Raw genomic sequence first — 111,805 nt, 5'->3', positions numbered from 1 at the left:
ATGGTCTTAATAATCAAACAAGGGGTGTAGTTGATGCATCAGCTGGAGGAGCTCTCTTAGCTAGGACATTCACTGAAGCATATGAAATCCTAGAGAGGATTGCATTTAGCAACTACCAGTGGCCACAGAAATAATGAATACACCAAAGAAGGCTGCTGGAGTGCTGGAGCATGATGATGTATTAGTATTGGCAGAACACATTTCATCTTTGAATGATACAATCAAGTCACTTAACCTGTCTACTGATGCTAGAGCACAACAAGTGCATACCATAACCAATGCTATATCATGTGTTTTCTGTAATGGTCCTCATGTTTATGATAACTGTCCAAAAAACCCTCAATTTGTTTATTTTGTAGGAAGCTATAATATGAACAATCCATATTCAAACGCCTACAATCAAGAATGGGGGAACAACTCAATTCTTTCATATTCACAAAGGCGGCAACAAGAATTCTCTGCTATAGCAACATATTCAAACATAATTTCATACCCTTCTGAATTTATGCAACAGCAACAGCCTATTCAACAAGTTGATACATCAAATACGCTGGAAAGCATGCTGAAAGACTTTATGGCAAGAAGTGATGCCCTTATCCAAAACTAAAATGCATCTATCAAAAACTTGGAAACTCAGATGGGACAATTGGCAGAAGCAATCAACATCAGACAATATTACACATTGTCTAGCAGCACAAAGTATTCAAGAAGAAACGAAGAGGAGCACATCAAGGCCATTGAAATAAAGAATGGAGAAGAACATGTCAATGCTATAGCAATATCAGGTGGTGAAGCCGTAGATGAACCAGAAGTTATAAAGAACTACATGAGCAGAAGCAGAAGGTTTTAAATCAGAATGAAGGAGATAAAGCTGCAAAAAAGGTGGAAATTTATTATCAACCCGAAGAACCTCAAATTGCTGGCACTAAGAGTGCTGCTACAGCAGGGTCAGACCGTCAGCAAGACAATTATACCACCATCTCCTTTACCTCAAAGTCTACAAAAGCAACAAGATGCCATGCAAAAAGAGCAAACCTTGAGTGATCTTGAGGCTAAGGTGAAATTGATGCTTATGACTCTACTAGAAAAGATGGGAATAAGGAACATAAGGTCTGCAAAGATGACTCTGCATTTTCCTGATCGCTCCATCAAAGCATCAATTGGCATTGTTGAAAATATAAATGTCAAGATAGGCAACTTTGCACACCAAGTAGATTTTATGATGCTTGACATAGAGGAGGATCCCTCTATTTCTCAATTTTTTGAGGAATCACTCTTTGATACCCGAAAATTTATGGTAGACATATGGAAAAGTGAGTTAATTTTAAAGATGGATGGAGATCAGGTGCATACAAATTGAATATACGGAAGATGGAATAACAAACCTCGATGATCCTCAATCATTAAAGGTTGGAGGCAAGCCCAAGGTCAAGATGAAGGAGTCTACAAGCGAGAGAGAGATCAGAAAGGCAAGAAATAAGGGAGGGGAATAATGTAGTACCCATCCCACGTTTTAGAGATAGAAAGTAAGGTTCTATGAGGAGGAAGAGCTGCTGGAGCAGTGCTGGAGCAAAGCAGTGACGACGTTTTCCTACAGCATTCGTTTTCATCTTCTTTTCTGTTTTCCAACGAGTTCTTTCTTTCTTTTCTCTGTTTTATTTAATTCTATTATGAGCTAAATTGCTCTATAGGTTAGGTGATAAAGTACCTATGCTGTAACATTGAGATGTATGCCTAAACTTTGTTTTTATTAATGTTTAATTAGTTATTCAACGAGTTTGCTTAATCTTATTCATGTGTGCATGTCGAGAGATACATATATGATATTGAGGAGGTTGGGACCTAGAGGTTTCCGAATCCAGACCCTTGTTGAATTGTGTGGATTAATTAGGTTAAAATATAACTTGATTAAGTTGTGGGTAGAGAGATCATTCACACCACATAGCCTTGAACTTGAACTTGAACAATTCAGTGATTAGTTTGGCCATAGAGATGTGGGAATTAGTTATTGGGTATATATGTTAGGTTGGCCAAAAGCCCCAACATACATTAGTTTTCGGTTACTAGTTAAACATTGATATAGCATTGTTAAAACATCGTTTCAGTATTGCTGTATCAGGGAAATTGATCCTGACCTATATCTCATCCATCAACTTAATACCTATTATTTTAGTTTACTGTTTTCTTAATTTCAATTATCTTTTAATTTATAAACCCAACCATCAAAAATCAATCTTTTATCTACTTTCTTTACTTAAATAATCATTGTTTTATAACTCATCTCCGTGGGAACGATACTTGGACTCACACATCCCTTTATTACTTGTGACACGTGCACTTGCGTATTTGTGTGATTGATTTAATTGATTGCAAATTGCACAACAACTCACCAGGTAACAAGACTGGGTTGGAGAAGAAACAGGGTGTGGAGACAGAACCTAACAATGTGACCACAACTTCAGCACTTAGCAGAGGAGATAAGGAGAAGGATAGCAGTGGAAGCAACAAAGGAGAGCAATCTAGGGATCTGGAAAAAACCAAAACCCCAAAAATTAATGGTAATTACCAAAAGAAAGGGGTAGTGAAGGCTGGGAAAGACAGGACTAGTCCTGTGGACAGAAAGAATACCAACTACAGGGCTCGAGACTCACAAAATGGGAGAAATGAAAACCAATCACCTAACACTATGTTAGGAGGACCCTATAAGGTGGTGAAGACTAAAGACAAAGATAAACAACACTTATCTTCGAATGATGATGCTCAAAAGGAAGAGAGTCAACCTGAAACCAGGGTTAAAGGTGAGGATCCCTTATCATTATGGAAATCGGGCTCTTATTATGAGAATGAGCAAGACTTTGATAGAGTCATTTTGGCCATGGGGGGTGTGAGAACCTATAGCAATAACCTGTAATCAGGTTGGCTAAGGTCTCAGATTCTAAATTTATTAGTTTTTATGTCTGTGTGCGCATGGAACTGTAGGGGTGTGGGAAAGAAATAGTTTCCAGCACTCATAAAAGATCTGAAAGTCAGATTCAGGATTAGTGTCTTGGCACTACTTGAGACAAGAATTAGTGGGAGTAGAGGTCATAAAATTATCAACAAACTTGGTTACCCGAACCATTACAAACAGGAAGCAGTAGGGTTCTCAGGTGGTATTTGGCTGGTGTGAGATGATAGGAAAGTGAAGGTTGAGATCCTTCGTACCATCATCAGTTCATTCATACTAAAATTTACTATATGGATGAAGATAAAGTTGATTATGTTACTTTTGTTTATGGGAGTCCAAACAAAGTGAGTAGGAAAAATCTGTGGATGAAATTGGAAGGTGTAGCCCAAACTATCAATGGGTCGTGGATTACTATAGGGGATTTTAACTCCATTCTCTGTTATTTTGAGAAGATTGGTGGTAGGGAGCGTGTTGGAAGAGTATGGTGGATATGTAGCAGTGCTTGACAAACTGTGAATTGTCTGACCTTGGGTTTAAAGGTCCCAGATTCACCTGGAGAAGAGGCAAGCTTCAAGAAAGATTAGATAGAGCTTGCTCCAATGAAGCATGGAGCATTGCTTGGCCTGACAGGAATGTGACTCATCTTCCTCATTTCAACTCTGATCACAGGCCAATTCTGATCTTAAATGAAACATACAACAGCCCTCCTTTGGAAGCTAAACCATTCAAATTTCTGGCTTCCTGGTTAACTATGGAAGATTTTGGGAGAGTGGTTAAAAACAGCTGGGAGAAGTTTGATAACTGGACCTCAGCAAGAGATGATTTTGAAAGGGAAGCTAAGTGTGGCATCAGAATGTGTACAGAGCTAACATAAAGCAGAAAAATAAGATTTATGCTAGACTTAGAGGGATGGATAACTATAAATTTGGCAGGTTTGACCATAATACGGATCTGCTGCAGGAGAGTTTGTGGAGGGACTTGCAAGCCATTTTGATTAGAGAGGAATTGGCTTGGTTTCAGAGATCCAGATGCCATTGGCTCAAATTTGGGGACAAAAATACCAAATTTTTTCACTCAACAACTATTAGTAGAAGGAGACACGACAAGATCATAACCCTGAAGAATAAACAAGGAGATTGGGTTGCTAATAAATATAAGCTTGTTAATATGGTTGTTAGCTTCTATGAGGAGCTATTTTCTGCTGGAGAGGAGGATGATGGTGACTTTCCCTTTAATGGAGCCTTCCCTACTCTATCTCCTCGGGAAAAGGAAAGGATGGCTGTTGTCCCTAGTCATGAGGAGATAAAAAAAACTATATTCAAGATGGGGAAGTTTAAGGCTCCTGGCCCTGATGGTCTTCGAGCAGTCTTTTTCCAGTCCCAATGGAACAATGTAGGTAATTCTGTTTGCAATCTGATTATTGACATCTTTAAGGATCCCAAGAAAGTCAAAGAGATTAACAAGACTCTTCTTTGTCTTATTCCTAAGAAAGAAAATCCAGAATCCATGAAGGAGTTCAGACCAATCAATCTATGTAATGTCACTTATAAAGCCATAACTAAGCTGATTGCTGAGAGGTTGAGGGAACTTATGCCTAGGCTGGTTACCCCCAATCAATGCGGTTTCATAAGAGGAAAACAAAGTGCTGACAACATTATTATTGCTCAGGAAATCATTCATTCCATGAAATACAAGAGAGGGGATAAAGGGTGTATGATGATTAAGGTGGACTTGGGGAAGGCATATGACCGCCTGAGTTGGAAATTTATTAAGGAAACTCTGACTGACATGGAGATCCCTAATAATCTGGTCAACTTGCTGTACAATTGTATCTCTACTAGCACCATGAATGTCTTGTGGAATGGAACTACAACCATGGAATTTAAACCTCGGATGGGCATTAGACAAGGGGATCCCATATCCCCTTATTTATTTGTTTTATGTGTGGAAAGGTTGGACCATGTGATCCAGATGGTTGTTGAAGACAATGCTCTGAAGCCTATAAGGCTGAACAAGGAAGCTCCTCCTATTTCTCACTTATTCTTTGCAGATGATATCATTCTGTGTGCGGAAGCTTCCCTGGACCAAGCTCACATCATCAACCAAGTGCTTAAAATCTTCACTGAGGCATCGGGCCAAAAGGTGAGCTATGACAAAACCAGAGTTTGCTTTTCTACAAATGTGGGATTTAACAAAGCCAAGGAGCTGAGTGATTGCTTGGGAGTTGGGCTCACTGCATATTTGGGGAAATATCTTGGTGTTCCCCTATTCCACAAAAGAGTATCTCAAAATATTTTCAATCATGTAATTGAAAGGGTACATAACCGACTATCTTCTTGGAACCAACGGTCCTTATCTCTAGTAGGCCGAGCAACTATTACTAAATCTGTGCTGGAAACATTTCCAGCATATACCATGCAAACAACAACCCTCCCTACTAGCTTATGCAATGAAGTGGAGAAATTAACTAGAAACTTTATTTGGGGTTCCAACCAGATCAAGAGGAAAATGCATTTGGTGGGCTGGAAGAAAATTTGTCAACCTAAAGAGGAAGGGGGACTGGGATTCAGAGACCAAAGAATGGTTAATAAAGCTTTTGCCATGAAAATTGGGCATGGTTTTCTCACTAATATAAATGCTTTTTGGGCACAAGTCCTGCGAAGTAAATATAAGGTGAGAAATGATATTATTCCTACTCTGAGCGAAAGGAAGATTGTATCTAACACTTGGAAATGAGTGTGTAGAGCTTGGAACAATGTTTGTGATGGTTGAAGAGTTTTGATAGGAGATGGGCTAAACACAAAATTCTGGAAAAATAATTGGCTGCTTGGGATAAGAAAACTTCAAGATAGATCTATTGCCCCTCTTCCAGAAGATGTTAGTAATTGGACCATTGCTGACTGTATCAATGATGAAGGGAATTAGGATTGGAGCAAGCTGGATCTTTATCTGGCGAATGAAGACTTGGATGTGATTGCAGGTTTAATCCCCCCTCATTAGAAGCTGGAGAAGACAAAGTTCTCTGGAATTTTTTCCCAACAGGATTATTTTCTATTAAATCTGCTTATCTGAATATTCTCCCTTCTAACCATGCTTCTGGTGGTTGCAATTGGAACCTTGCTTGGGATTGGGAGGGTCCCCAAAGAATTAAATATTTTATTTGGCTCCTTCTTGGAGGAAAATTGATGACAAATGATCGAAGAGTGCAAAGACACATGAGCAAGGATGGCTCATGTCCTCGGTGTCATTATTCATTTGAAGACTGCCTGCACATCTTTCGAAATTGTAGCTGGACTAGACAGGTTTGGATGCATCTTATTAATAGCAGAGAGCAGAACAACTTTTATAGTGGTGACTTCAAGGTTTGGCTTGACATAAATCTCAATAGAAGAAAGTCAAATAAGTCTTGGAGGAAATTTTTTGGAATTACTTGCTAGACTATTTGGCATTGCAAGAACAGCCTTGCGTTCGAAGGGTCTTACAAGTCTCCCTATGAGGCTAGTCAACAAGTCCTCAATCATGTGCAAAACTGTGATTTGGCTAATGGCTTGCTAACTAGTGCAGGACTAGTGGGAGGAGAAATTACTGAAGTTTTAGTTAAATGGAGCCCTCCTCCTCATGGCTGGATGAAAATGAATTCGGATGGTTCCTGTGCCGATAATGGTTCTACGATTGGGCGTGGAGAAGTAATCAGAAATGCTAGTGGAGAGTGGATTACAGGTTATTCAAGGAAGTTGAGACAAGGTACTGCCCTCATGGTTGAGCTTTGTGGGATGCTTACTGGCCTAAACTGGGCCTGGAATGAAGGTATGCAGCAAGTGGTGCTGGAAAGTGATTCCATGTATGCTATACAAATGATCTCTAGAGAGTGTGAGACACCTAGTCTATACTCATCTATAGTCCAGGCAATTAAATGTTTGATGGAGAAATCTTGGAAGATTGAAGTGGCTCATATCTTTCGTGAAGGGAACAAGGTGGCTGACTGGTTAGCTTCTCAACATGCTGTGGAGGATAATAGTATCACCTGGTATAATAGTCCCCCTCCTAATTGTGGTCCCCTGTTGGTTTTGGATTGTAAGGGCGTTGGGATGCCCAGATACATTAGTAGTTAGTTTGTTTGCTGTATTTTTCTACATTATCCAAAAAAAATAAATTCAAAATGGACCAATTTAGTTGAAATCGTGATTCCTCACAAATTCAGAAGAGACTCATATTAGTCCCTCAAAAGGACTAAAATGGGTCAATTTTGAATTTCTTAGGGACCACAATGAGCTTTTTTATTTGCTAGGGACTAAAGCGGGCATCGTGAAATTTGCTGAGGACCAAAAAAGATATTTACTCTAGATAAAATTACCTCTTATAATCCCAAACGACGTGGTTTTGATTAGGGGTATGAATAGGTTAATATTAGGCTTAAATAGGTTAGGCCTGTATAAAAAATATTGGGTCTGCGCTGGTTTGTTAGCCTGTGTAGGCTCTGAAATACAAGTCTGACATGACCTATATTTAAAAAAAAGCCTTGCCCTAGGTATGTTAACCTGTTTAAACCCATTAAACATTCAACAATTAAAAGAATACGAGTAAATACCCTTTTCGGTCATCAGCAAATTTTACGATGTCCGCTTTAGTCCCTAGCAAATAAAAAGACTATTCGTGGTCCCTAAGAAATTCAAAGTGTTAGTCCTCTTGAGGGACTAATGTGGGTCTTTTTTGAATTTGTGAGTGACCACGATTTCAACTAAATGGGTTCATTTTGAATTTCTCATGGACCATGAATAGCCTTTTTATTTGCTAGGACTAAAGCGGTTATCGTGAAATTTGTTAAGGACCAAAAAGGGTATTTACTTAAAGAATAACTAAAATAATATTACTTTATTATTCAAAATTATTAAAATAATAATTTTATTTATCTTATTTAAAATAAATAATATGATATAAGCCGGTCTATAGGTTTATATGCCCAACAAGTACAAAAATTTTCTAAATAAGTTTTTTTAAAAGTTTAGGTATGTTATATTTTACTATTTATAATAGGCCAAGCCCGGCCTAATATAGGCTAGGTCGAAGGCCCCTGTAGGCCGGCCTAGTCCATTTACATCCCTAATCTTGATGTTTAGAATAAGAAATAAATAATATTTTAATAAAATATATGAGTTCGCTTTTTCTGCAGTTACTGCAGATAACTTATCTGCAATAAGTCCAATACGACGTCGTTTTGGGGCAGAAATTATGGTGTTTTTGCAATTTTAATTTATTTCATGGTTATTATAATCTTTATAATTATAATTTTTTAATCCCAAAATAATGTCGTTTTGGAAGTAAATGCAGATAATTTATCTGCACAGAAATATTTTTCTGAAAATATATATTATAATAAGAAAGTAAAATTCTCAAAATACTCTAAACCTCAAAACAATATTATTTGAAGAGGAAGATTATATTTACAACCTATTTTCGTTTACAATCTCCTACAACTATATCTCAACCGTTGATTTCTGCCAATCAACGGTTATTATTTTCACAAATTAAACACATCAATTAATTATTAATTTGCAATAAATGATAACCATCGATTGACGAAAATCAATGGTTAAGATATGATTATAAGATGTTATAAACGAAAATAGATTATAACTATAACCCTTCTCTATTTTAAAATTACACGAAATAACTTTATTTGCAATAGAGAAAAAACATTAATCTCTTATTTAAAAAAAGCTAAATATAAAAGTTTTGAAAAAAATGCTAAATATAAAAGGGTTTTATAATTCTCATTCAACATGAGAATTAATATTTTCTTACACATCCTTCAATTTCTATGTTGATATAAATTCTACACATAATTTTTTCTAACGTATAGGTGTCGTATATTTTTTTGTCTCTAGAGATTTTAATTCTTATCTAACTTGAAAATTATAAAACCCATATAAAAACCCCAAAACCGCGGTTTGGCGCGAAAGATTGGTTCTCGTGTCTTTCTCACTGCACTGGTTACCTGGTTATGAGGTGGTAGTGTAAGGGTTTCAATGTTTGATCGTTCAGAAAATCTTTGCAAGAAAACAATGTCAGAAGAGATGCATCAAATCCATAGTCTAATTTCTTCAGATGACAATTCCAACAAGTGCTCGGGCTACTCAACCCTTTTGCAATTCCAACAACATTCTTGCCTCAACCCCTCTTCGCTTCAATCCCTCGCACAATCCTCCAAAACCCTAATCTCTTCCATCCTTTCCGATATCTCAGACGACGATGAAGAAATGTGAGCATCATCAACTTCCACTTCGTCACGATTCAATTATTCAAAGCTTGTTTCCGTTTTATTAGAGTGTTCATTTAATTTATTTGCTTGCCTGTTACTGTTAGAGCTGCACAAGCCTTGAAGTGTTTGGGCTTCATGATTTATCATCCCTCCATTGTTTCCACGCTTGAAGGTATCTGGCTTTGCTGCTATATTTGAACCTCTCTACTTTTGCATTGTGGTTCACTTTGATTTTATGCAACGTTAATTTTTCTCTTGATTTTGCAGTGGATGATGCTAATTTGGTATTGGGGTCATTGGCCGAACTTATTACGACCACAAAAATGAAGGCTAGTTTTATATTCTTTTTTCACTCTGATGATAATTGTTTTCACTTGTTCTAGAGGGTTTTTTTTCTTTTTCTTTGTCTCATGTGCTATATTTACGTTAACTTTCTCAACTATTGCTGCAGTCTGCATGTAATTTAGGGGTATGGTGCTTATCTGTCCAACAGTTAGGTGCATCACTTCTTGTTTCTCACTTCCATTCTTTGTTACGGGCAATTGTGCATGCCCTAGACAATCCAATGGGTTCTTTGTCAACAACATTTGAAGCTACTCAGGTGCAGTTCCCTTTCCTCAAGGACATCTATAGTATTTGGGTGCTATGTGAAGCCAAACAATTTATTTATGTGTTGTCATCTTAACCTTGATAGTAAAATTGTACGCGTGTACTTTATATCAACAATGTCTGTTGTACTAGCATCTTGTTCATGTTTTTTTTTACTACTGAAATAACTAGAAATGCTCTTTTATGCTTTCCTGGTTATGTTGGTCTCAATCTCCTTGCATATTTATTCTTGGTATATGTCTCTCTAAGTGTACAAATTTATTTTGATAATCATCTTTTAACCTTGTGATGACAGGCTGTAATGAAGCTATCTGGTCAATTAAGTGAGCAAATGAGAGACTCATCCCATATATGGGCTTCTCCAATATACAGGAGACTTCTTAGCACAGATAGGAGGGAGAGGGATGCCTCAGAAAGATGCCTGTTGAAGATCAGATCTACAGTCATTCCTCCTTCACTTGATCTCTCTAAGGTACTGAAAGCCTGATGTGATATTCAATATAAAGAGATGACTCTGTACTCTAGTGATTCTATTATAGCTATTTAAGCTGTAAGGCAAGTTTGTAATGTAGTAGGCTCTTGTAATCCCTGCTGCCTGCGTTTTCTGCTGTGGTAGACAATTATCTAAATTATTAACATTTTGGGGTATTGCAAAGTGGAAAACAAAACAAATGCATATCTTGCAGTCTGTAAGGTCGACGTAGTGGTTTAGACAGTTCTCTTTGTCAGCTTCCTTCTGTCTCAACAGGTTCTTGTCAAAGATATGAAGATAAAATTGCTCAGTGGGATGAAGGATTTGCTAGATAATGGTATGAAGATTCAAGCTATTCGAGGATGGGGATGGTTTGTCGAAATGCTTGGATCACATGCTTTGAAGAATAGGCATTTAGTTAATGATATGCTGAAAATTCCTGAGCGTACATTTACAGATCTTGACCCTCAAGTTCAGATTGCTACACAGGTACTATATATGAGTTACTGGATTACCTCATCCATGATTAATAGGGACGGGCTATGTAGGGGTGTATAAAAAAACTATATAAATCGAATCGAACCATGAATCAAACTGAACTGCATCATAAATAATCACATTTTTCTAAATTGGTTTAAGAACCGAACAATTTTTTTGAACTGTTTTAAGAATCGAACCATTTTTTCTTAACTGATTTGGTTTAGAGAACCAAACCACTTCACTGAAATTTGAAAAAAATAAAATAAAATGAACCGAATCGGGCCTTGTCCACCTCTAAGAATGTCAAAAAACCATATAAACCAAACCCAACCGCATCATAAATAATCACATTTTTCTGAACCAATTTAAAAACATATTTATTTTTTGAACTTGTTTTAGAACCAAATTATTTTTATGTAATTGGTTTTGTTCTCTGAACAGAACCACTTTATTGATTTGGTTCTGTTTGGCATAGAAAATCAAACCAAACCGAATAATGTCCACCCCTAGGGCTATGTGTGGGATGTAAATCTGTTCATTGTTTAAGTGAGAAGACGCAAAGTAGCTTAATGAATAAAGCACTCACTAGTTGTAACATCGTTTATTGTTTTCTGCTTATGTGACTTAATCAAGTGCCCTGAGTGCAGGTTGCTTGGAAAGGTCTTATTGATGCTCTTGTTCTCTGTCCAATATTAGTTTCTGAGAAAAATACATCACCTGGGCAGAATTCTCTCCCGAAACAGCAGTTGCTAGGAAGGAACAATTGTGATGATCAAGCAAATGGATTTTCCAAAAGCATAAAGCTAATAATGACTCCATTGATTGGCATCATGTCTAGTAAATGTGATATATCAGTTCGTTCATCCTGCTTGAACACATGGTGTTATTTGCTACATAAGCTTGATACCTCTATCAATGAACCATCATTGATAAAAAAGGTTTTTGAGCCTATTCTGAAGGCAATATTTCAGAATGGACCTGATAGCAAGAACATCTTGTTATGGAACCTGGGCCTTGATCTGCTCAGCGATAGTATTTCACAGAAGTGTAGGGATGTCCTGTACCTGTCAACTATTGAGGTAAGGAATAGAGTCTCTGAAATTGGACCTTCTCTATCTGGCAAATGCTCTTGGAAGCAATACCTGATTAGATGGCTGCCATGGGACATCAGTCAATTGGACTTTTATCTGAGTATGATTTTTGTTCTCATCCGTCAAGCATCAGGGCCAACTGTCACTTGTGATCATAGAAGTCATGTTTATGATGCTGCCTTAAAGTTATTTGTATATATTCTGAAAGGAGTTAAACTGGATTTGGAAAGTCCATCTACCAATTATGATAGTATTATGTGTTGCTTGAACTCATTACTAACATTCATGAAAAAAGTATGTGAAGATTTATACTCAGATGGCTGTGGAAATTATGATGTGTATTATACTTCTATTCAGTTTATAGATACTATCACAAGGGAGTTAGGTCCTTCCATCTTGGGATCTCCTTTGTACAAGTTTTCTTTAGACCTAAAGTACATTGATGACATGCAATTGGCTGATCATAACAAAAACCTAAACTTTTTGAGTGTCAGTTGTATGTCTTATATGGATAAGGTTTCTCCATTGGTCTATTTGGTAGCACTTTACTTCCATATGATGGTTCAGTTGACAATGAAGTCCCATCAATCAGACTGCATTTCACAAGGGATGTGTGAATATTTTAAATTTATATTTTCTTCAAGTGATCCCCTGGAAATTCTCCTCACCTGTATTGGCTTCTTGTACAGACACGCGCAACCAATTTACTTAAATATATGGATAACAGTGGCTCAAGGTCTGAATTTCTGCGTATATGATGCAAACTGCAACTCACTACAGGAAGCCTTGTCTGACAGCACTGGATACTCTTCCATATGTCATCTTCTAATTTACCCCATTGTGGCACTTTCTGAAGTTCGAAGATTAACCTTGTCAAATGCCAGCACCACTTTGGAGAAGCATCCTGCATCACCAGAAAGAAAGACGAGGTTTGAACTTGTTATTCAAACATGGAAATCACTTTATGGATCTCTTAGTGCTTCAGGCTTTGGACATTCAACAGCCACCGATTTCTCTGGGGATTTGTGCACATTGTTAAGCAAGTGCCTTGATGAAAATGCTGGCATGCTTGAGAGTGGCACTGATTTCAAGTTAACATGCACTGATATGGACCATGGCATCCTTCATTTATCTGGCAATTTCATGATATGCATTCTAGAACAGATTCAGACTTCAGAATTAGTTTCTGAAACAGAGACAAGTAAATCTGACCGTGATAGCAAAATACTCTGTAGCCTAAATAACTGCTTAAAATTTGCTGCCAAGTAAGTTTGAACATGTCTTGTAACGATAGGATGTGCCTTTCTAAATGTTTGTTTAATACCTGTCTCTCTGTGTGTCTTAATCTGGACTATGTGAATATTTGTATGATGTAAAGTTAAATGGTAGAAGAAGTGCCTCTTCGACATGGATATACTTTTTCAATAGCCTGATAACACTGAAATTGCTCTCACCGTGCATTAAGTTGGAGTTGTGCAAAACAATTTCATTGGCATGTCAATATGCTTTTCTTTTCTTTTATATTTAATTTTATAAATCATTGGTGCCTATTCTATTTTCTGGGGTTAAGTTATCAGAATGTTGAGATTATGATCACAAGTTAGTCAAGTAATTTACTTTCTGATATGTATTTTACTGTTTTAGTCAGTCTGCGTGAATATCATTTTGATTATTTTAACACAACATTTAGGCATTAGTTAACCTACTCTCATAGTTGTTATGGGTATGTCAATTATTTACGAAAACCAAGGACTTGTATATTTAAATTGCTATTGATTACTTTCACGTGGATTTCTCAGATATATGTATTTGTTAAGCATAAAGATGGTGACAGACCCATTGCCTGGTTTTGTTGGGACCTCGAGGTCAGTTAGTATAAATTGTCTCTTTCAATGCATGCTTGGTTGGTCAATGAGTTACTCCGTTTGACTCTCACTTTATCGTGAATCACAGGGTATTTTCTGGATTGGCATGCTTTGTTAGTTGCCTTCACTGGAAGCAAGATATTCTTCTTTTTCTGGAGGTTTGTTTCTCCTATTTCTACTTAACAGGTCATTAAAGTAGCCTCTTTGATTTTTGTGTACTTATACAACTTGGAAAGGTGAGGGAGTACTTTCCCTAATAACTCCCTGATAGAACCCTCAAGTAGGATTGGCTAGAAAAATTGAAAATACTAATGAGGATTAACGTTGTCTTTCATTGTATTTATGTATTGGTTGGGGGGAAGTGGATTTAATTTGTCAGAATCTGCATTACTTGAAAAAATTTGTTCTGTTAAACTAGTATGTAATCTTCCATATTCTTGATTGCAGATTTTTTCCTCTCCGCTACTTCAATGGCTATCAAATATGGGAATGCAAGATGAAAGATCAAACGATCAACTCCAATTTCTGTGGACTGAAATTCTTAGTTGCTTAAGAAGAAGTCAACCTCCAATAAACTTTGGATCAGCTTTACTGAAACTTCATGAACCTTTATTGGAAAAAACTCTTGATCACCCATATCCCTCCATCTCAGAGCCAACCATTAACTTTTGGAATTCCACGTTTGGTCAACAAATTATTTTGGATTTCCCCCCGAGTCTGCTTCGTGTCTTGGACAAGCTATCCAGGAATGGAAAATTAAAACTCCTCAAGAGAAGCATACCATGTCTTCAAAAATGTCAATCCCGTGGAGAAGTTAATGACGGTCTGCAGGGATACAGGGTCACTGCAAAACATAACAGGACCTCTAAGAGGGTGGAACTAGTGTTGGATACACAAATAGAGGCGCCTTCTTTAAGTTTCAAAAAGAAGAGGTTAGAATTGACAGAGCATCAAAAGGAAGTGAGGCGAGCACAGCAAGGAAAGGAAAGGGATACTGGAGGACATGGCCCAGGAATTAGAACTTACACTAATGCTGACTTTTCACAAGGGCATGATGATTCGCAAGAAAGCCAGGAGAAGATTAGAGATTCTGAAGCCATATTGCAGATGTTGAGAAAAGCTATCTAACTTTCTTTGAGTGCTGCATTGTATTGACGCTGCTTATACAGAGCACTACACTTAAGAATGCCTAAATTATTAGTGGGACAATTCTGATTTAACTTGTCTTGCTAAAAGAAAAATTAATTGTAAAAACGCATCGATTTATTGATTAAAGTAATAACCACTAATTTGATTACTTATCACATATATCGATTGGTTCTCTCTTAGTTTAAATTTGGGGTTACTAAAACTTATAGAAGCACTATTGTTATTGGGATATTGACTCCTATTACCTAATCAAATCAAACATGTTTGAAGATTTTGAATTAGCGTAGTGCATGTTTGACATGTCTCCTTAGTGGCTGTTCGCTGATAAACTCTCATCATTTGCAAAGGTCTCATCATAAACGAATATACTGGAGCAGTGTAAAAATCTACCAAGATGATCAACAGATTGTAGACTCATCCCAAGTTCTGCACCCATCATTTTCAAAGGGAATCAAAGTCTTAAACGAACAACTTGGAGCAAAGTACAAAAAAATCACCCATCCATGTCCAATCCACACTTCATTCACATTCCACCCTTCTTCCGCTTCTCCCAAGTTTATGTTCCATGCTTCTACACTATTCGGTGTATTACCATTTACCAGCAATACTATTCAAATGACAATGAAAATAACGTAATAGAAAAAAATGAGAATAAAAATTAATAGTTGAATTGTAAGATATTTATTTTTTTCATATCATGAAAAATTAAGATAGTAATTTTTCATCGTAAAAGTAAAATTAAAACAAGATATAAAAAATATTTTAAAAAACTTATACCATACAATTATTGTATTATCAAGTTTACTTTTTTTTTAAATTAACTTTACACTATTTCAAACAAAAGACCCCAAGTTTTTACCGTCCAACTTTCGAGAGACCATTGATTTTTCTTTTTTTCTTTTTTCTTTTTGGTTAAAGGCCACTAATTTTTTTACTTGTCTTGAAGAACTGAAGGCCAAGATCTTTTCCCGTCATCTCTCTCTGAAGTTCAACAGATATTTTCACAACATAAGTTTCAATTGTACATGTGTCATTTTGCTTTAAGGAAAATGGTATTTCTATTCCAATTTGTTTTTTTTTTTTTTTTGAAGAAGAAGAGTGTATTAAAATATTAATTTAATTATCTTAAAAAATAATTAATTATACACAACACATTATCCAAGTATAAATCACTGTTGGCGTTCAAGAAACAGAGAAACCAAATAAAGAATTATTTTTTATTTTAATTTTTTATTTGATCTTGTCCATGAAAAATTTATAATATTTTTTAATAAAATTTTATGAAACTTTACTTATATATTATTTATTAAAAAAATGGAATTTTTATACGATAAAATTAAATTAAATTAAAAAAATCACGTGAAAGCTGTCGAAAGTATACCTATTCCCTCTTCTTTTGAACGAACGAAGCACGTGATTTTTAAAAGAAAAATATTAGTATCGTGTAATAGGAGATAACAAATCTTTCTTACATACTCAAAAAAGTATGGAGTCCATTTTAATTTTTTTTTCTCTTTTATTGTACAGTGAGATCCATATAAATTTATAAGTATAACACGAGATATCTTATCTTCTATTCCTATTATATAAGAAAATATAATTCCTTTCTATAAATATTTTAATCTAATGAGGATCACAATTATGACGTACGTGATGAGCTTCCTTTATGAGAGCTCCGAAAAGAAAAAGCATAAATACCGTTTCATCATTTATCACGATAAATATATGTATCATTATGTTGTTTGGATTCAATTTTTGTTCTTACACTATTGGCTGAACCCTTGCTGTTTGTATATCTTTTGTTACGTACATTTCACAATCTATTTTTTAATAAAATTACAAACTTCTAAAACAATGTAATTTTATTTATACGAGGACATTTATATGAAAAGTCTCGCTGAATTATGTTCAAACGGTGCTCGAAAATATTAAACGATTAAACGTGTAGCTGGGATGTTCGTGGTCTTGATTGAATCAATTTTGAAAGCAAAAATTATTTGATCATTTAATCATCTGTTCGTTTTAATTTTTTATTAAAATCTAATCCAGTCCAATTTAATTCGGTTTGGATTGGAACGATTTTCGATATTTCAAAAAGGCTAAAATTTCAGTCACACAAATCACTAATTATATCAAAATAAAGCCATTTAAAGTTACAAACCACTGAAAAATTTAAGTGTTCAAATTAAAACAAGTCTTAAAACTCTTGAAGAGTTAAAATAGATTAACAGACAATAAAAAACTAAAACAAGATAGTTTGCTATCAATAACATCCAAGATATCAAGTCTACAAAACAACAAGATTTCAAGTAACCATCTTTTGAAAATAATAAATACATAATACATTGGATCAATTTTTACCAATCAAACCGAAAACCGATCTAATACAATTAAAATATGCGATTTTTTTTTATTTTCAGTTTTCGATTCGATCACCGCGGTTTGAATCTGTTGATGAACAAAATAAACCCACTATTTTTTATCTTGACCTACGACATGCAAAATAGAGACCTAATGGCAGAAATGCCTAAAAAGGCAAAGAGAACCTATGCGATATAGCTACAAAGCCAATCCATCTCAGATCTAAAGTATGGATCTCGCTTCAGACTTGGCCAACAAGTCAAACGTGACTTAGCCTGAAATGAACCATCATTGCTGAGAGCAGCAACTCAGACAAGTTGGCCACTATTAGAAACCAGTGAAAGGTGGCATCTCCATCTTGCCACCACACCTACTGAATCTACTATTGAATATAGGCTTACCCACTAAGGAATAGTCTGAGAGAGACCATCCCCGTCCACCAAAAAACGTGAACATCGTCTTATGAAGGACAGTGAGAAACAAAGGCGCTCAAGCACTATAAATACAGAGGCTTTAAGCCCAGGTATTATATCTCTTTTTGAATATTTAAACCTCCATGAATACGGAAGTGCCCTTGCGGATACCCCCAGTCGCTCTCAAACTGCTCAGGTACGCAAAAGTGTTGTCCAAACATCTCGCAAGGAACTCATCTATCTCATCAAGCACCCTAGCATCTCGGCAACAATACTCTCATCTTGCCTTCTCTTCATCAACATCCTCTCACTTAAACTATGTATGATTAGGCTCAGCCCACTTTGAGTTGGACTGATCATTGGCGTCATCTGCAGAAATCTATAAATTTTGACTCCTACTCCATACAAATAAAAAACATGGTTGATCCCAGGAGTAAGATGTCCAAATCTCATAATGTCACCAGAGGGGAAAAGATAGGGAAGGCAGCCATCTCGCCAGATAATTGCCTCTTTCGTAGCTCCAATTTCACCTCAGCGAGATAATCCACCTACAAATGAGCAAATATTGGAGCTCCTCAGATAACAAACTCAGAAGATTGAGGAGCAACATAAAGAGCTACAAAATTGAAAAAATCATAGGTTGAGCATGAAAATTAACCTGGCGTGAATGAAAAATTTGATGAAAATTATCATGGACCAAAACACTCTAAAAAAGACCTCGGTCCATCAAAAAATGGAAAACAAAAGATGGAGGATCATCAACCTCATGTTAGCCAATCACCATGTAGATCAAAACTCCCTCCATAATCCAAAAATAGTTTCAAAAGTAGCTCATCCTTTTACGACGCAGATCATGTATACCTATTCCGAGGGATATATAATCACTACAAAAAATACAACGGAGAAGGAAACCCCAAGAACATCTGGAGCAGTTCCAAATAAATATGATGCCGCAGAACATTCCTGATGTTGTAGGTTGTCGTCTCTTGCCAACAACGTTGAAAGAAGTTGCTCTCAGGTGGTATTCAGCTCTGCCACCAAACTCAATCGATAATTGGGAAGACCCCGCCAACTAGTTCTTAGTGAGATTTGCCACAAGCAAAAGCTCAATACAAATCCACGCATGCGCTTAAAACTGTGAGGCAAGGTGTTAAAGAAACCCTGCGCGATTTCTTTAACAGATTTTTTGACGAAGCCTTGCTGGTAAGAGATATTGACCCACAAGTCTCTTTGCATTTTATTACTGATGGTCTATAAGAAGGACCATTTTCTACGTCTTTGGCCAAGCAAAGGCCAAAGATCATTGAAGAATTCTAAGCTTTCTACGAGAAGTTTATTAATCTCGGGGACTATAAATGATTTCGAGAAGGCCCAGGTGAAAAACTTGCATCCAATGAATTCAAAAGAAGTTTTCAAAGGAAGTTCAAGGATAGGAAAAAGTATGAAAAGGTTGAAAATTATAACCTCTAAATACTTCTTGATCTCACATTTTGAAGGAAGTTTCCCAAACTGATTTTGTCAATGTCCCTAAGCCTCTTCCACCCAAGAAGGGAGGCAGACTTGATAAGAATTTTTTTTGTAAATTTCACGAAGATATAGGTCACGCCTTTGAAGATTGTTTTGACCTAAAAAATACCACTGAGGCATCAATTAGAGAAGTTAAGCTCAAAGAGTTTATCGCTACTTGTAAACAAGATAAAATTCAAAGAAAATGGGATAAAAGTCCCGATCAGAATAGGAATCCTCCTAGAAGAAATTATTAAAATAGGAGAAATTATAGACAAACCAATAATAGATGAGATGATACACCCACCAACTACAAGCATTATGACAGACTTAGGGAGAGATCCCCCGCGACTTAGCCTGAAAGGAACCATTATTGCCGAGAGCAGCAGCTCAGGCAAGTTGGCCACTATCAAGAACCAATGAAAGATGACAACTCCATCTTGCCACCATGCCTACTTAATCTACTATTGAATATAGGCTTGCCCACCAAGGAATAGCCTGAGAGAGGCCACCCCTCTCCACCAGTAAACATGAACATCGTCTTATGAAGGACGGTGAGAAACAAAGGCGCTTAAGCACTATAAATACAAAGGCTTTAAGCCCAAGTGTGATATCTCTCTTTGAATATTTAAACCTCCTTGAATGCTGAACTGACTTGAGCATCAAAATGCCTTTGTAGGTACCCCTTTAGTCGCTCTCAAACTGCCCAGGTACGCAAAAGTGTTGTCCAAACATCTCACAAGATGCTCATACATCTCGTCAACCACCCTAGCATCTCGGCAACAATACTCTCACCCTTCATTCTCTTCATTAACATTGTCTCACTTCAACTATGTGTGATTAGGCCCAACCCACTTTGAGTTGGACTGATCAGGTTTTATAGCTCAATTTTTAGTACTCATGCTATTAGGGGCGAGAAATTTAAAATGCAAGGACAATGACACATATGATTAATACATAATTTATTTCCATCTCAAATCATATTTACAAGCTCCCATGGAATTGTATTATAACTTCTAGAAATATTTTTAGTATTAATATATAATATATTTCTTTATCAAAAGTAGCAAAAAAATTAAAACTTATATGACACTAACGAGAACAAGATGAATAAAATAAATGGAAGTGAATTGTTAAGAGAAATAGAAGAGTAATGTGTCCTTAAAAGGTGAAGTAAATCTATGTAATAGTAACCGAGTGAGGTAGTAGTATGAACTACAGCTCAAAAGTGATCACTGTGTAGGTCTTAGACAAGCTGAGGATCAAGAGAGAGAAAGACGAATGAGCTCAGTGATAACTGGTGAGTGCTGATTGATCACCGTATGAGTGAGGATAAAAGGGGATATATATAGTAAGGGAATTCCCTTAGCGTGGAGAGTGTGGTGCCATAACTATTTTCCAGTCTCGTAGACTACACTGAGGTGTGAAGCTGCGTGACTCCCACGTATAAGGGTCAGACGTGTGTAGGAGGGAGAGAAGATTAGGTCCAAAAGGGACCATTTGTCCTCGGGTGAGTTAGTGGATTGAACCTATCAGAAAACCAAATGAAAATGCCCAAGCAAACCTACTAGGTCAGTCCAAAAACATAAACCCCCCAGTTTGGGAATATGCGAAGTTAGAGTGCTAGAATATAAAGAGGGTATTTCAGACAATATGTGTGATGCATATGAGTGTCATAGAGAAAAAATTTCAGAAACAAAAGGAAAAATAATTTTTTTTCCTAAATAATAACATGAGAACTCAAATTTTTAATAACACGATGAAATAAGTTAGCCTCAATTTTTATTCATTTTGTTTTTAATTTACAACACAAAGTTGAATTTACTTTGGCAAATGACACATGGAGAGCAATATATTAAAATCTTTTTACTTTTCACTATTTACAATTTTTTCCCCTCATTTATATTGTAAAAAAATTGAACAATTGACAATATTTATATTATGTATCGGCCATACAAACCTAGTTTATTGGACTTACTATCAAGATCTATTATAGAGGTAAAACTCTTGCACTTTTAAAATCTCATGTGTCATGTTCATACACCTCACATATAGATGAGTATGCTTTCCTCATATTCAGACGCACAAGAGTAAAATCAGTTATGGGTTGTTTGGTATGGGAATTTTCCTAGAAATCCTGAAAAAGTGAGGTGGGGCAAATTTGTTTCCAACGTTTGGTATGAGAAAACTGAAAATAATCTCAGGAATTTTTTTTTTCCATCATTCCATTTTACACATCATATTCCCAAACGAAAATACCATATGATACATGGTATTTTTATTTTCCCATATCATCAGTATAATTAACCTTACATTCCAGGAAAAATTTTGGACCCACCAAACATCTTTTCGTAACTTACCCGGGATAAAAATTTCCCATCATATTCTCAAAAATATTTTATTCCCTGTAGAAAAATATATCTCCTCTACCAAATGCCTCCATATAGTCTTTCTATGCTCGAGAATCATTTTCCCTAATGGGATTAATATTTCATATGTTATAGGAGATAATTTTATCTCCTACGTATAAATAAAAGTATGTAGAACCCATATTTTTTCTCTCTTTCCTTTTCACATGGTATGAGTCCCACATACTTTTATGTGTATGTAAGAGATAAAATTATCTCTTGTAATATGAGAAATATTAATCCATTATAGTATTCATTTTTACTATTAAAGAGTCACATTTTACACACTTATTCACTTGTTGATTTTCTGCTGGATTTCAACTACCAAGAATCATACTATCATTATATTTTGTCTTAATTGTCGGCGTTCGCATCATACTCACCAACATCACCTGTTAGAATTTGAGTATAAAAACTCCATGAGTTATGGATAAGAAGGGGTTTGGAAGAAAAAGGAAAAAGGAAAGGTGTGGGTTCTAAGAAGTCTCACATTGGACAACTAGTAAGAGGAGATAAGGTATATAAGCTCTCATCTCACACAACTAAATTTCCCGTTGGGGCACTACACATTTTGTGCGTCGCCGTTGTTCGTCAGGCTTGTATCAGTTCGGTTCATGCGTGTGAAATCAAAATAATTTTTATTAAATAATTTTATTAATTTTTTGTCCAAAAATACCTCTATCCTTATCCGTTACTTCCCTCCGGATTATCCAAGCCAAAACGTCGATTTCATTCTGAACTGAACCGGTCACCGGTTGCACTGCTTGGCCGCGGTCCGTCACAACGGTTCACCGGCAGCGTTTCATCGTGACTTTCCAGCGTCTATATATAGACGCTCCTCCCTTCAGAAAAATCATTCAATTTTTTGCATCGTTACACTGCCAGATTTTTCCTTCATCTGTGCAGACATTCATACATCCCTATGATTCCTAAGACGTGTTGTTGCATTTGTTGGGGCTCTTGGTTGGCAGTTGGCATCATCTTTGAGACGCAATCCGTTCTATCCTGGAAGACAGGTGTTCGTCTACCTTCAACAATAGCGAGTGAACAAATTGTCTTGAAGGAGACAATTTGTTTGGGCTCGGATTTCATTGTATACTCTCATCATTTCTTTTTTCTTACACACTGTGAGTTGTTCTTATTTTTTTTATTGCACTTGATTATTGATTTCATTTTAATTTTCTATCTTACAATCGGATTTAAGTCTTTTAGTGATCATTCACACATTTTCTTCCACAACATTACCTACGCATGAGATCCACTCATATATCAACATACTCTATTCCGGAAGAAGAAGAAAAAAAAAAACAGATCTAATTCTAACTTTGAAATGACAGTGCACATCAGTGCATGAATATCGCAAGTGCCTTGCATCTTCCATTTTGCACAATGGATCTGACATCAATTGCATAATTGCATTCTTCAAGCAGAGATATCAGGAGATTGCTTGAACCTATTCATCAACAAGCCTCAAAAGTATTATCCTCTCTGGTGTATGATCCGACATGCGTGAATCATTTGTTCCAATAATTGAGTTAAATATGCACACGAAAATTCAAAACCAATTTTAAGTACTCGTATTGTGTATCCATCCACTACCCAATTGGCCAAGTGGATGAACCGTGTCCATTTCCTTATGTCATTCCCAAGATTTTTCCTACTTGTTCTGCACAACCACGTCATATCCAGCACCCTTCGATTAACCCTATACTCTTTTTTATACCAAAGACGTCTCAATCAGTGGGCCATCTCATATCTGCATTCGTGGCATGTCCCAATAATAGAGAGAGTAACTATTTTGTCACGCTTCACCAAATTATTTACCAGCTGCCATGCGAACAGTAAAATTTTTCGAAACACAGTGTAGCGAAATATGCAGTGTCAGGCTGTACAGTCAGCAAAAATGACACGTGTCAAGCTGACAGTAATTCGCTGGGGTGTGTAGCGAATTATGCTGCCAGCTTGACACGTGTCATTTTTGCTGACTGTGCAGCCTGACACTGCATATTTCGCTACACTGTGTAACGAATTATTTGCAAACATAATTTGCTGCACAGTATAGCGAATTATGCCGCTGACATTTCAGGAATTTTTACTGTTCGCGTGACAGTCTGGTAAATAATTTGATGAAGCGTGGCAAAATAATCACTCTCCCTCAATAATAGGTATGGGTCCTAACAGCCATCTGATTACCCCCCAATTATTACTGGCTTTCATGATCCAAAATTTCAACATGGCACGGAATCCCAATTATTTTGAAACTTGTTTTTATTAATTATGTACGAAATTAAACCTCGTTAGCTTTTCTACCACGACAAAACAAGGCTCAAAACATTCAAACGCTAATATTAATTAATCGTTTACTTAACCCACATATTAACGAGACATTCCTGGCGAAGAAACGCGGTAGTGTATTTGAGCTTCGCAAGCCCTTATATATATCGTAAGTTTAAATGTTGTACTAATTATCTTACCTAAGTTAATAAGTAAGCATTTTATATATGTGAGCATATTTTAATTTTAAAATTTTACTCGTCCTGTATTATTATTAAACAGAATAACAACGACTTTGTCATAGAGTGGGCGTGGCAAGCGAGTGAAAGTGTTTGCGCGTGGATCAAGAATAAATTTTTAGCGCATTCAATATTATTGTTATTTATTTTGTGACACATGAAAATAAATAAATAAATGAAAATAGCACGTAGCATTTATTCGTGGATCAGACGTGGCGGTCCCATCCAACGGGGAAAAGAGAGGGACTTGGATCGGCAAGTGAATATTTTTACTTGACAGCTTTGAAAAGAGACGATGATGTTTGTTGCTTTGACAAGTGATGTGATAAGGAGGAACATGTTAACAATGGTGTTCAATTCATGCTATGCTTCTCCCTCTCTTACTATAAATACCAAACCCCCATTTCTTTCTCCTCATCCATTCAATCTCCTTTTACGCATTCATTCTCCATCAACAACAACATTCAAGCTCAAGCACAAGCACCTCTCTACTTCTGGTACACATCTTAATCTTAGTCTTTTCCTATTTCATTTAAACTCTCTGTTTGATCCTTTTGCTGACGGTAATTTGCTTCCTTTGTACATGTTTCCGAATTCGCAGACATTCTCCGAATCGAGCCTTTCGCGTGTTGTCTTTTAAGGTAAAATTAATAATCCCTAGATTTCGTTGTATGTTCAGTTCCATATAAGGAATGGAATGAAAATTTTTCATTACCTGCAGAGAGAGAAGGAGGTTGAAGCGATGACAATCAAACCGGCGGTTCGGGTTAGCCGGGACCTGATCGTGAAGGAGAGGATCATTCTAACCGGTGTGCCGGAGAACGTGACGGAGACGTCGGCGTCGGTGTCTGAGCCGGTGGAGGGAGTGTTTCTGGGAGCGACGTTTGAGAAGGAGGATAGCAGGCACGTGATTTCGCTGGGAACATTAAAGGATGTCCGGTTCATGGCATGCTTCCGGTTCAAGCTATGGTGGATGTCACAAAAGATGGGAGACAGAGGAAGTGAGATCCCATTGGAGACGCAGTTCTTATTGGTGGAAACCAAAGATGGGTCCCACCTTGAATCAGAAAACGGCGACAACGAGAACAACCAGATCGTGTACACCGTGTTCCTCCCTCTCATCGAAGGCTCCTTCAGAGCTTCCCTTCAGGGGAACACACAGGATCAGCTTGAGCTCTGTCTCGAGAGCGGCGACGCAGACATCAAAGCGTCGTCGTTTACTCACGCTCTCTTCATCAGCGCCGGAACGGATCCCTTCGCCGTCGTACACGACGCCTTCAAGGCCGTTAGGAACCACCTCAAGACGTTCCGTTTGCGGGACGAGAAGAAACTTCCAGGGATCGTCGATTACTTCGGTTGGTGCACGTGGGACGCGTTCTACCAGGAGGTGAATCAGGAAGGGGTGGAGGCTGGGCTTCAGTCCCTCGCCGCCGGCGGAACGCCGCCTAAGTTCGTCATCATCGACGACGGTTGGCAGTCCGTCGCCGGCGACCCCGAGAACGAGAAAGAGAAAGAGAAGAACTCGTTGCAGAGGCTAACAGGGATAAAAGAGAACTCCAAGTTTCAGAAGAAAGAAGAAGGGATAAAGAGCATAGTGGAGATAGCGAAGAAGAAGCACGCGCTGAAGTACGTTTACGTTTGGCACGCGATTACTGGATACTGGGGTGGGGTTCGGCCAGGGGTGAAGGAGATGGATGAGTTTGGTTCTGTGATGAAGTTTCCGAATGTGTCAAAGGGAGTGATGGAGAATGAACCCACATGGAAAATCGATCCACTTGCGGTTCAAGGTTTGGGGCTTGTGAACCCCAAGAAAGTTCACAGCTTCTACGACCAGTTGCATAGTTATCTTGCATCTGCTGGTATAGATGGTGTTAAGGTGGACGTGCAGTGTATATTAGAGACTTTAGGTGGTGGGTTAGGTGGCAGGGTTGAACTCACCAGACAGTATCATCAGGCACTTGATTCTTCCATTTCCAGAAACTTCCCTGACAATGGTTGCATCGCCTGCATGAGCCACAATACTGATGCGCTCTACTGTTCCAAACAAACGGCTGTGGTTAGAGCTTCTGATGATTTCTGGCCGCGTGATCCAATGTCTCACACCATCCACATTGCCTCTGTTGCTTACAACAGCATCTTCCTCGGAGAGTTTATGCTCCCTGATTGGGACATGTTTCATTCCTTTCATCCTGCCGCCGAGTACCATGGTTCCGCTAGGGCCATCAGCGGTGGGCCCCTCTACGTCAGCGACGAGCCTGGGAAGCACAACTTTGATGTCTTGAAGAAAATGGTGTTGCCTGATGGGTCTGTGCTCCGAGCCCGTTTGCCCGGTAGGCCCACCAAGGATTGCTTGTTCACCGACCCGGCCCGTGATGGGGTTAGCCTGCTCAAGATATGGAACATGAACAAGTACTGTGGGGTGTTGGGAGTGTATAATTGCCAAGGTGCGGCATGGAGCGCCGCCGAGAGGAAGAACGCCTTTCACCAGACTAACTCCGCCTCCGCCGCCGCCATCACCGGCTACGTCAGGGGCCGCGACGTCCACCTCATATCGGAGGTCGCCGATGACCGTGATTGGAACGGTGATTGCGCCCTCTACTCTCACCGCTCTGGCCAGCTTGTGGTTCTTCCTTACAATGTGGCTATGCCGGTGTCCCTCAAGGTGCTGGAACATGAAGTGTTCGCCGTTTCACCCGTTAAGTTTTTGGCTCCTGGCTTCAGTTTTGCTCCCCTTGGACTCCTCAATATGTTCAACGGCGGAGGAGCCATTGAGGGACTCGTGTACGAGGTTAAAAACGATGGTGGTCTGGTTGGGGTAGCTCGTTTGGAGATCAAGGGATGCGGCGTGTTTGGTGCTTATTCGTCCGCCAGACCAACAAGGTGCTTGTTGGGAACCAACGTTGTAGATTTCAAGTACGACAATGATTCTGGGTTGCTCAGTTTCGCTATAGATCATTTGCCAAAAGAGGGACACGAGGTTCACCTTGTTGAGATTGAGCTGTGAGTTTATTATGCTCATGTTAGGTTATAGGTTATTCGTTAATCAGAGAAGATTGGATGAGATGTCTGGGGAATTAGTATGTCTAGGTTATAGGTTATTCGTTTATTGTACTCGCTGTGTTTTGGAATTTGGAATTTGGATGGAAATAAATACGCGTTTCTATCTTTCTATCTTTTTATTATTATTATTCATTTTTGGTGTGTGCAGAACATGTTTTTTATCTGTCGCTTATGATTGTGATCCTATGTTCGAACTATGGAAGAGTTTTGGCAATGCGTCATGGCTCATGCATTAATAATTGCAATACATTATAATTAACCTGTGCCAAAATGGAATCAATCCAACTCTCTACTTTTTTTATTTTCCAAACTTGTGCTGAGCCAGATTATCAAAGTTTGTTTCGTGTTTGCATAAAACCTAGTCAATTTACTTGCCACCGTTTCGTTTGTGAAATTCCTTGTTTGGATTATTAAATTTAACACACGAGTTTCGTCTATTGTAAAAGGTCATTGTGCCACCGCAAGTGCAAGCGTATTTTTTTTTTTTTTTAATAGATAGTATAAGCGTATTTTTACCCCTTGAAGAATCATACCCTGCGCAGTACTGATATCAAACGGGGAAAGAAAAGAAAAAGAAAAAAGACAGGACTATTAATATTATGAAGTGCTGCTTTAAAATTCCCTACTATCCAAACACGGCTATTATTCTATTAATATTATGAATTCCTTATACATAAGTAACTACGACTCAGATGTTTGTCTTCAATCTTGATTAGACTGTCCATCATCTGGATGATGCTCTAGAAGCAATTGTTCCAGCTCCTGCTCATATCCTTCATCATCCTCCAAACCTATTTGTTTATAAAATGTTTGCTTCTGGACATGCCAATCATTGGCAATCTTCTCCACGACGTCTCCTATTAGTTCCTTGTCCTCTGATATATGCTTTATGTTTTGGACATCTATAATGCTGCTTGCTTCTTTAAGAAAAATCAAGAAGACAAGTCACACATATAGGATTAGATAATTGACAAAATAAATGCATCATTGATGAGTTAGGCAAATAGCAACAGCCAGAGAGAACTAAAAGAGGCCCCAACAAAAAAAAGTCAAAGAGTTCCAAAAGTAAGTGGACACGATATTCTCATTCTTTTAAAAAAAATGCAGCAATTCAATTTGGAGAACCCTGAACACCAATGACATAAGTTGTGTCATTCTTTTTAATTAAAAAAAAAAAAAGCAACTTTTTGACATGTTCCTAATATGTATTCCATCACTAACATTTGGAAGATAAGATTTTTTTTTAGTCCATTGTCGTGCATGTCCGGATTAGTTTTACAAGACATAAAAATCAACATTAGTTTGGGCCTAAACAAATTAAGAAAAACATTCATCGGTGGTGAATGTCTAGCAAGAACAGACAGCTTGTTACATAAAGCAGTTTCCCAGGGACAAGACAAAAAAATAAACTTATCATAAGTGTATCTTCATGGTTGCCAGCATTGCCCTTTTTAGTATGACAGGAAAAACACAAACACTTGGCTTCACAACAAGAAATCAATTCAAAAGATAGAAAATGTCTTTATTCCGAAGCACCACCTTATGACGTAGAATAGGGAAGGGAAAATACCTTTAATAGCCACATCCTTGGCCTCAGCATATTCTGATGACATTTTCTTCAGCAAATTGAGGTCAACTTCCTCGCCCTGACATGTGGAAAGGAGAAAGGAAGTTTAGTGCAATTAAATCACAAACTAATAAAAACACAATCTCTAATATGAGATTACAAGGAATATATCTCTCAACAGATTGATTAGTTTCTGAAAAGATAGATATAAACATCTACACAGACCCAGATGAAAGCATGGATTAGTAGCAGTGGCATGCCTTATACAAGTCTTGTTCACAAAATTTGGTCATAAATATGTCAGTTTTCTGCCCATCTGCCCATGAATATAATCACATTGTGTCCTCCCACATTAGGAATAGAGGTGTGAAAGAAATAGGGAAACTATTATTGGATATATGCAATAAAAAATCAAATATTTGGCAGTAGTTGCACGGATGCCAGCGGTTCAGGTATCTGCTCTTCATAGACAAACTTGGGATTTGCGATCTCAGGTAAGATCGGTTCAGGATCATGGGATCCTTTTCTTAAATTCCAAAATCAGCCAACATGCTAAAATCATGTACCTAAAACCCACCAAGTTCAATTAGCCACAAATAAACCCTCAACCCATCAACTTCACAGACTTGGACCTGCAAACTGCACACACACGCCTGCCCCATGGCACCGGCCCTGCACAACTGCTGAGAGCCATACCTTCTGCCCTAGAGTAGTACCTCACATACCCCAAGTCCCAACCTCACTACAAATACATTGTTTTCAACCATACATATGTTGGATATATTAATTATATAGTCCAATAGTATGTTCACATACAAGTCCGATAGGTGAAAGCAATGTTTATTTGGGTTCATATGGGCTGGAGGCCAATAGTTTGCATTATCTCTAGGGTTTCCTAAGCTGGAGATAACACTGTTGAACATTCCAAACTTGATATCTCTTGGTGTAATACTTCAAGCACCTCTAAATCTTTCTTTCTCAAACCCATAACCTCCAACAACATACGCACCTTCTCTGTGCAAACTCTACCTCTCTTAAACACTAACTTGAGTGTTGAAGTCCTTGCAGATGCACATCATCCCTTACTTGCTGGACCTAGGAAAACTGTGCCGCTCGAGTGCCCGCTGACAAAGGAGAGAAACTGTCCCAAACACAATGTTGTCCAAATAAACCTCTTGCTGCTACACTAAAAGAAAGCCAGAAGGCACCCAACAATAACTCTAGCTACCCTCCTACAGGTGCAAGTTCCCTGAAGCTCGATAAGACCCTTTGGGTACAAGGATGGAAAACCATGTGGCCATCTTTGGGTCACACCAAATAATCAGGCCCAATATATCTGGTCGGAACCACAAGTTTCACGTGAACTAGTCCTTATGAAATATGAAGGTAAATATGTTAGGAAACCACAATACAAATAGAGAAAAGAAACAATGATTATTTCCCCTTTTACAAATGAGCACCTCCTTGGTTCTCCTCAATATACAATTGCCTGAATGATCCCCTCACCCTTACTTCCCCCTCCATTTATTTATCTAACTAATCCCCTCTAACTAACTAACAAACTGTTCTAACTGTTTAAACTAACTACTTTGTGTTCCCTTAATTATTCCAAGCAAATACCCTTCTGTCCTAGCAAAATCAGAGCAGTTAACAAATTAAATCATTTTGCAAGTCACAAAGCACTGGGATACTTACAAGGTCCATGTGGACGTAGTGCTCAATTGGAGTGCTATCAAATAACCTGTCACCCACAGGGAATACATGAAAACAGTAAGTTGGTGGGATAACTACACTATCATGACAAGGAAATAAGAATACTGAACATAAGTCTTAAATGGTGGTTTACTTTTGATATGCAACTTGAATTCGGGTATTCTGTATTTGTTGGAGTCGGTTTACTTTCTCTGTGACAGAATCATCCATTAAGTCGACAGAGCCGAAAAGGAACATGTTTTTTTCGAGCATTCTTTTCACTAAAGCAGGTACCACTTTAATATCGTTTGCTTTTGCATCAGCAACAAGGATTCTAAGTTTCTCTAACTCTCCTGTACAAACACATAAATTTAGGTTTTTATTGTCAGCCATTACGAGATTTGGACAAATAAGAAACAAAAAGAAGCATCAAAGCTGGGACAATGCATCACATATTAAAAATAAAAAAGGAATGTTTCATTAATAGACCACTCTGCTGACACTATGAAGCATGGCCCAAGAAGGTCACTGCAAAAAAATATTAAGAAAGATAAAATTTCTTCTGTCACGCATTACAGCAACTATTATCTGGGAAAGCCAGAGTCTGCCCTATCATATGCAGTGTGGTGTCAAAGACTAACAATAACTGTTACGAGTCCCACATTGGTTGTATAGGAAGCTAATGTGGGGTTTATAAGGCCTTGGGCACTCTCACCCTTTGAGCTAGCTTTTGGGGTGGTGACCTCAAGGTCCGTAACAATTAGTGCTTTCATTGAGAGTTGAGGCCACGGAAAGGGTTACCTATAGGCTGGATTAAGGTGTCTTTGGGCACTGAATACTGATAGATGAGTGAAGCCGTCCCAAAAGGGGGAAAGGGCTACCGTCGGGTCAGTGTCGATAGAGTGAAAGTCGCCGTGGACGTCGGCCCTTAAAGGGGGTGGCAATGTTACGAGTCCCACATTGGTTGTATAGGAAGCTAATGTGGGGTTTATAAGACTTTGGGCACTCCCACCCTTTGAGCTAGCTTTTGGGGTGGTGACCTCAAGGTCCGTAACAATTGGTGCTTTCATTGAGAGTTGAGAGTTGAGGCCACGGAAAGGGCTACCTATAGGCTGGATTAAGGTGCCTTTGGGCACTGAATACTGATAGGTGAGTGAAGCCGCCCAGGGGGGAAAGGGCTACCGTCTGGTCAGTGTAGATAGAGTGAAAGTCGCCGTGGACATCGGCCCTTAAAGGGGGTGGCAATGTTACGAGTCCCACATTGGTTGTATAGGAAGCTAATGTGGGGTTTATAAGGCCTTGGGCACTCCCACCCTTTGAGCTAGCTTTTAGAGTGGTGGTGACCTCAAGGTCCGTAACAATAACAATGAAGACATTGACCAATATATAACTTCACTGGACACCCCCATTAGAAAGCAGCAGAACACACCAATGACCAAACAACATATTTTTGCCTATCAATGAAGTTGACAGGAAAAAAGAAATATTGGGTCTGTCACTAAAACACAACACTGTTGAGGTATGAATGCTCTATGTTGGAATGGCTAGATTCTCTATGATGCAGAACAATTCCCATTTAAGGAAGTAAACAAATGCAAGAGCAAAAGCTTGCCATTCTACCATCGTAATTATAAACAGTATATTAAATACATGAAATATGTTCATTGTAGGATACAATATGATTGCGAGCACTGAATCACAAATTAGCGATCGTATGAAACTACACAAACAAACAGAACAGGTTTAGGTCTATCAAACCCAATTGAGTGAACACAAAACGAAAATCAAAGCAACTACGAGTAAATGAAATCGTCTCACTCACTCCAAAAAGCAAAATTACATTGACATTTTAGAAGCTACAGAAACAGAGTTTAATGATACACCCCCCATACTGTTTGTACAAACAATGTGACTCTGTGACAATACAAAATTTATCAAATAATTTAGCTGCATAATAATACAGTTATTTTCAAATGAAAAAATGTCATACCAACGGATAGATAGACTTTAAAGGGAGGTTTAAATGGTTGAGTCTCATAAAGACAGTAGAGGCAATAAAGGCCACCCAATCTGTGAGATAAAGAAGCACTACCAACCATGTAACCTGCATAGGAACATAAAAGAGTTTCTACACTGAAATAAAAAAGATAAAGGCCAACAAAGTAAAACTTCTCTAGCTAAAATGACATAATTATCAGATAATGGTGAATTTTCATAAATATATTATGAATTTTAATTCTGTTTGCTTCACAGCCTTTTGCTTTTGGAAATATTTTTCAGCATCCAAATTATCCATCAAATTTCTAAACTCAAGTGATTGGTTTGCATTTACCACAATTATAGATACAAAAACGCCGCTGTATGTACCAGCTAAACATGTGTACCTATGCAATGAGCATACAGAGATTGCATAAAGAAGGCAAGGTTGGTAGAAGGAGAAGCTTCATAAATGTAGGAGAACTTCTTAGAAAGCCAGACTCTCTTCATGTCGTCCAAAGTTGTTGACTCATCCTGTCACTCACCAAAATTGCACGGTAAATATTCATTGTTAAGAGCTATATAATGGGAAACAAGCTCCTTGAATTAGCAAACAAACCAACACAACGAGGAAAAGCACTGGTCATAGATCTTAATCATACCTGAGAAAATTCACCTATAAGTTCATCAATGTCCTGCTTGAAATAATCACTATTCATAGCTAAGAACCTTAATTTGCGCCTTAGAAACCTGTACCAGCAAAGTTGTAAAAATTTGTGCACAATCATCAACAGGGACAAACAACGTAGTTGTACCAACACTCCCCTGTCCCCTCCGCCAAAAAAAAGGCAACATGAACATTATTATATTATATTTTATTACAATTATTATTTTTTATTTTTTTTCCTCAATATTTTCTTGCTTTTTATTTGAATTTATCCACGGGCACCTCAACTAATTTGAGATAAAGGTGTTGCTGATCTTGAAGAACATGACCGACCGTTAATTTAAACAGGGGTAATTGAGGATTTCCACAAACGAGTTTGGAAACTAATAAGCGCAATGGAGAACATAAAATCATAAACTTTTTTGGGGCTACACCTACCCCATTAAATGATTAAACAAAGTTTTAGTATATGACTCGAGCATGCACCCAGCAGCTTGATCACGATGAATAAAACTCATCCCCTTTTATATTCCTTTTGTTCATATGTTTAACACTGACTGAAATAATCGAACATATGTAATCATACCCAATAATGAAAAGTTGTCCATAAATGACAATCACAAAGCAAGAGAATGAAGACAATTTCCACAAATTCCTAATATTTCAGGAAGAACAAAAGGAGACATTTAATCAAACAGCCTATGGGCAATATTTATACCTTCTTCCAAACACTTTTCAGCTCGTCCCTTTCCCTTCCCCTTTCAGTCTCGAAGACTATTCCAATATCTGCTTCTCAGTCTCTCTTAGCTCTGCAATCAGGCTTGAGGCCTCACCGTCTACTATCCTCTCCACTCCTGGGTCAAACTTGAATACATTCCATCATGCATGCAACTTATTTATACTCAAATAAAATATATAAATTTAAATATTTAAAGAGGATAGATAATTTATCTACGTTGAATGTAAACGAAGTCATCGTGGGACTAAAATCAAGATATTTTTATAATTATAATTTATTTCAGGTTATAATAGTTTTTTTTATTATAATTTTTTAACCCAAAATAATATTGTTTTAAAAGTGAATATAAATAACTTATTTATATTTATATTGTAGAAACATTAAAGCTTTAAAAGGATTAATGTTAATCCGTAACAATAGTTAAGTTATTTTTTATAACTTTAAAATACATTACATAAAAGAAAAGTAAAATTTGTTAAATAACTTGCAAAATGATGTAATTTTAGCGTTGTTGAAGTTAACTTTATAATAAATATGTATCCAAAAAAAAAACTTTATAATAAATATTTTCCTTTATTTAAATAAGTGTTATCAAACTCGGCTCGAATGTGTCAGGTCAACATGAAACTAGGGGTGGCAATTTGTCGTCCCGACCCGTCCTGACCCGCCACCGACCCGCCAAAAACAGGACGGGGCGGGTTGGCCCGCCGTTGAATATGTGTTGGAAAATTGAACGCACTCCGTTTTATGGTGGATTGGCGGGTCAACCCACCAATCCGTCAATTAAAAAAATTAATTAAAATTTAAAATAAAATTATATTTTATGAATTTTTTTAATATTATTTTATCTTATTTCACACTTCTCTTAATTTTTTCAGTCTCAATCTTAAATATATACTAATATTTGTCAAACATTCTTTAGGAACTCATTTTTCTCCATATATAAATAACATTTGTCATAAATATAATTGTTATTCTTTATCTTTTATAGGAAATATTAAGAAATTTTTTTTGGATATTACAAAAATTTAATGACAAATGAAATACTACCTAATTGTAAAAAAAAAAATAACCCGGCGGGTCAACCCGTCCCGCGACGGGTTGAACCCATTTTGACCCACTTCTAGGCGGGGCGGGTTGAAATGAGTTGGTGGATTGAAAACCTCAACCCAACCCGCCCCATTTTGATGAATTGACAGGTTGAACCGCCGGACTCGACCCATGTTACCATCTCTACACGAAACCAATGGACCAGTTATCTAACCGATTTGCTACAAGGATAGACTGGCCATGTACTGGACCTAGTGAAAATATATTCATAACGATCAGGTTACACCACTTGTTCCAGCACTTTCATTCCCCAATAGTTAATTCTCATCTTTTCTTTATTTCATAAGGCCATTAGCTGTAAGCTCAAGTCTCTCTATCTTACCACCATGGAGATCGTTTTCAATCACAATAATGTCTTTTTAACAATGTTATTAAAATCGGTTCGGTCATTGACCCGGTTGAAGTACTGAATCACTGGGTCAATGGTTCAATCAGTGGGTCACTGGTTTAACTGCATGATCTGGTAATTATATGTAATTTTATAATTTATATTAAAAAATGATAAAAATTTCAAATATTTTAATACAAAAAATAATAAATCACATATTATTATCAATTAAAAAATCAAACAAAAATATAATGATCGTGATACGGGGCTTTAGGTTCAAAAAATGACATCTCTTACTATAAATTAATTCAAAATTTTATGCATAGTACATAATTAAGATAATATTAGTGTTGTAGGTACATAATTTATGTAAGTTAATAAGCAAAAAAAATATTCAAATATGGCTATTATGATTTTTTTTGAAAAAAACAAAAATTTAGAAAAAAAATTTTGGACCGGGCCGCATCACCGTTTAATGAACCGAGTCACCGGTTTTTTTATGAAAACCGGTCGGGTCGGATCGGATCACATCGATTCTGATGCATAACCGGTTTATCGATTTCTGGGTCGACCTGGCCGGATCGGTCCGATTTTAATAACTATGCTCTTTAGTCTCATCCTTATTCTAGCACGACCACTTTTTTCGCAGTATTTATAAGCACCACTTCATCACCAAGGACTAGGTGTGTTCATGGTTTTTATTTTATTTTCTTTGTTTTTTTGTAAAAAAATTCTAAATTTCATTTTAAAAATGAAGTCCTTAATAATATATTTTTTTGGTGTGCCTGTCTTGAATGGTAGAAAATCCAAGTGTGGGTTTATAATAAAAATATTTTTTAAATTTTATTTTAAAAACTCCAAATTCTTAAATATGGATTTTTCTAGTCAAGAGTATCGTACTAAAAATTGTCCACATCAACATTAGCGTCTCTTGAATCGAAATCAATTTACAACTTTCCAGTACAGTTCGTAGAATTTGATGCGTAAGATGCATAATAAATTTGACAAATAGTGTATGATTTATTATCTTTTATATTAGAATACTAGAATTGATATCATTTTTTACATGTATTTTTTTAGTATGTTTTTGAATTTTGAAGTATAAAATATAAATTTGCATATACTGATTCAACCAATGGCTTACCGATTGAACAAGTGACCTAATAACCTAACGGGGTCATTGATCAGATTGAGTTTAATAACATTGATTTAAACCATACCATTCTTTATAGAAAACCATATATAATAACTAATTATATTAATATAAAAATATAATTATAATATTTAAAATTATTGATTTAAATAATAAATAATAAATTTATGAGTACAATAAAAGGTTTGGAAATATTATATGAGATTAAATTGAATTAAGACAATTTAAGAAATTACTGGGGGGATTCGAAATCCGTTAAACCTAATTTTAAAAGATCTGGATAATCTCATGTGAAAAAAATCATGACATGGTCATGTAAAAAATCATAACCATACAAATGTGGATCAATAATAATAAAGTAAGAGAAAAAAATATTATAATAAATAGCTATAAAATTATAACCGTTGATTTATCTTTCTATAGTATAATTTTCTCACATGACTATGTCATATTTTTTTCTACATGAAATAATCCATTTCCAATTTAAAAATCCAAACGAATTAACTCCAAATACAGCGCTCGGACCAAATCTGGTTCCTTCTAGTAGACTTGTTATTGGTTAGTTCGTTCTTTTTTTGCATTTTGGGTCACCTACCTCATCGGCTCATCTAATCACAAAGAGAGAGAATGGACGAATATTTTGAAAATAAAGAAAATAAATAATTAAAAATTATGAATGTGATTAACTACCGCTAAGTCAAGCCTAAAAAAATATGAAATACCAATCAAATGAAGCAGACTTGTTATTGGCTTGGTTGAACCAATCAAATGAAGCACCTAGGTTCTGTTTAAAAAAAAACCAATTGGTAATATGTCTACGGTTACTACTTTTATTATCTGTCATATATTTGGAAGAAACATATATTTAAAAGAAAATATAAAATACAAAATTCAGAAAAAGGAAGAAGTAGGAAAAAAAATGCGGTATTGCATTATTCGTCCTATATGTGCAAATAAAAATTAGGCGTACCTTTACTCAGAATAGAAAATCAACCTAAAAGAATTTAGCAAGCCCATTCAGAAACATGTTATTGTCATTACGCTTTGATTTTTGTATCATTTTTTTTTCTTTTAAAATAAAGAAAGAATATTTTGATTTTGCTTTTATTAAACTAGACACATTATTATTTTGACATTACTATTGTCGTTAAAATAAGTGGGTCATGAAGCAGCCACTGAGGAAATAAAGAGAACAGGGTAGTAGAAATATGTTGTTAAAAGGAACAATGTTATTTTCTTTTCTTTTTTTGGTTATAGATTCCATCACTTCCATCTCTTAACTGGTAACTAGAGAAGAACTACATGTCAAGCATTAACTGATAACTGGTCACGCATGAGATTTTTTTATGTTAAAATTTAACATCATATCACTTATTTGTTTTTATCTCTCTTCATAATAAAATATCACTTATTTAATCATTATGAAGGAAGAATTAAGCAGCATCTGTGTATTTATACAGTCTGCGTACATTATTTAAAGGAAAGTGTTATATTAACTTCTTGTCACATTTTTGGAGCCAATTTTTTAAGTGTTTAAAATCGATTGGAGGGTCACTGTGTATAAGAAAAGAGAACAAAAAAAAGGGGTGGATTCCTGATGGGGCAAAACCAGCCCAATCCAAATATCTGCAGCTCCTGAATCCTGATAATTGCACATTGAGAACTTGAATGATTACATTGACCCATAAGGCCATAACTGAAGGGAGTATCTATTCTAAGCATCTAAACCCGAAGCTACACTAGAATTTAAGTATTCACGTCCAATCATCCAAATCACGTAAATTAAAAAGCACAACCTAGAACTAGGAACAACAAGTAAACAGCAGAACCTACCATCATAAAGAGCACGTAGATTCAACCAGCGTTTCCTTCTCCCATTCTCTTCCCCTTTTTTTCCAATCCACAAGTAGCGCACCCTCCCCTAACACAAAAATAAAATCTAGAATTCCATTTTCACGAGCGCATTGGAAGCTTCAGCTGCTCCATAGTGCATCCAGTCTTTGGCACAAACAAGGGCCTCCACTGTCTCTGGTCGCAAGGAACTTCTATAATGATCCATCTCTTTGGCTTTTGTATCAAAGACAGAGTCACGAGGAACAGTGGAAACTGGAACAGACAATATATCCCGGGCCATCTTGGAAAGAGTAGGGTACTTGAGTTTGTTTAGCCTCCACCAACCTAATACGTCGAAGTCCGGAACACGTGGCAACAGTGATTCTTCCAGATACTGGTCCAATTCAGACTTGGTCTGATGGCTAGTAGTTTCCATGATGTAAACATCAAAATCTGTTAGTCCATTATCTGACAGCAGAGTTCCTCCTGGAGATCCCTCCATCTTCACGTGGCTCCCTTCTTCTGCATAAGCTGGTGTTAGTGGCAGGGGAAGGGCCACATACTCATGAAACAGCTCATGAATTCCATCATCAACAATCTTGACAAATACATGAGCATCATCGCCATAGATTTTTGTGAAACTGAACTCAACAAGCTTCATCTTGAAACGAGGATCCATAACTACCGCAATTGCCAAGACCAGACTACAATCTCTCCAGTACTTATCAATCTTTTCTTGCATGGGTTTAGTAAGGATGCTAATGAAGGGATCCTCGGTCATAACAGCACGACTCAGATCCAACTGCAATTTCCAAACTTCATGAAAGAAGGTAATGGCAGTGGGATGAGTTGTTGTGGTAAGAATGTTTGCTGCATCAAAAAGGGGCTTCAAGTATGTGCAGAGGGTCTCAACCAGCTTCCAATCTTGCATAGATGGGGCTCCTTTATAATCAGGATCGGAAGTGTCCAAACAAGAAAACACTTCCTTTAGCTCAGAAGATGCCACCAGCATTTGATATGTTGTATTCCATTGGGTTTGGTCATCAATAAAAAGGCTCCTATCACTGGGGACCTGAAGTTGCTGCTTGAGTTCCATGAATTTTTCCTCATGTGATTCAGAAGTTTTTACATATTTTACACTATCCCGGATTTTTTTTACTATGCCTTGCACTGAGCTCAACAAATCATTTGCAACATTACTTAAAGTTCGGGCAATGCAATTTCCAACTAGCAATTGACCATTGAGGATAAGTGGATTCTTCACAGAGAGTAACGGTCTGAGACTTTCATGGGCAACCTCACTCACTGCCTGATTACAAGTGATAGAAAACAGCCTGCCCTCCAAATTCCAATCAGAAAGGCAAACAGCGATAGCATGGCTAATAGCAGAGTCAGAATCAGGGTATGGTTCCATCACAACATTGAGAATTCTCCTTTGCAACTTCCAATCACTATCAACAAAATGTCCAGTTATAAACACATACCCTACGGATTGACCAGAGGTCCAGATGTCCAGTGTCAGACAAACACGTCCTGGTAATCCCTCAAAATACTTCATAAGGTTTTGCTTCTCCATCAAGTAAGTTGCAACACAGTCTCCCTGAACAGTGTTAAAGGTCACCATATTGAACTGGGGCTGCAGATTTCGGACAAATGCTACAAATCCTGGATCCTCAACCATGTGAAGGTGGTAACCATGCATAATGATCATCCTAGCAATCTCATGGCGGCAGCGGTCTTGATCAAAAATGATATAAGGAGTGCTAGGGGATCTATAACGTCGCTTTGGTGTAGTGCTAGCATTGGCAGCACCACCTCCCCGAGCACGTGGAGTATATGGGGTCAATTGATTTGGATCTTGGCTACGCAGAAGAGCTGAGCACGTCCCCTTGGCAATGTGACGTTTAAGGTGGCTGGTACCAGCAACTTTGGAACCAGTACTATAGGCAAAACTTTGCTTGCATTGCTTGCAGCATGCCCTCCTACATCCAGCACTGACTGTTTCTATAGTAAAGTGTTCCCAGACTATAGACTTCTTTTTCCTCCTCTTGTTTGGCTGAGTTTCTGGGGTAGGTTCCTCACTGTTCAGTGGAGTTTCAGCATTTACTATCTCGTAGCTGGGTAGGGTGTTAGCATTGACTATCTCATAGTGTGTTTGAGAACTGACTAGCTGATTGCCGTGCAGTGTTTCACTATGTTCCAGCTCATAGTGAGGCAACATTTGGGAATTACCTAGCTGTTCATGGGACAATGTCACAGAGTCAGTTAGCTGATGGTTTGACAGTGCCTCAGAATGTTCCAGATGATTGTTGGGCAGCGTATCATACTGGGCCAGATGATTATGAGGCATTGGTTTGATTTCTGTGAGATGACTGTCTGCCAATGGTTCAGAAGTAGGTAGGGGATCAGAATTGGGCAATGATTCAGGTTGGGGTAGCTGATCTTCCGGAATCATATGGATATTAGTGAAATGATGATTATCAACAGAAACAGTTTCGGGATGATTATGATGCATTGGTTTGATGTCTGAGAGATGACTGTCTGCCAGTGGTTCAGAAGTAGGTAGGGGATCAGAATTGGGCAGAGATTCAGGTTGAGGCATCTGATCTTCCGGAATCATATGGAGATTAGTGAACTGATGATTATCATCAGAAAGAGTTTCTGGATGAGAAAGTTGATTGTTCGAATCTGATGCGGAATTGGCCAACTCATTTTCAGGCAGAACTTCAGACATGACCACATCATTGCTAGTCTGTGCTTCATGCATGATGGTGTCATTGCTCGGCTGTGTCTCAGACATGACTATCTCACTGCTGGGATGTGTGTCAGACATGACTATCTCACTGCTGGGCTGTGTGTCAGACATGACTACCTCACTGTTTGGCTGAGTGTCAGCTATGACCACCTCATTGCTGGGATGTGTTTCAGACAAAACCACCTCATCAGTGTGCTGTGTTTCAGATACAGCCACGTCATTACTGGTCTGTATTTCAGAATTAACCACACCATTATTTGGAAGTGCCTCGGAATTAATCAGCTCGTTGCTGAACGGAGCTTCAGAGGCAGGCTTCTTGTCAAGAGTAACTTCGGAACTAACAAGCTGATCGTTGGGCAGTGCTTCAGGGTTGACTAGGGCCTCGGAATCAACTGGCTGATTGTTGTGTGGAGCCTCAGCATTGCTTGACTGGTTGTTAGGTAGTGATTCAGAATTCTCCTGCTCATTGTTTGGAGGTTCTTTGGTGTTGTCTTCCTCATGGTTGGGCAGTGTCCCAGCATTTGCATCAGCACTAGAAGTCTCGGTTTCAGATGCAGAAAGTCCTTTGTTAGGCTCTGCTATGGAATTGGAGAAATCCTTGTTGGGCTGAGACTCGGAATTTTCCACATTACTGCCAGACAGAGTTTCGGAAGTTGCCAGATCGTTGCTAGGCTGAAAATCCGTACTGACTGGCATATTTTTCGCATCAGGAGTCACGACCACTTTGTCTTCTTCAAGGGTGACCATCTTGTCTTGATATGTATCTTCCTGCTTTACAAAGAAAAAACATGAATGTTATTATCTCCATAACCATATTTTAAGAGTACAAGACATAGTATAAACAACTAAATTTGATAGTGAATAATGATCCCATGCTTGCAGACAACCCGGGGTATTTTTGCAAAGGTAGTTGTCCTAATAACACAATAAACCAGTACATCAGCACTGCACTTAGCATCCTCTTACTTGCCGAGATGATTCAAGAGTTTTCCCATCTAACAATTGCATCCTTACTTTGTTAAGGAGAAGGCCCAAGGGAAGTGTCCATGGCCATTTTATATCCAAGTCTATCTTTTTGTTCGCTAAACTCACTACACAAACCGACTACATCTCTATGTCACACAATCGATGAGCCATTAGGACTTGGATAGGGTGTAATCGACCACAGTCTATGAACCCAAAGAAGACATGGGCCCACAGTTGGGTCGGGTCGGCCCATCTCAAACAAAATAGAATCATTTAATCATAGTTTTAACAGAACTGAACTCATCAGTTGAAAAAGGTCCATAGCAGATTCCTGATCAAGCACTACTCATAGAGCCCACATAAACCATGGACATGCTCAAACTCAAAACTTGAATATCAGATCTTTAATGGGATAACACTGCATGAACTAATAAAAATTTCATATAATACCCAGAAATGAATAAATAAAACACAGTCCAAATCCAAGGATCGATCTAACTAGTTTCGACGCGATCTAACCAAATCCAATAACAACAAACTGAAGAACGACCTGATCGCATAATAACTAATTAGGTAGGAAAAAAACGATTGGTTCATGGAGAAACCAACAGTAAAAGAGGCTTCGGCTGAAAGAAAAATGGAAAAATCGACAAATCGAGAAGTTAGGGTTTGGGATCTACCAGTTAATATATACGTCAACGGAATCTGACGGTGAAAACAAGGATCCGAACCGGAAACCGAGCCTTCAGGGATGGCCGGAGAGAGATCTAGGGTTTTGCAGAGAGAGGAGAGAGAGAGAGAGGGCTCACCGGAGGGAGATGGTGATTGGGCCTTGGAACGAACCCGAGAAGCTAATTGGACCTTCTTCGAGTTCAAGGGTTTCTGGTGTATGGTATGTGGTTTCGTACTGGTTCGAGAGATAAGTTTCTGAAAAGTTTCAGAATAGGGCAATTCTTTTGGATTTCGAATTTGGACTCTTAAGGTCCATTATTATTATTTATTGAATTCATTTTCTTCGTTTTAAGATTCTTTCTTTCTTTTTTTTCTCCTTTTTTTTTTTTGTCTATATATATTTTTTTTGGTACACTTGTCTATATATTTCCAAATGGGAACGAACCCCAGAGCTTTTAGCTTAAGTTATAGCCCACCCCTAATGAATAAGAGAAAAGTGATATTTTACTTGGTCTTTGGGGTTAGGACCGTACGTGTAGGGCGTGCGAGTGAATAGCCCACCGAATGAAGTGGACTATTAATCGGGTGAGGGCCCCACCCTTAGCTTCGTTACTTTTCTTGGAGAATTTTTAGCCCAATCATTTACGTTTATGTTTCTTTGATCTTCAGGGTTCACCTACTCTTTGCTTTTTTATTTGTCTTATCACTAAATCTGGAATTGTATTTTATTGTTTTTTGGGTTAGAATTCTATATTCTATTGCTCCTTTATATGCTTTTTTTCAACTACAAATAATTAATAATGATAAGAAGAAGAAGAATTAAAGAGCGAGAACCTGATTTGCTTTTAGAAATTGATTAACAAAAAAATAAAAATTAATAGCTGAAGCAAAAGACCAAGATTTTATAGCATGAGAGTTTAAATGGTGTAGCCATTGGTTTCAGCCCTTTCGAGTATAAAAATGAGAATGGGCCTTGCAATTTGGTTTCCCAGATGCTGTAAGTTATCTGGTCCTTAGGTAATTTTGAGATAACTTTCTGTACAAAGAATGGTTTGGACTTTGGGCTAAACTAAACCCCTAAGATTGGTAAACTCTAGCGTCTAGCCCATCTTTAACAATTTATATGACGACATGAATATCACTCTTCCACAAATCTGATCCTTTTATAAATGATTCCAAATTTTCACTAGAACTAGTCTTTTTTGTTTTCTTCTAATGACTTGCATAAATTTAATTTAATTTTGAAAAGCATTATTATTTTGTTTTACGTTTATTGTATATATATAAAGGAATTAAAAATGGAAGAAGACTTTGAAATTTTTAAATATTTGTTATTCATTAATGTGTAACGTAAAGGTGCAGAGAATAAGTTTTATTAATTAGTATTATTACTCAGTCAATTAGAAAAACTGCGTGAATTATTATTTTTATATAAAAAAGGGTTCATATAAAATTTGATTAAAAAAATTATTTTTTTAACAGTAACTATTAATTTGAATAAACATAGGTTGGGGGAAAAGATAAAAGTTTGTTTTAGTCGAAGTTGTTTTCAATGGTTCATCTAGTGGTTGAATAAGTGTGATTCATGCCGAGAAAGAAATAGTTGTGCTCGTTGACTTGTTAATCTTCCTTTGGACCATCGGTCACAAGAAGACTTGCAGATTTTCTCTTTTCAACCTTTTGGTCTTCTTCTCTCTCTTTTTGTTGCTAATTTTGTTTCTATTTATAGAACTCGTCGATATTTTAATGTCTTAGCTTGAATGTCTTAGCTTGAGGGTCTCCCCATCAGTATACCAAAAAAAAAAAAAGTGTGATTCATGCCATGATTATTCAAGTCCGAACTTTAATGCAGCACCTAACAATTTTTCATAATGCATCAATCTTAAACAAGAGGTTCACTCTCAAAATCCCTCTCACGAGAGTAATTCAGTTTCAATCCACACAAAAATTAATCCAAAACTACTCCTATATATCACTTAAAAACAAATAGAGTTTAGTTTATAAGATTAATATTTGTTACCTTGTAGGAGATAATTTTATCTTCTACACACATATAAAAATATATGGGGTCATATTTTCTTTTTCTTTTTGTTCCCTTCACAAAGTTCCACATGAGATCCACACACTTTTACGTGTGTGGGAGATAAATTATCTCCTAAGAAACATTAATCCCTTAGTTTATAACAAACTTAGAAGCACAAAACATAAAAATGTCAACTTGCACGTGAACACACAACCGAACAGACATACACATAAATAGCAAAGACGCATTACGTGCAGAATAAATGCTTTTGAGTAGAGGTAAACTTTCAAAATCACGTATTGGTCAGATCTACGCCAATGAGTTTTAGTTTTTACTTGTTAGAACAATTGTTATAAATTAGCACCGGTCAACCAATACATGTTACCATTTTCTTAAGGCCAATTCTAGGACAATTTCAGTGCTTCCTTACTTTTGTAGGTCAAGTACAACGTGCTGGTTATGAGTAATTAAGACCAACATTTTTTATCTGATTCAACTGTTATAAAAGAATTGACTTAATTTCTCCATCTCATTGAACCATTGACTAATAGCTAGAATCTCGTGTATTCCACTAGTCATGCATGCCACTTCAAGACACCTACCAAGTATTTTTATTAGCTTTGATAAGTAATGTTTACATGACATTATATGATATTTGTTTTGTTTATAATTGTATAAGTGATTTTACAAATTTTGCTCTCTTAACTTAAATGTATTTACATATAGCTATGTATAATTGTCATTGTAGATATTGTAAAGTTATATTTTTTCTTAATTAAAAATGTTATATTTTCCTATTTTAATTAATGATACGATTTTATTAATTTCTTTTTTTCGGTTATTTATGCGTTTGGTACTGCTAAGAAAGGAAATATTGGATTTAAATAGTCCTCATGAGGTGAGCATAAAAAGTTGCTTTTATGTTATACTTACATTATGTTTAAGAGAATAGAAAAGAAATAAGAGTAGCGTTATGCTTATAACCTACTTTCATTTATAACCTTTTATAATCATATTTTAAGCGTTAATTTTTGTCAATCAACGGTTATCATTTATTGTGAATTAATAATTAATTAATGAATTTGATTTGCGAAAATAATAACTATTGATCGACAAAAATCAATGGTTAAAATATGATTATAAGAGATTGTAAAGAAAAATAGATTGTAATATAACTTTCCTCTTTCTATGCAATACAAAATTTCAGTTATTATCAAAATTAGGAAAGAACTGGGAAATAAACTTATGGGTTGACATCAAGTCATTAAGAATGAGCTAGAAATAAGGAACTAAGATAGTTTATATGAAATTATAGATTTAAATCTTAATTAGTATCATCATTTATATAAAAAAAAATCAAGTATATTCCATTTTGTGTCCTTCCTTTATGATTTTTCGCATACAAAATAATGAAAGTCTGTTTCGTTTCTTTGTTTATCTTTTAAATAAGGAGAAAGAAAATGTTATTCCTCTCTTTTATGAATGTTCCTCGCTTATTGTGCTCTGTTTAATTAATAAATAAATATTCAAATAAAATGTTAATAAATCCATGAAAGTTTGACTTCTTAAACTCCACACAAATTCAAATTTGAGAAAATGATGCAAAATTAAATTATTCAAACATTTGATAAAATATTGATGATTGACGTCTTATTTGTGACTATCTTGAAAATCGGCTCCTGTTATTGCCGTATTGGTTCCGGGAGGGCAAGCTGCTCCACTTAAATTGCTTCAAAGTGTTAGTTTTACTTTTTTGAAATTAAAAAACACTTTTACTTATCTACCCAAACATGATTTAAAATGACATTAAATATATATGAACTAAATTTTGCAAGTTTGATGTTGTTTTAACTTAATCAATGGCGTTGATTTTGAATTCTATATATGTAATATATTAGAATTTTGATAGGAAAAAAGTTATAATTCATATAATTTTATTCGGTTCGAACCTCAATTAGCGAGCACTTGTTGGTGACTTAATATCTAGTTGCTTATAATAAAAAATTACAACCTTGATTATTTTTGCAAAGTGAATTTGTAATCAAACTTTGTGTTCAAATGCCTATTTATTTTCTCAGATAATATCATCTTTATTAGAATTTATTTTCAAGGGTAGAATCCTTTGACACCAGTGTCAAATTTAAAGTTTGAGATCTTATCTGAGAGTCATTAGATAAAAAAAGATCAATGACTCTAATTTGTAAACATGTAAGACCATTGATTTTTTTTTATCTAACGACTCTCATATAAAATATCAAACTTTAAATTTGATACTGATATCAAAAGATTCTATCCCTATTTTCAAAGCTTCGTAAAAATAAAGAAACTCTAAAACTAATTTTAGAGATAAGTTACAAAAATAAAGAAAGTTCTTGAATAAAAAAGTTACAGTAATTGGTGGTAGCATAAGAGAGAAGGTTGATTGGGTTATCGGGAAAGGGAAAAGACAATGTCGTGGGTTAAATCAATTGGACAAACTTTCTTTCATCGTGTCGGGCATGTGTGTTTGGTGGATGGTGTCAGTGATACACTGACAAAAGAGTGCATGCATTTCCATGCAATTGTCGCTAAACTTGTACACGTGCATTACACGCTTCCTGAGTCCTGACTCTTCTTCTGACCTGCACAAAACAAAACCCAGAATTGTGTTTCCTAATTCCAACTAAGAGCAAGTAATTGAGTTTTGTCTTTGTATTACTTTTGACATTAACAATTATGTGTTTCTCCTATACATCTGAATGTGTCAGTATTTATGACTAATTAATTAAGGTATCATTGTTTTTAATATTGTAGAAAATAATTTTATTTTTTATACACATAAAAATACATAGGTTCATGTGAAACCGTGTGAAAAATGAGAGAGAATAACTAATTTCTTTAATTAAATTAACAACTTGCTTTAATCTCTTTGGAATCACCACGGCCATAAAAATTAAAAATGCATAAAACTTCGTTACTAACTTCGTTTTCTCTCAAATAAATTGAGAAGTTGACTATTTGTTAAGACTCGTGCAAGTAATAGTTTAATAAGTTTTTTTTTTTTAGAAATTATTCCCCCCCCCCCCCCCCCCTTTCTAAATATCAGATATCCAATGTATGGTATTGAGTAAATTATACATGTGATTTCATATTGCTTCTTAATTCATTGATAAGCAATTAATGTTCAAATATTTGCTCTCTATATCAATTTTCTCGACCTAGGATAACATATTTTATTATCGAGAGATGAGAAAGACCTCAATCTCTAAATTTTATTTTAGAAGCCCATCGAAAATAAGATGATCCAGAGGTAATAATGTATCACTGAAGAATAAATTTGATGTCATGTGAAATTTGACATGTCATCTGAGAGCCGTTAGATCAAAAAAGATCAATGATTCTGATTTGTAAGCATGTGACACCATTGATCTTTTTTATCTAACGGCTCTCAGATGACGTGTCAAATTTCAAATTTGACACACGCACACACGCACACATATATATAAGGTAGGATCCTTTGACACCGGTGTCAAATTTGAAGTTTGACACCTCATATGAGAGCCGTTAGATAAAAAAAGATCAACGACTCTTATTTGTAAGCATATGATACCATTGATCTTTTTTGATCTAATGACTCTCATATGAGGTGTCAAATTTCAAATTTGACACCGGTGTCAAAGGATCCTGCATATATATATATATATATATATGTTCTGTCTGAAAGACAGAGATATCCAGCCGGTGGCTGGTATATTTTATGTAGGATCTATGAGCACAATAATAATCGACATAGTCAAGACGTGGAGTGTGTGCACAGTGACAGCTAAAGGAGAGAGGGTTTAGAATGTGTGTACCTTATTGGCTTAACCCCTTATTTATAGATGGGTTACCTGACAAGAGTGTACTTCTAGGCATCTTAGGAATATTGGGGGCCCAAGTCCAATTGCTTAGCTATCTAGATAGTAGGGGTGTTCGCGGTCTCGATTAGATCGGTTATGGAAGTAAAAATCATCTGATCCAATACCTTCGGTTTAATCATATAATCATCCATTCGGTCTGGAATTTTTTTCAAATCCGATTTGATCCAATCCAATCTTTTTCGATTTGGATTGGATCGTTTTTCGGTTTTTTGAAAATCCTAAAATTTGTTTCATAGTTATTGTGCAAATAACATCTTTTGTATAATAGGCTTTGTAAATTATTATTTTTTGAAATACAAAAGCATCAGTAAACGATAATATAGTTTTTTTTTGGGCAATGAGATATGAAGCTCTACACAGATGAAATTTTGTTGATAAGATGTGACTAGATTTTTTCTTGGATTTAGTTGATGCGTTAATGGATATTGGGTTTAGAAATTCTTGGGCTAAGATTGGGAAAAGACCTAGGTAAAGGGGAATTAATATATTGGATCGGGTTGGATTTGATCGATTTTCATCAACCCATCCGAAAACCAATCCTATCCAATTAAAATTTGTGATTTTTTTTCGATTTTCGGTTTTTTGGTTTTCGATTTATTCGGTTATCGATTTTTCGGTTATCGCGGTTTGAATCGGTTTTGATCGGTTGATGAACACCCCTACTAGATAGGATCGTCATTAATAGAATATTTCCTTCCTTTCTGTGTTGTCCTTTATTGGACCTTCTAGAATATAAGTCTTTGTCAGGTCCATAACAGTTGCCCCCAACCCGGTAGTTTGGTTGTCCAGGCTGTCGGGATGTAATAGTAGTTATCTCTTCATTTTATTTCGCAAATCTGATTTATTATCAAAACTTGAATGTGTTGCTTTCTTAGCAATAATTTTGCTTTCTTAGAATTAATTTTGCTTTCTTAGCAACTTTTTTGCTTTTTTAGCAATGATTGGATTATTAAGGGCGTATCCTTATTTTCCAATATTTCAGATAGAATCCCCTACTTTGCTTTCGTAAAGCGGGTTGTACTACCTTTGTTTTATACCTCGACTAGAATCCACTGCCTTGCTTTTTGCAAGACGAGTTCCCCAACCTCGATTTTATTCCTCGGCTATAATCCACTGCCTTGCTTTTTGCAAGGTGAGTTCCAATACCTCAGTTTTACGGAAATATTTAATATGGTCCAGGATCACTGAATCTATTAGTGCTCTCTCTCACGTCATTAATTTTTTCTTTCCCTTTTTATCCCTGTTATTTTCTCTCTTTTCCAATTTTACCCTCCTATTTACACTAAGGGACCACCTAAAAAATGGTGGTCCCGGTTCACAAAAAATAATCTCCAGTTTTACGCCTCGGTTAGAATCTACATCCTTGCTTTCTTGCAAGACGGGTTCCAATACCTCGGTTTTAAGCCTCGGCTAGAATCCACGTCCTTGCTTTCTTGCAAGACGGGTTCCAATACCTTGGTTTTTGGATATTTAACTCGGCTTCTTGCCAGAGTTTCATTTACCCAGAATTTTTATCCTGGGTCTTCATCCCGGATTGGGGTGTGATCATTTCTCTAGGATCTCATCTCTCAAAACTCGTATTCATTCTTTATCTCAGATTTCTTATCCTGGGTCTTTATCCCGGATTTGGGGTGTGCTCCTTTCTCTAGAATCTCATCTCTCCAAACCCGTCTTCATTTTATCGCGGATTGAGGTGTGATTCTTCTTCCAGGACCACATCTCTCCAAACTCGTCTTCATTTTTTTCTGGATTGGGGTGTGATCCTTTTTCCAGTCGGCGCCAATGTTCTGTCTGAAAGACAGAGATGTCCAGTCGGTGGCTGGTATATTTTATGTAAGATCTATGTGCACAATAATAATCGACATAGTCAAGACGTGAGGTGTGTGCACAGTGACAACTAAAGGAGAAAGGGTTTAAAATATGTGTATCTTTATTGGCTTAACCCCTTATTTATAGATGAGTTACCTGGCAGGAGTGTACTTCTGGGCATCTTAGGAATATTAGGGGCCCAAGTCCAATTGCTTAGCTGTATAGATAGGATCGTCATTAATAGAAGATTATCTTCTTTTTTGTGCTGTCCTTTATTGAACCTTCTAGAATATAGACCTTTGTCAGGTCCATAACAATATTATATATATATATATGTGTGTGTGTGTGTGAACGATCCGTTTACAAATTTTTTTTATAAATTTTTGCAAATTAACTTCTGGAAGTACGTAGTGTAACTTTGTATACTTTTGGGAGTACATAATGTAGTTTGTAAGAGTTTGTAAACAAAAAGTTTATAAATATAATATTTCTTATATATATAGAGAGAAGATCATTTGACACCGATGTTAAATTAAAATGTTTGAGCCAAATCTTAATCGTTAATTTTAGTCAATCGACGATTATAATTTATTGAGAATTACTAATTAAGTAATAAGTGTGACGCAATAAATTATAACCGTCTAATTGACGGAAATCAACAGTTATAATTTGGTGTCAAATGATATATATATATATAATAATAATAATAATAATAATAATAATAAATCTATTCTAACACAGAAAAAAAATATAAATTTATATAAAGTTTTCTTATAAAATATAAATTTATATAAAATAAATCTATTCTAACACAGAAAAAAACATTTGAATATGCAAATAATTTACGAGCTGAGTTATGGTGGATTGAGGTACTAATTATTATAAACAATTCACCAAATTTAATGAATTAAACAAGTCAACCCATCAGGTTTAATTAATTTGTCAGCTCTGCCCAAAACGACTAGCCCCACCCCGATTTAAATATCCTGATTCCACTATTAATGATGAAAGGTTACGGGTCAATTTAAACAGTTATAGTAGGTTTTTGCAACACATCATATTTAAAAATGAATTTAATTTTTTTCTCAAAGATTACCTAATTAACGAATACAGACAAAATTAATTTTTTTATAAGAAAAATAAATTGGTCGAATTATTTTAGGCTAAATTTTTTCTTATGTTACAGGCAATTTTTTGTCTTAATGCCATAGAAACAATGTTATGGTGGGTCCCACCATTTTTTTGAAAACATAAAAGAAGTTAAAGAAAAAAAAAACTATTGTGAAGTGACAGGAGATGATTTTTCTTCAATGACAGAAGAAAATCATCTCATTCTCCCATTATTTTATACATTCAATATTATCTTCTAGTTTTACAGCTAAACAAGCCAGTTGGTTTTGAGAAATACTTTTACAATAATTAGAACCCTCCAGATTTGTTTGCAGTGGCATATACGCAATTATTCTGTAAATCGAAGTCTTTATTTTACACAATTTTGTATTTTACGACCCTTTTTCCATAAAACTATTGAGTAAAACGAGTTTTTAGGTAGGATCATTTTACAGTAAGTTACACTCTTAATATTGTTCTTTGATTCCATTTATATTGAAGGGTTCTAATTTTTTAGTAATACGAACCATTGGATACAAGTGGATCAATAGTCAAGATTGAGTGTAAGACTTCAAACTCTTACACCTTAGGTGGTGTTTGGTTGGGAGCTTTTCAGCGGATATCTATCTTTCTCAAGTATGGCTTTTAGAAACACCATGTTTGTTTTAACGTTTTTCACCAAAAACCCATCTATCCAATTTGTCTGGATTTATGAGAAACATAGATATCCGCACTGTTTAGAAACTCAATTTGAAGGTGGGATTTTTCGGAAAACCAGTTATCTGGCTTTTAATGCACTGTTGATTTCATAAAATTAACTAATTTTCCCAATAAAGTTTTTCCCCACCAAACAACTTTTTTTTACATTTTTCTACCTATCTCACTTTATCTATCTTTCTAATCATTTCTCTATCTATCTCATTTCCCTACTATTTCAAAAAAATTTCCTGAACCAAACGCCTCTAAAGTTTTGGGGTCCATTCGATTTACTTAAAATTAAAGCACCGGTCAAGACAAAAAGTTTTATCTAACTTTTGATGTTAAAGATGATCATTGGTTGGACAAAATTAAAAAAATTGTGAACCTCTTTTGCCTTTAAAATTACCTACACCGTATAAAAAATCGCAACAACAGCTCACATGGCCACCTTCCCCATTCTAGAACAAGAAAAACCTTAAGAGGCACAAACTTTTGATTCAATGGAGAAAACCCAAGTCGAACAAAATCTTAATTGTGAACCTCTTTGCCTTTAAAATCACCTCCACTCTTCACAAAAACACATTTTTAATCGGAACCTTCCATCCCAGACAACCCAAATCCGATTGTGCTCTTCCACAGCAACTTCAACATCACCCCCAACACTTAGCTGCCATTGTCAAAACTTGATTGAGGTTCAGAACGAAAAACCAAAGATACAGATGAAAAAAATATATTATAAAATACATATTTTAGAGCAAATTTAATAATAATTAAATTAGATATATCTGATTAGATTAGTCTGGAAAAACTATTTTTTATGAAAATACTAACTAAAAAATACATAAATTTGTATTGTTAGTAAAAAAATTTAATTTAATTATAATTTGTGATATTATTGAAATGATTTAAATATAACAATATTTTTTTTATAAATTGAAGTTGTTATTATATATTATATCATCACCCACAATATATTTTTTATTTGTAATCGTATAAGAAAAATTAAATTAAATTAAAAATGATAACATTATTAATAAATTGATTAAATAATATTAAAATTTTACCCTATATATTTTTGAAATGTAAAATAAATTATTTACAAAATAAAAGGTTATTGTAATATAAATTGTATTAATCTACCAATTATTTATGTGTATCAAACAATATGCATCGCAAAATTGTTTGTGCTGTCATTCAACTGTTAAATAGTAGATAAAATAAAAAAGTCTTGTTGTACCTCATTTATGGTTTGTTTGATTGTGTTCCTTTTTTTTTTTCTCTTCTTAAAACTGTTTTGTAGAGTCGTTAATGAAATAAGTCTTTTCTGTGTTTTTTTTGTTTTGAAAGTTAAAAATCAAAACATAAAATAAAAAAGATTGAGATATATTCTCAAAATTTGATTCTAAAAATTAAAAAGTAGTTATAATTTTCAAAACTTTTTTTATAAATGTTAGAGAAGTATAAAAATCATTGATGGGCCTTCACTTAATAACTTCAACTTTTGTGTTGAATTGTTTCTTTATATGATATCAGAGCTTCGTATCACGGGTTGGATCTTCATCACCCCCCTACTTTCTCTTGTGAAATTTCTTAGTACGGGTAGGTGGGTCTGTGCATTATTCATCATTCATGCCCAATAAGCTCTTGCGTGAGAGGGGAAGCGTGTTAGAGAAGTATATAAATCATTGATGAGCCTTCACTTAATAGCTTAAACTTTTTGGGTTATTTGGTTCTTTACAATAAAAGAAACCTTATCAAATATGTTTTTTTTCCTGAAAATTCAAAAATTATTTTTGAAAACATAATTCAAATATGTCCTTAGTGTTAAAAATAGTGGTAGAATAGTAGTTTAAAAGTCCCACATCATATATTTCTCATTGGATTTCTTTTCTTTTCAGTTATATAATAGGACCTTCGTTGTGTAGTTTAGACACATAAATTAATCACAAATATCTCGAATCTTGATATTTTAACATGGTATATTGAGTTTAACAAGAGAAATCTTAATCCGTCTTCCGTTATTTCTTTTTCCACAATTTTAGTATGGTAATAGAGAGATATCACCCTGCATGAGGAATTTCCGTTGTCGTCATTTTTCTCTCCCCTCTGTTTCTATTTTTAATTTTTTTCACTGTTTGTTCCATTTGAGTTCTCTAGTCTCTCTTTGCCCATCTATATGTTTTCTTTTTCTTTTTTTGAATTTTCTCAATTTATTTATTATTTATTTATTTTCTTTTTCTTTTCCATATCTGCTATTTTCTTTCATGATCTGGCTCTTTGTGCCGCTGTCTCCAGCCCCTGTTGGTTGTCTCGTCGTTGTTTGGGGTACGCCTTGGTGTTGTCTCTGATCAATTTCTTTCTTTTTGCTTTCCAGCGTCGCGATGTGGGTAGTGTTCTTAGTTATTTCTGGGTTCTTTCTCCTCCAGATCTATCATTTTAGTTTTATTTCTTCTCATCTCTGTTTTTTCTTTCTTCCTCTTTTTATATATTTGTTTACTTGTGTCTTTCCCACTATAAACTCACAGATTATGGTATTTTCCGGTGATTTGTTTCTTTGCTTTTGATTTTTGTTTTCCTCTGTTTTGCATATTGTTTGGTATGACTGATATGGATTTTATTCAAGTCTGATATGGCTTGATTTGATTTCTATTTTCCACTTTGCCATTGTTTGGCATATTGTTATAATTAGGCTTGTATTTGGCCTATTTGATTTTATTCTCATATATGTTTGTGGTGTTATTCAAGTCTAGTTTGACTTGTATTGGGTTTTGTCATTGTTTGGCTTTATTTTTGACCTCCCATTCAGGGTGAGCATTTACCTCGGGTGTTGCCTGGTCCGCGGATCATTCCAATTATAGTGGCTCTGTCGGCACTTATCCCAGTTGCATCACTGTCTCTTTACCAACTCTTCAGACTTTTGGTCATTTAAGTTGATGTGTTGTGCTACTGATTTCTCTGGCTTATGTTCCGTGAAGCTTCGTTTTTAATCTTCTTTCTTCACAAAATGAAGTGTTCTTGCTATTTACCCTTCATCTCGAGGGGGAGCGTTAAGAAGTTCCTCATTCAGGGGAAGCACCATTCATGTTGCTGATGTTCATTCCAATACCTCAGTTGTTTTTGTCGATGTTCATCCTGGAACCGTTCATGATGTTGATGGTCATTCTATCTCAGTTGTCTTTGTCGTGTCAATGTTCATTAAGGCACCGTGCATGTTGCTGATGTTCATTCCAGCCAGATGTCTTAGCCGATGTCCATCCCGACGCCATTTTAACATACTATTGATTTTGCTTCCTCATTCAAGAGGAGATTTATTTTGAAGTTATGTTTCTTAGTCTTTCTTGTTCAAGCTTGTCGCATACGATTTATATGCTTGAGTTTGAGGGAGAATGTTAAGAATAATGGTAGAATAGTGGTTTAAAAGTCCCACATCATATATTTCTCATTGTATTTTCTTTTCTTTCAATTATATAATAGAACTTTCATTGTGTAGTTTAGACACATGGATTAGTCACAAATCTCTCGCATCTTTTTGATATTTAACACATAGTTTGTTGTTCTATTTTCTTGTATTGTTTCTTATTATGCATCGAAAGTAGTCGTAATATTTTTCATGTCATAAAAAATAGTTATATAATGCAATCCAAAAGAAAAAACACATTGCCCTTATATTAAAATGTTTTAAACAAGTTTAAAACTAATTTTATTTAAACATATTATTATTTAATTAGCTGAAAAGTGGATATAAGTATAAATAATAGAAAAAATATTTCTCCTTTCACAAGAAAAATGTCTTCTCATATGACTTTCACTTTAATTCATGTGCCATTTGTTTTGTTTTGTTTTTTTTAAGGTGGGGCCTATTTTCTTTCTCTCTACTGAAATCATGAACTTTTCTTGTAAAAGGAGAAGTTGAAACCCATAAATAATTGAGAGTCATCTATACATACCATTACTAAATTTTAGTCCAATATTAATCGCTTTGTCGATATTGCAAACCGCAGTTAGTGTTGGAGATTGAAATTATGTTTTGAAATACTGTTATTATTATATAGGAACAAGTAGTTTAGATTAGAGATTTCTTTGTAATTCAGTTTCCTATTTTTCTGATGGGTTGTTATTAATACTTGTATAAATACACCTCTTTTAAGAGGTAAAGTAAACACTCTTTTTGGTCCCTGGCAATATCTACGAAATCCTTTTTAGTCTCTGGCAATAAAAAAGGACCAAATTGGTCCCTAACAGTATGTAAAAAGGGCCACGTTAGTGACGGATGAGTTGACATAAGGACTAACGTGACCCTTTTTTCATAGTTTTAGGGACCAATTTGGTCCTTTTTTATTGCCAGGGACTAAAAAAGATTTCGTAGATATTGTCAGGGACCAAAAAGGGTGTTTACTCTAAGAGGTAACAAATGAATGAAAGAGATGTATAATTCTATGGATTGAGTTTTAACATGGTATCAGAGCAAATTTAATCCAAAGAACTCAAAAAGAAAAAAAATGCATGTTACTCTTGAAGTATCTTTTAGGGAAACCGAAGTCTTTTATGCAGGGGGAGATCCAAAACAATAGAGAAGAATTTTGGCTATCTACTTCTATAGTTCCTACTCCAATGCTTTCCAACACAAATGATCAGCTCACCAACACTAATTCTCCTCAAAGTTCTTCACTTGAAGTAATCCTTGATCCTCCAGAAGCATAACTCAACGATGCAAGTCCTCCTTTAACCCATGAGACACCATGTCTAACAGACTCCGCAGTTGAACATAATTCTGAACCACATTTTGAATCCAGAACCAAATTGCTTTCTGTCCCTAATACATATTTTTCAATTTCTACTGCTCCTAATAGTATTCAATGTCAGAAAGTCAGAGAGACCAAATAAAGGCAAACCCAAAAATATTTATGAACCAAACCCGAAAGTAAAAGTGAAGTATCCTATTAGTAATTATGTGTCATCTCATAGGCTGTCTGGATCATATGCTCTAACAATTGATTAATTATCTACTGTATATATTCCTAATAGCGTGCAGGAAGCTTTAGAAGATCCTAGATGGAAGCAAGCAATGAATACTGAGATGGAAGCACTTCAGAGAATTAAAAATTGGAAAGAAGACAATTGGGTGCAAATGGGTATACACCGTGAAACTAAAAGCAGATGAGAGTATTGATAGATACAAGGCAAGGCTTATAGCAAAGGGATACACAAAAAGGTATGGAGTAGACTATCAAGACACGTTTGCTCCTGTGGCTAAACTTAATACAATCATAATCTTAATATCCATTGCTGCAAATAGAGACTGGCCATTGAAACAGTTTGATGTAAAGAATGCTTTTTTGAATGGTGAGTTAGAAGAGGAAGTCTACGTGGAGGTTCCACCTGGAGTGAAGCTAACTTCTTCAAAGGAGAATGTAGTTTGCAAACTGGAAAAAGCTCTCTATGGCCTTAAACAATCACCCAGGGCGTGGTTTGGAAGACTCTCTTTAGCAATGAAGAAGTTTGGTTATAAGCAAAGCAACTCGGATCATACATTGTTCATAAAGCATAACAAAGGGAAGGTTACAATACTCATTGTTTAGGTAGATGATATGGTACTAACAGGGGATGATGTAGAAGAAATGAAGTTACTTGAGAAGAAATTAGCTGCTGAATTCAAAATGATGGATCTGGGTTCTCTAAAATATTTTCTTGGAATAAAAACTGCAAGATCTGAACAAGGTATTTTTCTGTCTCAAAGGAACTACATTTTAGATCTTATATCCGAGATTGGGCTAATGGCTTGCAAGCCCGCTGATACTCCATTGGAAGTGAATCATTCTTTGGGTATTTATCCGGATCAGGTTGAGGTTGATAAGGGCAGATATCAAAGGTTAGTAGGAAAATTAATTAATTTATCACATACTAGACCTGATATTGCATATTCTGTTAGTATGGTTAGTAGATTCATGCACTCTCCTAGTGAAGAACATATGAAAGCAGTATATCATATTTTGAGGTATCTCAAAGGATCTCTAGGGAAAAGTATTTTATTTTCAAAAAATAACAGAGCCTGCATTGAAGGTTACACGGACTCAGACTGGGCTAGTGATAAAATCACAAGGCAATCAACTTCAGGGTATTTCACTTTCGTAGAGGGAAATCTGGTTACATGGAGGAGCAAGAAACAAAAGGTAGTGGCAAGATCTAATGCTGAGGCTGAATTCAGAGGTATAGCCTATGGTGTTTGCGAATTGTCATGGGTGAGAAACATTCTAGCTGACTTGGGCATTTCATATGATAAACCAATGAGTCTCTTATGTGATAACAAAGCAGCCGTGGAAATAATAAACAATCCAGTTCAATACGATAAGACCAAGCATGTTGAAGTTTATAGACATTGTATAAAGGAAAAGCTTGATAATCAGATAATTCAGATTCCTCATGTTCGGTCTCAAGAGCAACTTGCTGATGTTTTAACAAAAGCTGTCTCAGAAAAAGTGTTTGAAGAAATCATTGGCAAGTTGGGTATGATTGATATTCATGTACCAACTTGAGGGGGAGTGTTGGAGATTGAAATTATGTTTTGAAATACTGTTATTATTAGATAGGAACAAGTTGTTTAGATTAGAAATTTCTTGTTTAGATTAAAGATTTCTTTGTAATTCATTTTCCTATTTTTCTGATAGGTTGTTATTAATACTTGTATAAATACACCTCTTTTAAGAGGTAACATATGAATGAAAGAGATGTATATTTCTATGGATTGAATTTTAACACTTAGTATAAGGGAAACTAGGGTTTTAGTAATAATAAGAGAAAAGAAATTGATGGCATAATAATGACATTTTATTAGTGTTATATCAAATCAAATTTTGTCATATGTGATTAAAGGAATGGAGAAGAAAAGTCAGTGAAAGGAGGATTGGGCAAAATGAGTGACTGCCAGCTAATTACGTGTACTTATTAAGCAAACAAGCGGAACCCACCTCGCTAACCACTCTAATTTTGAAATCTGTAATCATCCATCGCAATTCTTCACAACATCACGCACACTCCCTGCCACTGCCAACCACAATTGGCTGGAACTGGAACTGGGAGATAGGACACCGCATCACGCACTTGTTCTCCTTATTATTCCTTTTGCTACTTCGCATGCTTTTGATAAGGGGTGTGTGGCAAAGGAAAAAAATTTTTATTCCAAAATCACAATTTTAAAAATATAATTAAAAAGTAAATTTTTTGAGAATGGTATTAAAAAATTATTTAACAGATCAAAATATTTATGAAAATGTTAAATTAAATTTTTTGATGTTATGTTTGATTAATTGTAAAATATTATTAGTAATGTAGATTGAGGTTAATTATATTCCAAAAAATTATTAAATATTTTCATCACATGGATTCTCAAAATATCACCCATTTGGTGGTATTTTAAAATAGAGTTTTTCTTCTTAAACATGAATCCTGAAAATCTGACTTTTTCTGAAAAAAAATCACAATCCTCATATCAAATGTAGATAAATTAAACTCTCAATCTCACTGTTCCCATAATTTTAAAAAAATTTCTAGTACCAAACACCCCCTAACACTAATGGGAATTTATCTTAAAACTTTATATGATCTGATTCCATGAAAATTTTGTATCTATTTTTTTATTCATTAATATTAAATAAGTGAGTTATTATTAAAATATATTAATATTTATAAAAACAAAAATAGATAATCAATTTTAAATAACAAATTATATAAAATTTTAACATGAGAAATCATTTATAAGTAGTCTAGATGAGAAGTTTTTCCTTGATTCGGAGCTTTTACACAGTAGTTAAAGTTTATCTATATTGTCAAAATGGGTTAGGCTAACCCCATTTGGGTTGGGTTCCTTTGGCTCTTGTCACGGCCAGATTGGGCATAACATATTTCGTACAGCATTTTGCCTGTCCAACGTGGGCACCTATTCTTTTTTCTATTTTTTGGTGGTTATTATTTTACTTTTCTTTCTTTTTTCGCGAGGTAATACATCCAAGGGAATTATATTTCTTTTATTGTAGAAATTAAATCTTTTGTCATATTAAAAAAAAAATTATTGAATAAAGTGTTTTCTTACTTTTTTCTAATATTATATAACTTGTCCTTTTTTTAATATGATAAATTTTTTGATTCCTATATCATGAGAGATATAATCCTCTACATCTGATATTGAAATAAACTAAATAAATGAGAATTAAGAAGTTTGGGAAACTGGATTTTGAGCAAATAACAAACAAATTACTGAACTAGCTCATTTGCCAATTACACGTTAATTATTCAAATAAGAAATGGTGGTTTGCTCTTAGGTCATAGCTTACAAGATAAAAAAAAAAAATGAATCAAATTTGTGTGCTAGCCAGATAATTTTGAGCTTAGATTTATTTAGTCCAACCCACACAGTCTATTTAGTTATTCGGATAGATCTACAATCTGTCAACTTAAACTATACATCATGATTAGAAAAATAAGCTCTCAATTTAGTATTCTAAAAATACACGTCATTGATTTGACCTCTAACAAAACTTGATATCAACATAACATTATATGAAAATTAAATATCAAATATATGTATTTAAAAATACAATTAACATCAATTCAGACTCAACTCAGTCATCTAAATAAATTTATCATTAGTTAAATCTTTTGCATGTAAATTAATTAATTAAATTCTGAATTAAAAAACTCCACCATGAAAATGAATATTTTTATGTGTAATTTAACATTACCGGATCATATGAGATAATCTTAATTTTTCATGAGTTGATTTAACCACAAATAAATAAGATTATCTCACATGACATTTACATATTAAATAACATATAAAATGATTGATTTCTGTATTTTCATAATTTATACACAAAATGATAATTAATATTTATTTGTTTTCAGACCAAAATATCGTCACCTATATAATTTTGATAAACTACAAATGAGCAATTGCTTTTATATAAATTTACGTATAAGTGGATAATTATTTGTTTTCATTTGGTAAAATGATACACATAATATATTTTTTTATTTAGAAAAAAAAATGAAATATGCGATTTAATATTTCGTGGATTGCCTCGTATGAATTGTGGCGCAGTGAGGAGATGGTGACCTCCGGGCCGGGAAAGTGGGGAAGAGTAGTACGACATCACAAAAAGGCCAAAGGGATAAAATGAAATGTTCGATTTTGGTCCCAACATACGCTGAAGTGAACGCATTCCTTGTCTTTTAATTCTCGTTTTTGTTTCGGTAGTTGTTTTGAGTTGAGACCGAGTGAGACTCAGTCATGGAGGTGCAGCTACAGGAAGGCACACAACGAACGCACACGTATGCAATGCAGTGGGGCTGTATCCCATGTGCCGCCATGTGATCCCGAAATTTCTGTTCCTCGTTTCGGGGCTTCATTTTACATTTCTTAGTCCCCTCCCAACATCCGCATCCATTGTTCATGTCTTCCACGCGCCTTATCAAGTATATCACTAAAAATGCCCTTTCAAATGTAAACTTCACCCACCAAATGCCCAACATAACAACAACAAAAAAAAAAAAAAATCTGTTGGAATTAATCAACAATGATCTATTGGTTATGAATAAGAAGTGGGTTAATAAAGGGAAAAAAAGAGGAAAGTTAAAGAGGTGTGTGAGTTTTTAACAAAGTTCCACATTGGACAAATAGTAGGAAGTGAGAGAGTTTATAAGCTCCCACCTCACTCTCCTAGATTGGCCCTTTGGGTCACTACACATTTTGTGGAGGGGGAGAAGCTACGCACGCCGCCGCTGTTCGTCCGGTTCGGTTCATGTGTATAATAAAAATAATATTTTGTCCAAAAATTTATCCATTGCTTCTCTCCAAATTTCGAACCCAAACATTTCTACCCGCCGATTTTTTGAGCAATTTTGAACTGAACCGGTTCTTCCCTTTCGTGAATCGGTCATCGGTTGTGTCTGCTCCCCGAACCGGTCACCGGTCGTACCCGTTCACCGCCGTCAGACACAGCGGTTCGCCGCTGGCGACCGGTTAGTGTCTCTATAAATAGACACTGACACCTTCAGAAATTTATCGGTTTTTTCTGCACTAAAACTCTGTCGAAATTTTTCTTCTCTTCCAGTTTGCATACTTTTGTTCATCCTCCGGTTACTTTCCTCTAGCAATTGCTGTGTTCGTTTGGGCTGTTGATTGGTAATGCCACCATTCTTTAGACGAAATTCGTTCTATCCTGGGAGACAAGTGTCCATCAACCTTTGGCATCTGTGAGGGAGGAAATTGTCTTAAGGAGACACGTTCTGTAGGTTCGGATTTTAATTCCTCTTCTGACACATCATTCTGACTGTTTTATCATTTGATAAGTAAGTCTGTTCTTATATTATTTATAATTGCACAGTAATAATTCTGATCATCTTTATCCTCTGCTCTATACATGGGTTCAAATCTATTAATGATATAATATCACTCATTGTCTTCAATAACAAAATCAAGTATCATGTTGCAAGATAATCTCTATGTAAATCTATAGAGACAACCAAAATGGATGGGTCAGCTGGAAAATTTTTATGTGTCCAGCAACATGATACTGGCTAGGGGTGTTCGCGGTCTGGATTGGATCGGTTTTGGAAGCAAAAATCATCTGATCCAATCCCTTCGGTTTGATCACATAATCATCCATTCGGTTTGGACTTTTTTTCAAATCCGATCGATCCAATCCAATTTTTTTCGGTTTGGATTGGATTGGTTTTCGGTTTTTTGAAAATCCTAAAATTTGTTTCTTGATTATTGCTCAAATAACATCTTTTGTATATATTGGCTTTGTAATTTTATTTTTTTTAAATACAAAAGTACCAGTAAACGATAATATAGATTTTTTTTGGACAATAAGATATGAAGCTCTACATATATAAAATTTTATTGATGAGACGTGACTAGATTTTTTCTTGAGTTTAGTTGATGGGTTAATGGGTATTAGGTTTAGAAATTTTTGGACTATGATGGGGGAAAGACCAAAGTAGGTAGAGGAAAATTAATATATTGGATCGGTTTGGATTAGATCGGTTTTCATCTACCAATCCGAAAACCGATCCAATCCAATTAAAATTTGCGGGTTTTTTTCGATTTTCGATTTTTCGATTTTCGGTTTATTCGGTTTTCGGTTTTTCGGTTCGGTTATTGCGGTTTGAATCAGTTTGGATCGGTTGATGAACACCCCTAATACTGGCATAGCCCAAACAAAAATGTGTCTATAATTCTTTATAAATCTTGTTTATTCAGTTTGATAAAAAAGGTTTCTTTTAAATGTGAATTGATTTTTTTGAATACCTAAATTTGGTTGACCTTATCTTAATTTAAAAGAAAGAAACTTAAAGAAACAGAAGAAGTTATTTTTGTGAAATCTCATCAAAGTTTAGGAGACAAATTAATTATGCACAAATTTTGGTTAATGGACTTATTGCTTGCCATTACCATTATCCTGAAAATAGAGGCATCGAAAAAACAATAACAATTTATGCCCCATAGAGAAATCACTAAATTGAAATTGAAGGGGAAAAAAAAGAAGAGGAGAAAACACAGATAACAGGGAAATCAAACACATAAAAGACGAAAAGGAGAATGCAATATTTTATTTTTTAAAAGGGATAGGTCATACTTAGTATTATTTTTTCTTATTATTTTTTGCTATCAACTTTGTTATCATTCGATTAAAATAAAATTAACAGGTACAAAAATAATATTAAAGGAGAGCCGTTGATTTAATTTTAATCCAACAATAATTAGATTGATAATAAGAAATAATAAATAAATATAAACTTCTCCTTTTTAAAATATCTGCAAGAATCTCATCTTTAATGAAGATTTTAATTCTTGGCTTAGGAATAAGAGGTTAGTGTTTTTTTTTTATACATGAATACGAGGTTAGTTAACATATACCATCAAGTTATACTTATTATTTTTATTAATATTTTAGTATCATTATATTAAATATAAAAAAAGTTCCTCACAACAATTGAGGGATATTAATTTGAAATTAATCTAATAATAATACAAATATTAAAAATAATATATTTATTTTATGAAAGCATAACCGGACTTTGACAATAATCTTTTATTGAGTGCAATGATATATGAGTGCATAAAATAGCAAAAAAAATTTAAAATTTTTGGCATTTTAATATGCACATATTGTATTGGGATAGCAAAATGGGTTTGACCTATCGGGTTGGCTTGTTCAACCAATCTATTTTAACAAATTGGGTTGAATATTTTAATTTGCCAACCCAATTCAATCCAACTTACCAATGTTTTTATCTTAGGCATTCTTTACAAAAGATAAAGAAAAAAAATACTTGATTTATGACAAAGAGTATCCATATATTGTGACAAAAATGAGTTCCTAGAGATCGTCAAACAGAGTATTAACAGGCATATATTTAGGTTTGTAATTGAAAAAATGAATGGAAATATGTGATATAATTAGATAACACTATGAAAATAATAAAATAAGATTTATTTATAATTTTTTATTATTTTTATAAAAAGTAAAACAATAATTTTTTTTCAACAATTAAAGGCTAACTTAAGTAATTTTATAAGCTAGTGTTGATCAATTTGATGTCCTTCACAAATGCCTCTCTCTTTTTGAAGAAGCTTCGGGTCTTAGTCTTAGTGTGGAGAAGACCAGTATATATTTTTCTAAGAATGCAGATGCTGAGGTTATTGCTAACATTACTCAGAGAAGTGGATTTAAGCATGTTAAAAATATTGGCCGATATCTTGGGTCAATGATGAGACATGGCAGGGCTTCTAAGAATATTTATGATGGGATTGTAGAAAAAATTAAAGGCAAGCTAAATGTGTGGAATCAACAAACTTTATCTCAAGTTGGTCGCATTACATTGACAAATTCTGTTTTGGCAGGTATTCCTTATTTTCAAATGCAGAGCACTAAGATCCCTACTTTTATTTGCATGAAGATAGAAAAATTACAAAGGGATTTCATTTGGGGATATAAGGATAGTATTAGGAAACATCACTTGATAAATTGGAAGATCATCACGAAGCCTAAAAAGGATGGTGGTTTGGGTTTGAAACGGTTGGAGGTAATGAATGATGCTTTTCTTGCTAAAAGGGCATGGATGTTTACATCAGCAACAGATCAGCTTTGGATCAAAGTTTTACATGCCAAATATGCTGCTAATTCCCGAAAGGCTGGTTTATTTAAGTCTTTAAGTTCAGATTCAGTGTTATGGAAGAATTTGTGTAGAGTTTGGACGGTTATGGAGGAGAAATTAACTTGGGATTTAGGTGATGGTACTAATATTAATTTTTGGATGGATAATTGGGTTATTCCAAACCAACCTTTAATTGAGTATACTGTTATAAGAGATTCTAATATGAGACTTGATGCTAATGTAGCAGATGTGGTTACAACCGATGGGGAGTGGGATTGGTTGTTTCTCAAGCAATGGTTTCCTAGTAATATCATTAATATATTGCTTGAAATTCTTCCTCCTAATGCAACAGATGGTCCGGATAGGAGAGTTTGGAATCTGGTTGGTGAAGGTGACATGTCTGTCAAGGCTGTTTACTCTTCCTTAATTAATCAGACCATTTCTGATGGTTGTAGCAAATTCAATTGGTCCAATTTGTGGCAGTGGGTTGGTCATCAAAAGATTAAAGTGTTTATGTGGAAGGTAATGCATGGGAGGCTTTTAACTAAAGCTAAAACTGCTAGTTGGGGAAATGGGGATGATTTGTGTCCTCTATGTGGATTAGAAAGAGAGACAGTGCTTCACGTTATTCGGGACTGTCAGCAGGTGAAGAGCATATGGTCTTGTTTGGTGCCTAATGATCGAATGCATAGTTTCTTTCTTGGTGACTTGGACAGTTGGTTAGAGTTTAACTTCAACTTGAGGTTGGCAGGTAATGTAGTTGATATTTTGCTGACCAATTTCTTTGTCATGGTCTGGGCTTGGCGAAATGAAGTTTGCCATGGTTCTAATCTGCTCTCGGTTAATGATAGAGTAAGGATAATTCAGAATTTAGTTGATGATATAAATAATGCTTGTGGTAATCATTCCAAAAGGTTTGCTAAGAGGAGAACAATGTGCATGGATATTTCTTGGAAGTTTCCCTATCCTGGTATAATTAAGGTAAACACCGATGGGGCTGCTCGTGGTAATCCGGGCATTGCAGTCTGTGGTGGTGTAATGAGAGATGATAATGGAAAGTGGTTGGGTGGTTTTGCCTATAGGTTGGGGCTTTGTACCTCTTTCAAAGCTGAGTTGTGGGGTGTGCTTAAGGGTTTAGAGATGGCTTGGGGTGCTGGTTATCGTAATGTAGTCATTGAAAGTGATTTTTCCAGTGTAATCACTCTGCTAACTAATAATGGTGTAGCAATCCGTGAGTGTCATCTGATATCTCGTATACAGATATGGACTCAAAGGAACATGGCCGTGTCTTTTTAGCATACCTATAGGGAAGGGAATACTTGTGCTGATTGGTTGGCTAATTCTATTTTAGATGATCAAGAGCATATATCTAAAAGGATCTGGTGAGAGCCTCCTCCTGGTATTAGGCTTTTGTTGCTTGCTGATTTGGCTTCTGTTAGTCGACCACGTGATGTGGTGTGTAATCTTTAGATTCCTTTCTTTGTTTTTTCTGTTTGGTTGAGCTTATGCCTTTTGTTTATCGAAAAGAAAAAAAAATTAATTTTATAAATAACACTCTATTAATGAGTAACTATTCTTAAAATGGATAATGAAGGATGTTATCACATGTTTTATCTGTAATTAACTCCTGAATCTTAATTCTAAAGTACAAACAAGTTACTTTTTAAAGTGCATTTTTTTCTGGTAGACTCTAATCACGCCATTTTATTTTTTTTAATAGAAGAAGGTATTTATATAGTGCCAAATTCATATGTTACATTCGTATCAAACATTACTATCGTGTTTTTTTTTTCTCTCTCTCTTTTTGGTAAACTTATTATTATATTTTATTTACTTAATTTTTTAGCTCTTATATTTTTTACACTAATCTCTACCAAATAATCTCAATTAATTTTAGTAGCATTATCTTTCTTTGTTTTTAAGATGCCTTCATACGATCACATTCTTTAGGTGTAAGATTAATCTTTGTATGGTACATGTAAGATTATTCCTTTAAAATTTAGGGTAATTAGTTAAAATTATTTTTTTGTTAAATATATTATATTTACTCGATTTTTTATTTTTATTTTTTGATTATTTCTTTTTATAATAAATGCTAATACGTTGCTTCTTCCTAGTTTTCAGTCAACATGAGAATCATGTTTTATTATGGGGGTAATTCGGATTGACACGTCACGAATTTGATACGAACATGACATAAATTTGAAAATAGGTCAAAACCTTCAACATAAATACAACCTGTTTATTTTGCTAATTGATATGAGACGACACAAATATATAGATTGACACGACATGACCTAAATAACATGTAAAAATATTAACGCGGGTCAATTTCGTATTTTTGAGTTGATACGTGACACAACACAAAATTTTTCCTATCGATTTTTGTCAGTACGAATATGATATGAATTTGAAAACGAATCAAGTGTATCAATAAAAGACTTAAAATGATATTGTCTAATTTTTTAATTAACCAAAGTCATCAAATATTTTTATTTTATTTTTGTTGCATTGAAGTATATATTAAGTGTATTCAGAGTTTCATATCTCCACGACCATTGACACGATATAAATTGCGGTCACGGCACGAAAAATTTGTGAACTCGTGTGATGCCTAATTTGAGACTTGATTATATAACAATTTTTGAAGTATTATAATAATAATAATTATTTTTTTCTAGAGGTGTCCTGATAAGTGTCAAACACAACTTATTTTTAGATGCAAAAGTATGGTAAATATTATTGTAAATGGTTGAGAAGATAACACATTTTGCCAAATGCAATAGATTCTCAATTTTTAATGTTTGGACATGATACTAACTTAAAAACATGTTGGTTTCATGTTTAAATTGTTAAATCAGAGCATTGGAGCTAAGCGAAAATTAGAGGGAATTAAAACAATAAATATGGAGCAATGATTTAGTAAATTTTTTGTTAAAGTTGTCTTGGCTAAATTTTCACATCGAAGATGATGTATTTTGATCTCATTTTTGCTGTCAGAAATAGCTCGCTGGCTTCAGTGAGCAAGGCCAGTGACGACGCCGTTTTATGACCCAATTGGAGGCCTACAAGTATTTTCATTAAAAAGGTATGTCTAGGATTATTTTGAGGTATCTTATCTACAGCTAGAGTCCTTGGAAGAGGCAAAGGAACAACTCTTTGGAGGAGAAGGAGGAGGAAACGATCAAAGCTTCACCGTGGAAACTGGATTCTAAGTTTTTTTTTTTTTTATGGATTCTAGTTTCTTTTCATCTTTTTTTTTTCTTTGTCAATGCTAGGCTAGGTTCTTTTATGTAGTTAGAGTGAGATGGAACAAATGGGTTCCTAACACTGTTTTATGCTTTTTTGTAATTAATATTTGTGTTTTACGTTCTGCAATTAATCTGTTTATAATTTCTAGTCTCGTTTATGATGTGGTTAGTCTTGAATGAGCATTAGAATCTTGCATGACAATAGAAATATTGTGTTCTTAATTTCGATTGATTAATTGCTAGAGTTTGTAAGATCTAGATATAGGCTTACAAATTCTATGACTTATAGATTCTTGCTCTATGACTTATAGATTAAATCACCAAAGCATTGAGGAATTAGTTAATCAAGAAAGAATCGTCAATACGCGTGTATGAATATTGATTGCATGAAAGGATAGAACTGTTAGGAAAATATTGGAAAAATCGAATCTCTAGCTACACTTATCTTTATTTGATTTTAACCATTCTTGTTTGCGTTCTTTGTCATTGTTCTTCATTTTTAATCTTGAAAATTAAAAATATTATTTTTAAAATTCTGTTTTAATTAATTTAAATATTCTCAAGAAAACGATCGATTCAACTTTGATAGCATACACGTAGATAAGTTACTCCTTAATATATTAATCCTCGTGGGAATGTTAACCCCGTTCTTTACTATTTTTTTATTTGTACGACCGGTGCACTTGTCGAAGTCATAATATGTCCCACCCATTTAGAAGAGACTATGGTAAAGATTTTGCTACTAACCCTAAATTATTTCACCAAAAAAATCAAATCAGAGATTTCTTAACCCTAATTAGTCATCTCTTTGGACAAGCTTTTCTTAATGACTATAGCACTTGTGATTGTGATTAAGGTGTCGTAAAAGGATACAAATAATACTATAGTATAAAAATTATTAGAGATTCCTTTTTGGGTTGTTGCATTTGCATAGTTTTCCCAATACTTGAATCATGTTTTTGCCATTAAATAGATTATTTCCCGGCCCGTTTTATGAAAAAAGGTGACTATTTACCTGACTATTTTTTTAAAAGGTTTGCATCTCTAATAATTTAGTTTAAAAAATCTAAACAACACTATGAAATATCTTGTTAAAATAATTTGATACGAAATTATTATTTCAATAATTAGATTTCATATGACGTAATTTGTGAGAGTTTAGTAACGCGATGATATTTGATACCATGAATGCATATGGTTTACCTTTTATGATCGAGACCAATTACGTTGTAATTTTTTTTTGTTTTACACGGATTTATGATAAGAAATATTTTCTTTATTTTTATGACAACTTATAAAGAGGGAGATTATTTTACAATTTTTTTTTGCTTATAACTCTTTATGACTAAATCTTAACAGTTAATTTTCGTCAACCTAATGATCATAATTTATTGGTTCACATTTATTATAATTATTAATTTTTAATAAATTACAATCATCAAATTAACAGAAATCAATGATTAAGATTTAATTCTAAGTAAAAAGAGACTTTAAATACATTTATAAATATTAACAAAGACTTATATTGAAATTATAAATTATTTATTGATAAAAAAACTAGTAAGTCAACGCCACGTCAACAGTTGTTTTGATTTTATATGTTCACTTCTCTGTTTAATTTTTTTGAAAAAAAAAAACAGTAACGTATCAGAATTAAATCATGATTGATTTGCTTTAATTATATTTAGCCGGCCGAGGATGGAAGCTCGCGTGGAGAAAACATGTCGAGGGGCGCGTGGGAAGCAGGCTTTTCATTGGAACAACTGGACAGATCTGAAGGTGGGTCCATGGTGTGCCCCCCACAAATGTAACAGCCACCGTTTGATCCGGAAAGGTGCATCATAGCCGCACAAAAATATTAAATGACTTTTGACACCAATAAAAAAGAAAACTTTACACAAGGTTGTTGATTATTATTATCATAATCTCTAATGGGATCAAACATAGGCAGCTTTTTAATTAGGGTTCGAGAAAGGCAGGGTTCAGTAATATGTAGTCTTAGGCCCAATATTCTTCTAGGGATTGATGGAAAACAAAATTAAATAAAAATGAAAAAAGTTCATAAAACCCCCTAAATTCTCCTATAAATACTCACCTCCTTCTCCCCTACACCTACAACTTTTCTCTCACTCACCTTAGCCTCCCTATTCTGAGTCTCTTTCTCTTGGTCTTAGATTAGGGTTCTGATTATGTTATGAAGCTTCCATGATTTTTTTTTTTTCTTAAAAAAAAAAAAAATTATATATAGTCTTGTGACTTGTGGGGTATCTTCAGTTTTCAATATCATGGCCCTCTTTGTATTCTTCCACAGCTTTCTTGAACTGCATCCTAAGAGTTCCTTTGCATGCATGCCATGGCACTCTTGCTCCCACACTTTGTTTTGCGGTTCAATAAAGCTGTGGGAAGATACAGATCGGGTCAACTACAAACTAGTTTCTCTCTAACAAGGGATTCTGTTCTGAAGCTTTCTATCCAATTATTGCTATATATATCTTGCATTGTATTTCTTTTTTTGGTATTTAACATAATTTAAATCATTTTCAGATTTAAAGCATTGACTTTTGAGACATTTCTGATCAGAATTCACAGATCATGAACTTGTGTCAATTGGGTAGATTTATGATGATGATGATGATGATGATGATGATTCACCAAGCAATTAGCCTCGTCTTCTGGAATCAAACTGATCAGGTATTGATTCGATCCAGAATCAAGGGAATTTCTGCTCACTATTTTGGTAGATGAGGAATCACTGTACAAAACTACATATTTTCCTTTCAGATCTTCTCATAATTTATTTGAAGTTTGTTATATATTTTCATTGTCCTTCTTTCCTCTTTTATTTTTACCAGCAATACCAAGCTTAAATGGGGAACATATAAATTGAGATGGTGGTGGTTATAATTTGCACATGAACATTAACTTGTGATACATCGTATAGACGATGCCGTTTGATTTGAGAATATTTTTTTGTGGTCTAGCTAGCTAGCTAGTCCTGTCTGTGTTGAATATAATAATTATAATCTTAATAATTTCAGCGTTAGCTGTTTCTGCTCTTTTTCATCTCTCTCCTTTTCCTTAGCCTTTTTTCTTTTGTTTTGAAATAGCTATGATATAGCCTCCAATGCAGGCAAAAATTACAACTTACAATGGATCAATGGTCATCATTGAGATTTAAATACGGAACATGTCTTGCCCAATTCATTAAAGCTTTGATCTGTACTTGTATTGTTTTATTATGCAAAGTTACAGATAGTTCAGTAATTTAATATATATTCCTGCCTGCAGATTCAGCATAAGCATATGTTAGCATCCATTAATTAATCATGATTCTGTATTGTTTCTTATAATTTATGTGCAATATAGGGACAATTATACTGTTCTTATCTTAATTTACAAAAACAAAAGAGAGTATATCTAGATTCATCCAAGCTAGATCAAGATATTCTTTTCTTTTTTTTTTTTTTAATAAAAAAAAATATATCCGCAAGTCAGAACAAACTTTTTTTTGTTTTGGGTGCACGGGACTAACCGGAAGGAACATTTTCAGTTACAGATTGTTAAACAATGGACCACAGAGAGGTGACCATACTGCCTTTATCTCTTGTATGGAACTTCCAACAACTTATGAATGCTTTTAAGCCATTGGTGACCCTAGCAAGAGGTTAGGTTAGGTGAAGCTTTTATGGAAAAGATTAACCATAAGGATCCTCTCAAAAATTAACCCAGGACTGTATTATGGTGTTTTTTTGCTATAGAACAAAGAAAGCTACCTAAAAGCAATGCAGAAGCAGCTTGTGAAAGAAACTAGGGTTTTCTTTTTCCCAATTAAGTTAGAGACAACCATGCTGCAAGATATGGGAGTATTAGACCACCTGCAAGTACTAATACTTCTTTCTTTACCTTGCTTTCTAGTGTTTAGAATCAGTTTGAATATGATTACTTTTAATTTATCCCTGAAGTATTAGAAATTAGAAACGGTTAAAGCATTTTCAAGTATAGAGTAGAAGAATCGATCTTCTATGACCTTGAAGAAATGTAGCTTAACCCGATATTAATATCATCATAGAAGGCTATTTTACTTCATTTTGTGTCTGATGATTAAATCCGAAAAAATTGGGAGGTTCAGCTCCTTCAACTTTACAAGGACTTCTATAGCTGGTGCTTCACGGGAACTTTGAGTCCATCCAATAAAGATAATGCAAAAGTCATATGAGCATGCCACTTTATTTGCAAGATCATTATCCTAATCCTATTGCTGTAGCCCACTAATCTAACATGCATATTCGTACTTTTTCCTCATTAAGTGGCTTCAACTTTATTTTATTTTTCTGTGGATGATAAATAAATCTAAACTGATTGAACATGATGTCCTGCTTTTTCATTTTGGATCTATTATTACTCATTATATTCACTTTTATTGTTACCTCCTTTAGTTTAAAAATGCCCCTCACTCATCATGGTTATCTTTACTATTATTTTCTCTAATTTAATTAATCATGATGGACCTGATGTGTTGTAGCCAAATGATATGGATTATGGGATTTGTTTGTCTGATTTAATAATACTTTACTAGTTTTTTCTTTTTCTTTTTCTTTGGAGAAAGATTTAACTGAAAAAGTTAGATTTCCTTGTGCTCCGTGATGTGCAAGAGTGGAAGATCGGTGAAAAGAGTTAAACGACAGAGAGGCAATAAATTAACAGACAATCATCTTGATCTTGCTGTCTTACCAGTGCAACTTTTGTCTTGTGGCTACAACTGTCACATTTTAAAATTATTAAAAATTTATAGCCCTTGATGAGTTTTTAGCTTATCACATTGCATTGATCGATCTAGCTATCTAGAAGAAGTGTTCTACATTAATTGGATTATAATACTGAGCGACCACCCCCAAATAATGCTATGATGAATCCATTCTTATTGCCAAGATTGCTTTTTCTATGAAATGAAAACCGGATGCAAGCATGTCTGAATGTTGCCTGCTTTTATTAAGTTTATATAAATTTTTCTGCTTTTGTATGTAGTCACGGTCAATCTACCTACCACTCTCATTAAATTTTTAGTCCTTTTATTTTATTTTTAAAATATTTCAATCCTTTTTGTACCTCTTAGCAAAAAAAGGAAGAAAAAAAAAAAAAAGAGAATAAGAAATCAATTGCCAAGTTTCTTGGTATATATGTCAGGTTAAAATACATAAATCGCCTGAGGCATAATACACAAGTTGAAACTTTTACTTGAATATGATCATGATGATCTTTCTTTGTCCATGAATACAATTTCTGATTTCCCATCATGGGTCAACATAGTTTCCTTTTATTGTTATTTTGGCACTTTCACTTCAGAAAGGGGAAAAGTGTTATTGTTTTCATTGGGCGTCCTCTTTGTATGGGTGGTTCATCACCCAGTTACTTACGTCAACAGCATACCCTACCATAGATGGTGGGCATGTAGTGCTATTGTTGTCATTCCCTTACACATTAATTAGGGTCACTGTAAATATGATTCGTTTTTCTTCAGTCATCTTTCACCGGGCGTTATTTGAATGCAGTGCCAATTCTAACGGATCCTGCCGACATTATACTTAATGGCAATCCTACATGGTTGATAGGAACCGGTTTTATGCCCTTCTACTGAATTTGAGGCTCACAATTGATCTTCACCAAGGTCCAAGAACAACAGAAAAATATCTAATATACATTGCCCTTTGTTGGTTATATTATATATAGTGCTGCTTATTAATCAATCATGGTTTGAGAAATGTTAGTCAAGTGCCACAAGCACTCATGCTCCGACTAGTAGAATGGGCATATTTTAGCTAGGATGACACTTTTATTAAGTATTGTTGAGATATATAGTCCCACATTGATCGGATGGACAACTAAAATGGCCTTTATAAGGCCTTGGGCACTCCCACCCTTGAGCTAGCTTTTGGGGTGGTGACCTCAAGATTCTTTACATGGTATCAGAGCCTCACCGTCCCCCGCTTTAAAATATGGAATTAAAATAAATAAAAAAAGCAAAAAAAGGTAAACCAAAAATTGGACCTGTGCAATTCCACGCTTCTAGCCCAAATGGCTCTTGCGTGAGGGGGCGTGTTGAGATATATAGTCCCACATTGATTGGATGGGCAACTAATATGACCTTTATAAGGCCTTGGGCACTCCCACCCTTTGAGCTAGCTTTTGGAGTGGTGTATCCCAAGGTTTTTTACAAGTATGACTTCTACTTTACACCTCGGTAGCGTTCTTGTACTCATAGAATTTCTTTTATTTAGTATTTTGTATTTGGATTCATGAATAGCGGTTAATTGAGTGATTTGTAACGAGTGAGGTGTGAAGAATATAATAATAGACTTATTAAACTTAATCCTACATTAGAGTGAATCAGGGTAAACCATGTTATTACTTTTCTTTCCTTTTTCTTTACCTTCAATTGTGTGATTTCTATGGTCCTTACAACTTTAACATTACATAGTGCTACCTACTCTTGCACTTGAAGATTCGACCAGCTAAACGTCTTAATCCACCCACCCCCATTAAAAAAAAGCACATTCATGTTGATTAGATTGAAAAAAATACGCAGAAAGAATGTGTTTCATCAATCTATTAAATAGCATTCTTCCTATAATTCTATTTCAATAGATGTACGGATCTCATGGGATGCTATGCCTTTTCTTTATGCTTCATGCAGGATCTTATTGTTATTATGTTTTTGAAATATTGATAAGTGTCTTATTTAAACTTCATATTCAATTTATTTAATTTAATTTTTAAAAGAGGATAGAACCGTTTCAAATGCTTTTGCATTGCTACCCTCCTATTTCTTTAAATTCTATACGTTACTCACAAGGTCCAAAGATATGAAAGCATCTTTGAAGAGAAAATAAAAGGCAGTGATTGCTTTTGGACCGTAGTAAGTAATTTTCACTATTTAAAATGAATGTTTATGTCTTCATTCTTAGGTCTTCAAGTTAACTTCAATAGTTTAGGATGGGCTTTTAATACGTAGATGAAGCAATGGGGTTAATTAAAAACATTTATTCTTTGGAATGTTAATAACCTCATATTGTTAAATTATAGAAGAGGATCTTGCTAAAACAATAAAAATACAAATAATTAACTTGTTTCTATCTCTTTAAATTCTAGCATAATGTTCATGTGACAAGGGGAGGATCGCAAATCCAAATCTTGCACTGTGACTTTCCTTTTTTGTTTTTGGGCGGGGGGCCGTGGAATAATATAAATTACGCAAAATTTTAGTGACTCAATACCATGTATACTCCTTTTAATTTCATCTTAATTTCACATGATGAACTACAAATAATGTGGCAAGCCTAATAATTTAAATAAAAAAACAAAATATTTTTTGGGCTTTTAATTACTACTGAAACTTTTTTGTAGGTGCCTGAATCCGAACATTCCCATATGTACCTTTGATGAGGTGGGAGGTGGGGAGGCATTGCCATTATACAAAAAAAAAAAAAAAAAAAAAGAAAAAAAAAAAGAAGAGAGCCAGAGGCCCATTGACAATATCACAATTAAATGTTTTCTAAGTAGAACTTAGGTAAGCCATTATGATTGATTTAATGGTAAAAAATTTGGATAGTCTGATGAGATCATAAATTTGATCCTCAGTATCACCATTGTATAAAAAAAAACAAAAGTAGAACTTAGGTTAAACTAATGACAGTGGACAGAAACAACGAGTAGAAAGTTACACTGCATGGCAACTGACACGTTCCTGTTTAGTCTCAGCATAAGAAATACACTTTATACCAAATTTTCTTTTTCTTTCTTTAAAAAAAAAAAAAAAAAGCTGTGAATTCAACAGTGGTGACAAGATCAAAAGCAAGAATAATTCCGTACTACGACATTTGGTTCAGGATTCAGTTCATGTCATTGAAGGCTTCAGCATGCATCTATGATCAGTTATAGCTCTGTCTCTCTTGTGACTTATACGATGTCGTGTCACAATTCACAAAGCTGTTTCATGGGATACTCAATGGGTTCCGTGTGCCCGTGTTCAAAATTTCCACTATTTCCCTGAAAGCAGTAAAATAAAATTGGACAAATAGCATATATGGTGCACAGTTTACCGCATGTATTCAGTACTAGTTCTTCATCAATATACTCTAATCATATCCTTTTTATATGAACATTGACAGAAAGGCCATGCCTCTGTGTGTACGTGCCTGATTTAATCTGATTTATGTTGGTCCTAACTCTTGTATTATATATCCACAACTTAATTGTTGCATTCCCTTAAGCTAATACGATCATAGTGTATATGTGATATGCTAAATTGTCTATTAATTTAGCTCTTCACAACAATTCAGTGAGTAAAGTAGAGAGTGAGCAAGACAAGTTTGTGACAATGTGATGTGTAAAACTGTAATACGGTTGAAAACCTAGTGACAGCTGAACAACACAAGTGGGCAAGTATCATAAATTACCCAAGATTTCAGCACCAAATTGGCTTTCTAGAGAGAAAGAGACAGCCAGCCAGAGAGGAGAGAGAGAATGGAAGGGGGGGGTTAAAATCAATACGCCAAATGATGTCAGGAGAGAGGAGTGGTTAAAAAAATGATGTCACGTAGTGACAAAGGTGAACCTTTTTCACAGAAATGTAGGAGGAGATGTGGATTCACTAAACTAAAAGGGCAACAGGAAGAACTATCATCATTAATGATAAAAAGGAAAGACGGGGAATCTTCTCTGCAAACAATACTCTTTTTTTTTTCACCATTTGATTGAATGAATCAGGTTTTTAGTAATAAACTAGTTAATGGGAAAGTTCACCTAATTCTACAGACAACTAGGAAACATTAAATTTTTGTTCCTTTTATCAAAAAATAAATAAAAATAAAAAATTGCCAATTTCTACCTTCCCTCACCTTGCATGGCTCAAACATGTAACATCTGATTTAACAAAATTCTGTGTATTAATAATTTCTTTTGTTTCTTTTCAACCCTATCCTGGAGGGTACTGAAAAAAAAGAAAAAAAAAAAAAACCCCACATTGTACGTCATTGTTCATCCAAGACCCAAGAGAAAAACAAGCGTTTTAGAAACCTACCCATGTGGTGAATTCTGGTAAAGTGAGTTTTTTTTTCCTTCTTTCAGTAAAGAAAACAGAGAGAGAACAATTTGATTGGATGGAATTACAGAATTATGCAGCAAAGGCTATAAATTCTTGAGATTAAGAGAATATTATATCAGAAAAAGAGATCATATATATATACATATATATATATACACATCATACCGTGTATAATTAAGGTGAAAGAGGGTTGTGAGAGTTACCGTGATATGATATAATTCAGATCAAAGAAGAGGAACTTGAGTTCACCATGTACTCTGCATCTGCCAAAAAGCCTGAGTTGCCATATTCTCCCACAGCTTTCTTGAGCTTCTAGGCTTTAAGATGCGCACAAGAAGTTCAAGAAAGCTGTGGAAAAGCATGACCAGGACTTGAGAGCAAAAATTGATCTCAGATCTCACACATCCCTAGCGAGTTTGTTGAAGCACTAAAGTAATTATAATGAGAAGAAAAAAGGGGGGCTGAGAGGGAGGTGGAGATATAGGGAAGGGAGTTTTAGCATAAGAAAGTAAAGGGAGCTTAACTAGGTGAGAAAAATAGCCATGCCCATACAAAGTTTATCGTGGACCACTCTACCATTTATAATATCAATCTACCAGCTTTATAGAGAGAGGGTGTATGAAAGAGAAGGGTGAAGAGGGTTGGAGAAGGGGTGAGTGAGTGAGTAGTGTAGGGTTCCCTTCACTTACAAAGGTGCAATTTACCCACAAAATGGCTTACTTTCCCGGTGAGTGCGCAGTGGGTCACATACAAACACGTCAGATGGGTAAAGAACAATAATCTTCCCAAAAAAGACAAATCAAAGAAAAGAAATGTAATTGATAGGCAAATGAAATTTTAAGGAGCAAAAAAAAAAAAAAAAAAAAAAATTGAAAAAACTTCCCATTCCCCATCACATGCCACCACCATGTGAGCAGGATCTCTTTTTTTATTTTTGTGTAGATTTAAAGTATGGGTTGTTTATGGTCCCCAGCCTTTGAATACGTATCAATTTGTTTCTCTTTTGATTTATAAATAAATTAATAAATATAGATTGTCACATTTACAATTCTAGGTGATAATCAATCATTTTGCTGTAATGCAGATGTCTTATATGGAGAGAATAATTTATCTAGTGCTGTTATGACAATGCACAATATGGTAGCATATGAGGCTGCCCAATCAAGGGACTATTATTGTGCATATTTTTTTACTCCTAATTACTGAAAAGGGATAAAAAGAAATACAAGTGCTAAAGATTGTTTCCATATAGAGTGCCTTTCTATTTTTTCCACTTCTATGTGTATATATCCTGGAGCTATTCCAGCTATGCGCTACGCATCTACAACTAGCTACTTACACAAATCAAGATGTACTATACTACAAAGTGGTTGAGTTTTTAATGCCAAATGTTGGCTCAAAATTAAAAATGAGCCCACTTTTATCAGCACTTTTTCCACTTGAGATGTATCAAAAAATTAACATGTCTAAAGTGTGTCCGCTATTAATTCAGTTAATTACTTAATAACGTTCATATTATTTTCAAATTTTAGCCACTAGGAATGGTCTAATAATGAAAGGTTTGGATAATATGTATTAAGTTATGTGTTCAATTCTCACAATTGTATAAAAAAATAAAATAAAAAAATTCACATTTTTTATGTTCTATTTTTTTTATAAGACTTAAAACTATTATCCATTTCTTAAAAATCAAAGTTAACTCTAAGTGACTATAATTTAATTTTAGGTTTTTAAAAAAAAGATATTGGTGCTTATAATTTCTATCCATTATATCTTGGTTTCTACAGGTTCTTTTTGTTTTTTTTTTCGGAATGAGGTTGTTTTGATTTTCACCGATCAATATCTTAATAAGTGAAAATTATAAAGACCAATTCTTCATAGAAAATGGGGACCAAGTATCTTAATAAATAAAAATTATCAAAATTGAAATTTAAATGAGTGAAAATAAAATGATTATACCTTAACGGTAGGAACCAAAATTTAAATGAGAAAAAATATAACGATTGATACTTAAAAAAAAAAAAAATACTGGGACCAAACTCAAATGGATAAAAATTATAGGATGGATCTAAAATATTATTTAAAATTTTAATTTACTTAATAAATAATTAACTAGATAAATTGATTATATTTAGAGCGAAAAGACGTATACGCAAAAGATTAAAGGTAACAACATGAAGGAGAAAATAGGTGCATTTGAATAGGTTTAGAAAAAATGATTTTATATATTTTTTAAAAAACTATTTTGAAATTTATTTTTTAAATTTTAAAACAACTCTAAAACTATTTTTTTTGTAAAAAAATTTATTCAATTATCTTAAAGTTCCTAAAACATTTTTTAATTAAAAAAATCTTAAAAGATAAGCTTAAAAAATGCCCTAATATCACTTCACCTAATTATTATTCCACAATGAATGAGCATCAGAGAATAATTCTTCATCTCCTTTTTGTTCAGCGCTATACTTATTTTCAGCCTCTATTAAAATTAATAATGTATTTTTTAGCATCTTTCAGGTTGAATACTCGACACAAAGGAGAGGGTTTACGATGCTAGGAATCATAAAAAAAATTAAAAATTTGTTGAAACATGAGGCTGCAATTTTCTGAACACATAAACTCTACTTTACTAGTTAGGTTTTTCCCAAGCCATATATAATCCATCATGAAAAACTAACATGGTTTAAAGTCAATTCACTAATTTAAGGATACAAAAAAAAAAATTGTAATTTAGGGACGGATTTTAGAGACGGAAAAATATTCCTTCCCTAATTGGCACAAAATTAAAGATGAAAAATTATTTTGTCCTTCTTTGTGATGGAATTAGTGATTAAAATCTCTCGTAGGGACGAATTTTGAGACGGAAAAATATTCCTATTAGGAACGAACTTAAGAACGTAATATTTTAATTTCTGTTAGGGACGAAAAATAATTCATCCCCAATAAAAACAAATTTAGGGATGAAATATTTTAAGTTTCTAGAATCCGTTTCTAATTCAATCACTAATAGAGATTGAAAATAATCCGTCCCTAATAGAGACAAATTTAGGCATGCAATTTTGTAATTTAGTATTTTTTTTTTTAATTTCAAAATGTTGGATGCTGATTTTTTTTTTTTTGATTATCTAGATTTGATGTTTGTGTAAAAAAAACATGTAACTTTAGAAAAACATGGTTGCAAATTGAATAAGAAAAGCATTAGTGGCGCTTGCCACTTTCTCGAATGTTCATTAGTTTCTTGGCCCAACAAAGAAAAAAATAGTGTGGCTTTATCCACAACCGAAGCAGAATATGTAGCGGTCGGTAGTTGTTGTGCTCAAATCATATGGATGAAGCAATAACTTAAGGATTTCAGGGGTTGAAGTTAATCACATCCCTATAAGGTGTGACAACACTAATGCAATTAACTTCACCAAGAATCCAATAATGCACTCAAGAATCAAACATATTGACATTAGACATCATTTCATTAGGGATCAAATGCAAAATGGTGATTGTATTATGAAATTTGTTGAATCATCCAAGCAATTGGCTGATATTTTTACTAAACCACTCTTGAAAGATTTATTTTATAATTTAAGAAGAGAAATTGCACTAATTGATCCATCATATATGTGATTGTATGAGTGTATGATCTGCTTTCAAAGGAATAATAACCACGTGTAAAGTAATGCAAATTGTAAAAAATTGTTGGTCGATGGTTGCAAAAGAAACTCCTCGCTGAAAGAGTTTCCTAATCCATATGAAAGAGTATATCATGTTAGCTAAACTTATTAGATTGATTGAGTGTCTATTTGGATCCTTTTTTTTAAGCTAAAAGCTACTTATAAGCATGAGCTAGGCCAAACAGGTTTTGGAAAAAATTCTTATAATGAAAAGCTCTTTTTTTATAATGAAGAAAAAAGCTGAAAGCTAAAAGCTCATAGGAGGAGCTTTTTTTTAAGCTCTTATATGCTTTTCTTGAATTGTGTGCTTTTAAAAAAAAAATGAAGAGTTACAAAAATAAACAGAACGATAATTTTCTTGAAATATGTGCTTTTAAACTAAATTTTTTATGAGATTACCAAACAGCTTTTAGCTTCTTTTTTTTTTTTTTTTTAAACTTTAGCTTATAAGTAGTTTCTAACTTAAAAAATAGAGGATCCAAAGAGGCTTTGAGCCGTCCGAATTATAAATGTGTATCAATGATTTATTCTTCTGAAATTTTTTTGAATCTTATGCTAACTTAGCATTGTCGTTACCCCTAACGGAGCAACATATCTATCTTGTTTTATTTTCTAATATTTAATACATTAATTTTTCAGAATATTTATAAAAATACCTTAACTAATTACCAAAATAAAAAATATTGATTATTTATTTCTAAAGTCTCCATTTGGCGAATCAATTAGAAAATCTTTTTCAAAAAAAGAGGATCCTAATCAATTAAGCACACATGATTTTTTCATATACCACTAAGTGTGTATGTTAATTTATTCATCATAGTTATCTTTCAGTATCTATGCACTGATAATTATTGAGTTTAAATTTAGTTAATTCACTGTGAATATACAAGTGTTTAATCCTTTTATTTTGATAATATATTAACACGTTGTTAAAATATTTAGACTCTGTAGTAGTTGTAAGAATTAGAACATTTAATAAAATAATAATACATAATTAAATAATAATATAAAATAAATCAAGGATTATCATTTGCTTACACTCTTCTCAAATTGATTTGCATGTCTAGATAGCTAATATGATCTCACATGAGCTTGTCATATGAGAAGATTCATTTTGGGTTAGGAGCCTATTGCCTAACCTACGTGAGTCTTAACTAGGGGTGTTAAATAAACTAGGGGCCTTTGGCTTGGCTCGTGAAGACCTGAGCTTACATGTTTAAAATTGGTTATTGGCACAAAGCTTGGACTTGTATAAAAACTCGTTTAATAAAAAGGCCTCATGCTCAAATTCAAAAGTTCAGCCTTAAAGCCTCTCATGCTGGCCGAATATATTATTTTTTATTTATATTTTTTATACTACTTGTAATAGCCCTATGTTTCTCCTCAATTCATTTCACCCCATTTTATTGGTTAAATAGACTTTTTGAATGATTTTGTTCTATAATATATTGTTTGGATATAAATTGAATTTATGAATATTTATGGAATTATTAGCGTTGTTGAATGTATATTCTGTTTGGATAAATTTGTGTTGTCTTATTTTTTTTAAACAGGCTAAACAAGACTTTTATTTTTTGTAAATAAATTAGGCCACAAGCCAATAGTTATAATTATATCAGGTAACAGGCTTGATCAGGCTGACACTTTTAAACACAGGCTTAGCTTTTTAAGACTAAAGTTCGGCTCGGCTCGACCCGTTAACACCCCTAGTCTTAACCAAGCCTGAAGTAAGCCTATTTATTATATAAGTTAGTCAAATATTTTTTTTAAAGTCCAATTAACTAAAAAGATCATGTTTTAAGTAATCAATTTTAGTCATTGATCCCATTTGTATCTAATAACTTACATAATTAATAAATTAGAGATATTAAATATAAATAAAATCAACAACTAATATTGAATATAACACATACAATCACTAAAATTGGCTGTAAGATTTGTTGATATACATGAAAATTTAGGCCTTTTAACCTATTTAGAGGTAGGCATTTTTAAAGACCTTGTTATAAAGCAGGCTTTTAAATTTCAGGTAACGTCTTTGAAGAAAGGCTTATATCTAAGTAAATAATTCTTGATCATGCCGTGTTTAGAAAATAAATTAAGTTCATTAAATGTAAAGCCTGATCTGATCTGATGTGACCCACACTTCTATCATTATACCACTGACACGTACTTAATTCTTGATTATGTATAAGGAGTTAAGGTTTTATTGTTTTAGTTGATATATATGGTTAGCGAAAGTGAAAGTTTGAGCACAAATTCTCCTAAGCTCAAGTTATAAATATTTTTTTTATTTGATAAAATAAAAACACCGAGAAATAATCCCGGAAGATAAGGTGCAGTGAAAGTTTGAGTAATATTTTAATTAATATGAAAATTGACTATGTGACTGTATTGAGTTTAACTGCTTCGATTTTATTTTAATTTTTAATTTTTTTATTTACGCGTGAAATTTAAGACTTTAATTTGCGCGAGGAAAGAAAAAATTGATCAAAAGTTTGTAGTTTGTCTGCATAAGAACCACTGTCTTTTTTGGAGAGTCCTAACTGCCGTGCCGTAAGTTTACATTACCCTTTTCTTTCCCACTATAAGTTTTGTACTTCTCTTATAGTACAAGAGAAAACAAATAATTTGATTGAGATTCGATTTTTTTTTTTTAAATTTACATCACTCAAACTAATACTTTTTATATTAAATTTAGTGAAATTACAAGTCGATCAAAGTTCAAGTTATGAAAAATTCACATATATTCTCACAGTAAAAAAAATAAAAAATATATACAAGAATTATTGGACATACAGAAGTGTAATAAACTTCATCCTTGTTTTTTGTGTTATGGTTTAATCTGGTGTCTTATTACGAGTTTGCAATCATTCATTTAACTCCCATCCTATATATATATATATATATATGGGGCAAGATATTCTTACACCGGTGTAAGAGTTAGAAGTCTTACACTCAATCTTGACCATTGATCCACTTGTATTCAATGGCTCACATTACTAAAAAAATTTAGCCGTTAGATATAAATGGAATCAACGGATAAGATTGAGAGTGTAACTTACACTGGTGTAAAATGATCTGACTCTATATATATATATATATATGCAGGACCATAAAATGTACTGTGACGGTGATGAATAAGTGAACGTGATGGATGACATACAGCATATACAGCCATACACACACAAGTTTGTAGGCAATTGGGTTAGTTGTATTATCATGGATCATCACATAAAATATCACAAAAGGATAACATAAGATATTCATCACATCATGATCATGTGCGTGCTTGGATGTTAATGTGGTGGGTTGCGGCATTGTGGGTCCCTCTCCCCGCTCAAGTGGGTCCACCATATTACTTCTTCAGCAACTCTACGCATACACATGTTTGATTTTAACTGAAATAAATAAAATCCAAAAAAAGAGAAAAATATAAATAGTAATAAAAAGAAAAGAATAAAGAAAAGAAAAGAAGAAAACATGAGATGAGTTATTGTAAGGTCCACCTCATGAGCAGCAGACACCAGTTATATCAGTTTGATATTCAGTTTGTTTTCTTTTGTAGCGTACGGAGCAAGTGGGTTGGTTTGTTTCGGTTCGCATGGAAGTGAAAGTTTTCACCGTGTGTGCGTGTGAACATATATTATGTAATGAAGAGGAAAGACTCCTATAAAGTAATAAACATTAATGTTACTTATATTTATTTATCTTTAATTTCATTAAATATAATCAATGCTATAAATCAATTAAAATTTATTAAGCTATTGAATAAATCAAAGTGAGAAAAATCATTCGTCTATTTAATAATTAATAAAACATTAATTTATTGTGAGAAAAATCATACAATTTTTTTAATTATATAATAGTATACATTTTAATTATTTTATTAAGGTACATTTTATTTTCTTCGGCCTCTCTATCGCCTCTTTTTGGAATAATTTTTTGGTACATCAGATATATGTCTGAACTGGATATTAGTTTTTTTCAAAAGAATATTTTTTCAATATAACAGAATTGTTTTTCAGAAGTTATAATTTTTTTTTCAAATATAAAAAAAAAATATTGAATTGGATACATATGATGCACTTACTAATTTGTCCGGCTTTCTGCACTTACTGCCGGCCACATGTCATACTGTTTGTTGCTGGCAAGTAGCAGCTAGCTGGTAATTTCATCTGAACTAGCCAATCGCAGGGATAGGATATCCAATAACTTTAATCGATTTAATGTATTATTAATTATTAAAGTTCTCATTCTTTATTATCATTTTACGTTACAATTTCAAATTTGATTCAAATAACATGTACACTTTTTCTAAAAACAATTGATTTTTTTTTGGATACAATAACAATTGAATTCAAATTAAGATGCCCCATATGAATATGAATAGCGAATGGGGAAAAATCTTACAAACAATTAATAATTTTTTAAATTTTGATTAACTATCAGTTTAAATAAGTTTTGAATATTATTTAATGATATTCATCATTTGGGATTAATATTTAATGTAATTGTTAATATAGTTAAATATATTAAATATGATGTCAACATAAAATTAAATAATGACATAATTTTTTTAAGGGTTTGCTTTTTCTGCAATTAGCCCAATACGACGTCGTTTTGAGGCAAAAATCATGATATTTTTATAATTTTAATTTATTTCAGAGTTATAATAGTCTTTATATTTATAATTTTTTTAAGATTTCAATACCAAAACGACGTCGTTTTGGAAATAAATGCAGATAACTTATCTGCAGTAACTGCAGAAATATTTTTCCCTTTTTTTAAAGTAATAGAACATTAAAATGAATTTTTAATAAATATTTGACAATGAAGAAAACTATTCAATGATTTATTAATTTAACTGCTGTATAATGATGTTGAGTTGATATTACATGTTAACATCCTTGAGCTAGATGATAGTTTTCCCTTTCTATTCCTTGGTGCTCCTAAATTAAAATTAAAGTGGACATTACCATAGGGAAGCTTATGGGCAGGTTGAATTGGTTAGGTTATGACTCAAAGTTTTGCTTGAGCCATTTTTCACGGCTCAATCACAGACTATATTAAGATACAAGTTAGGCACGATAATCTGATTCTGATATAAAAAATATATTTTCTTATCTTAAGTTTTTATTATTTTAGTGCTGCTTTAAAAATCTATTCGTAAATATTATGTTTTTCCCCATATTAACCCAATCCAATTGAGAACTAAATAATAAGTGAATGATCTGATTACTAAAAATATTGATGATCACAGGATTTTTATCAAAATCTTGGTTGAGATAAAATTTCCCAATAGTATTTTATTTCAGTAGTGTGTATATATATATATATATATATATATATATATATATATATATATATATATATATATATATATATATATATATATATAGGATCTTTTGACATCAGTGTCAAATCTAAAGTTTGACACCTCATCTGAGAGCCGTTAGATCAAAAAAGATCAATGGTGCCACATGCTTACAAATCAGAGTCGTTGATGAGGTGTCAAACTTCAAATTTGACTTATATATATAGGATCTTTTGACATCAGTGTCAAATCTAAAGTTTGACACCTCATCTGAGAGCCGTTAGATCAAAAAAGATCAATGGTGCCACATGCTTACAAATCAGAGTCGTTGATGAGATGTCAAACTTCAAATTTGACACCAGTGTCAAAGGATCCTGCCCCCCCCCCCACACACACATATATATAAAAGGTAGGATTCTTGACATAAATTTGACACTTCATCCGATAGCCATTAGATCAAAAAAGATCAATGGTGTCACATGCTTACAAATCAGAGTCGTTGATCTTTTTTGATCTAATAGCTCTCAGATGAGGTGTCAAAGGATTTTTCGCATTTACAAGAACTCAAATTCAAGACCTTACTTAAGTGGAATTAAGCATATACCACTTGAACTAACCCCTTTGATTCAATAGTATATGTTTTGACCCAAGATCTTGGCCTAAATTATCTAATAAGTGGGTTCAATACCATATTTTAGCATAAAAACTTAAGTTATTAGGTTTATGAATTCTCCTACTTGTATATTTTTCCCTTAATATTACCAACAAATATTAGACTCTATCACATTTAAATATCCCAACATTGATCATCGTCAAATATGGCTCAACAAGGCTGGTTCCTCCCTTTTCAGTTTTTTTTTTGTTCTAGAACATCCATCCATATAAGTGACTATACAAAAAAATTTCGACGGAATTTTAATTATTTCTCTTGTAATCACTCAAACAACCATACATATAAGTGACTATACAAATTTTTTTCTAAATGTAATATTTGATACAACTTAGATATAGAAAACATGTGTATATATTGTTTTCATCCATATCATTATCTTTTTTCAAGTTCTCATAGTTGTGTAAAAATATACACATGTTGTATTTTTATTGATGAATATCTCTATAAATGTAATGTCCCGAATTATCAGTTACACGCTACACTTGAATGAAATACAAATTAACTAAAATACACATAATCTAAGTGCAAGGCTGAGATTCGTCAAATTACAAAAAAATTCGGACTGTCCATATCCTTAACTTAAATACATGTTGTCTCACGTCACCAAACACATACGTAGTTTCAACAAGACTACTTAGGTACAAAACAGTCACGAGTAAACCTAAGACTGGCAATGCTACCCAAAAGTTACACACGTCAGCCAAGAAAATAGCATTCAAAACTAGCACACTCAAGCATTTTCAGGTCCAATGCCTTGATCCTTTTTACTTGAAATGAATCTCATAAAATGGGTGAGATGTGAATCTAAATAAATATCTAAGGAGACAACTCCCCATTCTGAACAAAAAAAAATCCGATCAAATACCTAGGCGATATTTGAAATTTTTTACATATACACCTGCAAAAGTCACCCCACAAATACACGGCTTTTTGACTATTATAGCTTTTTTTTAATAATTAATTATCAAATTGACCCTATTTATAAACTATTTCAGAAATTTAACCTCTTCAGAAAACATAACACCAATCTTCCTCTGTTTGACCGTTGACCATAAAGCCTACCCGGGTACACCCCTTCTTACCCGGGTATATTTTGAAATTTTTTACTTACCCAGATATATTTCTTGAATCTGAAAAAAGTTTGAATTATTTACCCGGATAGAGAGGGGTGTACCCGGGTAAATAATTATACCCTTTCGTTGCTTTTGAGCCTTCGACGTGGAAGTGGTCTGAGACTGAGAAGCTTATACGTGGAAGTGCCTTAGAGAAAGAGAAGGTTGGAGAAACTGGTGTTGGTGCGTTAGAGAGAGGTTGCAGTTGCTTGGGTATGATTATTGTAAGGCATGTCTCCCTCTCCCACTACTGTAGCTTCTATTTATGAAATTCTATATCTGTAACGAACAAGAAATTCTCGCAAGCATTCTTTGACAAACACTTTAGTATAGAATATGATCCTTAATAAGGAAAAAAGCCATAATTATTCTCCAATTATTTCTTTTTATTTTCTCCACCACAACATTTTCTGTCCCTTCGATTCCAATTCAAATATTAATAATTTAACATTGTAACGCAATATTTTGGTGTTTTTTTTATCATTTTCCACAGGGAAATCATGAGGCGGAGACCCCGCACCACCTTCCTTCTCTCCTTCTTCGCCATCTTTCTATTCGCTGCATTTTCCCTTCATCTCTCTCGCAATGCCGTTTCAAGTTGGAGACCACACTCCGACGTTGATGAAATTCCAAGGAAGTTAAACCCAATCAACGCTACAAGCAACCGGTAAGGGTATGATTATTTACCCGAGTACACCCCTCTCTACCGGGTAAATAATTCAAACTTTTTTCACATTCAAGAAATATACCCGGGTAGGTAAATTTTTTCAAAATATACCCGGGTAGGAAGGGGGTACCCGGGTATACTTCAGGGTCAACGGTCAAACAGGGGCAGATTGGTGTTATGTTTTCTGAAGAGGTTAAATTTTTGAAATAGTTTATAAATAGGGTCAATTTGATAATTAATTATTAAAAAAAGACTATAGTGGTCAAAAAGCCCAAATACACATATATTCACAACATTTAATTCAATAGCACATTAATTTATCATCTCCTACTAATGTGGGGATCACATATAATAAATAGTAACACAACCGTTAAGATCTAAGCTATTGTATGCTCACTCTGTTGCACTAGTTGATCTTTATGTAATTTGAGCTCAAATACAATGAGGCGTCCTTCACGAATGTCAACTAAACTACTTTTATGCCACGAGATACAATGGATAATACAAGAAAATAAGCATTTCACACCAAAGACTATAGTATACTATTGAAATTTAAAAAATGATACGATACATATTGATCATGACAATTATGAAATGAAATGAACAAATGCAAGACTTCCTAGCAGATGTTATTATGTTTTTCTTTTTATAGGTATCCTTGCTAGGTTGCTCGCTGAAGCGAGCATAACCAGTAAGGAAGTGCGGAGAGAGCAGTTTTCATGCCTCTGCTCGCTAGGTTGCTAGTTGAAAGACCAGATAAGGAGTTTTCAATTGACAACTTGCTGAGATGCTCGCTACAGCAAGCAAGATCGGTGAACAACACCAAAAAGCAGCTACCTGTTACCAGGTTATGTACAGAATTCTCCATATCTCACAAAATCATGATCTTTTATGACTAATAATGGTTCTAACTAGGGGTGTTAACGGGCCGAGACGAACCGAGCTTTGGTCTTAAAAAGCTAAGTCTGTGTTTAAATGTGTCCGTCTGACCAAGACTGTTACCTGTTATAAATATAATTATTGGCCTATGGCCTGACTTATTTACAAAAAATAATAGCCTGGTTTAGCCTGTTAGCCTGTTTTAAAAAATAAGACAACAAAAATTTATCCAAACAGAATATACAATCAACAACTCTAGTAATTTCATAAATATTCATAAAATCAATGTACATCCAAACAACATAATATAGAACAAAATCATTCAAAAAGTCTGTTTAACCAATAAAATGGGGTGAAATAGATTGAAGAGAAAGAGAGAGCTATTACAAGTAGTATAGAAATTATAAAATAAAATAAAATATACTAGGCCAGCCTAAGAAGCTCTAAGGCCGAGCTTTTGAATATGAGCCTGAGGCCTTTTTATTAAACGAGCTTTTATACAAGTTCAAGTCTGGTGCCAATAACCAATTTTAGAACTGTAAGCTTAAGCCTTCACGAGCCGAGCCAAAGGCCCTTGATTCGTTTAGCACCCCTAGTTCTAACTCATCCATGCATGTCCGTAGTGTACCCAAAAATTTATCTTACAGTATATAAACTAAAAGGGAATTTCATCATTTAATTCCTAGGTCAGTTTAACCCCATGTATGCAGAAAAATTACCATCAATTATTACAGTCTACTATGATGCTAAACAATCCACATAAGAGGTTATCTACACTTGGTTCATGTCAACAAAATCATGTTTTTCCTACACATAAGGAGGAGAGTCTTCTTAGGTATTTACCCGTTGAAATCTTTATACCACAGCTTCAGTCTTCTTCTCCTTCCAATGCGGCCGCTGGTCTTAACCTCCTCCATTTCATGCAAGGGATCAAAGAGCCTATGGGTCTCCTACAACCCTTTCTCCCCTTAAAGGTTCTGGTCAGATATAAAAAATAGAGATGGAAGAAGTGTAGTGGTTAAGATGTTATGTGAATCTGAGTATAGAAAGCGATGACTATAGTGAGAAGTTTTTCTTAAGTGATCAAATTTTTTGAAAGGATGACGGTAGTGGAAAGCAAAGTGCAATGTTTAGGTGAGTAGTATCATTTAGTGGGTTATGAGGGGTTGTAAGAAAACTAACGGGGTTAAGGTAGTGGGGAAGGGTCACGGGAGGGGAACTTTTTTTTTTTAAGGTGTCACAATAAATACTTAAGAAACTATATCCGAGTGTTGTGCTATTAAGTAATCAAAGCTCTAATAACAATTAAATTACCTTGCTTTTTTCTAAAAGAAAATATGACTAAAAATTTAAACTTCCACTTAAATGTAGTTAATTTTTCTGTTGTGCCTTACTATATATTTAGACTGTTTCAATCAGTGTTAAGAAACTCGGACCGACCCGGCCGGGTCGACCCGGAAACCGGTAAACCGGTAAACCGGTCATATAACCGATACGGTTGAAGCAGCAGACTAGTCATGCATCAGAACCGGGGCGTCCCGGTGCGACCCGACCGATTTTCATGAAAACCGATGACCCGGCCCGGTCTCAAAAAAAAAATCCAATATTTTTTTTCAAAAAAAAAATCATAATGGACATATTTGAATATTTTTTTGCTTATTGACTTATATAAGTTATGTACCTGCAACACTAATATTATCTCAATTATGCACTATGCAGAAAATTTTGATTTGATTTATAGTTAGAGATGTTGTTTTCTGAACCTAAAACCCCGTATTACGATCATTATATTTTTGTTTGATCTTTTATTGGATAATAATATGTGATTTATTATATTTCATATTAACATTTTTAACATTTTTTTAGATATTTGAGTATGTTTATAATTTTTTAATATAAATTATAAAATTGCATATAATTACTGGGTCATGCGGTTGAACCAGTGACCCAGTACCTCGACCGGGTCAATGACCGGGCCGGTTTTAATAACATTGGTTTCAATGATGAAATGGAACAAACATTTAAAAATGGGATGCCAAGGGAAGAAATGATATGGAACAATACTATTTTCCCCTTGCATGGAAGACTAATGAAAATATAACAAAACTCTATCATCCTTCTTTGAGCATCAAATTAAGTAATGAGGCTAAAAAAACTCTATTATAGTTCTTTGAGAATTAAAAAAATAGAATAAATACATTTTTCGGTCCTCAGCAAATTTTACGGTGCCCGTTTTAGTCCCTAGCAAATAAAAAGGCTATTTGTGCTCCCTATGAAATTCAATGTGGACCCATTTTAGTCCTTTTGAGGGACTAATGTGGATATTTTTTGAATTTGTGAGGGACCACAATTTCAACTAAATAGGTCCATTTTGAATTTTTTAGGGACTACGAATAGCCTTTTTATTTGCTAGGGACTAAAACGGGTATCGTAAAATTTGTTAAGGACCAAAAAGGGTATTTACTCAAAAAAAATTAAGGAAATAACATCATTTTAACTTTTTGAATATTAATTTTAATTTATTCAAAAATAAACAGGAATACTCTCTCTTTTCACAAAGCAAAAAAAATAAAAAATAAAAAAGTATGACACTAAGATAGTCCTCATTCTGTAGACAGAAGATCTATATGCTAGTAGTAACAAACTAATCCCAGAGGGATGAGAGTTAAAGATAAAAGTATCTGCATGATTTGGATGATCTAGGGAGAAATTCGTCAACCATTCTGCACATGTATTTCCTTCTCTATAGGTATACATGATCATAACCCTCCAGTCTCTAGCCAAGATTGCCCGTATGAGAGTCACTAGTCTGGACTCACAGGCTGTGTCACCAACTCTGGTGAGCATAGTGACAACCGTTGTGGAGTTCTTTCCAATATTATATTTCTCCAGCGACCTATCCATGATTGCTATAATCCAATGAGAACTCCTCACAGTTCCGCAATCAAAGGAGAGCAGTGGCCTATAAAGTCGGAGAAACTTGTTAGCCAAGCCCCATCTTCATTTATACCGCATTATGCCCTGCCTGGGTTACCATTCGTTATCCTATCGTTATTTTGACAATGGAAGAATTTTTCAACCAGTCAAGGACAGATTTTCTGGAGTTGTATGTCGACATCGCCGCAGCGGAGAATGTTTCATTATCGGTGAGGTCAGTTGATTTAAATTCTCCTCGTCTTCCATCAACGTCTGTCGCTCATGCGTCTCCAGTTGGTAAGATTTCTGAGGGAGATGAAAATGATTCGACTTGGGAAATGCACGACGAAGACGACGACCATGATGATGAAAATATCGCAATGGAAGAACGTCTTCTGGCGGAGGATGCTAGTGCTTCAGAAGGAGCTGAAGGTGGTGAGATGGGTGCGTCTCAAATCCCAGTATACCATGAACCAGTGGTCGCGCAAATGCCGCAATTGCATGACGTTGCGTCTGCCCCATTAGGTAATCATCATGAAGGTAAATGATATAATTTGTATATACCTGAATTGATACCTGATTTAATACCTGATTTGGGAAGGAATTCCGCATTATTCGTACATTGATTAGAGTTATCGTAGCGAACAAGAATCATGCACTGATGGTGCGGTTTCAGGATCGGATTCAATACAAGGTCCGTGGCAACTGGGTGACAAGTTATTTGTGAACCAAGAATTTGCAACAAAAAAAGATGTCCAAGTGGCACTTAAGCACAACCTGATTAGGGAGCATCAAGAAGCAATTGTAATTGAGAGCACGCCTGCAAAGTTATCCATGAAATGTTGTGTGTATCATAAAGGTTGCCTGTGGCGCGTTAGGGCGATCAAACCAGTGTTTGGTGAAAATTGGAAGATTACGAGATGGGGTGGAGATCACAATTGTTTGAATGACCATATTTCCCAGGGACATAGACAACTCGATGCGGACGTTATTGCGGATCTCGTTCTAGGTACGTATTTATTTTCAATGAGATGTCAACATTTACATACTGCTATGTAATTAAATTCGTTCTATGTTATGGAGTCTGTAATCTCTTCAATGCAGGGATGATAAGGGAAGAACCATTTGTCTCAATTTCTTTGGTTCAAGAAAGGATAACCTCTAAATATGGCTTTAAAGTTTCCTACAGAAAGGCATGGTATCCGAAGTAGAAAGCGATGACAATTATGTACGGTGATTGGGAGGAATCGTATGCTTTTTTGCCAAGGTGGTACGAATACATGCTTCGCTTTTCTCCAGGTTCATTTTATCATATCCAAACAAATGATTTTTATGCGAAGCATGGGTTAGTTCCTGAAAAAAAGGTGTTTCATCAGATTTTTTGGACGTTTAGGCAGTGTTGTGAGGCGTTCAAATTTGTCAAACCAGTCATACAGATTGATGGAACGCATTTGTATGGGAGCACAATCCGTGGTTAGAGATAAGTGAAATGGTAAGAGTGAGAAGTGAAATGGTAAAAATGAGGGTAGTTATAGGGCTGCACATGTGACACCCAAAAGGGGCGTCACATTGTGCAATAAATGTGTAATTATTTCCAAAAATGTAATAAATACATAATTATTTAATTAAAAAGCATTAATTTAATTTTTTTCCCCTAGACCTCCATCTATCTCATCGTCGGTTGGCCATAGTTATAGTTTTGGTCTGTTGCCCTTATTTCCCCAGCTAGCCTTAAGATTTGTCTGAAGTCATAGGAATACTTCTTTTTTGTTATTGTCATATGTTTTTTTAACACAGTTACCTATTTTAACCTTTTAGAAATGTTACTTATGAAATCATATAGATAAATAAACGTGGATAAATCCACGAAAAATAAAATAAAATAAATAAACGTGGACACTTATTTAATATAATTTCTTAAAGCTGTTAACATATATACATAGAACTTTAAAACTATGAAATGAACCAATAAAAATTACTAATCAAACGCACGAATGTCCACTTAGCCAAGATGAAAAAAAATGGAAAATGTAATATTTTAGACGAGGGGTAAATAAATACCGTTGACCTATAATTTATTTTATTTTATTTTTTCCATTCTTCCCCAATTCCATAATATTAAAACTAGTTCTTTCAAAAGAATAGAAAGAAGGGATCCCCAAATAAGGAGCTAGTTCTCATTCACTTCCTTTTCTTTCAGTTTCCTAGTTATCTCTTATCTTCATCCCCGTCCCATTTTGTTAATAGAGAAGAGTTATATTTACAAACTTTTTTGTTTACAAACTACACTATATACTACAGGTAATACATATTCGTAATACATAATATAATTTGTAAGAGTGTTATAGTATGTACTACGGATAGTACATACTCAAGTAGTATGTATTACCCGTAATACATAGTATAGTTTGTAAGACTTTATAAATAAAAAATTTATAAATATAACATATTCGTTAATATATCCAATTTGATCCAAACTTTTGATATATTTTTCACTATAACATGGAACCGGTGGGTTATACGGCTGGTTTTCATTTGCCTGGTTTTCAAAAAAAAAAATTATTATAATCTCGAATAAGAATGGCTCCATATATAGCCTAAGAGAAGGACTTATATGGATCTTGGTTGAACAATGTGTTGTAAGAGTGGTTGGCGGCGAGGAAAGAAAAATCTTGATAGGATATTGACGATGGATGAAATCTAATGATCCACAAATAATCTCATTCCTCCATTCCAAATAAAGATCAATTAAGAACATAGATAGACCTTATAACCTCCCAAAAGCCATATATGTTGACCATAAAACTCAACAAATAACGAATCCTAATATGTATTGTTCCAAAGATTGATGAAGGAAATAAATAGAGAAAAGGAATTTAAAGCACGAGAAACTTCAAAACAAAAAAGAAGCTATAGACTACCTACCCAATAAATAAAGAGTGAGGATATTCTAACTACCAAAAATTCTTACTACACATCATCATTGGATCAAAGAGAGAGAATGTTAAAAAAATCTTGAAGAAAGAGAAAATGTTAATCTAATGGTGATTAGATAGATAGTAAGTTGATAGTAAAAACTTTTGATAGTGAGAATATCCCTCCTCGTAAATAAATAAATAAAATCTATAGACTAGACCCATCTCTGTCCCTCTACTTTGAAAGAAAAACACTAGTTACAACCAATTTCACCAACAAAATAATAAAAACCACATAACCAATAAAACAACTGAATTAAAGAAATCACAGAAACCATGAAAATTTTCACTCAAAACTTTTACTAAAACGAATCGCCCAATATTGTGAGTTTTTTTTTTTTTTTTTGCATCAACCAATATTGTGAGTTTTAAATGATATGATTCAGTCCCATACTATTTTGTTCGGATATTCTTGCTGAAAGTATTAAATTTCTCCTTTGAATTTATGGATATATAACACCGGTCCTTGTTTTTCTTATTTTAAGAAATATTAAACCAAACTAAAATTGTCTTATAACAGGATTACGAAGATATTGCTCACGATCACGACTCATGAGCCCGTACATCTTTTTCTTCTTCTTCTAGTTCCGGCATTAATTATGCGTGCAAACTTAGGATGATTACAAATTTACCAACCCAGGCAAAAATTTTAAAAATATAATTGGAAGAGGAAAGAACACAAACACACTCAGGGGTAAAAGAAAAGGATTAATGTTAGAAGACGCGTCCATTGGAATATAGTCCAAGCCACTAGTTGACAATTTTTCAAAGTCCCATCTTTCACTTCTTGATTCCCACAAGCATGTATCTTTCCAGTTTTCCACTTTCGTCGTGGTTATTTATATATTAATTAGTCAGTGTTCCGTATTAGGTGTCAGTTTCGTAATCCAAGACCCTACCACAAAAGGCACACCCTTGGCACCGTATGAATTACACTCCATAAAATATATTTGTATACTTGATATCTAATTAAGTGCTACTTTATATATATCTAATTAAACTTTCTCCTCAAAACACGGCTTTCTCATCGGTATGTTTCTTAATGCCAATACTTTAGGTAGATGAAGATAATATATATGTCTCCCGTGGTGGAGGATAGAGTTTGACATCATTATGTGGTTTATGGCACCACCACAGTACTCAGCACTGCAATTCTTCAAAGTTCTTATAATTTTTTCTTGGTATTGTTTAGGTTTCAAGACCAGTTTCACATCCAACAATCATTGCGTAATTAGAAATGATAAGAGGGTATAATCAAAACCAAGCAAAGCAAAAATGTGTTTGGAGCAGGGACTGAATCAAAACAACTGCTGTTATGTCGGGAGTCATTGTCAAGCTAGCTAGCCCACCAGAAGATTGGGCCTTGTGTGTTATTAAAGTGTCACCCTCTTCCATTATGATCATGATCATAGCTACACCATTCTGAAATGTCCTATACCGCACAATATTTCCCCTAACAGGCTAAGACGAAACAATACAGCGAGGTCTACCTACACCACCTAAATCAGCTAACTATATAAAAAAAATACCCGGCGGAATTCAAGAAATAACAGAGGTCTTCTTGTGTCTGATCCTCTAGCAAGATATTAGACAGACAATATGCACAATAATTTCCTTCTCTATACGTGTAATTAATCTTCACCACCCAATCTCCCTTCATCCATGCCCGAATGCGAGTAACAAGGTGAGACTCGCAGGCTGGCTTACCCCTAGCAGTAAGCCATGTGACAGCAACTACAGAGTCACTTTCAATGATCACCCTTCTCCAACCTCCCTCCCAAGCCATTTGGATACCCTTCAATATTACCCACAATTCAGCCACTATAGCAATGCAGTGGCCCACCCTGTATGAGAATCCATTCAACCACTAGCCAGCACAATCTCTAATCACACCCCCGCATGTAGCCAGCCACGAATTCCCTCTAGATGCTCCATCAGTGTTAAGTTTAACTCATTCCTTTTCAGGGAATAGTCAAGAAATTATAGCGTCTTCATGATTTATACTGTTGTCAATGCATCTCTTTCCTTTTGCAACTGCCCATATATCTCACATGCATACTACGAGATGAAGTTCTGATTGTACCCATCTTGCAGCCCCTGACTTCCAAATAGTCTTCCATTTCTCCAGTTCCAGGCGAACCAAACAGTCACTAAAAATTGATATTCCACCCCCTCTATTATCCACTGCATTCACTCTCAAGTTACTGCAAATCCAAAGCAAATCCATTCCTGAACATCTAAAGAGAAAAAATTATGACAGAATCTTAAAGCATCCAGGACATTCCAAAATTGACAAATAGAAAAATATTTGTCCTTTTAAAGGACTTAAGTTGTGTCATTTTAGTTTTTAACACTGTGTATCATAGTTATAATATGAAAAGTTACTTTTTTCTCTTTCCTCAATCATTCCAGCTGACGAGAAGAGAGAAAAAAGTAATTTTTTATATTATAATTATGTGTGTCCTTTAAATGGACAAACTATTCCCCCTATTTTTAATAGTGGGATCAAATTAAACTCGAATTATATGTACGTTTTTTAATGTGTACATATTTTTGGAAAGCTACAAAATTTCCAAATACGGCCTTACTCTTAATTGATATATAAATTGGAAATGACTAGCAATGTCATGGGAGTAACTAATATTCCTCAAAGCAAAATAACAATAGTTTTCTATATTAATCTCTATTGATTAAAGATTAATATCTATGTGCCAATAAGATTGGTTGATGTTACAATTACGACAAGTATACCGATCGTTTCAAGTAATAAAGTAGTGAGAAAGAATATCGTCCCACGAGTATTAAAGCACCAATTACTATTATAACTATTCCGTTTAATTTGCACAATCCAATTTGGTTCAGAGAATAAATTTTGAATTAAAATAAAAATAAAAGAACAAAACTTAATTGCAATAAAAATCAAGAACATGCAAGAACGCAAATAAAAAGTATGATTGAAGTAACTATGATAAAGAACTGTAGTTAGGGCACACTTCACCTTTGATCCCCTTTATTAATCTAAATTAATTCCTATAATCAATTATTTCAATTGTTCAGACAATTCATCTTCTTTAATTTAATTGGTTAAACCCTAATGTCTTAGTTTTTTTAACTCTTTAACCCAATTAGAATTCTAATGTCTTAGTAATCCATTTTGAATTAAGCATATTAAGTTTAATGAATTAAGAAGTCTGCAATTCATACAAGCCTATGTTTAGATCATGCACAAATTATTATTTTACCCCAGTCTGAATTAAAATCCCAATATGTCTATTGTGAGCTCTAACCCTCAAAGCCTTATAAGAGTGATCAATTCTAATAAGGATATAGAAATTTCATTCAAGGTAAAATAAATCTAATTGAAATAAAAGAATTATAAAAATAATTTAAATATCAAAAGGGTTCGCATCAGATCCATGACCCTAACTACAAAAGAAAACTAGCCAGACATAGTTGACTTAAACAAAGTAAAGAAATAATAAGAAGAAGTCACGAAGAAGAAGAAGAAGAAGGATAAGAATCAATGTTGCTCAATCTCCTTCAAGCTCCCCTCTCTCTGTAATCTCCAACTCTGGTATCCGGTGTTCTCTTCCTTCCTCTGAACGTGCTCCTCTGATGTGTTTCCAAGAGTTGCCTTTTTATAGTGATGAAATCATATCTTTTAATTTCTCATAATATCTTCAATGGAATCTTCACTAGAATCTCCAATCATATCTTTAATTTAATCCTTCAAATCTTCCCTTTTATATTTAAAGAAAAACATTCCTTAAAAATATTCAAAGAAAGATTCAATAAGATCTTCAATGATTCAGAAATCCAAAGCAAATCCACTTGAGCTCTCTAGTTTATCTCTTTATTGAGCTTAAATTTACTGCAAAATCTAAGAATTTTTATGAGAATATTACTGAGAATAAAATAACATTTTAATTATAATTCTCATAACTTTTAGTTATTTTTAAATCAATTTCATGCTCATATTAACCCTTAGTACTATTGAAATTTGTATTGGAATTTGTATAGACAATCTATTGGTTATGAATAAGAAGTGGGTTAAGGAAGAAAAGAAAAGAAGAAAGTTGAAAGGGTTTGTGGACTTTAAGAAGTCCCACATTGGACAACTAGCAAGACGTGAGAGAGTTTCTAAGCTCTCACCTCACATTCCTAAATTGCCCCTTGGGGCACTACACTTTTGTGGAGGGGATAAGAGCTAGGTGGGCTTAGGTCCACCACACACACGCGTCCCGCTTCCGTCGTCCGTTCTGCCGGTTCGGTTCATAGGTGTGTGTGAAATAAAAAAAAATTGTCCAAAATACCCCTCTACCTATCCGTTGCTTCCCTCCAGTTTCTTCAAACCCAAACGTTTCTTTCCGCCGATTTTTTTAATGTTTTGAATTGAACCGGTCACCAGTCGTACCCGTTCACAGCCGTCAATCAAAGTAGTTCACCGTCGGCGGCGGTTCTTCGTGACAGGTCAGTATCTATAAATAGTCCCTGACCCCTTCAGAAATTTCATCCAATTTTCTGCACTGTTATTCTGCCGGATTTTTTCCTCCATCCGGTTTGCATATTTCCTTCCATCCTCTGGTGTAATCCCTCTAGCATATTGTTGTGTTCGTTTGGGCTGTTGACTGGTAGTGCCTCCACTCCTCAGACGCAATCCATTCTATCCATAGAGACACTTGTCCATCAACCTTTGGCATTAGTGAGGGGGAAAATTGTCTCAAGGAGACACATTCTGTGGGCTCGAATTTTTCTTGATTCTACATACATTCATCATTATGTTCCATTATCCGACATACTGTAAGTCTGTTCTAATTTCCTTTATTACACTGTGTTTGATTAATTCTGATCATTATCTCTTATGTTCTATATATGGGTTCAAACCTCTTAGTGATTTAATATCACCCACTATCTTTTAAATAACAAATACATAATAAATTGGAGACTCATCAGTTGATGAAGTAGATTTGGCAAAAGGTATTGGATTAAAATTTTTATAATATTTTTTTTAAAAGATAATATATCTTTAAATATTATTATAAAGGAATTAATCATTTTATGTCTGATTTTAACATGATCATAAATTTTTTCAATCATTCACTGATAGATCAACTTGCAATTTTAATTAATGACAAAACTTGGAACCGTGCAACCTCTCCATGCAAGAGATTCAAAGACATTGGATCATTTGCCCTCATCATGAATTTGAAGAAGAGTTTCCAGCCCCGTGGGGGCCTGCCATAGGCGCAATTATGCATGTCCATGACATAAGATGGGAGAGGATGGAAATTAAAGAAGGAAAAGTCTGGTTATAGATTGAGAAGAAATTATTCAATTTTCAGACAGTAAAATTGAAGTGGTTTAAACTTAGTGGGGACATGCTTGGACTTAGTAGTCAGCTGAAGCTTGTCCTATTGTTAATTTGCATGGAACCAAATTCTGCACTTGAAGCTTATCACAAGCTAAAAGTAGGGAGAGTTTTTAGGCTTTTAGGGTTGCCACTGAGACTGAGACTAGGGTTAAATTTGAATTGAATGACCTTTTTAATTTGCAGTGGCAGCCTCCCACGGGTCACACTCTCACTCAGCCGCGCTCCCACGAATGCTAGCTTTTTTAGATTCACTTTTTTGTATAATAGTAGTGACTTCCTTTTCCAAATTAAGTTCAAGCTTGAGGGAAATACAGCTATGGGAATCCTCGTGTTGATAATAGTTAAAATTTTGATTTATCATCACTGTAATTTTACGTTTTACGATTTTTTATTCCCTTTTTGATTTTACGTAAATTCTTGATTTTAACTACCTTGATCACGTTCATAGATATATAGGCCAAATAAAATAATAGATACATACATGGATATTATAATATTTTCAGTATATGATGATAATTTAATTATACCATTGTAGTCATATTATTAGTATTAGTATTAATTAGTATTATGTCATTACAAATATGAAAAAAGATGACTTGGGTTGCTATAGCACATGTATAAAGCAGAGACAGCCTTGAGCCATGTAAGGTCTATTCAACTACTGATCATCAAATCTGGCACTGCTGTGAATGTTATCAGCAGAAGACAATTAGTGAGGCCCAAGCCACAGCAATACTATAATCTGCATGGAAACTTAGTGTTTGAACTTGCTCGGCATATACTGGATTATAAATAAAGATGCTTAGAGTTTCAAATTGATGTTATAGTTCAGAGATCAGGGACCAGAGAAATCATTCAGCAGGGATACCATATATAAGCAATGTCCCTATTGTTATACTATTCATCTAATTCTCTTTCGTCACTAAGTTGTACCATCTCCCTCTCTATAGCATGCCAAAGGGGTCCATACTCCACAACACATCTATTTGGTTCATCTTGAATATGCAGAGATGCCAAATATATACAGATGTGGCAATGTCAGATATACGAACTTAGAATCTATTGTGGTCATAGCTGGGTGAAACTAGAACTGATATATTGGAAGAAGTTTTTTTTTTTTTTTTTTTTTTTTTTTAAAAAAAAATACAATAAAACTGGAAGAAGCTAAAACGATTAATTTTTTTTTTTTTTAAAAGTTAAAGTGTAACTTAGAAGAAATTTGCCAAATTTTGAGAGGATCATGGTCATGAGAGAGTTCTGCCATCGCGATGCAATAGCTAGGTTCACAACTATCTCACAAACGAGCCAATTTTATGTGTGATTGTCGTTTCCATCAAAATCTTATTAACCAAATGTTATGTGCGTATACTCTAGCATGAAAAAGTACAAAATTTGTAATTTTTTAATGCTTTTGGTATTTTTTTAAAGCTCTCACGACTAAAAAATAATAATATTGATCAGGGGTGAAAAATAACAATGACTTTCGTTTTGGATCTACGTTTTTACTCTTTGCAATGGAATTAAAGATGAATTTAACAATCGTTAATTAAACGTGGCTATTTCAGTTCCTAAATTGCTCGCGCAACATTTTCGTCCGTAATTCCGTTTCAAACATTTGTAGCATTATAGATTCCAAATAACTTTACTAGCCCCAAGTCAATTGTTCTGCACGAGAGATGCCAAGTGAGTATAGCATCATCTTTATTTAACGTTGAAATTGATAAAAATAAAATAAAATTCATCGCTGACACTGATGATGTTAGCAAATAGCAACTATCAATTATTCCTCGCAAACATGGGTGATAAACGAGTCAGGGGCCTTTGGCTCGGCTTGTGAAGGCTCAGGCTTACATGCCTAATATTGGTTGTTGGAACCAGGCTTGGACTTGTATAAAAGCTCGTTTAGTAAAAAGGCCTCAGGCTCTAATTCAAAAGCTCGGCCTGGGAGTCTCTCAGGCTGACCTAGTATATTAATTTTTATTTTTATTTATATTTTTTATATTATTTGTAATATCCCTCTCTCTCCTCTCAATCCATTTCACCCCTATTTTATTAGTTAAATAGAATTTTTGAATGATTTTGTTCTATATTATGTTGTTTCGATATACATTGAATTTATGAATATTTATGGAATTACTAGTGTTGTTGATTGTATATTCTGTTTGGATAAATTTGTATTGTCTTATTTTTTCTAACAGGCTAACAGGCCAAATCAGACTTTTATTTTTTGTAAATAAGGCAGGCCACAGGCCGATAATTATATTCGTAACAAGTAACAGGCTTGATAAGGCTGACACATTTAATCACAGGCTTAGCCTTTTAAAACCAAAGCTCGACTCGGCTCGACCCTTTAACACCCTTACTCGCAAACCACACGGTGAAATCGGCAACCAATAATTAGGTAGCTTAAATCCCTCTAGCAACAGAAGATGCCCACAGCAAACTTTTAGCGATGAAAATTTTGTCAACGAGTAAAATATTCGTAGCTGAAGTGTGAATATTTTTATTAGTACCATTCAAATACTTTAAAATATGAAGGAAAAAAAATCATTAGAATTGGTTTAGAGGGGTTTGGATAATTTGAATGGAATCATCTATTCAAATCTCAATGTCACTATTATATGAATAAAAAAAGTATAATATTTCTTATGTTGTAGGAGAAATTTTTTAACTCATATCCATACATAAAAGTATGTCGGGCCCACGTGGGCTCATGTGAGGAGAGGAGAGAAAGAGAAAATATAAGCTCCACATACTTTTATATATATATAAGAGATAAAATTATCTCTTGTAATGTAAGAAATAATAAATCCAAAAAAAAAATATGAAAGGAAAAAATATATTCAAAGCATAATTATGTCTATGCATAAATAATTACTTTGTAATGCACTTTACTATCTGTGCTCATTGTGTGTGTAAAGATTACTAGTACATGCACTTACAACCATGAAGCTCCAGCTGACTTGAGAATATCTTTAGAGCCATCAATGCATTGAATTTTCGGTGCATCTTCTACTTATAACGTGACACGTATTTTAGTTTTGTTAAATTAATAAATAATTTATTTTAAAATCAGATGAGAATAAATTTAATAAAAAGTAAAACACGTGTTACACTGTGAATAGAAAATCCATCGAAAATTTGGTATATTTGTAGCACTAAATTTTTTTCCAGCTGGCTTGAAATGACATTGCACTTTAATTTAAGTTTAAAGGTCAAAGTATGGCATATAATCAAGTAAATATGTGTTAATGTGTGATAAATTAATTGCGGCATGTTATTTTAAATACTGAATTGATAGTATTTGGCCAGTGATCAATGCGTGGCATAATGGCTATTAATATTAGACCATGCATAATTAATCTAGGTGGTCATAGATTCTAAGTAATGCAAAAAAATTTGTTATTCACAATAAAAGTATATTAAACAACTCAACTTAGGTACATATTTAGTACCATAGTGACTCCGGTCAAAAAATATATTTTTAAAATGAGAGACAAAGATTGAGTTCTCAATATATTTTGTGCCAATAGATAATTGGGATCATTGATCTAATTCTTATTGTACTAAACACTCTGCTCTGTGTCATGCACGTCCAGAGAGAGAGAGAGGTATTGTGAAAAAGGACATTGCAAATAGGTGAGAATGTGTGATGACTTAAGAACGATAAAAGGGCAAAGTAACTGGGCCTAATACGGCCAAAGTGCGAAAGAGTGAGCGCATGAGGCTTGTAGTAAAGGACTGTGCAAAATAACATGTGATTTTGGAAGTAAAGGCCGCGAATGAATCAGTGAGGAGTGGATCCACTTCCAAGCGTGTGTGCAGAGTGCACAGTGAAGAAAAGGAGAAGGGCAAATTGATGCCAGCACTGGAAACCACAGAAACGAGAGGTATAGCCATAGGGAATTGAAAAAAAAAACATGGGTTTAATATTTTTCATTGGTGTAAAAGATAACCCCCTTTTTTTTCATATGCCCTAAAATGTGTATTTGTAGAAAATAATTTTATCTTTAATAATATGAAAAATATCAAATCCATAATATATATATATATATATATATATATATATATATATATATATGCAAAAGGAAATGATTACGTTTATAATTCTTTCATGATTGAAAGGTCATGAGTGCGAAATAAGGAAACAACTTCTTTCCAATTATGCAAGGATAAGGCTGCGTACAAGAATTTCTTCCACCCCACACTCACTAGTCGGGTTTAATGGAGAATGGTTTTTTTTTGTGGATTACAACTCTTATAACATCAATTATGTATTTCAAAAAATATACTCTCAAATATATGTACTTATTGAAGAGGAAGAATATACTTACAACCTATTTTCGTTTACTACCTCTTACAATTATATCTTAACCAACAGTTATCATTTATTGTGAATTAATAATTAATTAATGAGTTTAATTTGAAAAAATATAACCGTTGATTGGCAGAAATCAACGGCGTTAAAATATAGTTGTAGGAGGCCGTAAACAAAAATAGATTGCAAGTATAACCTTCATCTTTATTAAAATACATAATTAAAATTGTAAGAATTATAAATAAAAAAAATTGTAAAAATAATTGAATTGAATTATCTCAACTATACTCTCAAATATATGCAAATAGCTTTTGTTATATGTTACCATTGAGATAATTGAATTGAACTGCAACTTAGGTCCCACGCGAGCCATCCTATCCTTCAAATCAGCATCCCTTGCAATAATACGAATAACACTCACTGTCAATTTTTTATGCTTGACAAGTCAGGTGCACGAGCACCCGCGGCATCTAATGATATGTACTGGTACGGATCTCTCCCATCCTATCAATCTTTTTTCTCTTCTTCTTAATTACCCAATACTTCATTTTTCACCATTGGCAAATACAAAATACCACTTGGACCACCACAAGTCCACAACTTTTTGTTTTTCTTGTATATTTTTTGTGTAGGATAATATTGTCGTTCATCCCTGAGATAATTCTTTTAGATAGAGCTTCAAATATATTTGTTAGAGTCACAACATTTTATATTTATACAAAGTGATAGAATGTGGGTAAAATCAGCTACAATATATATATATATATATATATATATATGATTATCGTTTCTCAAGTTGCCGGAGAAAATTTTATCTTCGGCTACTAAATCATAACCGTACAAAGATAGATTAATGGTTGAGATAAGTTTACCTCCGACCACCACAAAACTACGTCGTTTTGATTATTTATTTATTTTTATTTATTGATTCATCTTTGAATGATTATGATTCTCTTTTTCTCTCTTTTCCTTTATCACCATTGATCCATCTTTGTACGGTTATGATTTAATAGCCGGAGATAAAGTTATCTCCGGCAGCTTAAAAAATGATAAGCTCATATATATATATATATATATATATATATATTTGTGTGTATTCAGCATTATTCAAAACTTCCATGATATTTGTATTATGCATGTTATAAGGCCTTCTGAATTAGTTGGTCATCATAACTATATTGAAATTTATTGATATTATTGATGACCAAAAAGAATACCATTTTCAGCAACTAAGTTATTTGAATTTAAACAATTATTCATGAATCTGCGCTTTGAAATGCAAGGACACAGTATATATTCCTAAAAAATGTCTTTTCAATTTGAATAAGACAAAGTTATTTGATTGGTTGATTTAAATTTCTTAACGACTTCGCTTCCCCAAATAAAACAAGGGTTTCATTTTATCCTTTAACATAACACAACAAACTTTCCTACACTCACAATATTTTGTGGGACCCACACTTTTTAAAACAAAAAAATAAATAAAAAATTAAGGCACGCAAAACGAATCTCTATAACATTACACAATTACTTTTCCTACAACATAACTCTTATAAAACCCATAAAATAAATGACATAATGTATATATCTTTTCTATTGTGCACGTACGTTTTTTCTTCTGAAATTTTCAATAAAACACATATATTACGGATTTTTGTATTATAAAAATTAAAATATGTGCGTATGTTCAACGCTAAATAATTTGTGAGTTTAGATATCGTTTATCCAGACAAAGGTAAACAATATGTGTTTCAATTATTGTGTGCATTTATAATTTAAATATATTTGTTCAACTTCATATTGTACTTTAGAATTGGATTTATAATAAAAATAACATTAAAATTAGAGAAAAACTTATAATAGAAGTTATCTTTTAGATAAAAACAAGAAAACATGGTAGTCACTTATGATATGGAACTGTTGTTAAAAACTTATATGAGATTAGATACTAAATATCTTATGTTTATCCACACGTGGAGGTCAAAGACAATACATTTGATTAAATTAGAAAATTAATATTATTATTAAATACAACGAAATAAACACATATGTTTCAAATAAATAATTAATAGTTTTTTTGTGTGGTAAGAACAATTAATAGTTTTTGTCCTAAACATAGAGATTCTAAAACTCATGCATGCATTATAACTTCCCTATCTCACACTTAAACACTAACTTACGATGCTTAAAAATTTCAATCATTATACAATTATAATTTTTTTCCTTGAGTTGAGAAAAAAATTTCGGGTCCAGTTTTGCAGGAAAATCGCAACTTGGAAAACCTTATTCCTGTTTATTTTTTTTTTGTTTTTTTGTAATACCTAATTCCTGTTTATAGTCACACACAACAAAGGATCTATACATGTATATAGGAGTGTAAATAGGCATGTTAGATTATACTTTAACTTAAATAAAACAGGTCTATGTAAAAAAAAATTAGACTTGGTCTGACCTGTTAACCTGTGTAGATCCAAATTACAAGCCTGGTTTGATCTATATTTAAAAAATTAAAGTTGTGACATAGATCTATTAACTTGTTTGGACTTATTAAACATTCAATAATTAAAAAAATAACAAAAATAATATTATTTTATTATTTAATAATATGATATAAGTCCGACATGTAAGTTTATAGGTCTGACATGTACAAAAAAATCTATGGCTTGCTTACTAAATAGATTATTTTAAAAATCTAGATCTGTTATATTTAACTATTTATAATAGGCCAAATCTAATCTAATATAAATGAGACCGTAAACTTCTATAAACCGACTTAACTCATTTGCATCCCTACATTTATGTACGCATTAGGGCGCAAATTAAAGAAATGATTGAAAAGAACCAACCAAATTAATCACGCACATACAGCTATACCCAAAGAGAGATCATCTTAATAAGTTAATATATCACGTGGTCTGAGTAGGGTCCAACAGGTTAATCACGTGGCAGCTCTATCTACAACTGAGTAGACCGTAGGTGGGGCTGAAGGAGCGCGTGGTTAATGGTGATGGGAGTGGGACCATGCTAAGGAACGTGAGGCAGGAGCATGTGATCCTTTCCCAAATGTGAAGGCGAATAAAGGTGTACGTTAGAACGGGACGGGGCTTGATAGAGAGAGATGGAGAGTGGGATTGTCTGTATCCGTAACAAGTCGCCTTCATGGGGTCACTGCTTCAGCTTAACAGCCTGTTCGACTTGTTCCATATGCATCAACGTTTTCTGTTTTTGTTTTTTTGTTTTTAACAAAAAAAATAAAGTAAGGTTCATTATTTATTGATTCATCAAGTATATACAATTTTAATTAAAAATTATGGCCGTGAATAATTTATCGAGTCAAAAACTCGTAAATATGCTTTTGAAATTAAGGAAAATTTTAAGTTCATCAATTTTTGATTTTTGATATTCCTGTAGGATTATATTTTCTTATGCAATAGGAGATATTTATCTCATGTTGCACTCACAATGAAGTAAGATTCATGTCTTTTTGAGTGTGTAGGAGAGACTTGTTATCTCATTTTACATGAGGTTAATATTTTCCTATCCCTATAGATTTTTTGATAAATTATGTCTTTATCTATATTGTGGTTCGCGTGATAAGGTTTACATACATATATAAGATAAAAAGATATTAAGAATCATAACATGAAAAAATAAAATTAGACAGAATCATATTATAAAACAAACTCATTTACCTTTTAAAAAAAAAGGAATGAAAGGGATCTGGCATTGGCAAAGCATTTTTATCCCTGGTGAATGGTGATTGCATTGGTGTAAACACTGTTGTGTTGTGGGTACCATTTGAAAAGTTTGGTTCAGGACTTAGCTTCTACAGGAATGGAATGGAATGGAGCATAAGCGGGATAGTAATAAAGCCCCAAATACTTGTGTTATTGGGCTCGTACCTCAACCTCTTGTAAGGAGTAGGGACTTCATCCCATACTTTCCTGTGATACTGGACGAATATATCGGAATGGTGGACCACCCTCATCGTTTTCTTTCTTCTTTCATTTTCAGACCTTTATGCCTATGGTGTCAACCTCTAGCGTTTCCAAATATAAAAATCCTTGCTAAGAAAAAAAATAATTCATCTTATGTTTTGTAAATTTATAAATAATAATCTAGTGGGTTGCCTTTTTATTTTGGTTTTGATAACACGATGAGTCCAAAAGTTGATAGTGATACTTATAAACTAAATAAAACCTATATTTCCATTTTTTTTTTCATCCCATGCACAAGAACTGAATTTAGGTAGCATTGGTGCCAAGTTTCAGGCTCCAAGAGCAGGAACAAAACAGAGCACAATGGGTGATACTCGTTGTATCATGGAAATTGTAATTGAATGGGCCGATTAGAGTTTTTTTGGGCTTTATAAAGATTTATTTCAAATAACACTCTTCAAACCAGCAAGTGATCCATGCATATATTGTCAGGACTCCTGAATTCCTGGCCCAGGTTGATGTCTGGTGGATTTATTTTAGATAAATTTAATAATAATATTTATACACATTTAAAGTGAGATAAACTTAACATTTAATATAAAATATAAAATTTATCATTTCAAATAACACAGAAAAGAAGTCTAACATACAATTAAAAAAGTCGTAAAACTTAGAACTATTTTAATTATATTTCATTATTAGTTTTATACTTTTTCTCTATATTAGTACTATGTATTTTTAATCATACTGCTAACTAACTGACAGATTTGAGAATAATATGCGTTTTTTTATAAAAAAAAGGTTAAATTTAGAATTTGATTTTAATTATTATTAATTTAAAAGTTTTTAATTATTACTGGTCACATTTTATCATATCGTAAAAAGAGTCTGACTATTTAACAATAAAATCGTAAGTACAACTCTTTTACTATTGGGAAAAGTGTGTATAATTTTGAAGGATGTAAAGTTGTGTCATTTTAAGAGAGAGAAAGGGATAGATAAAAGAGGAGAGAGAGTTGACAAAAAAAAATAAAGTTGTGGGTCCCACCTCTTTGTGAGAGTGAAAGGATGTAAGTTGTGTAATTTAAATGTATAGACACTTTTCCCTTTACTATTTGTCTAAATAATTGTATGATGATATAATTTTTTTAGAGTAAATCAAATTCAAAATTTATTATTTTTGGCACTCCTAATTAAATATTTTTGGTTTTTATAAAATATTAATTAATTAAAAAATTTGTATTTATATTTAATTAAATAAAATTTAAATTTTAAAACAAAAAATTAATAAAATTAAATAGTTAAAAGTATCAATAATAATTATTTTTAAAATAATGTACAAATATTATGTATGATTTCACTCAAATGCGGAACGAATTATCGATCAATATTCGAAAGATGGAACCGTTATCTAATTCGGTTTGACTAAAGGCTAGGCCCATTGTAAAAATGACCCAAAGTTATGTGCCAGAATCGAAAGTCGGACCCAAAAAAAAGTGTTGGACATGCCCAAACAAAGGAAAAGTAATGAAAATGTAGAATAAATGAAAAATTGCTACTAGGAAAGCAACATTGTTTTATATTAAAGTATATATATATATAGGGAAAATATTTTCTCATATCGTAGGAGAGTTATTTTCTCCTACTAATGACCCTTCGATTTTCGTGCAATATTTTCTTTTGCTTTTTTATTTTTTTAATAGATGTGGGCACCACATAAAATGTGTCTACAACATGAGAAAATTTTCTCCTACCGCATGAGAAAATCGAAACCCATATATATATATATATATAAAGATAATAATTATGTCATTTTTATGAATAAAGAACTTAGTCTACAAAAATATTCATAATGTATTGATACATTTTATTTTTAATAATTTAAAAATATTAAATACTTGAGAGTGAACGGTAATTAAATTCAAATAATAAATTATGTCATATTATCACTTCCATTTTGTTGCTTGAATACAATATTTATTCCCTCTATTATCTCTTAATCTTTAAATTGGTAAATTAATTTTTTTTGTTCACTGCGTGCTTAACTTAAATGGAAAATGATAATGGGAATGATATTCAATGAAACGGTACTCCGTGTGAATTGAGTTAACAAAGTGGTCCTCTTATGAAGGTGGAGCTTCTTCAAGTGAGAAATACTAGAAATTAAGTCAATCAATTATAGGAGATACTAACTTCCTTATTTTTTATTTTTTTTTTGGTAAAGTTACTAACTTCCTTATCTAATAAGGAAGAAGGGTATAATTTTTAAAATTAAAAAATATATATAATCTTAAATATCTCTAAAAAAGAAGAGTCGAGTTTATCTAAAAATTATA

General features: G+C 34.0%; 4 protein-coding genes across 8 annotated transcripts; 2 read left to right on the top strand and 2 right to left on the bottom strand.

The window, feature by feature from the left end:
* The first annotated feature begins 8,973 nt into the window (after nt 1-8,973).
* LOC133295827 (uncharacterized) lies at nt 8,974-14,851 on the top strand. Its single transcript, XM_061494685.1, has 11 exons — nt 8,974-9,206; nt 9,311-9,378; nt 9,474-9,535; nt 9,658-9,807; nt 10,111-10,287; nt 10,564-10,776; nt 11,415-11,827; nt 11,858-13,123; nt 13,658-13,723; nt 13,812-13,881; nt 14,171-14,851. The coding sequence occupies exons 1-11, from the start codon at nt 8,974-8,976 to the stop codon at nt 14,849-14,851; spliced, it is 3,399 nt and encodes a 1,132-aa protein (XP_061350669.1).
* Nucleotides 14,852-24,376: 9,525 nt separating this feature from the next.
* On the top strand, nt 24,377-27,239 carry LOC133295892 (probable galactinol--sucrose galactosyltransferase 6). 2 transcript variants are annotated; one of them, XM_061494784.1, is made up of 3 exons: nt 24,377-24,572; nt 24,661-24,714; nt 24,795-27,239. In XM_061494784.1, the coding sequence occupies exons 1-3, from the start codon at nt 24,411-24,413 to the stop codon at nt 27,075-27,077; spliced, it is 2,499 nt and encodes an 832-aa protein (XP_061350768.1). In that variant the 5' UTR covers nt 24,377-24,410; the 3' UTR covers nt 27,078-27,239. The 2 variants fall into 2 exon arrangements, with proteins under 2 accessions (XP_061350768.1, XP_061350769.1); XM_061494785.1 differs by having other exon boundaries at nt 24,456-24,570; nt 24,675-24,714.
* Nucleotides 27,240-27,689: 450 nt separating this feature from the next.
* Nucleotides 27,690-33,893, bottom strand: LOC133295951 (uncharacterized). Of its 2 annotated transcripts, none has more exons than XM_061494889.1 (8): nt 33,755-33,893; nt 33,032-33,119; nt 32,777-32,903; nt 32,383-32,496; nt 30,547-30,745; nt 30,396-30,441; nt 28,704-28,779; nt 27,690-28,050 (listed from the first exon to the last, which is right to left on the bottom strand). In XM_061494889.1, exons 2-8 carry the CDS (start codon nt 33,086-33,088, stop codon nt 27,836-27,838), a joined length of 834 nt encoding a protein of 277 aa, XP_061350873.1. In that variant the 5' UTR covers nt 33,089-33,119; nt 33,755-33,893; the 3' UTR covers nt 27,690-27,835. The 2 variants fall into 2 exon arrangements, with proteins under 2 accessions (XP_061350873.1, XP_061350872.1); XM_061494888.1 differs by having other exon boundaries at nt 27,691-28,053.
* A 4,041-nt stretch (nt 33,894-37,934) lies between these two features.
* On the bottom strand, nt 37,935-108,312 carry LOC133295885 (zinc finger BED domain-containing protein DAYSLEEPER-like). 3 transcript variants are annotated; one of them, XM_061494772.1, is made up of 2 exons: nt 42,601-42,871; nt 37,935-41,725 (listed from the first exon to the last, which is right to left on the bottom strand). In XM_061494772.1, the coding sequence occupies exon 2, from the start codon at nt 41,699-41,701 to the stop codon at nt 38,306-38,308; it is 3,396 nt and encodes a 1,131-aa protein (XP_061350756.1). In that variant the 5' UTR covers nt 41,702-41,725; nt 42,601-42,871; the 3' UTR covers nt 37,935-38,305. The 3 variants fall into 3 exon arrangements, with proteins under 3 accessions (XP_061350756.1, XP_061350755.1, XP_061350757.1); XM_061494771.1 differs by having other exon boundaries at nt 37,935-41,722; XM_061494773.1 differs by lacking the exon at nt 42,601-42,871 and adding an exon at nt 108,305-108,312 and having other exon boundaries at nt 37,936-41,445.
* Nucleotides 108,313-111,805: the final 3,493 nt, after the last annotated feature.

Source organism: Gastrolobium bilobum, unplaced genomic scaffold (genome assembly GCF_033153095.1).
Source record: "Gastrolobium bilobum isolate Gb01-03AN ecotype WA unplaced genomic scaffold, APGP_CSIRO_Gbil_v1 utg2195, whole genome shotgun sequence".
Taxonomy (NCBI): domain Eukaryota; kingdom Viridiplantae; phylum Streptophyta; class Magnoliopsida; order Fabales; family Fabaceae; genus Gastrolobium; species Gastrolobium bilobum.
This window is presented reverse-complemented; position numbering and strand designations above follow the sequence as displayed.

Bases quoted from the DNA above. Each gene is read 5' to 3' on its own strand.
- LOC133295827 (XM_061494685.1), top strand. From the start codon at position 8,974: ATGTTTGATCGTTCAGAAAATCTTTGCAAGAAAACAATGTCAGAAGAG. The intron at 9,536-9,657 runs GCTAGTTTTATA...CTATTGCTGCAG, and splicing joins TTACGACCACAAAAATGAAG to TCTGCATGTAATTTAGGGGT. The intron at 11,828-11,857 runs GTACCTGTCAAC...GGTAAGGAATAG, and splicing joins CAGAAGTGTAGGGATGTCCT to AGTCTCTGAAATTGGACCTT.
- LOC133295892 (XM_061494784.1), top strand. From the start codon at position 24,411: ATGTTAACAATGGTGTTCAATTCATGCTATGCTTCTCCCTCTCTTACT. The intron at 24,573-24,660 runs ACACATCTTAAT...CTTTGTACATGT, and splicing joins AGCACCTCTCTACTTCTGGT to TTCCGAATTCGCAGACATTC. The intron at 24,715-24,794 runs GTAAAATTAATA...CATTACCTGCAG, and splicing joins TTCGCGTGTTGTCTTTTAAG to AGAGAGAAGGAGGTTGAAGC.
- LOC133295951 (XM_061494888.1), bottom strand. From the start codon at position 33,088: ATGAATAGTGATTATTTCAAGCAGGACATTGATGAACTTATAGGTGAA. The intron at 30,746-32,382 runs GTATGACATTTT...GTGTTTGTACAG, and splicing joins TAAAGTCTATCTATCCGTTG to GAGAGTTAGAGAAACTTAGA. The intron at 28,780-30,395 runs GTAAGTATCCCA...TCCACATGTCAG, and splicing joins ACTACGTCCACATGGACCTT to GGCGAGGAAGTTGACCTCAA.
- LOC133295885 (XM_061494772.1), bottom strand. From the start codon at position 41,701: ATGGTCACCCTTGAAGAAGACAAAGTGGTCGTGACTCCTGATGCGAAA.